Source organism: Nerophis lumbriciformis, linkage group LG01 (genome assembly GCF_033978685.3).
Source record: "Nerophis lumbriciformis linkage group LG01, RoL_Nlum_v2.1, whole genome shotgun sequence".
Classification (NCBI taxonomy): Eukaryota; Metazoa; Chordata; class Actinopteri; order Syngnathiformes; family Syngnathidae; genus Nerophis; species Nerophis lumbriciformis.
Genome location: NC_084548.2, coordinates 12,378,510 through 12,522,688, shown reverse-complemented (window position 1 = coordinate 12,522,688; position 144,179 = coordinate 12,378,510). Strand labels below are relative to the sequence as shown.

At 40.0% G+C, this 144,179-nt stretch overlaps 2 protein-coding genes across 4 annotated transcripts in view; both read right to left on the bottom strand.

Moving 5' to 3' along the window:
- Window positions 1-41,411: 41,411 nt before the first annotated feature.
- On the bottom strand, window positions 41,412-112,758 carry spen (spen family transcriptional repressor). Its single transcript, XM_061974993.1, has 15 exons — window positions 112,349-112,758; window positions 95,588-95,908; window positions 76,033-76,638; window positions 64,516-64,673; window positions 64,236-64,436; window positions 62,413-62,564; window positions 58,489-58,614; window positions 58,257-58,370; window positions 58,051-58,164; window positions 57,877-57,977; window positions 48,025-55,735; window positions 47,586-47,930; window positions 44,067-44,261; window positions 43,831-43,989; window positions 41,412-42,014 (listed from the first exon to the last, which is right to left on the bottom strand). The coding sequence occupies exons 1-15, from the start codon at window positions 112,429-112,431 to the stop codon at window positions 41,883-41,885; spliced, it is 10,518 nt and encodes a 3,505-aa protein (XP_061830977.1). The 5' UTR covers window positions 112,432-112,758; the 3' UTR covers window positions 41,412-41,882.
- Window positions 112,759-139,958: 27,200 nt separating this feature from the next.
- Window positions 139,959-144,179, bottom strand: part of tmem82 (transmembrane protein 82) — an 11,632-nt gene continuing 7,411 nt past the window's right edge. Inside the window, exons 5-6 of one of the 3 annotated variants that reach the window (XM_061974943.1) lie at window positions 140,244-140,428; window positions 139,959-140,130 (exon numbers count right to left, since the gene is read on the bottom strand). In XM_061974943.1, the coding sequence (XP_061830927.1) occupies window positions 140,059-140,130; window positions 140,244-140,428 (257 nt within the window). In that variant the 3' untranslated portion in view covers window positions 139,959-140,058. Of the gene's footprint in view, window positions 140,790-144,179 lie in introns of all 3 variants that reach the window. The other 2 variants (XM_061974935.1, XM_061974952.1) reach the window with 2 other exon arrangements.

Here is a 144,179-nt window from a genome sequence, read left to right as displayed (position 1 = left end):
GTCAGTGCCTCACCAGTCATGAACCTCACCGCACGTCACTGGTCTGTAGGTACAGCCCTGGGTTAGTGCACCGTCTGTAGAGTTATTCATGTTTGAGCCTGGGACTGATTGCTTTACAAAAAGTATTTACTATGGGAAATCCGGTTTTAAACTTGGAAATCGACCAACATGGAAAAAATTGACAGCGATAAATTGGGCTGTAGAGGTGTTCCTTACAAGGAATTAAACACATGAGATAAAGACAATGGAGAGGAGCAGATGACTGATTCTGAATCCCAATTTTCCTTGCCCGTCCTTTTTTATTTTTTTTATTTCCTTGATCCTTCTTTTGGATTTTCCAACCCAAAAAAATTCCAACCTATCATTTCCTGTGTGGGAGCACTGGGCGCTGAGCAGGCAGGGCATGGGACATATAATGGCTCTTTGTACTCCCGCGCGCACTACTGCTGCTGAATGAGTGAGGCCTTTACTGACTGTTTTCAAACATATATCGACCTCATGTGACCTGAATCCGCCCAAGTCTCACCCATTCACCCCGGCCCACAGATTGGCTTGTGGAGGCGGAGAAGTGGCCACATCTAAAATAGATGGCCGGGAAGAAAGATGTAAACACACAAACTCGCCCTTTTAGTTTCCCCTGAGAAGTGGAACGCGCAGCAAATTAGCTTCCTGGTGCCAGATCACGACCCGAACCTTTCCCTTACGTCCCCGCCGCAAATGAGAGCAACATTTGATGCGATTTGTGTAGCATGATGAAAGCTGACTGACTATTGCGTCTGGCTGAAAGTCACACTGGGGCATTAAAGTATAGCTCTCGTTCAATAAAACATCAGTACTGTCAGTTATAATAACAAGATCAAACACCAAAACCAGCCGCAGACGTCAAGCTTAGAAAGTAGAGAAGTATTATTCATATAATTGTAACTGTTTGCCACAAAGTAGACGTATACACTAGCTGGACAAAAAAAGTACTGGCACACATGATCCTTTCAGGGAATTATAGAAATTGTCCGTCGTTTTGGTGGTGATCAGCAAAGGTCTTAATGCCATTCTGTAAAGTTCTAGATATTTCCTTTTAACTTTAATCCTACATGACAGAACAAGTCAATTCTCCTCACACACAACACACAAGGGGTTTGTTGCATTTACTAGTCTGGAAGCAATGAAAACAGTTTAAGAAGCAGCTGGAATAATTTTGGTTGAATTTTGAATACCTGTCTCCCCATCATTCTCATTGGCCTGGCAACTTTTCACAGCAGCCACAGTGAGAAAGCTCGTTAACAATGTGCTATTTGTTTACAATGTGCTATTTGTTTACAATGTCTGCTCAAATGTATACTGGGTTTACGTGTGTAAGGTTACAAGTGGTGTTTACTTTGGGTTGTAAAAGGTAAACGTGAGTTTTGTACACTTATATGTTGCACTGAACCAAAATATAAACACAACTCCCAGTTGATCTCAAATATCTAAAACCTGTAGTATATACACAAAATACATTTTCCTCTCAAATATTGTTCACAAATCTGTGTTAGTAGCATATCAAGATGCTGATTAAACAGCATGATTATTGCACAGGTGTGCCTTAGGCTGCCCACAATAAAAGGCCACTCTGAAATGTGCAGCACAATGCCACAAATGTCGCAAGTTCTGAGGGAGCGTACAGTTGGCATGCTGACTGCAGGAATGTTCACCAGAGTTGTTGCCCGTGAATTGAATGTTAATTTCTCTACCATAAGCTGTCTCCAAAGGCATTTCAGAGAATTTGGCAGTACATCCAACTGGCCTCACAACCGCAGACCACCTGTAACAACACAAGCCCAGGACCTCCACATCCAGCAGGTGCACCTAACCTTTATGATTGTCTGAGCAACAATTGGTTTTCATAACCAAAGAATTTCTGCACAAACTGTGAGAAACCATCTCAGGGAAGCTCATCTGCATGCTCGTCGTGGTCATCGGGGTCTCGACCTGACTGCAGTTCGTCGTCGTAACCGACTTGAGTGGACAAATGCTCACATTCGATGGCGTCTGGCACGTTGGAGAGGTGTTCTCTTTACGGATGAATCCCGATTTTCACTGTTCAGGGCAAAGGGCAGACAGCGTGTGGGGGAGAGTGATTTGCTGATGTCAACGTTGTGAATCGAGTGGCCCATGGTGGGGGTGGGGTTATGGTATGGGCAGGCATATGTTATGGACAAGGAACGCAAGTGCATTTCATGGCATTTTGAATGCACAGAGATACCGTGATGAGATCCTGAAGCCCATTGTTGTGCCATTCACCCGAGACCATCACCTCATGTTGCAGCATGACAACGCACGGCCCCATGTTGCAAGGATCTGTACACAATTGCTGAAAGCTGAAAACATCCCAGTTCTTGCATGGCCAACATACTCACCGGACATGTCACCCCCCCCCAGACCCTAATAAAGCAACACTGCACATTTCAGTGCAGCCTTTTATTGTGGGCAACCTAAGTCACACCTGTGCAATAATTGTGCTGTTTAATCAGCATCTTGATATGCCACACCTATGAGGTGGGATGGATTATCTTGGCAAAGATTTGTGAATAATATTTGAGAGGAATAGGTCTTTTGTGTATATGGTACATATTTTACACCTTTGAGTTCAACTCATGAAAAATGGGAGCAAAAAACTGAAGTGTTGGGTATATATATTTGTTCATTTAATATATAAGTGTACAAAACTAACGTTTACAACCAAAAGTTATATATATATAATTAGGGATGTCCTGATCCAGGTTTTTGCACTTCCGATCCGATACCGATATTGTTTTTGCATTTCCGATCCGATACCGATACTGACCGATACCGATACTGACCGATACTGGCCTATCCGAGCAGGTATTAAAGTTTAAAGTTATTTAGCCTACTTAGTTGTCAGAATCATGTTGAAAAGGGTTTTAGTACTCTTGATAACAACTAACCAGCTGAATTAGGGGAGTTTGAATAATACACAACGGTTGGTAACAAGAAACTGACCTGTTTATTCAAGGATAAACACAAAATAGACAAAATTATACATGACAAACAGAAATAGCATCATTGAACTAGGGCTGGGCGATATGGCCTTTTTTTAATATTGCAATATTTTAAGGCCATATTGCGATACACAATATATATCTCGATATTTTGCCTTAGCCTTGAATGAACACTTGATGCACATAATCACAGCAGTATGATGATTCTATGTGTTTTGATTGATTGATTGAGACTTTTATTAGTAGGTTGCACAGTGAAGTACATATTCCGTACAATTGACCACTAAATGGTAACACCCCAATAAGTTTTTCAACTTGTTTAAGTCGGGGTCCACTTAAATTGATTCATGATACAGATATATACTATCAGATATATACTATCATCATAATACAGTCATCACACAAGATAATCACATTGAATTATTTACATTATTTATAATCCAGGGTGTGGAGGGGGGCGCCGGATGTAAGTGTCAAAAAGACAGCCAAAAGAGTTTGATATGCGAGCACCTTAGAGGGAGCGTTGCTCGCACGGCTGTGCTAGCATCACAGCTAACGTTAGCCATGCTGCTACCTCTCTGCTGGGAGAGGACGTATACGTATGTGACGTATGACGTGACAGTATGTGACGTATGACGTGCCAGTATGTGACGTGTGTAAGAAGGTGCGCCAGCAGCTAAAAGCAACTGCGTGACAATTGTGGATGTGTTGAAGGTGTGCTGGAAAATGCGGAACGGAACTTACGGAGCAGCAGAAAAGTGGAATGTATTATTTAAATTGGTGCGTTTTTTAAACTGGATCTGGATCGGCATTTTCCTATGCCTTGCTGATACGCAATTTTTGGCAAATATCGGCAGCCGATCCGATCCAAATATCGGATCGGGACATCCCTAATATATATATATATATATATATATATATATATATATATATATATATATATATATATATTTTATACATCTATACATACATATACATATACATATATATATATATATATATATATATATATATGTTTATACATATATACATACCGGTACATATACATACATACATACATACATATATATATATATATATATATATATATATATATTAGGGATGTCCTGATCCGATATTTGGATCGGATCGGCCGCCGATATTTGCCAAAAAAATGCGTATTGGCAAGGCATGGGAAAATGCCGATCCAGATCCAGTTAAAAAAAAAACTCCGGTCCGTGTTTTCCAACGCACCGATTTAAATAATACATTCCACTTTTCTGCTGCTCCCTAATTTCCGTTCCGCATTTTCCAGCACACCTTCAACACATCCACAGGTCTGTGGATTCTCACGCAGTTGCTTTTAGCTGCTGGCATTACACGACAGGCTCTTCTCATTCTTTCTGGTGTCTCCCTCTCACAGACAGCAAGCGCACCTTCTTACACACGTCACATACTGTCACGACACACGTCACATACTGTCACGTCATACGTCACATACGTATACGCCCTCCCCGAGCAGAGAGGTAGCAGCATGGCTAACGTTAGCTGTGATGCTAGCGCAGCCGTGTGACCAACGCTCCCTCTAAGGTGCGCGCCTGCTCAAGCGTCCTCTGCGCATAGCAATTATATGCCATGCACAAAATCAAATAAAAAAATAAGTGCATAACAATTTTCGACACACGGACACGACAGAGAAAACAGTTTTTGTCATCATTGTTCAAATATTGTAACGTCTGTCGAGACGCTTATCTCCATTCGGTGCCACACGTCCACACCATCAAAATGCCGAGGCAAACATTTCCACATCAACACCGTATGAAAAAAATAGTGATTTTTTTTTAGTTGTGATTTCCTTCTCTGCATGAAAGTTTAAAAGTAGCATATATTAATGCAGTATGAAGAAGAATGTTTTAATGTAGACATGCAAACCTTGAAAGAAAATTTTGAAAATCAAGACTACATTTCCTGCAAATGGGTGCATTTCTACCCTATATTTTAACTTTAGATTTATTCTCATATCAAACTCTTTTGGCTGTCTTTTTGACACGTACATCCGGCGCCCCCCTCCACACCCTGGATTATAAATAATGTAAATAATTCAATGTGATTATCTTGTGTGATGACTGTATTATGATGATAGTATATATCTGTATCATGAATCAATTTAAGTGGACCCCGACTTAAACAAGTTGAAAAACTTATTGGGGTGTTACCATTTAGTGGTCAATTGTACGGAATATGTACATCACTGTGCAACCTACTAATAAAAGTCTCAATCAATCAATCAAAACACATAGAATCACAATACTGCTGTGATTATATGGATCAAGTGTTCATTCAAGACTAAGGCAAAATATCGAGATATATATCGTGTATCGCAATATGGCCTTAAAATATCGCAATATTAAACAAAGGCCATATCCCCCAGCCCTAGTTCAATGATGCCATTTCTGTTTGTCATGTATAATTTTGTCTATTTTGTGTTTATCCTTGAATAAACAGGTCAGTTTCTTGTTACCAACCATTGTGTATTATTCAAACTCCCCTAATTCAGCTGGCTAGTTGTTATCAAGAGTACTAAAACCCATTTCAACATGATTCTGACAACTAAGTAGGCTAAATAACTTTAAACTTTAATACATGCTCGGATAGGCCAGTATCGGTATCGGTCAGTATCGGTATCGGATCGGAAGTGCAAAAACAATATCGGTATCGGATCGGAAGTGCAAAAACCTGGATCGGGACATCCCTAATATATATATATATATATATACATATATATATATATATATATATATATATATATATATATATATATATATATATACATATATATATATATATATATATATATATATATATATATATATATATATAAGACTAGATAAATGCTTACTGTAGAAAACTGAGCAGTGATAGAATAAATAAACATACTTGGTGAGCAGGCAGGCATTCTTTTTTTAATTTCCGTGCCTCCTAAAACCACGGAATGTTGAGACACTTTGCCCCTGCTCGGTGTAAACGTGCATCTCAAAGACGTGTGTTGTATCTACTATCTGCCCATTCCAATCTGTGACTGACAGCGTTGGCGCACTGTGCGGGCTTTATTATGTCTCCTGTCTTTTTAATCTACTTGCTAATTTCCTTTTTTTTATCTGGTTACTCTCTGTTGATGCGCGGTATCAGTTAGACTTTGCTGAAGTTTACAAAGACCTTAATCTTTGTTTCACTACTTCACATTCAAGTTAGCTTGGCACTGCGGCTAGCATAGCTTGTCCTCTTCTCTCCATTATTTAACATACACAAATGATCGATATATGTACATTTGTCCATCGATTAAGAATCGCCCACTTTCTAACAGCGATGCATCAAAGAATTGATCATTTTTTACACCTCTGTTGATAATACATAATGCACATAAGAGCCTGTTTTTTATTTCATTTTATCTACATTTTCTGTTTTATATATTTACAATTGTTTTGTTTGTGCTATACTATCTGTAAATGTGGGTTGGGTAACAATGTGCTGCAAAGGACTAATAAAGTATCTATTAAGTATATTTACACCAGCAGTGTTTCCTAAACATTCATTTATAAATTTGCCATTATGTGTCCAGCGTCCAACAGCTTTAATAAACACAAAATACTGTATTAGGAACGTTGATGAATGTTATTACAAAGGCCGGATTCACCGTAACACTGCTCACACACAGCAAGTCTGCCAGAGAATAAAAAGACAAAGCAGGAGTGATCAGTGTTGTCAACTTAGCAACGTTGTAGCTAGATTTAGCGGGTATCTCTAGAGTATCGATGATCTTTTTCAAAAATGGGACTTGCAACAAATTTAGCGACAGTTCCTTCCCTGATTTGACACTTTTGGCGACACTGACATGAAAGCATTGTGTATCGCTCTTCTCAACGAGCAGCTGTGGGCCTCCTTTACCTCTAAGAAGAACATTAATTTGGATTTCTGAACATACATTTTATGCCTACTATGAATAGAAATACTATTAAACACCTGATAATATTAACGATATGTATGTGTTAAGCTAGCTGTTGACAAGCACTTGCTCCAAATAAAAAATACCCTAATCAACTAATGGATATTCAGGCCTCGAAATTTAACTTTTTAAGGTCAAGGCAAGTATTGCCTTAAAGGAGGGCTCATATTTTAGGGCACCAAGGCAAGTTAGAAGGGCACCAAGGCAAACATTATACATATATATATATATACATATATACATATACATATATATATACATACATACATATATATACATACATACATACAGTACATACATATATATATATACATACATACATACAGTACATACATACATAAATACATGCATACATATACATTAGGGCTGCAACAAACAACTAATTTGATAATCGATTAATCTGTCGATTATTACTTTGATTAATCGATTAATAATCGGATAAAAGAGACAAACTACATTTCTATCCTTTCCAGTATTTTATTGGGGGGGGAAAACAGCATACTGGCACCATACTTATTTTGATTATTGTTTCTCAGCTGTTTGTAAATGTTGCAGTTTATAAATAAAGATTTATTTAAAAAAATAAAATACAATTTAAAAAAAAAAGTAGCCTCTGCACATGCGCATAGCATAGATCCAACAAATCGATGACTAAATTAATCGCCAGCTATTTTTATAATCGATTTAATCGATTCGTTGTTGCAGCCCTAATATACATACATGCATATATACATGCATATATATATATATATATATATATATATATATCTGAAATTATTTTGAAAGATGGCACCTGATGGCCATAAGACGTAACTGCACTTTTTGTCCATATAGATAAAAATGAGATCTAGGGCTGCCAATTACGGCCAAAGTAATAATTAAGATTATTGTTATCAATATTGAAATCATGATTACTGATTGTTAGGTAAAGAAGTGTTGGGGTGTGAACGTAATACCATTAAGGCTGAAACGACGCGTCGACGTAGTCGACGTCATCGGTTACGTAAATACGTCGACGCCGTTTTTGTGCGTCGGCGCGTCGCATATTTACGTCACACTACTGTCATGGCGGAGCGCAAAGCAGACGATGCGAGCGAGGGGAAAAAAGCACGCCAAAAGTCGTCAAAAGTGTGGAAGTATTTCAATAAACGGCCTAATAATGTTGTTGTATGCACACTGTGTCGAGCGGAAATGGCCTATCATAGCAGCACAACGGCTATGAACGAACATTTGAAAAGAAAACCCCCGACAGCGTTCTTGCCATCACCATCAACAAGTCATTCGTCCGCGTGCGTATACGTTGTCATTATTACACAAAAACATGAATGTGTCATTTGTATCTGCGTTGTAAATTCATAAACTAAAGCACCGTTTGCTCTGAGAGGCGCGTTTGGCGTGCCTGTTCAGTGTTTACAAAGACGCGCTCCTCTTTAACGCTGTGGAGAGGCGGCGGCGGCGAGCGAGCGGCGAGGCGGGGCGCGCCGGGAGCGACGCCTCAAGCGACAGGGGACGACGAGCGAGCGAGGAAGAGGAGCTGAAAAGCGAGGAAAGAAAGAGAAAAGAGTTGGAAGAGAAAAGACTTTGTGTAAAATTAAAAGATTGTAAACCTGGCAAAGCCGTCTGGCGTTCAGTCTGTCGGTCCTGAAAGAACCCCACGGCACAAGACGTGTCACAAACGCTAACGTTAATTAGTTGTGCAAATACCTTTTACAACATTAACAGATAGATATACTATGTACAAACCAACAATTAACTTTCACTTTAATCATACAATCATTGTTGTGTTATTAAGCAAAATAAGCAATACTTTTACTTTTGTTGAAATGTTTACACTGTACACTTTTTTAAATTGGATGTTTAGCTTTATTTTTGCACATTTTAGCAAATAAGCAATACTTTTACTTTTGTTGAAATGTTTACACTTGTTACAGAATATTTCCGTTTTGCACTTTTTTGTATTGGATGTTTATCTTTATTTTTGCACATTTTAAAGCAAAATAAGCAATACTTTTACTTTTTAAATGCTTATACTATTCCAGAATATTAAAATTTGCACTGGATGTTTACTTTTATATTTGCACATTAAAAAGCAAATAAGCTACTTTTAATTTTGTTAAATGTTAAAAGTTTTAAATGTTTACATTGTTACAGAATATTTTGTCATGTTGTTGTCAATGTTGACTGAGTGGCCATACTTTTTTTTTTGTAAATAAAAGCCATGCCTTTTGAAAAAACTGGCCTACATTTATTTTTTCCTCTTCATTTTAAATAAAAAAAATAATCGGTAAAAGGAAAAATAATCTATAGATTAATCGAAAAAATAATCTATAGATTAACCGATTAATCGAAAAAATAATCTATAGATTAATCGATAGAAAAATAATCGTTAGCTGCAGCCCTAAATACCATCATGTCATTTGTAATGTCGAATAAAAAGGCTATAGATAAACGTTATCCATATATTTAAAGACAAATATTCGTTTTTTTGTATTCTTTAATAATATCAACTTGTCAGCTTTTTGTCATTACATGATGCCTTTATCTCTATTTTTACATTTTGATAGAGGGATATTTTTTTTATTTATAATTTTTTAAGTTATGTACATTTATATATACACATGTAGATGCTGTATCGGAACAGATCCATTAAGAGTTTAAGCAGAAACATGTCGTATAGGATTTAACTATTTACGGTCACGGCATGTTGGTACATTTTTGGGGCATTACGACGAAAGACAATGGCGGTCTTAGTTGCCGCGGTTGCCGTGATTAAATTTGAGCCCTGCATATTACTAATTTCCTACTATATTCACAGTAAACCCAAGAGTTACAGGATCTATACTTTGTCATATTTTATGGTCTGCCTGTTGATTACTATGAGCACTGCGGCCACTTAGCAGGCTTGTATATTGTTCTAGCATGAATAAAGATGCTAATACTGGAAGTCCCCCAGCCTCTCACACCCCCCTAGGGAAGCCCGCCCAACTGTTTGGGAAATATATCATTTTTCAACCAGGCTACAGGGTAAAACACCACAGGAAGCTGCTGTGTGTTTGTGGTTCTGAGTATAAAGTTGCAGTCCACACCTTAAATGTGTTGTTACTTGATCCAGTGCATTGTCAAGCAGATGACATGGAATCACATTAAAATGAGGGGTTAGGTTTTCATATTTAGCCTGGAGAAATGTTCTCATTAGCGATAAACACATAATGTGTCATCACATTCTCTTCTTCAAAGGGTTACATGAAGTGGAAGTTATATTGACGCTGCCACACACCGGCTATCTTCCTCACAAAGAGCGGCCCACTGTCAATGTTCTACTTGATAACACTTTGTGTATTTATCTACATGACCTTTGCTTCAGTCCCTATAGCAGAGCTTCTAAATCTTATCTGACACATTCAATAGTTTCTATGGCTAACGTGTTAACAGTTAACATTACGCGTCTGTTCAAACCAGACAAAACCAAACAGTACTGCTTTAAAGGGGAACATTATCACCAGACCTATGTAAGCGTCAATATATACCTTGATGTTGCAGAAAAAGACCATATATTTTTTTAACCGATTTCCGAACTGTAAATGGGTGAATTTTGGCGAATTAAACGCCTTTCTATTATTCGCTCTCGGAGCGATGGAAGCAATCCGCCATTTTCTCAAACACATTACAAACACCGAGTCAAATCAGCTCTGTTATTTTCCGTTTTTTCGACTGTTTTCCGTACCTTGGAGACATCATGCCTCGTCGGTGTGTTGTCGGAGGGTGTAACAACACGAACAGGGACGGATTCAAGTTGCACCAGTGGCCCAAAGATGCAAAAGTGGCAAGAAATTGGACGTTTGTTCCGCACACAGATGGCAAGAATGTGTGGATATCCTGTGAGACTCAAAGCAGATGCATTTCCAACGATAAAGTCAAAGAAATCTGCCGCCAGACCCCCAGGAAAAGAGAGCGGATGAGGGTATGTCTACAGAATATATTAATTGATGAAAACTGGGCTGTCTGCACTCTCAAAGTGCATGTTGTTGCCAAATGTATTTCATATGCTGTAAACCTAGTTCATAGTTGTTAGTTTCCTTTAATGCCAAACAAACACATACCAATCGTTGGTTAGAAGGCGATCGCCGAATTCGTCCTCGCTTTCTCCCGTGTCGCTGGCTGTCGTGTCGTTTTCGTCGGTTTCGCTTGCATACGGTTCAAACCGATATGGCTCAATAGCTTCAGTTTCTTCTTCAATTTCGTTTTCGCTACCTGCCTCCACACTACAACCATCCGTTTCAATACATGCGTAATCTGTTGAATCGCTTAAGCCGCTGAAATCCGAGTCTGACTCCAAGCTAATGTCGCTATAGCTTGCTGTTCTTTCCGCCATGTTTGTTTGTGTTGGCTTCACTATGTGACGTCACAGGAAAATGGACGGGTGTTTATAACGATGGTTAAAATCAGGCACTTTGAAGCTTTTTTTAGGGATATTGCGTGATGGGTAAAAAAAAATTTTAAAACTTCGAAAAATAAAATAAGCCACTGGGAACTGATTTTTAATGGTTTTAACCCTTCTGAAATTGTGATAATGTTCCCCTTTAACAATGACAATTAACTATAACATTCATTAGCCATTTTAATGCGGTTAATAAATGTTTTGTTCTAATTTCCTGATACAGCATATGTTTATCATTTAATTTTTTTGGGGGGGGGGTGCTAACTTTAAAAGCCTTGCTCACCTAATGTATCATCTGTTTATTTCTTCTTTTGTGCTTAAAGGACAAATCTGGACTTAACTACCAGTCCATGATTTAGCTTTTCCTGGATGCTCTTTTCAAGAAATAACTTTCTTGATGCTTTCGATAGGCAGTAACACGGTGTCCAATGTTTAAGTCCAAAAAAATTGTATACAGTAAACACTTGTTTCCTGCAGTTAATTGATTAAGGGCCTGACTGTGGGGAATACATTTTCACAAAATAGTAATTAATAATTATAAATTGAATATTTTCATAGAGAGACACTGTAGGGTGGACTTCTTTAGATATACAAAACCCAAAACCAGTTAAGTTGGCACGTTGTGTAGATCGTAAATTTACAAGTCCTTTTCCATTTATATTCAATTGAATATACTGCAAAGACAAGATATTTAATGTTCGAACTGAGAAACTTAATTTTTTTTTGCAAATAATCATTAGATTAGAATTTAATGGCAGCAACACATTGCAAAAAAGTTGGCACTGGGGCATTTTTACCACTGTGTTACATGGCCTTTCCTTTTAACAACACTCACTAAACGTTTGGGAATTGAGGAGACCAATTTTTGAAGCTTTTCAGAAGGAATTATTTCCCATTCTTGCTTGATGTACAGCTTAAGTTGTTCAACAGTCCCGGGGTCTCCGTTGTGGTATTTTAGGCTTCATAATGCGCCACACATTTTCAATGGGAGACAGGTCTGGACTACAGGCAGGCCAAAGCCACGCTGTTGAAACACGTGGCTTGGCATTGTCTTGCTGAAATAAGCAGGGGCGTCCATGAAAAAGACGTTGCCACAGGCATCTAAAAAGTATAAAAACCTAGGATATAAGTTACTCGTCATATACTTACGGTACATCATGAATATTAGAGATTTTTTTTTTTTTTTTGTGTTAAGTAAGAGGTGACATTTTTAAGCAAAACGACAATACATTTTTGCATAGGATGACAAAATAATCAAAGCATAGGACTTGTTTGAGTTTTTAAGATTTTTCTTTGACCTTGTTTGGGGCGGTGAGCACCCTATGAAACAAAAAGAAGGAACATTGAGGGGGAAAAAAAGAGTAACATATCTAATCAGCACAAAGTGCTGCCATACAAGAACATTTTGAAAATGAAGACTACATTTCCTGCAATTGGGTGCATTTCTACGCTATATTTTACCTCACATTTATTCTCATCTACCTGTCTTTTGACACCAACCTGTCCAATGTAATGAACTAGACATTTTTTTGTAGATAATTTACTAACATTACTATCTTTTAAAATGTCATTTAAAATTCTATAAAATACATGCAAATAACTTAGAAACGGTTTATCATGTCACAACTCTATCCTGTAGCCACGCCCCCTCAGGTAATACTTCCGGTGTTGTGACTTGTGAGCTCTGTTTACAATCCGTCACGTCAATAATATACCTTCTTGCTGGCTACTAATAAATACTCTAGAACTGCGACTGGTTCGGAACTAACGGTGTTCGGATTGTAAGCATCCAAATATGATAAGTGGACAGCCGTCAAAGTTGTGGCTTGGAGAACGAACAAAGGCGACGATTGTATGAGCTTGTTTCGGCGCTCCTCTCCACTCAGGGCGGCGTTCAGGCAAGAGGAACAGCGAGTACCTGCGGCTGAGATGAGCGTTCCACAAATTTTGTTTAAATAGTTTTTTTTTATAGTAGTAGAAGCATTTAAGTCCCATCTTAAAACTCATTTGTATACGCTAGCCTTTAGATAGACCCCACTTTTAGACTAGTTGATCTGCCGTCTCTTTTCTGCTCTGCCCCCCCCCCTCCTGCGTGGAGAGGTTTTTAGGTGACCACAGATGAGGCGCTAGCTGTTAAGTCGGGATCCAGGGTGGACCACTCATCTGTGCATCAGTTGGGGACGTCTCTGCGTTGCTGACTTGTCTCCACTCAAGATGATCCCCTGCTAGCCCCACTATGGACTGGACTCTCACACTATTAACTACATCCACTCGACGTCCATTGCCCCGGTCGCCCAGGGGGTGGGAGTCCCCACATCTGCGGACCCGCCAAAGTTTCTCATTGTCATCCCACTGGGTTGAGTTTTTTTCTTGCCCTGATGTGGGATCTGAGCTGAGGATGTCATTGTGGCTTGTGCAGCCCTTTGAGACACTCGTGATTTAGGGCTATATAAATAAACTTTGATTGATTGATTGATTGATTTATATTTCAGTAAAAAACAACAACACGGAAGTGATGTTTTGACTCGAAAACGTATGTTTAAAACGCGGATTTCCAACTGTAAGTGATCAGTTTAAGATCAAAGTCAATACTTATACTATCCATCCTTACATTTTATACCGCTTGTTGTTCTCGGGGTCGCTGGGGGGCTGGAGTCTATCCCAGCTGCACACAGTGTCCCTACATCTGCGGTCCCCTCCAAAGTTTCTCATTGTATCCCATTGGCTTGAGTTTTTTTCTTGCCCTGATGTGGGATCTGAGCTGAGGATGTCGTTGTGGCTTGTGCAGCCCTTTGAGACACTCGTGATTTAGGACTATATAAATAAACTTTGATTGATTGATTGATTGATTGGTTTATATTTCAGTAAAAAAACAAAACACGGAAGTGATATTTTGACTCGAAAATTAATGTTTAAAAATGCGGATTTCCATCTGTAAGTGATCAGTTTAAGATCAAAGTCAATACTTACAGTATATTATCCATCCTTTCATTTTATACCGCTTGTTGTTCTCAGGGTCGCTGGGGGGCTGGAGTCTATCCCAGCTGCACACAGGTAGACAAACAACCATTCATTCACACACTAGGGCCAATTCAGTGTTGCCAATCAACCTATCTCCAGGTGTATGTTTTTGGAGGTGGGAGGAAGCCTGAGTACTTATCAAAAATGAATAAGCTAAGAAGCTACCAAACTAGGTTAAAGGTTAAAAAAAAACACTAAAATACCAATTCTCAATGAACCTATGTGGTAGATTTAGGGTCAGGACCACTTAATCGACAACAGCTTGTCCAGTTAAAGAGCAGCTGCACATTGGGAATTGTGTTTTTTTACATTTCATATGGAGGAAATTGAGTTGAAATGAAGTAGAAAGAGGTACATCCAACATGAAAGATACAAACATGTGATCTGTAAACAATGTGTTAGATGAAGTAGCTACTATCCAACACAAAATAGCTAAAGCGCTAGCTTAGCTAGCATTGATGAGAGTGGCACCAACGAGACTTGCAACATAACATACTAGATTAATATCAGAAAGCACAATATACTATAATTATAAAACCGTCATATGTGAAAAGTATTCATATTCATGACTTACTTTTACACCTTCTCACAGCTAAAGGCTCACAGCTTCTTCTTCTTAATATTTTTACGGCAGTTGGCATCCATGTATGCTGCATTACTGCCATCCTCAGGTTCATTGTGGAATTACATTACAGTCTCTCTTAGAGTCTAGTACAGTGGTTCTTAAAGGCCTACTGAAATGCGATTTTCTTATTTAAACGGGGATAGCAGGTCCATTCTATGTGTCATACTTGTTCATTTCACGATATTGCCATATTTTTGCTGAAAGGATTTAGTAGAGAACATCGACGATAAAGTTCGCAACTTTGGTCGCTGATAAAAAAGCCTCGCCTGTACCGGAAGTAGCAGACGAGATGTCACAGATTGTGGAGCTCCTCACATCTGCACATTGTTTACAATCATGGCCACCAGCAGCGAGAGCGATTTGGACCGAGAAAGCGACGATTTCCCCATTAATTTGAGCGAGGATGAAAGATTTGTGGATGAGGAAAGTGAGAGTGAAGGACTAGAGGGCAGTGGGAGCGATTCAGATAGGGAAGATGCTGTGAGAGGGTGGGACCTGATATTCAGCTGGGAATGACTAAAACAGTAAATAAACACAAGACATATATATACTCTATTAGCCACAAAACAACCAGGCTTATATTTAATATGCCACAAATTAATCCCGCATAACAAACACCTCCCCACTCCCATCCATATAACCCGCCAATACAACTCAAACACCTGCACAACACACTCAATCCCACAGCCCAAAGTACTGTTCACCTCCCCAAAGTTCATACAGCACATATATTTCCCCAAAGTCCCCAAAGTTACGTACGTGACATGCACATACGTAGCGATCAAATGTTTGGAAGCGTACTCAAGGTACCGTGTCTGCGTACCCAATTCAAAGTCCTCCTGGTAAGAGTCTCTGTTGTCCCAGTTCTCCACAGGCCAATGGTAAAGATTGACTGTCATCTTTCGGCAATGTAAACAATGAAACACCGGCCGTGTTTGTTCTTGCTGAAGTCGGCCGCAATACACCGCTTCCCTCCTACAGCTTTCTTCTTTGCTGTCTCCATTGTTCATTGAACAAATTGCAAAAGATTCACCAACACAGATGTCCAGGATACTGTGGAATTTTGCGATGAAAACAGACGACTCAATAGCTGGCCGCCATGCTGTCTCAAAATGTCCTCTACAATCCGCAACGTCACGCGCTGACGTCATCATACCGAGACGTTTTCATCAGGATATGTCGCGTGAAATTTAAAATTGCACTTTAGTAAGCTAACCCGGCCGTATTGGCATGTGTTGCAAAGTTCAAGATTTCATCATTGATATATAAACTATCAGACTGCGTGGTCGGTAGTAGTGGGTTTCAGTAGGCCTTTAACCTTGTTGGAGGTACCAAACCCCACTAGTTTCATATGCGCAATCACCGAATCCTTCTTTAGTGAAAAATAAAATGTTTTGTTTTTTTCCAATTCAAGACAAAGTTATATGTTTTTGGTAACACTTTAGTATGGGGACCATATTCTAAGTACGTAACAAAGACTTAATTTAGAGATTTTTGGACACTAGGGGAACATATTCAAAGTAACAAAGACTTAATTTAGAGTTATTTGGTTAGGGTTAGGGTTAGGGTTAGAGGGTTAGGGTCAGGGTTAGAGGGTTAGGGTTATAGTAAGGCCATGCCGAATAAGGCATTAATAAGTACTTAATAATGACTAGTTAAGAGCCAATATGTTACTAATTTGCATGTTAATAAGCAACTAATTAATGGTGAATATGTTCCCCATACTAAAGTGTTACCATGTTTTATTACTGGTGCACAAAATGCACCGTGCATGAACATCACCTTGTTCAAAGAACAAAACCAACACAGTGCATAAACTCACAACAAATTACACACCTGCAAATCAGTGTGACTTCTGCTGTTGTCGTATCCGTAATACGCCGATAGGGAGAAGTTTTTATTTACACGATGAGTCGGGTGTGTCTTGACCTCCGCCGAACGCCTGAGCCCGACTCACCGAACCCCTAGGGTTCGATCGAACCCAAGTTAAGAACCACTGGTCTAGTATTATTCAAAAACTCCCGTATTATTTTTCCTTCCATTTTCAATGTCTGCAAGATTTGTCAGGCTCTTCAGTGGCCCGATACTCTCAGTTTTGCCCTCATAGTCGGTCTTTCCCCTCCACATCCCACCTCCCCGGATTGTAAATAATCAAATGTAAATAATCAAATGTATATACTTGTTCTTATGCTTTCTGAGCTCACTATGTTCACTGCTCGCTGTACACATCCTACCAAGTCAGTCCTACACTGTTCCAATGTCCATTTCTCAGATGATGCAATTGTTGATGACTGAAGTGCTGATATCAACCAAACCTGCCAGCTTTTTTGAAACATGTTGCAGGCATAAAATTCAAAATGAGCAAATATTTGCAAAAAATAACAATGTTTTCCAGTTCGAGTGTTAAGTATCTTGTCTTTGCGGTGTATTCAATTGAATATAGGTTGAAAAGGATTTAGTAAATCATTGTATTCTGTTTTTATTTACGATTTACACGACGTGCCAACTTCACTGATTTTGGATTTTGTACATAACTTTAGACTTTTCATACCCCACTCTTCAACAAGGCAAATACCTTATTTCATTTTGTGGGTAATATACTCAACATTGCGTCCTCTATTCCAGTGTTTTTCAACCACTGTGCCGTGAGATACAGTCTGGTGTGCCGTGGGAGATTATTTAATTTCACCTATTTGGGGTAAAAATATTTTTTGCAAACCAGTAATTATAGTCTGCAAATGATGTGTCGTTGTTGAGTGTCTGTGCTGTCTAGAGCTCGGCAGAGTAACCGTGTAATACTCTTCCATATCAGTAGGTGGCAGCCGGTAGCTAATTCTTTGTAGATGTCGGAAACAGCGGGAGGCAGTGTGCAGGTAAAAAGGTATCTATTTCTTAAACCAAAAATAAACAAAAGGTGAGTGCCCCTAAGAAAAGGCATTGAAGCTTAGGGAAGGCTATGCAGAACGAAACTAAAACTGAACTGGCTACAAAGTAAATAAAAACAGAATGCTGGACGACGGCAAAGACTTACTGTGGAACTAAGACGGTGCCCACAAAGTACATCCGAACATGACTTGACAATCAACAATGTCCCCGCAAAGAAGGATAAAAAAACTACTGAAATATTCTTGATTGCTAAAACAAAGTAGATGCGGGAAATATCGCTTAAAGGAAGACAGGAAACTGCTACAGGAAAATACCAAAAAAAGAGAAAAAGCCACCAAAATAGGAGCGCAAGACAAGAACTAAAACACTACCCAAAGGAAAACAGCAAAAAACTCCAAATAAGTCACGGCGTGATGTGACAGGTGGTGACAGTACACCTACTTTGAGACAAGAGTGTCAGGACTTGGTCCGGGGTGTTTGCTTTTCCAGGATGCAGCGGAAAATTGGCACGGGCGAGACGGGAACCAAGGTACATGATTTATTTAATATATCAAAAAAGGAATAAATGAAAGCGCGCACAGTGGCGGAGAATAAACTATGAAAAAAACAAAAGACTATAGCAAAAAGTACAAATGAAAAGCACGCACAGTGGCGGAGAATAAACTATGAAAAACAAAAAGAGTATAAACATGGAACAAAAACTTACTTGGCTTGGACAAAAAAGGAGCAGCGTGAACATGGACATATGAAACAATGGACGTAGCATAAATGTGGAGTGGTATGGGGTGCGAGGTCGTCAGAAAGAAAAACTGAAAAACACTGAACTTAAATACTATGGACATGATTAGTGAAAGCAGGTGCGTGACTCAAAACGTGAAACAGGTGCGTGACGTGACAGGTGAAAACTAATGGTTGCTATGGTGACCAGACAAGGGAGTGAAAAAGCCAGAAACTAAACAAAACATGACTAAGACAAAACATGATTACACAGACATGACAGAACTCCCCCCTTACGGACAGATCCCAGATGTCCAAGAAAAAACTTAAGAGTCATGGGAGGGCGGGAGGGGGACATGGCGGTGGATCGCCAGACCACGTGTCCCCGTATCCACCGGGGCAGAGTTAGGTGGCGGCGGCGAGTGGAACGTCGCTGCAGCAGGCGAGGCGGGCGCCCAGGGAATGGCCACATTCGTGGCCGACTGGGAGGTGGGCGCACTTGGCGTGGCGGGCGACCAGGTAGCGGCCATATCCATAGCCGACGAGGAGGCAGGCGCGTCGTCAACTTGGCAGGCGTGGCAGCTCGGCGTGGCAAGTCAGGCGGCGAAGCTCGGCGTGACGCGTCCAGCGGCGAAGCTCGGCGTGACGCGTCCAGCGGCGAAGCTCGGCGTGGGTCTTGGTTTTGGTGTGGGTCTTGGTCTTGGCATGGCGAGTCTTGGTCTTGGCATGGCGAGTCTTGGTCTTGGCATGGCGAGTCTTGGTCTTGGCATGGCGAGTCTTGGTCTTGGCATGGCGAGTCTTGGTCTTGGCATGGCGAGTCTTGGTCTTGGCATGGCGTGTCTTGGTCTTGGCATGGCGTGTCTTGGTCTTGGCATGGCGTGTCTTGGTCTTGGCATGGCGTGTCTTGGTCTTGGCATGGCGTGTCTTGGTCTTGGCATGGCGGGTCTTGGTCTTGGCATGGCGGGTCTTGGTCTTGGTCTTGGCATGGCGGGTCTTGGTCTTGGCATGGCGGGTCTTGGTCTTGGTCTTGGCATGGCGGGTCTTGGTCTTGGCATGGCGGGTCTTGGTCTTGGTCTTGGCATGGCGGGTCTTGGTCTTGGTCTTGGTCTTGGCATGGCGGGTCTTGGCGTCGTGGAGCTGCGACTGGCGGCACTTGGCGTCGTGGAGCTGCGACTGGCGGCACTTGGCGTCGTGGAGCTGCGACTGGCGGCACTTGGCGTCGTGGAGCTGCGACTGGCGGCACTTGGCGTCGTGGAGCTGCGACTGGCGGCACTTGGCGTCGTGGAGCTGCGACTGGCGGCACTTGGCGTCGTGGAGCTGCGACTGGCGGCACTTGGCGTCGTGGAGCTGCGACTGGCGGCACTTGGCGTCGTGGAGCTGCGACTGGCGGCACTTGGCGTCGTGGAGCTGCGACTGGCGGCACTTGGCGTCGTGGAGCTGCGACTGGCGGCACTTGGCGTGGAGGGTCTTGGCGTGGAGGGTCTTGGTCTTGGGCTTGGCGTGGAGGGTCTTGGTCTTGGACTTGTTGAGCTGGTACCGGAGCTTGGCGTCGTGGAGCTGGTACCGGAGCTTGGCGTCGTGGAGCTGGTACCGGAGCTTGGCGTCGTGGAGCTGGTACCGGAGCTTGGCGTCGTGGAGCTGGTACCGGAGCTTGGCGTTGTGGAGCTGGTAGCGGAGCTTGGCGAGGAACTTGGCATGGTGGAGCTGGTGTGGCAACAGGTGCTAGCCTTGGTGCAGGTGGAGGTGGCCTAGCTGGGGGTTGCGGCTTGGCAGGTCGGAAGACTGGTGGTGGCGGCCGTGAGGGAGGCTGTGGCTTGGCATGGTGATGCCGAGCCACCCCACCAACACAGCTCCCGACCCCAGCCCCCCCCTCAAGGGGCGGATACCAGACGCGCTCCCTGCGGTCTGGAGCTCTCTGTAGGGGTGGGCGGGGGAGGGCAGAAATGTCCCCTTTATTTTGGCCAAATTGTTTTGTTTTTTTATCCCCCACCTGGGGTTGTGTGGGCGGTAAAAAAGAAAAAAATTGTGACGGGGGCGGGACTTGAGTCTTGGGGGGCGGGGCATGAGTCTTGGGGGGCGGGGCATGAAATTGGGATGGCTGTGACTGACTAGACCTGATCTCTAAAAACATGTTTTGATAATGATTTATCAAAGTCATGCCATTAGTGTCTTTTGTTGGAGGAGGGTGTTCAAAAGAAAAAGAGTTGGAAAAAAAATCCTGGGCTGTGATGTCATCCGGGCGAAGCCGGGCTGGCTGCTGCTTGCTTCCGCCCGGAGGGGGAGGGGCTTGTGGGAGCGGCGTGTCCTGCTGGCTCGCGGAAGTTCTTCCTGAAGTCCTTCGTCGGGAGCGGCGCTTCCGGCACTGCGGCGCTGCGTCCTCCCATTCCTGGGACCAAATGGAGTTTCTGTACTCCACGGAGGAGTAGCGCCGAGTTTCCTCCTCCATCGCGCACAGGACCGCCCAAGAAGCCTCGTCCGCATTGTCCAACTCGGCCAACTTCCTTGCGGAAAAGCGGGTCTGCTGACGACCTACTGTCAGGACTTGGTCCGGGGTGTTTGCTTTTCCAGGATGCAGCGGAAAATTGGCACGGGCGAGACGGGAACCAAGGTACATGATTTATTTAATATATCAAAAAAGGAATAAATGAAAGCGCGCACAGTGGCGGAGAATAAACTATGAAAAAAACAAAAGACTATAGCAAAAAGTACAAATGAAAAGCACGCACAGTGGCGGAGAATAAACTATGAAAAACAAAAAGAGTATAAACATGGAACAAAAACTTACTTGGCTTGGACAAAAAAGGAGCAGCGTGAACATGGACATATGAAACAATGGACGTAGCATAAATGTGGAGTGGTATGGGGTGCGAGGTCGTCAGAAAGAAAAACTGAAAAACACTGAACTTAAATACTATGGACATGATTAGTGAAAGCAGGTGCGTGACTCAAAACGTGAAACAGGTGCGTGACGTGACAGGTGAAAACTAATGGTTGCTATGGTGACCAGACAAGGGAGTGAAAAAGCCAGAAACTAAACAAAACATGACTAAGACAAAACATGATTACACAGACATGACAAAGAGCTATATTGATGCATGCTTGGTTATGGTTTAAAGTCATACCCAACAATTGCGACAACAACTTTTCACTTTCAACTGAGTCTCGTTTTTTAATGATTTCTGCTGGTGGTGTGCCTCTGGATTTTTTCAACGCCAAAAATGTGCTTTGGCTCAAAAAAGGTTGAAAAACACTGCTCTATTCCATAAAGCGCCGTCATCTGCAAACAATGCTTTCCACACTCCGACTGGACGATTGACAAATATATCAGTAACCATAATAGAAAAGAAGTTTGGGCTCACAACACTTCCTTGAGGTGTTCCATTCGCCGCAACATGACACCTTTAGAAACCAGGGCTCACAGCACTGAACTTCACGTAACTTGTAAGGACTCTGACTAAAATTAGAAGAAGAAAAAATTGCACTGTAAACAAATAGGGGGTAATTTGTAAAAAAAAAAAAAAAAAAAAATACAAGAATAATTGGGATTAATTGAAATTAATTAAAGGTTAGGTCTTTGCTTTTTGCAGATGATGTGGTCCTGATGGCTTCATCTGGCCAAGATCTTCAGCTCTCACTGGATCGGTTCGCAGCCGAGTGTGAAGCGACTGGGATGAGAATCAGCACCTCCAAGTCCGAGTCCATGGTTCTCGCCCGGAAAAGGGTGGAGTGCCATCTCCGGGTTGGGGAGGAGATCTTGCCCCAAATGGAGGAGCTCAAGTACCTCGGAGTCTTGTTCACGGGTGAGGGAAGAGTGGATCGTGAGGTCGACAGGCGGATCGGTGCGGCGTCTTCAGTAATGCGGACGCTGTATCGATCCGTTGTGGTGAAGAAGGAGCTGAGCCAGAAGGCAAAGCTCTCGAATTTACCGGTCGATCTACGTTCCCAGCCTCACCTATGGTCATGAGCTTTGGGTCATGACCGAAAGGACAAGATCACGGGTGTGGCCAAAATGAGTTTCCTCCGCCGGGTGGCGGGTCTCTCCCTTAGAGATAGGGTGAGAAGCTCTGCCATCCAGGAGGAGCCCAAAGTTAAGCCGCTGCTCCTCCACATCGAGAGGAGGCAGATGAGGTGGTTCGGGCATCTGGTCAGGATGCCACCCGAACGCCTCCCTAGGGAGGTGTTTCGGGCACGTCCGACCGGTAGGAGCCACGGGGAAGACCCAGGACATGTTGGGAAGACTGTATCTCCCGGCTGGCCTGGGAACGCCTCGGGATCCCCCGGGAGGAGCTGGACGAAGTGGCTGGGGAGAGGAAAGTCTGGGCTTCCCTGCTTAGGCTGCTGCCCGCGCGACCCGACCTCGGATAAGCGGAAGAAGATGGATGGATGGAAGGTTTTAATGTAATCAAAGGTGAGACTTGATAACCACTGTCATAACTTCAAATGTTTAAAGTGAGCTGCAGTTGTCTTATTTAACATCATTCTTTTTTTTAATGCATACTTGCCAACCTTGAGACCTCCGATTTCGGGAGGTGGGGGGGCGTGGTCGGGGTGGGGCGGGGGCGTGGTTGGGGGCGGGGCTAAGAGGGGAGGAGTATATTTACAGCTAGAATTCACCAAGTCAAGTATTTCATATATATATATATATATATATATATATATATATATTTATTTATATATATATATATATATAAGAAATACCTGACTTTCAGTGAATTCTAGCTATATATATATTTATTTTATTATATATATATATATATATATATATATATATATATATATATATATATATATATATATATATATATATATATATATATATATATATATATATAAATAAAAGAAATACTTGAATTTCAGTGTTCATTTATTTACACATATACACACACATAACACTCATCTACTCATTGTTGAGTTAATGGTTGAATTGTCCATCCTTGTTCTATTCTCTGTCACTATTTTTCTAACCATGCTGAACACCCTTTCGCAGGTACCCAGAAAGGTTTCGAGTACCACCAAAAAAACTGAATCTCTGAAGACAGTATAAAAATCTGTGTTAAAGGTGTACAAATACTGTTTGTATAATAAGCATGTTATTTTTTACAAATGAGGGTTAAGAGTTCAGTTCTAAAAAAAAAAGAAAATAATGTGGCTTAAGTACAGTTTTTTAATTGAGCTACTGCATTTTTTGGTTGGGTTGTTTATTTATTTTGAGTAACTTCTATACATTTCTAAAAGGGGAGGAAAGTAATAGTGATCTATGTTTGTCTGTTGCCATCTCCTGGTGAATGTTGGCTATAGCGTACTGGGGTTACTTTTTGGTTGGCCAACGATTTACGTGGTGTTGCGCACCTGACGTCACTCAGGTCCACATGGAGCTGGAGGGGGCGTGGCTTCCAGCTCCGCCTGAATTTCGGGAGATTTTCGGGAGAAAATTTGTCCCGGGAGGTTTTCGGGAGAGGCGCTGAATTTCGGGAGTCTCCCGGAAAATCCGGGAGGGTTGGCAAGTATGTTTTAATGTGTGAAAGAACAATATACAGATTAACTCCACCACTCGGGGTGATTACATTCCCAAGAAAGATCTCTCCCATGCAATTAAGGGAGCACAGGCGGGGGGGCAGACAATGTCCACAGAGACCACACAAACGCAGCAGAAAGTCCTGGAACAAATCTCAACATTTGCTGTATCATCGTTTCCCCTCAAGGCCCACAAGGCATGTTTGCTTGATCATCTTCAAGTATTCAGCTGCAACCGCAAATGAGCCTTTGGGGATCCAGGCTAACAAGTTGGGAAAAAGTCGTAGAAAAAAAAAAAACCAAAAATACGCTGATTTTGTTCTCAAGAGAGGAAATAAATCAGAGTGTTGAGGTTCACCCTCAAACCTCTTTGCTGCCATCTTTGTTTTTGTCTGGGCGGCTTCTTCTATCTATGAGTGGACACATTGCATCCATGTGTTTTATGTTCCTGTACATTGTTCGCTATACGCTAAAACTGGAAATATAATGGTTGCAGACGACCGCGATGTATCCCACAAGGCAGCATGGGATAGTTTATGATAGCGTATATGCACCATAACACAACAACAAAACGCAACATGGTCCACAAAACAACACACAAACCAGTGCACATGAATCCAAGCATGGACCAGTACCACAACATGACAAGAGTGGAACTAGTAGTGACACCCAGAGCAGGGCTTCTTCACCTTTTTCACCTTGGGGCCAAACTTTTCCACTAGAGGGGCGGCCACTCAATTATTAACACTGAATGAATGATCTTGCTCTAGATTTGCAGATTATTCAATAACTAAATGCAATCTACTTACTGTTTAACAAGATAAACCTAAAAAAAGCAAACTTAAAAATAAGTACTAATCAGATACTGTATATTGCAAAACAAGGGAGTCATAAAAACAGATAAAAAATACATGCACATGTTATTACGCAGTGCTACAATGAATGAATTATAACTAAATTAATAATAAATAATAGTAATAATAAATATGTTTCTTAAATAAGCTGTCAATAAAATTACAAAACCCAAAACCAGTGAAGTTGGTACGTTGTGTAATTCGTAAATAAAAACAGAATACAATGATTTGCAAATCCTTTTCAACTTATATTCAATTGAATAGACTGCAGAGACAAGATATTTCATGTTCGAACTGAGAAACTACATTTGTTTTTGCAAATAAGCATTAACTTAGAATTTAATGGCAGCGACACATTGCAAAAAAGTTGGCACAGGGCCATTTTTACCACTGTGTTACATGGCCTTTCCTTTTAACAACACTCAGTAAACGTTTGGGAACTGAGGAGACCAATTTTTGAAGCTTTTCAGGTGGAATTATTTTCCATTCTTGCTTGATGTACAGCTTAAGTTGTTCAACAGTCCGGGGGTCTCTGTTGTCGTATTTTAGGCTTCGTAATGCGCCACACATTTTCAATGGGGGACAGGTCTGGACTACAGGCAGGCCAGTCTAGTACCCGCACTCTTTTACTATGAAGCCATGCTGTTGTTACACGTGGCTTGGCATTGTCTTGCTGAAATAAGCAGGGGCGTCCATGGTAACGTTGCTTGGATGACAACATATGTTGCTCCAAAACCTGTATGTACTTTTCAGCATTTATGGTGCCTTCACCGATGTGTAAGTTACCCATGTCTTAGGCACTAGTACACCCCCATACCATCACAGATGCTGGCTTTTCAACTTTGCGCCTATAACAATCCGGATTGTTCTTTTCCTCTTTGGTCCGGAGGACACGACGTCCACAGTTTCCAGAAACAATTTGATGTCGCTTGTTGATGCAGTACAGCCTGAGGGATCGAAGGTCACGGGCTTAGCTGCTTACGTGCAGTGATTTCTCCAGATTCTCTGAACCCTTTGATGATATTACGGACCGTAGATGGTAAAATCCCTAAATTCCTTGGTTGAGAAAGGTTTTTCTTAAACTGTTCAACAATTTGCTCACGCATTTGTTGACAAAGTGGTGACCCTCACCCCATCCTTGTTTGTGAATGACTGAGCATTTCACGGAATCTACTTTTATACCCAATCATGGCACCCACCTGTTCCCAATTTGCCTGCACACCTGTGGGATGTTCCAAATAAGTGTTTGATGAGCATTCCTCAACTTTATCAGTATTTATTGCCACCTTTCCCAACTTCTTTGTCACGTGTTTCTGGCATCAAATTCTAAAGTTAATGATTATTTGCAAAAAAAAAAAAGTTTATCAGTTTGAACATCAAATATGTTGTCTTTGTAGCATATTCAACTGAATATGGGTTGAAAATGATTTGCAAATCATTGTATTCCGTTTATATTTACATCTAACACAATTTCCCAACTCATATAGAAACGGGGTTTGTATCTCAAATAAGGGTGATATTTGCTTATTTTCTGTCTGATAAGATAATTCTTCTCACTAAGCAGATTTTATGTGAGAGTGTTTTACTTGTTTTAAGGGTTTTGGTCCTAAATGATCTCAGTAAGATATTACAGCTTGTTGCTGAGATTTGATGACCTATATTGAGTAGAACATGCTTGAAACTAGAATATCAACTGTTGCAAAGCTGTGTCATCAACACTCACAAGTATAAAACTACTTTTTTTTTAAAGTAATAACTTCTTATTTCAAGCATGAAAAAAAAAAATCATGATTTTGACACAATTTGGTCTCATAATTAAAACGGATGACAACCAAATAGACTTTGCTGTTTTATTTTCAATGAAACAAGAGAAAATACATACTCATAAAGTAGTACAGTTGGCACAGTACAATAAACATTTAACATTTCTAACAATTTTGAACAGAAATAGTTCATGCTTATTCAGATGAATTCTTCAAAATTACAATTAAAAAATGTTTGGCCGGGGGCCGGGCTGTATATATGCGAACTAATTGACTGAAAGAGCACACACTTGGCGCGATGATGTCATGTTATCCATGGATGCATTTTTAGACCATATGATTTGCCTGAGCGGCTACGAAACCCCGAGAGTAACAAGCGGTTGCCTTGTTGCCTTTCCATTAAGAACAATAAATGTTTTTAGTATAAGTTTGCTGGCTTCAAGAAGTGTAATGCCGAGCGCATATCATTATGTCAAGATAATGGCACTAGCATTTACTTAATTTAAGAATATTTTTCAACATATTGAGCAAAAAGGTCTCTTCTTTTTTTTTCTACCAAGAAAAGTACACTTGTTATTAGTGAGAATATACTTATTTTAAGGTTTTTTTGGGGTTCATTGAGGTTAGCTAATTTTACTTGTTTTGGAAAGTCTTGACAAGCCAAATTTTCTTGTTCTATTGGCAGATAATTTTGCTTAGTTCAAGTAAAATACCCCTAATTTTTGCAATTTTTTTCTTGTTTTTGAACACTGACTTTTTGCAGTGCTCCTACACTGCAAAATCTGAAAGATTAAATATCTCAAATAAGGGTGATATTTGCTTATTTTCTGTCTGATAAGATAATTCTTCTCACTAAGCAGATTTTATGTTAGAGTGTTTGACTTGTTTTAAGGGTTTTGGTCCTAAATGATCTCAGTAAGATATTACAGCTTGTTGCTGAGATTTGATGACCTATATTGAGTAAAACATGTTTGAAACTAGAATATCAACTGTTGCAAAGCTGTGTCATCAACACTCACAAATATAAAACTACTTTTTTAAAGTAATTTTTTATTTCAAGCATGAAAGAAAAAATCATGATGTATGCATATCATTATGTCAAAATAATGGCACTAGCATTTACTTAATTTAAGAATATTTTTCAACATATTGAGCAAAAAGGTCTCTTTTTTTTTTCGACCAGAAAAGTGCACTTGTTATTAGTGAGAATATACTTATTTTAAGGTATTTTTGGGTTCATTGAGGCTAGCTAAGTTTACTTGTTTTGGAAAGTCTCGACAAGCAAAATGTTCTTGTTCTATTGGCAGATAATTTTGCTTAGTTCAAATAAAATACCCCTAATTTTTGTATTTTTTTTCTTGTTTTTGAACACTGACTTTTTGCAGTGTAGACAGCTAGTGCTGCACTGCAAAAACTGAAATCTAAGTAAGATGAATTATCTCAAATAAGGGTGATATTTGCTTATTTTCTGTCTGATAAGATAATTCTTCTCACTTAGCAAATTTTATGTTAAGAGTGTTTTACTTGTTTTAAGGGTTTTGCTCCGAAATGATCTCAGTAAGATATTACAGCTTGTAGCTGAGATTTGATGACCTATATTGAGTAAAACATGCTTGAAACTAGAATATCAACTGTTGCAAAGCTGTGTCATCAACACTCACAAGTATAAAACTACTTTTTTTTTTTAAAGTAATAACTTCTTATTTCAAGCATGAAAAAAAAAAATCATGATTTTGACACAATTTGGTCTCATAATTAAAATGGATGACAACCAAATAGACTTTGCTGTTTTATTTTCAATGAAACAAGAGAAAATACGTACTCATAAAGTAGTACAGTTGGCACACTACAGTAAACATTTAACATGTGACATTCCTAACAATTTTGAACAGTTCATGCACATTCAGATGAATTCTTCAAAATGACAATTAAAAAATGTTTGGCCGGGGGCCGGGCTGTATATATGCACACTGATTGACTGAAAAAGCACGCACTTGGCGCGATGATGTCATGTTATCCATGGAAAAATGCATTTTTAGACCATATGATTTGCCTGAGTGGCTAGGAGACCCCGAGAGTAACAAGCGCTTGCCTTGTTGCCTTTCCATTAAGAACAATACATTTGTTTTAGTATAAGTTTGCTGGTTTCAACAAATGTAATGCCGAGCGCATATCATTATGTCAAGATAATGGCACTAGCGTTTACTTAATTTAAGAATATTTTTCAACATATTGAGCAAAAAGGTCTAATTTTTTTTTTCTACCAAGAAAAGTGCACTTGTTATTAGTGAGAATATACTTATTTTAAGGTATTTTTAGGTTCATTGAGGTTAGCTAATTTTACTTGTTTTGGAAAGTCTTCACAAGCCGAATTTTCTTGTTCTATTGTCAGATAATTTTGCTTAGTTCAAATAAAATACCACTCATTTTTGAATTTTTTTTTTCTCGTTTTAGAACACTGACTTTTTGCAGTGCTCCTATATGGAGCCGTACGGAATGTTACAATCCGCGTGCCAGAAGGACAGAAAAACAGGAAAACAAGCACTTATCGATGTCTGAAAAGCCAACTTCTACATTTCCAACATTCTTTTCACATCCCTGCTAAAAGTGGCTGTTTGAGGTAAACGATTCAAGTTCAGGCATAAAAAAAAAAAAAAGAGGAGAGATTAGTTTGAGGACAAGGACGTGACTCCTGCACAGCTTTGCTCCATCACTCCAAGACTGTGTAATCCTAGCAGGGCAACAAATCATGGAGGAGGAGGAGGAGGAGGGCGCATAAAAGTATCATAGGAGCTCTTTCATGACCCGCCTTCTCAGCGCCGCGTCCTGAGCTGCTCTGCTTCTTCTCAGGCATCAATTAACATTCCGAGCGGTGGCCTGTGAGGTCATTAAATCACGTGACCTTCAGCTCTCACGGTCGCTCGCCTCTCTTCTTACTGTAGACGCCACGGCACAGATAGAGCGAGAAGGAGACCTTTGACCTTTTGCCTGTAGAGTGCAGAAAAACCTTTGGCGGGTTTTTTTTTTTTTTTTATACCCTACTTTTCATATGTTCACCAAAATATCGACAGAGTTTGCAGTCCTTGTTATGGCGAGGAACACAGGCGCCCATCTACATTTCTGCCAGTGTGTGTGTATTAGTGTTGTCCCGATACCATTATTTTGGTACCGGTACCAAAAGTATTTCGGTACCCCTCGGTACTTTTCTCAATAAAGGGGACCACAAAAAATTGCATTATTGGCTTTATTTATTTAACATATGTTTCTTATTGTAATTGTGTCCTTAATGAGTTGGGAAATTGTGTTAGATGTAAATATAAACGGAATACAATGATTTGAAAATCATTTTCAACCCATATTCAGTTGAATGCACTACAAAGACAACATATTTGATGTTCAAACTCATAAACTTTATTTTTTTTTTGCAAATAATAATTAATTTAGAATTTCATGGCTGCAACACGTGCCAAAGTAGTTGGGAAAGGGCATGTTCACCACTGTGTTACATGGTTTTTCCTTTTAACAACACTCAGTTAATGTTTGGGAACTGAGGAGACACATTTTTTAAGCTTCTCAGGTGGAATTCTTTCCCATTCTTGCTTGATGTACAGCTTAAGTTGTTCAACATTTCGGGGGTCTCCGTTGTGGTATTTTAGGCTTCATAATGCGCCACACATTTTCAATGGGAGACAGGTCTGGACTACAGGCAGGCCAGTCTAGTACCCGCACTCTTTCACTATGAAGCCACGTTGATGTAACACGTGGCTTAGCATTGTCTTGCTGAAATAAGCAGGGGCGTCCATGGTAACGTTGCTTGGATGGCAACATATGTTGCTCCAAAACCTGTATGTACCTTTCAGCATTAATGGCGCCTTCACAGATGTGTAAGTTACCCATGTCTTAGGCACTAATACACCCCCATACCATCACACATGCTGGCTTTTCAACTTTGCGCCTATAACAATCCGGATGGTTCTTTTCCTCTTTGGTCCGGAGGACACGACGTCCACAGTTTCCAAAAACAATTTGAAATGTGGACTCGTCAGACCACAGAACACTTTTCCACTTTGTATCAGTCCATCTTAGATGAGCTCAGGCCCAGCGAAGCCGACGGCGTTTCTGGGTGTTGTTGATAAACGGTTTTTGCCTTGCATAGGAGAGTTTTAACTTGCACTTACAGCTGTAGCGACCAACTGTAGTTACTGACAGTGGGTTTCTGAAGTGTTCCTGAGCCCATGTGGTGATATCCTTTACACACGAATGTCGCTTGTTGATGCAGTACAGCCTGAGGGATCGAAGGTCACAGGCTTAGCTGCTGACGTGCAGTGATTTCTCCAGATTCTCTGAACCCTTTGATGATATTACGGACCGTAGATGGTGAAATCCCTAAATTCCTTGCAATAGCTGGTTGAGAAAGGTTTTTCTTAAACTGTTCAACAATTTGCTCACGCATTTGTTGACAAAGTGGTGACCCTCGCCCCATCCTTGTTTGTGAATGACTGAGCATTTCATGGAATCTACTTTTATACCCAATCATGGCACCCACCTGTTCCCAATTTGCCTGTTCACCTGTGGGATGTTCCAAATAAGTGTTTGATGAGCATTCCTCAACTGTATCAGTATTTATTGCCACCTTTCCCAACTTCTTTGTCACGTGTTGCTGGCATCAAATTCTAAAGTTAATGATTATTTGCACAAAAAAAAATGTTTATCAGTTTGAACATCAAATATGTTGTCTTTGTAGCATATTCAATTGAATATGGGTTGAAAATGATTTGCAAATCATTGTATTCTGTTTATATTTACATCTAACACAATTTCCCAACTCATATGGAAACAAGGTTTGTAATAGTGAGAGTCCAGTCCACAGTGGGGCCAGCAGGAGACCGTCCCGAGCGGAGACGGATGTCAACTTGTCTTTTATTAGTAAGTAAACAAACAAAGGTTCCTAATTTAGCTGCTGACATATGCAGTAACATATTGTGTCATTTATAAGTATATTATTTTGTCAACATTTTTAAGGACAAGTGGTATAAAATAAATTGTTAATCTACTTGTTCATTTATTGTTAATATCTGCTTACTTTCTGTTTCAACATGTTCTATCTACTCTTCTGTAATAATGTAATAATCACTTATTCGTCTCTTTACATTAGTTTTGGATGATACCACAAATTTAGGTATCAATTCGATACCAAGTAGTTACAGGATCATACATTGGTCATATTCAAAGTCCTCATGTGTCCAGGGACATATTTCCTGAGTTAATAAACATAATATACATTAAAAAAAAAACTAAAGAAGATATCGATGTAATCATAGTAGTATCGACTTGATACGCTAATGTACATGGTATCATTACAGTGGATGTTAGGTGTAGATCCACCAATGGCATTAGTAGCGTCCCGGAAGAGTTGGTGCTGCAGAGAATTCTGGGAATTTGTTCTGTTGTGTTTATGTTCTGTTGCGGTGCAAATATTCTTCCAAAATGTGTTTGTCGTTGTTGTTTAGTGTGGTTTCACTTTACGGCACATATTTATGACAGTGTTGGCATTGTTCATACTGCCACCCTTAGTGTGATGTATAGGGCTGTTGAGTAAGTATGCCCTTCATTCACTCCTGTGCAGTTTTTTTCAAAGTCAAGTTGATTGGGCCATTAGTTCATGATCGGGTACAATGACATCTTGCTCATACTTTGTTAATTATAGGCTATATTAGTTGTGATTTATTGATTATGTGAACCGGACCAAACTCGCCACAAAATATATTAACATGATTGATTTGTCAAAAAATAATTTTAAAGTTTCAAAGTTGCCATCAAACCCACGTGGGTGCTCAGAATTGTCCGTGGGAGCACCAACGGAACCGGCGCCTACGGTGAGGGATGAGTACCTTTCACACTTTGTACCAATTACTGGTACCTGGGAATCGACAAAAGTACCAATTTTCTGTCTTTTTGTGCATGTTCATGTGTTAATAAATGTTCATTTGTTTAATAATAAAATATGTGTTTTATTCAACATTTAACAGTGAGCTCAGTATGAGTTTAACCTCCAAGTTTCTTTCGCAAGTATTCTCTAGGAGACTTGGCATGCAGTTGCAATTCCAAAACATTAGATGGGAGTAGTGGAATGGCTACACTGTGTTGCCTTGTCACAAAGTAGTCTTTCTTGGCCAGTGTTTCTCAACCAGTACTCAGTTGTAATACACATTCACACCACTTGTGGCAGTAACGACAATATCAAACAAACAGAAGAAGTCTGGAGCTAAAGTCGTAGAGCAGGGGTCTCCAAACTTTTTGACTCGGGGGCCGCATTGGGTTAAAACAATTTGGTTGGGGGCCGGGCTGTCTGTGTGTGTGTGTGTATGTATATATATATATATATATATATATATATATATATATTAGATATATATATATATATATATATATATATATTAGATGTATATATATATACATACAGTATATATATATATATATATATATATATATATATATATATATATATATATATATATATATATATTAATATATATGTATATAGTATATAGCAGGGGTCACCAACCTTTTTGAAACCAAGAGCTACTTCTTGGGTACTGATTAATGCGAAGGGCTACCAGTTTGATACACATTTACATAAATTGCCAGAAATAGCCAATTTGCTCAATTTACTTTTAACTCAATGTTATCATTAATAATTGAACGGTTTAAAAGAGGAGAAAACACGAAAAAAATGAAAATTACATTTTGAAACATAGTTTATGTTCAATTTCGACTCTTTAAAATTCACAATTCAACCGAAAAAAAGAAGAGAAAAACTAGCTAATTTGAATCTTTTTGAAAAAAATTTAAAAAATAATTTATGGATCATCATTAGTACTTTTTCTTGATTAAGATTAATTTTAGAATTTTGATGACATGTTTTAAATAGATTAAAATCCAATCTGCACTTTGTTAGAATATATAACAAATTGGACCAAGCTATATTTCTAACAAAGACAAATCATTATTTCTTCTAGATTTTCCTGAACAAAAATTTTAAAAGAAATTCAAAAGACTTTGAAATAATATTTAAATTTGATTCTACAGATTTTCGAGATTTGCCAGAATAAGTTTTTTGAATTTTAATCATAAGTTTGAAGAAATATTTCACAAATATTCTTCGTCGAAAAAACAGAAACTAAAAGGAAGAATTAAATTAAAATGTATTTATTATTCTTTACAATAAAAAAAAAAAAACATTTACTTGAACATTGATTTAAATTGTCAGGGAAGAAGAGGAAGGAATTTAAAAGGGAAAAAAGGTATATGTGTTTAAAAATCCTAAAATCATTTTTAAGGTTGTATTTTTTCTCTAAAATTGTCTTTCTGAAAGTTATAGGAAGCAAAGTAAAAAAAATAAATGAATTTATTTAAACAAGTGAAGACCAAGTCTTTAATATATTTTCTTGGATTTTCAAATTCTATTTGAGTTTTGTCTCTCTTAGAATTAAAAATGTCGAGCAAAGCGAGACCAGCTTGCTAGTAAATAAATCAAATTTAAAAAATAGAGGCAGCTCACTGGTAACTGCTGCTATTTGAGCTATTTTTAGAACAGGCCAGTGGGCGACTCATATGGTCCTTACGGGGCACCGCGTATATATATAGATATATATAGCGCACTTTCCGCGCACGCGATGATGTCACGTTATCGATGAGAAAATGCATTTTTAGACAATATGATTTGCCTGAGCGGCTAGGAGACACCGTGAGTAGCAAGCGGTACAAAGTGGATAAGAAAAGACATAATTATTTTTTTATTTTTTTTATAAATACTTGGGACTTCCCGCAGGCCTGATTTTGGAGGCTGGTGGGACGGATTCGGCCCGCGGGCCGTAGTTTGAGGACCCCTGTCGTAAATGTTTCTTAAGCGCAAAAATGATGACTAAAGTGGGGAAGATGTATTTTGATTTGCACTTAAAAAATGTTGCCAGCTTATTTAAGAAACATATATATTATCCATCATGCATTTAAATAGAATTTACTCATTTTAGCACTACGTAATTGTATGTACATGTATTTTTAATCCGTTTTTATGTGTCCCTTCTGTTGCAGTATATATGATTGGTATTTATTTTTAGGTTTTTATTTTTATAGGTTTATCCTGTTAAACTGTAAGCAGGTTGGATATAATTTTTGAAGACAGTTAAAATCAAGAATAAAATGGTTAAATCAGTGTTATTATTTGAGTGGGGTCCCGGTCCCCTCTGTAGTGGAAAAGTTGGGCCCCAAGGTCAAAAAGGTTAAGAGCCCCAGGTGTATATATATACATATATACGGTATATAAACATATATAAATACAAACCCCAAAGCCAGTGAAGTTGGCACATTGTGTATATCGTAAATAAAAACAGAATACATCCATCCATCCATCTTCTACCGCTTGTCCCTTTTGGGTTCACCTGGGGTGCTGGAGCCTATCTCAGCTGCATTCGGGCGGAATAATGATTTGCAAATCCTTTTCAACATATATTGAATTGAATAGACTGCAAAGACAAGATACTTAACGTTCAAACTGGAAAACTTTATTTTTTTGCAAATATTAGCTCATTTGGAATTTGATGCCAGCAACAGGTTTCAAAAAAGCTGGCACGAGTGGCAAAAAAGACTGAGAAAGTTGAGGAATGCTCATCAAACACTTATTTGGAACATCCCACAGGTGAACAGGCTAATTGGGAACAGGTGGGTGCCATGATTAGGTATAAAAGCTGCTTCCATGAAATGCTCAGTCATTCACAAACAAGGATGGGGCGAGGGTCACCACTTTGTCAACAAATCCATCCATCCATCCATTTTCTACCGCTTGTCCCATTCGGGGTCGCGAGGGGTGCTGGAGCCTATCTCAGCTTTGTGAACAAATGCGTGAGCAAATTGTCTAACAGTTTAAGAACAACCTTTCTCAACCAGCTATTGCAAGGAATTTAGGGATTTCACCATCTACGGTCCGTAATATCATCAAAAGGATCAGAGAATCTGGAAAAATCACTGCACGTAACATTGAATGCTCGTGACCTTCGATCCCTCAGGCGGTACTGCATCAAAAAGCGACATCAGTGTGTAAAGGATATCACCACATGGGCTCAGGAACACTTCAGAAAACCACTGTCAGTAACTACAGTTGGTCGTTACATCTGTAAGTGCAAGTTAAAACTCTCCTATGCAAAGCGAAAGCCATTTATCAACAACACCCAGAAACGCTGCTGGCTTCGCTGGGCCTGAGCTCATCTAAGATGGACTGATGCAATGTGGAAAACTATTCTGTGGTCTGACAAGTCCACATTTCAAATAGTTTTTGGAAACTGTGGACGTCGTGTCCTCCAGACCAAAGAGGAAAAGAACCACTCGGATTGTTCTTGGCGCAAAGTTCAAAAGTCAGCATCTGTGATGGTATGGGAGTGTATTAGTGCCCAAGGCATGGGTAACTTACACATCTGTGAAGGCACCATTAATGCTAAAAGGTACATACAGGACGCCCCTGCTTATTTCAGCAAGACAATGCCAAGCCACGTGTTACAACAGCGAGGCTTCATAGTAAAAGAGTGCGAGTACTAGATTGGCCTGCCTGTAGTCCAGACCGGTCTCCCATTGAAAATGTGTGGCGCATTATGAAGCCTAAAATACGACAACGGAGACCCCCGGACTGTTGAACAACTTAAGCTGTACATCAAGCAAGAATGGAAAAGAATTCCACCTGAAAAGCTTAAAAAATGTGTCTCCTCAGTTCCCAAACTTTTACTGAGTGTTGTTAAAAGGAAAGGCCATGTAACAACACAGTGGTAAAAATGCGCCTGTGCCAACTTTTTTGCAATGTGTTGCTGCCATTAAATTCTAAGTTAATGATTATTTGCACGTTTTATGACAACCTTTTTCCAAAACACAATGTAGAATGTGAGATATAACAGGATAATGCATACATTTATCATTTGTTCTCTGACAACTTACAAAAAAGTGGGATCCCGTTTTTATGACTTGATGGGGTCCCTGGGACCCCATTTTGAAAATTCCTAGCGCCAACACTGATGGAGTACTGGTGCGTGCAAAACAGCAGCAGGGGGCTGTGGCCTGCGGGCCGGTTTCAATACTAATCAAATATCAACCGGGGGCCATAGTTCATTCGGACTATTAAAATCATGGCATTAAAATAAAAAAATAAAGACAACTTTAGATTGTTTTCTGTCTTACTTTGGCCAAAAATAAAACAAACTCAAATTGTGAAAATATTACAATAAAAATATATAGAAAAAAATACCAGCAGCAGTAAAGTTTATATCCATGAAGGAAAGAAGAAAGTGAATGAATGTTTATAACTGAATACATTTACATATGCATAAAAATATGTTTTCTTTTGTATTATATATTTTTTAATGAATTAAGTAACATTTATGACAACCTTTTTCCAAAACACAATATAGAATGTGAGATATAACAGGATAATGAATACATTTATCATTTGTTTTCAAAACGCTTACAAAAGAGGGGGATCCCAAAAATGTACTGTGGGACCCCATTTTTATGACTTGATGGGGTCCCTGGGACCCCATTTTGAACATTCCTAGCACCAACACTGATGGAGTATTGGTGCGTGCAAAACAGCAGCAGGGGGCTGTGGCCTGCGGGCCGGTTCTAATACTAATCAAATATCAACCGGGGGCCAAAGATAATTCGAACTATTAAAATCATGGCATTAAAACAAAAAAAATAAAGACAACTTCAGATTGTTTTCTTTGTCTTACTTTGGCCAAAAATAAAACAAACTCAAATTCTGAAAATATTACAATAAAAATATAGAAAAAAATACCAGCAGCAGTAAAGTTTAGATCCATGAAGGATATAAGAAAGTGAATGAATGTTTATAACTGAATACATTTACATATGCATAAAAATTAGTTTTTCGGATTATATTTTTTTAATGAAATAAGTAACGTTTATGACAACCTTTTTCCAAAACACAATATAGAATGTGAGATATAACAGGATAATGCATACATTTATCATTTGTTTTCAAAACGCTTACAAAAAAGTGGGACCCCAAAAATGTACTGTGGGACCCCATTTTTATGACTTGATGGGGTCCCTGGCACCCCATTTTGAAAATTCCTAGCGCCGACACTGATGGAGTATTGGTGCGTGCAAAACAGCAGCAGGGGGCTGTGGCCTGCGGGCCGGTTCTAATACTAATCAAATATCACGCCGGGGGCCATAGATAATTCGGACTATTAAAATCATGGCATTAAAACAAAAAAAATAAAGACAACTTTAGATTGTTTTCTGTCTTACTTTGGCCAAAAATAAAACAAACTCAAATTGTGAAAATATTACAATAAAAATATATAGAAAAAATTACCAGCAGCAGTAAAGTTTATATCCATGAAGGAAATAAGAAAGTGAATGAATGTTTATAACTGAATAAATTTAAATATGCATAAAAATTTGTTTTCTTTTGTATTATATATTTTTTTTAATGAATTAAGTAACATTTATGACAACCTTTTTCCAAAACACAATATAGAATGTGAGATATAACAGGATAATGCATACATTTATCATTTGTTTTCAAAACGCTTACAAAAGAGGGGGATCCCAAAAATGTACTGTGGGACCCCATTTTTATGACTTGGGACCCCCATTTTGAACATTCCTAGCACCAACACTGATGGAGTATTGGTGCGTGCAAAACAGCAGCAGGGGGCTGTGGCCTGCGGGCCGGTTCTAATACTAATCAAATATCACCCCGGGGGCCATAGATCATTCGGACTATTAAAATCATGGCATTAAAACAAAAAAAAATAAAGACAACTTTAGATTGTTTTCTTTGTCTTACTTTGGCCAAAAATAGAACAAACACATTCTGAAAATATTACAATAAAAATATAGAAAAAAATACCAGCAGCAGTAAAGTTTAGATCCATGAAGGAAAGAAGAAAGTGAATGAATGTTTATAACTGAATACATTTAAATATGCATAAAAATATGTTTTCTTTTGTATTATATTTTTTTAATGAATTAAGTAACATTTATGACAACCTTTTTCCAAAACACAATATAGAATGTGAGATATAACAGGATAATGCATACATTTATCATTTATTTTCAGAACGCTTACAAAAAAGTGGGACCCCATTTTTATGACTTGATGGGGTCCCTGGGACCCCATTTTGAAAATTCCTAGCGCCAACACTGATGGAGTATTGGTGCGTGCAAAACAGCAGCAGGGGGCTGTGGCCTGCGGGCCGGTTCTAATACTAATCAAATATCAACCGGGGGCCAAAGATAATTCGGACTATTAAAATCATGGCATTAAAACAAAAAAATAAAGACAACTTTAGATTATTTTCTGTCTTACTTTGGCCCAAAATAAAACAAACTCAAATTATGAAAATATTACAATAAAAATATATAGAAAAAAATACCAGCAGCAGTAAAGTTTAGATCCATGAAGGAAATAAGAAAGTGAATCAATGTTTATAACTGAATACATTTAAATATGCATAACAATGTGTTTTCTTTTGTATTATATTTTTTAACGAATTAAGTAACATTTATGACAACCTATTTACAAAACACAATATAGAATGTGAGATATAACAGGATAATGCATACATTTATCATTTGTTTTCAAAACGGTTACAAAAAAGTGGGACCCCATTTTTATGACTTGATGGATTTTGAACATTCCTAGCACCAACACTGATGGAGTATTGGTGCGTGCAAAACAGCAGCAGGGGGCTGTGGCCTGCGGGCCGGTTCTAATACTAATCAAATATCACCCCGGGGGCCATAGATCATTCGGACTATTAAAATCATGGCATTAAAACAAACAAAAAAATAAAGACAACTTTAGATTGTTTTTTTTGTCTTACTTTGGCCAAAAATAGAACAAACACATTCTGAAAATATTACAATAAAAATATAGAAAAAAATAACAGCAGCAGTAAAGTTTATATCCATGAAGGAAATAAAAAAGTGAATGAATGTTTATAACTGAATACATTTAAATATGCATAAAAATGTGTTTTCTTTTGTATTATATTTTTTTATGAATTAAGTAACGTTTATGACAACCTTTTTCCAAAACACAATATAGAATGTGAGATATAACAGGATAATGCATACATTTATCATTTGTTTTCAAAACGCTTACAAAAAAGTGGGACCCCATTTTTATGAGTCTTAGAAAATTCCTAGCGCCAACACTGATGGAGTATTGGTGCGTGCAAGAGATAATTCATTCGCGGGCCAGATCTGGCCTTGACTTTGACACCACTGCTCCAAATGCACTTTAAAGGCTCATGGCTATTTCTAAAGAAATGTTATACACTTCTAATAGTGTTCACATGCGGTACATATTTGGGTTTAATTGTGCACTTTCTGCATCTTTTGAAATAACTATCATCAGTAGTACTTGTGAGAGTAAAACATTTCATACAACAAGACAAAATTGAGCTTTTAGGAGTATATGTTTCACAGTATGTTGCAGCAAATAGTCAAGTGTTAATGATTTAGTGAGACACTGACCTCTGCCGGCCAAAGAAGGGACTGCAGTCACTTGCCCCTCTAGAAAATGTATCACCTGCTGGTTGTCAAAAGTGACAGAAACCGAGAGAGACAGTAATGGACCATTTAATGATCTTCAGAAGAAAGTTGAACAACAAAATTAATTTACAGTTAAAAATGTCCTCATGGAGGAGTAGCGGGGGGGGGGGGGGGGGGGGGGGGGGGGGGGAGAAAAAAAGACAAACGTTTTCATGTCACTTTTTTTTTGTTTTCCTTGCCATTTACCCCCCCAAAAAAAGGTAAGTGCCTTCAACACAATGATAGCATTCAGCTTGCAGTCGTCAAAAATATTCGCACCACAAAACTGAACAAGCGTGTTCTTTTTTCTTTCTTTTTTTCTCTATTATTTGTACATACTGTATATACTTTCAGCATCGGTTTCACATACTGTAACGCCTTTCCTCCAGTCTGAAAAGAAGGACCCTGAAGGACAGACAAACATAAAATGAGGACACGTTCGAGGACAGGAGAATTTACAGCATGTACAGTAACACAATATACACATCCAGTAGCGGCATGGAGTCACATTCGTCGCCTTTTATGGGTGGTTTTTTTTTTGCACAAAAAAATGTTAGGACACAGGCCTCACTTTTAGGGGTGATATTCACACAGCAGGGGGGGGGGGAATGGGACCCTTAGAACTAAACAGCAGCAATAACAGAAAATAAAATCTCATACATTCCTGCCCCCCCCCCCCCAGAAAAGGAATGAAGTGTGCCCTGCAAGAGGCAAAATGCAAAGTCACATATTAAAATTGTCTGTGAGCACAAACATTTTGGCACATAATTTAGAAAATATCTGTCAACACCTTTGAAAGAAAGCAAACATGAATAATTCAAACAATAAATTGGTCTCAGACTTTTTAAATATTTGATCGTATTTACATTTGCACTGAAAACGATAAGATGCTGCAAACTGATATTCATTAATACAGTCCCCTCGTCGAGGTTTTGATTGTAAACTGTACAAGGTTAAAGACCACCCACCCGCCAAAAGGCAGGGAGCTCTTGGAGTGTTGAAAAAAAACAAAAAAAAACAAAAAAACAGCTGACTAAGTGAGCTGAAATGATTTTTCATCTTTCCTCCTACCATAACGTGACACTCAAATCTGTACACACTTCACATTATTTTTCTTTTACATAGTGCAATGACTCCTCTTACCTCTCTATAAAAAAACAAAAACACTTCTAAGAAGGAGGAAAAAGGAAAAAAAAAAACGCTTTGCACAAGAAGAAATAGCGACGTTTCGGAGCAGAGACGGCCTCGTCAAGTCCTGCGCTGCACGTGGACCTCAACACCATCTGGTGAATTAAGGACTTGGTGAAGTGACCCAACACACCAGAACGGATTTAAATGCTTAGTTGAGAGTTTTCAAAAAAGTCATAGAAAATATGAGGCAATTCCAGTTTTACAAAAGTGGACAAGTCCAAGACGGCTGGTGTTGTGGAAAACGCAGAGAGAGAGAGAAGAGAGAGAAAAAAAAGAGGTAATCAAACGGAGGCGATGACGATCATGAGATGAGGTGAAATACTGGAGATGCTGTTGAGAAGGTCTGGGGCCAGGCGGGACAGGTGGATCTCGGAGAAGTCGCACGGTGGGAAGATCTGCACCACGTAGGCCGGCTGGGGGCACAAACATGAAAATATCGACAAGGGGGAAGAAATACAAACAATCTTTTTTTCATAGGTACAACAGAAAGAAGGAACCATAACACATCGTACTTTAGTTTAGTTAAGACTGTGTTTTTCATGGGAGATTATGTAATTTTACCTAATTGGGTGAAAATATTTTTTGCCAAGCAGCAATTACAAACCCCGTTTCCATATGAGTTGGGAAATTGTGTTAGATGTAAATATAAACGGAATACAATGATTTGCAAATCATTTTCAACCCATATTCAGTTGAATATGCTACAAAGACAACATATTTGATGTTCAAACTGATAAACCTTGGGGACGTTGGGGAAGGTGGCAATAAATACTGATACAGTTGAGGAATGCTCATCAAACACTTATTTGGAACATCCCACAGGTGTGCAGGCTAATTGGGAACAGGTGGGTGCCATGATTGGGTGTAAAAGTAGATTCCATGAAATGCTCAGTCATTCACAAACAAGGATGGGGCGAGGGTCACCACTTTGTCAACAAATGCGTGAGCAAATTGTTGAACAGTTTAAGAAAAACCTTTCTCAATTTAGGGATTTCACCATCTACGGTCCGTAATATCATCAAAGGGTTCAGAGAATCTGGAGAAATCACTGCACGTAAGCAGCTAAGCCCGTGACCTTCGATCCCTCAGGCTGTACTGCATCAACAAGCGACATCAGTGTGTAAAGGATATCACCACATGGGCTCAGGAACACTTCACAAACCCACTGTCAGTAACTACAGTTGGTCGCTACATCTGTAAGTGCAAGTTAAAACTCTCCTATGCAAGGCGAAAACCGTTTATCAACAACACCCAGAAACGCCGTCGGCTTCGCTGGGCCTGAGCTCATCTAAGATTGACTGATACAAAGTGGAAAAGTGTTCTGTGGTCTGACGAGTCCACATTTAAAATTGTTTTTGGAAACTGCGGACGTCGTGTCCTCCGGACCAAAGAGGAAAAGAACCATCCGGATTGTTATAGGGGCAAAGTTGAAAAGCCAGCATCTGTGATGGTATGGGGGTGTATTAGTGCCCAAGACATGGGTAACTTACACATCTGTGAAGGCGCCATTAATGCTGAAAGGTACATACAGGTTTTGGAGCAACATATGTTGCCATCCAAGCAACATTACCATGGACGCCGCTGCTTATTTCAGCAAGACAATGTCAAGCCACGTGTTACATCAACGTGGCTTCATAGTAAAAGAGTGCAGGTACTAGACTGGCCTGCCTGTAGTCCAGACCTGTCTCCCATTGAAAATGTGTGGCGCATTATGAAGCCTAAAATACCACAACGGAGACCCCCGGACTGTTGAACAACTTAAGCTGTACATCAAGCAAGAATGGGAAAGAATTCCACCTGAGAAGCTTAAAAAGTGTTGTTAAAAGGAAAGGCCATGTAACACAGTGGTGAACATGCCTTTTCCCAACTACTTTGGCACGTGTTGCAGCCATGAAATTCTAAGTTAATTATTATTTGCAAAAAAAAAATAAAGTTTATGAGTTTGAACATCAAATATCTTGTCTTTGTAGTGCATTCAATTGAATATGGGTTGAAAAGGATTTGCAAATCATTGTATTCCATTTATATTTACATCTAACACAATTTCCCAACTCATATGGAAACGGGGTTTGTATTTTCACTTCTATGATAGTTAGGAATTGTCCTAAAATCGCTTGTACAATTCAATACAGATCGTATTTTATTGATTAATAATCATTTTTTTATCGACAAAAAAAGAAGTGATCCAGTGTTACAGAGCAGTGCTGTGATGTTTATGTGCGCACAGACCTGATTGGATCCAGGATTGGGCACATTGATGATGCCAGCTGCCTGTTTGGCTTGCAGATAGGTGATGAAGCCGCTTTTCAGGGCCTGCGTTTGACTGAGGACATCATCCTGGTCTCGTCCACACGGCAAAGCCAGCAGCAGACAGTAGTCGTTGTCCACCTGCCATATATGTTCCATCAATACAGTTGAACGGCGGCGCTCGGTCTACCCATCCTTCTGACATCACGGAGCCTTACCGTCAGTCGACGCGCCACACTGTCCAGTTGAGAGGCTTCCAGCCTCATCCTCTGGACAATGCGAAGAAGAGAACCTCCCTCTGGAGGCGGCAGTGAGCGTTGAGCCAGTAGAGTGTTGCCAGAGACAAAATGCAACTGGACGGCAGCCTGGTCGTTCTTCAGTGCCAAGAGACCCTGCCACATGATGGGGTACGTCTGTACAAACAACACACATTTGACTTGTTATTATACTCTTTAAACTTCTTTATATCCTTCATTCAAGTAGAATCTATCAAATTCAATGTCCCTAAAGCAAATGTGTAAGTGGTTTTCACTGAGGGCCACATCGCAGTTATGTTTGGCCCCATAGGGCCACTTCTAATACTGAATAATAGTTTTACACAATTTTTTTAATGCATTTTTTTGGTAGATTATCTAAAAACTAATATTTTTTAAAATATGGTAAGTTGCAATAATTTTTTTTCTTTCTTTCTTTAGTTTATTTCGAACATGAACACACTTACATCATAATACATCACACAATTTCATATCATTTCATTTTACATCATGCCCGAAAAGGAGTAGGAAGAAGCCAAGCTTATTTAATCCTACCCCTTTCCCCACTTCAAAGCATTTACAAATATATAGAATCATTTACTGACCTTTTTACATAATAAAATAACATCTATGAATTAGTATACAACAGTTTTGTAATATGTAATTAATTAATTAATTCAGTCATTATTAACATACTGAGATGAAGAATATCTTATTTTCAATAAGGTTGAAAGTATTTCTCATAATTCTTCTTCTTTGTACTCTGTAAGCACTATTATTTTGAACAACCTCTTAAACTGGATCATATCAGTACCATTTTTAACTTCTTTACTTAATCCATTCCATAATTGAATTCCACATACTGATATGCTAAAAGTTCCAAGTGCATATAAATGTTTTAAATAATTTTTTCCTCTAAGGTTATATTTCTCCTCTTTAGTTTCAAATTGAGGGTATATTGCTGTAAATATAAAAAAACAGTACTGCTGTTTTTATGGTTGAAAAAAAGGCAGCTCAGTTGCCAGAATTCTGCTGTAAAATTCACAGTTGTAAAAAAACCTGCAATTTTACAGTAACATTTTGGCACCTGAGCTGCAAGTTTGTGTCTTTTTTTTGGCAACTGTAGATTTTTTGGCGTATTACTGTAAATGCCAAAAATGGCACCAGAGTTTATTACAGTAAAAAAAAGTACCGTATTTTTCGGACTATAAGTCGCAGTTTCTTTCATAGTTTGGACGGGCTCCAGTGCGACTTATATATGTTTTTTTCCTTCTTTATTATGCATTTTCGGCAGGTGCGACTTATACTCCAGTGCGATTTATAGTCCGAAAAATACGGTACTGTTTTTTTCCACTTAGAAAAAAATGCTTTAAAAACCACAAAATATTTCACAATTTTACCATGAAATCTATTGCTACTTTTACGTGGCACAATTTGATGGATAACTTGCTTTGAAATCATTATTAGTAGTATTTATTTCTATTTTAAAATGGTTTGAATGTTTGATAATACATTTTTGCATGATTAGCCAATATTTACCGTATTTTTCGGAGTATAAGTCGCACCGGAGTATAAGTCGCACCTGCCGAAAATGCATAATAAAGAAGGAAAAAAACATATAAATCGCACTGGAGCCCGGCCAAACTATGAAAAAAACAGCGACTTATAGTCCGAAAAATATGGAAAGTTAAAATAATTTGCGATTACATGGAGTGCATCTATTTTTTAAGTAAGAAAACATTTAGTTAGAAAAGCAACAGTACTTTATTGATACATATCATTTACAGGCTTTCGAAGGCCAAATAAAATGAAGTGGTGGGCCACATCTGGCCTCCGGGCCTCGAGTTTGACACCTGTGCCCTAAAGTCACAGGTTTCTCGGGGAACATATCACACTGGCACAAATATAAGGCGAAACTGAATATAAGACGACTTGTGTTTTTAAGACCAGCTTTTGGAAAATTATTTAAGAATCAAAAATAAAAGCAGACATAAAAATCGATATTTTTGTAATAATCAGTATAATAAGTGGCGATCGCACCAACCACGCAAATACAACCAATCACCGCAAATTAGGTGTGGCCTTGCAACTTTGTGCAATTCCCATTTTTGGTCATTAGCGTCATTTCCGCGTATTTATTGTGTAGACCAGGGGTCGGCAACCCGCGGCTCTAGAGCCGCATGCGGCTCTTTAGCGCCGCCCTAGTGGCTCTTTGGAGCTTTTTCAAAAAATGTATGAAAAATGGAAAAAGATGAGGGGGAAAAAAAATCTATTTTTGTTTTAATATGGTTTCTGTAGGAGGACAAACATGACACAAACCTCCCTAATTGTTACAAAGCACACTGTTTATATTAAACATGCTTCACTGATTCGAGTATTTGGCGAGCGCCGTTTTGTCCTACTAATTTTGGCGGTCCTTGAACTCACCGTAGTTTGTTTACATGTATAACTTTCTCCGATTTTCTAGGACGTGTTTTATGCCACCTCTTTTTCTGTCTCATTTTGTCCACCAAACTTTTAAGGTTGTGCATGAAAGGTGAGTTTTGTTGATGTTATTGACTTGTGTGGAGTGCTAATCAGACATATTTGGTCACTGCATGACTGCGAGCTAATCGATGCTAACATGCTATTTAGGCTAGCTATATGTACATATTGCATCATTATGCCTCATTTGTAGCTATATTTGAGGCCATTTAGTTTCCTTTAAGTCCTCTTAATTCTATGACACACTATCTGTACGTAATATGGCTTTAAATTCTTTGCGGCTCCAGACAGATTTGTTTTTGTATTTTTGGTCCAATATGGCTCTTTCAACATTTTGGGTTGCCGACCCCTGGTGTAGACAAAGCAGGAGCAGCAACGTCTAACAACATGTCAACTCTTCATTGCTGTTCCTTTCCTGTTCCTGTCTGCAGCGCTTAGCTTTCTGGGTAATGTATTGTACAAACATTTAGCAACACACCTGCATCCTGACTCCTAGGCTTACACATATTTATACATCGATTAACCGTTATTTCTTTATCCAGGAACATATTCTCATTGGCAATGCAGTCCTAGCAAAGAAGCAGCATTTGCATGACTGAAATGTTGAAGTGTGATGATAATCTCTCATTTTCTCTCGTTTACCAACAAAAAATGTGCACTATAGATTGCGTCCAACAGTTCATGAAGGGGTTAATATGCATGAATACCTATGCATGTTTAGGATGGATAAACAGAACACCACATTGCTCGGGGGTGTTTCTTTCTGTAATTAGTTTTTTTACTACTAATCACCTTTGATGCAGGTTCACAAATTTACAAGAACATACATATTTTGTTTTTGTTATTATTAACAATAGTTTTACACGTGCAAATTTGAATGTGTGCCATAAAATAGTGTACACGGTTAACAAAGATTCAATTAGTAAAAAGGAAAATTGGTCAACCGATGTCCCAAAACATATTACGGCTAGTAATGGTTCCACTATGTATTATTCCTACCGTCAAAAGCTGGACCATGTCAATGGAGCGATGCCCGGAACGTTCCGTCTTGGCATCAGGCCGCGGCTGAAGTGAACTCGATGTGGGCACCACAGGCAGTGGTGTTGTCAAGAAACCTGGAGGGCTTTTCTGTGGCGATAGCTCCGGTTTGTGATTCAGGCCTATGGGAGTCTTCATAGGAGACTGGTAGGAGGGCGACACTCCCTCCCGTGGTATACGGGACATGTGAGGGATGTCAGAAGAGGTAGAACGGCGGAGGTGGGGACTCTCGGGCTTGACGTCGCCAACTCCCACAAACGACTGGGACATTTTCCGCCTATGACCCAGTTCATGATCCAGAGGAATCTGATATTTGAAAATGAGGAAATAGATCAGAATAAAGATACATGATAAGGTAAGCGTATTCTACAAATGTGCTTAGTCATGAATAAAAGCATACCTGTGAAGATGTGCAGCTTTGGTTTACCAGGCTGTGTACTGATGAAGAATGTCCAGTTAACTGCGGAGGGAAGCCCCGTGTGTCATGATACACGGGAAATGAGGCAGCACTCCCATGATGCACCAGCTGGATGCCGTGAGGGTGAGGAGACACCATTACAGGACTTGATGTGTGGACTGCCCTGATTCTACTTTCATTGGTAGGCGAATGGATCAGCTGTCCTTCCAGTGGTTTGTGGGCTTCTTTTCTTGAAATTTCACTGCTTTTCCTCACTACAAGACCCTGAGAAGGGCCCGTAATGTTGCTTGATGACGTTGTCCCAGGATCTGAAGCGTGTCTTGTTTCAACACCGGCCTGCTCTCCGAGTTGCTGATGTGTGATGATGCGCTGGTGCATGTCTCTATACTGGTCCATACATAAGCTTTGATGGTGGCCCCTGCGATCACTGTGAAGCATTACGCCATCTGATTGAAGCTGTGGTACTGAGGGTCTGCTAAGGTCTTGGTTAAACGGTCTGGAGTCTTCCTCATTTACACCACCACTTGACAATGACCCTTGGGAAGCTGAATGAGACTGCCTGATGACAACAGACTGAGAGATGCCCGAGTGTTGCAGAGGAGAAGAGAGAGAATTACTTCGTCTTCCATAATTTATAGCAGACATAGGCGTCGCATTCATCCTGGCTTCGTTGGTCACACACTGGGTGACACTTTGAGGTTGCATTATGACAGAAGACTGTTCTGAGTGCGGATGTTGTACAGTGGCACTATAAGCAGGTATTGACATGCCATGACCCATGACGACCGAGGTTCCCGGTGAACTGCCAGGAGTACAGGGTTTGCCAAAAGGTGAGGGGGAGTGAACAGTTTGTGGGGACTGGGGATCTTGTTTCAAATGTAGAGCTGCGCGATCAGTTGGTGTGGCAGGGCTGGAGTTACTACGTGATCCAGAAAATGAGGAATGATGAGGGCTTTTGATGGGGCTTAGGTTAGACTGTTGGACAGATTTGCCAACATCTAGCCTTTTTGAAAGGGTTTCTGTTCCTAGTCTATTTCCATGCTGTTTTTGTATCAAAGCCTGGTTGTACACCAAGACTTGAGGAGAAGAAACGGGCTGTGGAAACATTTTAACCACACTGCCCGGCGATGTTGTATGATATGAAACTTCAGGCTTGTCATATCTTCGACTGTCCTGCTTGGTGCAGGAAATGACAGGTTGAGCGTTGTGATACTGGCTGCTAGAAAGAACACTGGTGTGCCCATAAGCAGATGGACTTAGAGACAATTTTATGTTGGGTGTCTGGGACGATGCAACAACGGAATCTTGCTTTGTGTGCGATTTAGGCACAGATTGCTGAAACTCAATGTCCCCAGCATTGGCTTGAGGAATTTGACTTATTTTGGCTCTCATTCTGTGGGGTACTTCGGTCTTCTGTCCTGAATAACTTAGAACAACAACACCTTCTGATGTATTTACTCTAAGGCCAGGAAGTGAGCGGGTTGTCTCCACAACAGATCGTCCTCTAGTTGCTTCTTTAACCATATCCAGGTCACGGTTCCGATTATTCTCATTTGAATTTGCTCTGAATTTTTGTTTGGGCAAAAACTGACACATGCTTCGGCTACTAAGGGAAATGCGTGGAGTTTCGTCTGTATCGTAAGGTATCGGAATGCGACTTATCACTGAGGTAGCTGGGGAAATGACTGTATGTTGGGTGTTCTCAGCACAATTCTTTTGGGACTCAGTCAGTGGAGAAGGTTTGTGATGCATAGACTGGGGGGGTAAAGAGAATCTTTCCTCCACATGCTTTGGACCCATTGCAACAGAGGGATTTTCATTTTCTGACATCTGTAAAGGATCTGACAGAGTAGATGTCACCGTAGTGCTGGGTATAGAATTACTGTGTGATGCAGACACATATTTGGGTTCCATTAGAATTTTTCTTAAGGTACTGGAACTCGGATTGACATCAGAAGCCTTTGTATCAGGAGGCATTGGAGGATTGATTGAAGAGTGTCCAAGTGAAGTGGAAGCTGATACTGAAGAAGTTGCCACTGTTACGTGGCAAGGTGGGGCAATAAAGATTCTACTTTCTTCAGTTCTCTGAGGCCAGCTTGGCGAAATTGCCATTTTGGCAGGTCTTATTAAGGGTACACCTGACTGGGTCACAGGTTGTAAACGGGCAGGTGCAGGGGTAAGACTAGAGGAAGATGGTTCTGCTGCTTGCAAATGCTTTTTGCAATTAGAGAGGGTGCTTGAATTTGAATGAAAAGCTGATTCTTTAGGAACTGGCTGTTCAACTTCTGGTTGTTCTGCCTCCTTGGGTGTGCCTAATGATATAGCACTTGCAACATCACGTCTACATGTAGCAACAGCCGTGACCACAGATCCTGCTACGGTCGTCCCTGTTGTAATAACTGCTGCCTTGGAATTTATGATTTCTGGATCCTCCGGGATTGACTCAGGTAGTTTCAGAGGGGAGGGCTCTGGATGTACTCTTTGTTTAGCAGATTTTTCTTTCTTATTCACGGCACATTTACGAGTTCTTGACTTTCTCGGGGATTTGGCTCTAACCTTTCCAATTTTCTTAGGTGTAACTGGGCATGGGGAATCCGCAGTAATCTTAGATTCTGCCATTAGACCCTTTGGACTGCTCATTGAAAGACCATCATCTGAGTCGGCAGCAAGAATATTATTTATAACCATGTGTGTTTCAGGTTCCATCATCTCACTGGAAGAGGCAGACAGCAAAGAATCAGGTGTGGGGATTAAGGCTGTGAAAGTCGGAGGTGCAGTGAAAGCATCTGCATCTGCACATGCTTCTTCAGCTGTGATGGAATCAATAGCAGCAGCAAGTTCTGTTTCACTTGAAGGGTTAGCTCGCTTTTCCTCTTCAACCTCACTTCGTGGCTCCGACACTGCAGGAGGTAATGTGGGGGGTTGAGCAGTAGCAGTCTCCTTGTAAGGCCGTGGAGTTTGCTCTACTGTAAGTTTGGCAATATTTTCAACAGCCTGTTCCAGTTCCATTTGATGTGCCAGGATCGTGGAAGCTGGCAGCACAGCTTCAGATACAGCGTCTTCATTGTTTTGCATATCAGGCTCCTTTGACTGTTTTGGAAAGCAAATAGTTTTTGATTCTTCCTTTTCTACTAATGTCTTGGTTTTCTTAATGCTGGCTTCAAATGATTCAGAGTCCTCATTCTCAGACCGAAGTAAACCTTTAACATCATCAACGCTTACACGGATTTCAAGATTTCTTAGGGTGTGGGACTTATCTTCAATGGCTTGCTTGGTATTTCGTTTCAACCTTGGTGTTTTCATTTTTACACTATTTTCAGGGTGTTTGCTCTCTGTGAGGGTTATACTTGTGTTCTCAATATTCCCATTAGTAGATAAAGGGGCAGCACCTTTTTCCTTTTTATGAGTTTGCAATGTTGTGTCAATTTTTTCTGGTAACTTTTCAAATGGATTACAGTCTTTTGGTTTCAGCTCTGATTCATCAACATTTGTCATGGTGGTTTGTTCTACAGTAGTGCCCTCAGACGGTTTATCAAATCTACCGACTATTTTATTAACTGGAGTTGATGAAGTCACTTGTGTTTGCTGGACTTTCTGAGTCCTGGGAGAACGCCATCCCTCAAATGATTTCACAACTTGCGGAGTGGTTGAGTTCTCTCCAACATGAGCGCTATCCTCCGTTTTCTGCGGATCCACTTTTACTAGTAATGTATTGTCAACTTTTGGTTTGACACCTCTTTTAGGTGGCCGTCCTCTTCTAGGATTGGTAGTTGGAATTTGAACATCTTGCTGTATTGGTTCTTTGTCAGTAATACGTTTACGCATTGTTCGTGATGGCTCAACTGCCTCCTTAGCAGGCTGTTCTCCTTCATGTATAGTGGCATATACTGATCTCACGTTCCTTCGCCGTGTTCTGCCATGAACCAAAGTTGACTCAATGTTTTGTTCAGATTCTGTTGCATTCATTGATGACTTTGAAGTGGTTTTACATTCGACTGCTCCTTTTGAGGCTTCCGCCCTGGAAGATGAGCTCCTTTTCAGTTTCTCTCTATCAATACGTTCACTCTTTCGTGTTGCGGGTTTATCTTTTGGGGGAGGTTTTGTTGTGCGTAATATTGGCAGCGTTTTTGCCCTTTTGTTCTTTGGCTGTCTTCGGTTTGTCACTGGTTTTTCAACTTCCAGCTCTGGCATACATACTTCAATGTCTATCTCTGTTGTCTTGGATTCTTCAAAATTATGTGTTTCCTGAGTTTCTGTTTTAGATTCAGTCTTTTCATCACATACATTTTTCACCTTTGTATCCTCAAGGAAGGTATCTGAGGTATCTGCATTATCACGTTCTAAACTAGTTACACAACTCCCGGGAGTTAGAGGCTTAACCTCCACAAGATGATTCTGTTTCATTGTCAAACTCTCCCCTAGTTCTACTTTTGGGACAGTTAACTCTATTTTTGTTTCTACTTCATTTTCTGGCTCTGAAAGTAAAAGTGGAGGGTTTATAGTTAGTTCAGGAGTGAGCGCTTTCAAGATTTCGAGAACAGGAGGAGATAGAGAGGCGTCAAGAACTGGCTCGACACGTTCTTGTTGAGATGGCACATATTGATCATTGGGCGATGTGACATTATTTTCTGGTAGAGGAGTTTCTTTTGGGCATGGAAGAGATGGGGAAACAGATGTGGGGGTCACATGGGCACTAAGTGATTTTTCATCAACCTTCGATTCTGTATTAGTAGTCTTCTCATCAGAGAGCAAATCATCACAACCTGGCACAACATTCTGTTTAATATCCGCCCCAACTGAATTATTCTCATGTTCAGGTGGACAATGGCCCTTGTCTCTTTGCTGTTGAAGCTCCAAAAACCGACTGCGGAATAGTACTATGGGCTCTCGTGGAACATCACCATCTTCAGATTCAGTCTGTACATCAGGAACCACTGGATTTGTACAATTCTTTTCAACTCCAGTTTCTGAATGTTGCTCTTTACGCTCAAGGTGCTGCAAACGACGAGAATCCTGTTCAAAGATCGAGCTATGAAGGAAGCGGGAGGCAAACAATTCCTGACGTTCTTGGTCGTGAGGCTTAAGTTCCTCTTTTTTGTCATGTAGGTTTTCATCAGAATTTGCACGGGTTTTCTTCTTTTTCATATACCAAGAAGGAATTGGACGGGGTGCTAACTCTACCTTATTTTTATCCGAGTAGCTGTGCGTGGTTGGAAAGCGTGATGGGAGAAAGGACCAGTTGTCTTCTCGTGCAGAGTAAAGTGTCTTTGCTCTTTCAAGGAGTGCTTTTGTATCAGGGGTTATGGTTTTATCTAATGCAAAGGAGTAAAATTTATTCTTTTCTAATGAACCAGAAAGTTTCATCTCCGTCATCCTTTCATCACGCTCCCTGAGGATATAAGACAAGGAACGACTGGACTTGGGAGATATGCGTTTTCTATCACCATCATCATCTGAATCAGACTGTACTTCTCCTGGTTCTAAATCCTGACCAAGGCATTTACCAATGGTTTCATGTTTTCTAAGCTCACTTGGGAAAGTCATTTCCATTTTTGGAGAATCGGACGAAACCTTTCCTACCCAATGGTTCACCGAGTCCCCACTGCAGCCAAGAAATGAGGTCTTTAGCTTTGGTTGCTCAGTTCCAGATGTCTGAAAATGTCTAGTTGTCAGGCCCAAACTATTTTTCAATGACTGTGTGTTTGACATATCTTCTTTTATTATAGGAGACTTTCTATCTTTGTTTATGACTGATGCAGAAATCTGGATAGTTTCATCTTCCCTCTTTAACGAAATAGCAACTGCTGTGGATGTTAGACGCTCTAAAATCTCCTCATCCAACTTTTGGGACGTTCCAAAGTGTCGCTCTATTTTTGAAGTAACTATTTCCGAGTCAAAAGTCTCATTTCTTTTTCTTTTACACAGAGAGAAGTCGTCATTGTTTATGTCCTGGTTTGATTTTTTCATATCATGTTTGAGATAATCAGTCCCAAAATCTTGAGCTTCATTGCTCGATGAAGTGTCATACTTCACGTCACGCTTGTCCAGATCACACAGCTTGGCATGCAGCCATCGGTTCTGCTCTGTATGTTTTGTGAAAGTATTAGTCTGACCAATGTGCGCCAACTGTTCCTCATCTTCGGATTCTCTGCAATGCTTTCCACTTTGTTCCTTTTCACACATAACCTCTCTCTCGTCATCCAAATCAAGGGTGCCATAACTCGATGTCTTTGCGAGACTGGAGCTATTTTCACTTTTTGAGCCCAATAATTCCATTTTTAAGTAGGGATAGTGTAATCGCCCTGAAAGTTCATTGGAGAGTGCTGCTTGCTGGGACTTTGGCTGAATAGAACGGCTTAAGGAGTTGTTTTCACAATCTTGTCCCTCATTAGGACTGTTAATTGAAAATATCCGCACAGATTTATCCCTGTTATGCTCCTTTTTAAGCATCTTTTTTATGAAAACATTCTTATCGAACTCTGGGTCTTTATTATTCCAAGGCTTATGAAGTATAGATGTACCAAGGTCATCCTCACTAATTCTCTTCTGTCGATCATTTTTGCCCGAGTCTTCAAACCGCCTTTTTCTTGCAGCTAAACGATCAAAATCCATAGAAATGCCACTGTCAAAACTAATTTCCGATTTTCCATGTTTTTTAGACTTTATTTTCACATCCATATCAATATGTTCCACTAAACTGTGCATGCTTTTATCTCTTGTTGTCTTTGCTTGCTTAGTGATATCCCCTTTTGAAGACTCTGTGCGAAAAAGAGGGCTTCTTTGGTCAGCTGAAGGTGATGCCAGTCTAGGACTGTCACTCCCGCCCCTCAATACTTGTTTTTCATGACTAACCAGTTTGACTTCTTTTTCCTTCACACGCGTTAGTTGCACCACACAAGGCAGAAGATCTAACTTGGCTTTAATTGAGCCATCTTTCGGAATTTTACTATTTTTACTTTGAACAGAAGACTGGGTCAAGTCAGGGTTTGTGTGTCTATCAAGTTCAGGCTCCGTATCACATGTTTGAATGATTGGTGAAGTAATTTTGAGCTTTTTAAGTCGCTGTCTTTCACTTTTGTCCTTGTCCCCTCGATCTTTCCGTCCAGTCCGCTTCTCCTTTTCCACAATGTTCACCATTTCAACTTCAAACACACGATCCTTTTCAAATTTCTCAGTCTTAGTGTAACGTTCCGGGCGCAACTTTTCAAGTTTTTCAAATCTGGGCGGGGAGACTGAACTGCAGCTACCACTTCTTTCGGAAGATCGACAACATATTTGGCGGTCCGATTCATTTGGTATCCTTTCAGAGAGGGAAGGTGATACTGTGGGGCTCGCGGGACGACGAGAAGTAACAAGCGTTGGGCTTTGGCTCCGTTCAACGGTTCTTCTCCCGTGGTCATGACCACGATCCGTCTCAAAGCGCTCTCTCTCCCTCTCACGTTCCCGTTGCAAATAACTGTATTTACGAATATCTTGCTCATAAGGATCGGCTCTATATTCCCGATATTCCCTGGTGTCTTCATAGTATTGTGGATCGTAGTAATCTCCTTGATATGGATCCCATTCGGTGTAGAACTCCCGACTTCTGGTTGTGTATTTACGCCGAGGATCTTCAGCATAAGTCCCCGGTGTGCGGACATTTTCATAATATTGTCTTTCTGTTTGAAACTCATACTGAGAGCGTCGATCATCCCTGCCAAGCAAAGTGAAAAATAATGCATATTAAATACAATGACTGACATTTGAAGAGCGTATAGACCAGTGGTTCTTAACCTGGGTTCGATGGAACCCAGGGGTTCGGCGGAGGTCAAGACACACCCGACTCATCGTGTAAATAAAAACTTCTCCCTATCGGCGTATTACGGATACGGCAACAGCAGAAGTCACACTGATTTGCAGGTGTGTAATTTGTTGTGAGTTTATGCACTGTGTTGGTTTTGTTCTTTGAACAAGGTGATGTTCATGCACGGTTCATTTTGTGCACCAGTAAAAAAACATGGTAACACTTTAGTATGGGGAACATATTCACCATTAATTAGTTGCTTATTGAAATGCAAATTAGTAACATATTGGCTCTTAACTAGTCATTATTAAGTACTTATTAATGCCTTATTCGGCATGGCCTTATTATAACCCTAACCCTCTAACCCTGACCCTAACCCTCTAACCCTAACCAAATAACTGTAAATTAAAGACCTACTGAAATGAAATTGTTTTATTTAAACGGGGATAGCAGATCCATTCTATGTGTCATACTTGATCATTTCGCGATATTGCCATATTTTTGCTGTAAGGTATTAGTATAGAACAACGACGATAAAGTTCGCAACTTTTGGTCGCTGATAAAAAAAAGCCTTGCCTGTACCGGAAGTAGCATGACGTCACAAGTTGAAAGTCTCCTCACATTTCCCCATTGTTAACACCAGCAGCGAGAGCGATTGGGACCGAGAAAGCGAAGATTAACCCATTAATTTGAGCCAGGATGAAAGATTCGTGGATGAGGAACGTGAGAGTGAAGTATTAGAGTGCAGTGCAGGACGCATTTTTTTCGCTCTGACCGTAACTTAGGTACAAGGGCTCATTGGATTCCACACGCTCTCCTTTTTCTATTGTGGATCACGGATTTGTATTTTAAACCACCTCGGATACTATATCCTCTTGAAAATGAGAGTCGAGAACACGAAATGGACATTCACAGTGACTTTTATCTCCACGACAATACATCGGTGAAGCACTTTAGCTACGGAGCTAACGTGATAGCATCGGGCTTAACTGCAGATAGAAACAAAAGAAATAAACCCCTGACTGGAAGGATAGACAGAAAATCAACAATACTATTAAACCATGGACCTGTAACTACACGGTTAATGCTTTCCAGCCTGGCGAAGCTTAACAATGCTGTTGCTAACGACGCCATTGAAGCTAACTTAGCTACGGACCTCTTCAGAGCTATGATAAAAACATTAGCTCTCCACCTACGCCAACCCTCATCTGCTCATCAACACCGTAGCTCACCTGCGTTCCAGCGATCGACGGAGCGACGAAGGACTTCACCCGATCATCGATGCGGTCGGCGGCTAGCGTCGGATAGCGCGTCTGCTATCCAAGTCAAAGTCCTCCTGGTTGTGTTGCTGTAGCCAGATGCTAATACACCGATCGCACCTACAGCTTTCTTCTTTCCAGTCTCTATTGTTCATTAAACAAATTGCAAAAGATTCACCAACACAGATGTCCAGAATACTGTGGAATTTTGCGATGAAAACTGAGCTTTTTGTATTGGATACAATGGCATCCCAATACTTCCGTTTCAACCATCGACGTCACGCGCATACGTCATCGTACCTAGACGTTTTCAACCGGAAGTTTCGCAGGAAATTTAAAATTGCACTTTATAAGTTAACCCGGCCGTATTGGCATGTCTTGCAATGTTAAGATTTCATCATTGATGCTTGCTTGCTTGCTTGTGGCTGTCCATCGATTACGATGATGACGTTGCTCCAGTAATGGGTTATTGATGATTGATTCATCATTGATGTATAAACTATCAGACTGCGTGGTCAGTAGTAGTGGGTTTCAGTAGGCCTTTAAGTCTTTGTTACTTAGAATATGTTCCCCTAGTATCCAAATAACTCTAAATTAAGTCTCTGTTACTTAGAATATGTTCCCCATACTAAAGTGTTACCAAAAACATATAACTTTGTCTTGAATTTGGAAAAAAACAAAACATTTTATTTTTCACTAAAGAAGGGTTCGGTGAATGCGCATATGAAACTGGTGGGGTTCGGTACCTCCAACAAGGTTAAGAACCACTGGTATAGAGTTAAGGAAACAAACCTTCTTTCAGAAAGAATATCATAAAAATCTCTAATGTCTTGACCAGATGCTTGCATTGAACGGTAGAAAGCCATCTGACTCTCCTGGTTTGCAAAGTCCACCTAAAAAAACGAAATAAAGTTATATTAGTAGTTGATTTTACAGCCACTCAAGACACTTTTAGGGCAGGCTTACTTTTATTTTAGTGCCTCCTATCTTCCATCCCTTTGTGTCTTTTACAGCAGCTTGAGCATATTCAATGTTGTTATACAGGATGAGGGCCATTCCTTTCATACGATCAAACACAACCTGCAAAAGAAGATGAGGTTTCGATGAATTTGTGCACCGGAGGCAAAGAATTGCAACACCATTGCAAAAAAGTCAGCATACACTTTAATTACCTTGACAACATGTCCATAGCGGCAGAAATGACGGGTAAGAAACTGCTCGGTCGTGTTTGATGCTAATCCATCAAGCCAGACACAAGTTGTCGGCATACTCTTTCCAAAGCCCAGCTGAAAAACAACAATTTGTTGTCAAAATAAGACTACAAAAAAAGTTTTGTGCATTATTAATAGCCTTAGCCTGTTGATAGGTAGTGTCAAGACCCATTTTTGATGGAACAATTTTCACCTTAAGTCTATTGTTTCCAAGGTACTCTCCATCCATCTTCTTTATGGCTTTGCAGACACTTGCAATGTCACAGTATTGTAGAAAGGCATATTGTGGGGCTCCATTCACTTTCTTAATGTCGATATCCTTCGTGACCATTACAAAAAAGAAATATATCATCAGTAAGCAACATCCTGTCAAACTTGGAAGTAATTAGGTGACCTCATTTCGACTGATGACTGTGAACTGCATTTGTGGCATCTCCTATGGCAGGGGTCGGGAACCTTTTTGGCTGAGAGAGCCATGAAAGCCAAATATTTTAAAATGTATTTCCGTGAGAGCCATACGATATTTTTTTTAACAATGAATACAACTAAATGTGTGCATTTTTAAATAAGACCAACATTTTTAGAGTGTGATAAGTGTTCTATTATTTTTAATAACATTGTTATTCTGAAGCTAACCAATAATAACTAAAATACGACTTCTTGAACTGGTGCGGTAGAAAACGGCTGAATAGATTAAAATGCATGAGAATGTTTTATTATTTGAACGTTATTTTTAAAGGGGAACATTATCACAATTTCAGAATTGTTAAAACCATTAAAAATCAGTTCCCAGTGGCTTATTATATTTTTCGAAGTTTTTTTCAAAATTTTACCCATCACGCAATATCCCTAAAAAAAGCTTCAAAGTGCCTGATTTTAACCATCGTTATATACACCCGTCCATTTTCCTGTGACGTCACATAGTGAAGCCAACACAAACAAACATGGCGGAAAGAACAGCAAGCTATAGCGACATTAGCTCGGATTCAGACTCGGATTTCAACGGCTTAAGCGATTCAACAGATTACGCATGTATTGACACGGATGGTTGTAGTGTGGAGGCAGGTAGCGAAAACGAAATTGAAGAAGAAACTGAAGCTATTGAGCCATATCGGTTTGAACCGTATGCAAGCGAAACCGACGAAAACGACACGACAGCCAGCGACACGGGAGAAAGCAAGGACGAATTCGGCGATTGCCTTCTAACCAACGACTGGTATGTGTTTGTTTGGCATTAAAGGAAACTAACAACTATGAACTAGGTTTACAGCATATGAAATACATTTGGCAACAACATGCACTTTGAGAGTGCAGACAGCCCAATTTTCATCAATTAATATATTCTGTAGACATACTCTCATCCGCGCACTTTTCCTGAAAGCTGATCTGTCCAGTTTTGGAGTTGATGTCAGCAGGCCAGGGAAGCTAGGGTCGATAGGGGGTTTAGCTCGCTCGTCTGCGGGAACAAACTGCCGCCATTGCTTGCTGTGCTACCGAGGTCCTTTGTCCCTGAATTGCTCACACACTGCGGCAGATTCAATGGGGGTCTGGCGGCAGATTTCTTTGACTTTATCGTTGGAAATGCATCTGCTTTGAGTGTCGCAGGATATCCACACATTCTTGCCATCTCTGTCGTAGCATAGCTTTCGTCGGTAAAGTGTGCGGAACAATCGTCCAATTTCTTGCCACTTTCGCATCTTTGGGCCACTGGTGCAACTTGAATCCATCCCTGTTCGTGTTGTTACACCCTCCGACAACACACCGACGAGGCATGATGTCTCCAAGGTACGGAAAACAGTCGAAAAAACGGAAAATAACAGAGCTGATTTGACTCGGTGTTTGAGAAAATGGCGGATTGCTTCCCGATGTGACGTCAGCGAATAATAAAAAGGCGTTTAATTCGCCAAAATTCACCCATTTAGAGTTCGGAAATCGGTTAAAAAAATATATGGTCTTTTTTCTGCAACATCAAAGTATATATTGACGCTTACATAGGTCTGGTGATAATGTTCCCCTTTAACACTGTGATTACCAGCGGAATTATTCATTACTTATCGTGTTAAGCAGTGTCAGCTAAGATTTTATCTGAGAGCCAGATGCAGTCATCAAAAGAGCCACATCTGGCTCCAGAGCCATAGGTTCCCTACCCCTGGCCTATGGGTTGTGGCAAAAATGTTTTATAATGATTAAACAAATTTAAAGTTAAGTTTAAGTACCAATGATTGTCACACACACACTAGGTGTGGCGAAATTATTCTCTGCATTTGACCGATCACCCCTGATCACCCCCTGGGAGGTGAGGGGTGCAGTGAGCGGCAGCGGTGGCCACGCCTGGGAATAATTTTTGGTGATTTAACCCCCAATTCCATCCCTTAATGCTGAGTGCCAAGCAGGGAGGTAATGGGTCCCATTTTTTATGACTCGGCCGGGGTTTGAACTCACAACCTAATGCTTAATGATTTATGAATTAGTTGCCCGCCATTTACCTGCAAATTTTTTTTTTGCTTGATAAAGGCCATGTTTTTTTTAACCAATCTTGCTCAAATAAAATTTTTGCAGATCCATAATTTTTTTTATGTGATTGTATGTGGTGCAAATGTGCAAAATTCAAATCAACTTAGTGTTATTTGCAGATGAAACAACAGCATGTTGTTCAGGAGACAACACACAGAAGACAATACAAATAATAACAGAGGAAATGAACACATTAAAAAGATGGTTTGACAAAAACAGACTATCTTTGGATCTCAATAAGACTAAAATGATGCTATTTGGTAACAGTAGAAGAATAGTCAAACACAAATACAAATAGACGGTGTATATATTGAAAAGGTAAAAGAAAACACATTTTTGGGTGTAATAATAGATGATAAAATGAATTGGAAATCTCATGTAAAAAATATACAACATAAAGTAGCAAGAAACACATCAATAATGAATAAAGAAAAACATGTTCTACACCAAAAATCACTTCATATTCTTTATGGCTCACTAGTGTTACCATATCTGAGTTACTGTGCAGAAATATGGGGAAACTACAAATGTGCGCTTCATTCACTAACTGTGTTACAAAAAAGATCAATTAGAATAATACATAATGTTGGATATAGAGAACATACAAACACTTTATTTATTAAATCACAATTATTGAAATTCAACAATTTGGTGCATTTGCAAACAGCTAAAATGATGTACAAAGCAAACTATAACCTGCTACCTAAGAATGTACAACAATTCTTCTCAACAAAAGAGGAGGAATATAACCTTAGAGGAAAATCTCATTTAAAACATTTGTATGCTCGTACAACACTTAAAACCTTTAGTATATCAGTATGGACAATATTTACCATATTTATTTACATATTTAATCCACAATAAAAAGCCTGCACAGCATAGGAGGTAGGAAATACTGACTCCCACCCCCTCAGCACACTGGGAACCAGCATTACTCCTCTCTAGTCAGTGTACTAGTCACTTTATACTTTTTATTGTCTTGTTTTTTTTACACTGCCTCTTAGAGTGGTCTTAGGCCATATTGTATATTGCATATTGTGTATATTGTGTTGTTTCTGTATATTGTGTTTTTTTTTTAAATGCAAAGCACCTCAGGGAAGCAACCTAAATTTCGTTGGACCTGTACCTGTACATGCACAACGACAATAAAGATCATTCATTCATTCATTCATTCATTCATGTGGGATTAAATTATGGAACGGATTAAGCAAAGAAATCAATCAAAGCACCAATATGATTCAGTTTAAGAGACTGTTCAAACTACAAATGTTCACAAAGTACACAGACCAAGAATTATGATGAACATCTTGAACCCTTTTTTACCTTTTTATTGAGACAAATATTAATTATTTAATATTTGTATGCTTACTATGGTATATTATTTATTTATTTGTTCACTGTTCTGTTACAGAGAACAAGGAAATGGGATAAAATTGCTATGGTATGAACATGGGTAGGATTAAATAAACTCTGCTTATTACTACTCCTTTTTGGATGTCCTGTAATGAAACAACTGGAATTGTGTGATGCATTACTTTGTATCGTATGCATCTTCCAAATAAACTGAAACTGAACTGAACAGAACTAATGAATATAAACTTACCACAATTTCTCCAAAGCGCTGAAAAATGTTGAGCAGGTCATGGTACGTGGTGGTTTTCTCCAAATTCCCAATGAATAATGTCCGTGTGGCCTTTGGATGAAACTCATCTATCCTTTCATCCAAGGGCCGGAACTCGTTCTCGCTTTCAGTCTCTGAAAAAGATCCATCCCTTGTAATAAATTCATGTACAAACCCTGTTTCCATATGAGTTGGGAAATTGTGTTAGATGTAAATATAAACGGAATACAATGATTTGCAAATCATTTTCAACCCATATTCAGTTGAATATGCTACAAAGACAACATATTTGATATTCAAACTGATAAAAAAATATTTTTGCAAATAATCATTAACTTTAGAATTTGATGCCAGCAACACGTGACAAAGAAGTTGGGAAAGGTGGCAATAAATACTGATAAAGTTGAGGAATGCTCATCAAACACTTATTTGGAACATCCCACAGGTGAACAGGCGAATTGGGAACAGGTGGGTGCCATGATTGGGTATAAAAGTAGATTCCATGAAATGCTCAGTCATTCACAAACAAGGATGGGGCGAGGGTCACCAATTTGTCAACAAATGCGTGAGCAAATTGTTGAACAGTTTAAGAAAAACCTTTCTCAACCAGCTTATTGTAAGGAATTTGGGGATTTCACCATCTACGGTCCGTAATATCATCAAAGGGTTCAGAGAATCTGGAGAAATCACTGCACGTAAGCAGCTAAGCCCGTGACCTTCTATCCCTCAGGCTGTACTGCATCAACAAGCGACATCAGTGTGTAAAGGATATCACCACATGGACTCTGGAACACTTCAGAAACCCACAGTCAGTAACTACAGTTGGTCGCTACATCTGTAAGTGCAAGTTAAAACTCTCCTATGCAAGGCAAAAAACGTTTATCAACAACACCCAGAAACGCCGTCGGCTTCGCTGGGCCTGAGCTCATCTAAGATGGACTGATACAAAATGGAAAAGTGTTCTGTGGTCTGAGGAGTCCACATTTCAAATTGTTTTTGGAAACTGTGGACGTCGTGTCCTCTGGACCAAAGAGGAAAAGAACCATCCGGATTGTTATAGGCGCAAAGTTGAAAAGCCAGCATCTGTGATGGTATGGGGGTGTATTAGTGCCCAAGACATGGGTAACTTACACATCTGTGAAGGCACCATTAATGCTGAAAGGTACGTACAGGTTTTGTAGCAACATATGTTACCATCCAAGCAACGTTACCATGGACGCCCCTGCTTATTTCAGCAAGACAATGCCAAACCACGTGTTACATCAACATGGCTTCATAGTAAAAGAGTGCGGGTACTAGACTGGCCTGCCTGTAGTCCAGACCTGTCTCCCATTGAAAATGTGTGGCGCATTATGAAGCCTAAAATACCACAACGGCGACCCCCGGACTGTTGAACAACTTAAGCTGTACATCAAGCAAGAATGGGAAAGAATTCCACCTGAGAAGCTTAAAAAATGTGTCTCCTCAGTTCCCAAACGTTTACTGAGTGTTGTTAAAAGGAAAGGCCATGTAACACAGTGGTGAACATGCCCTTTCCCAACTACTTTGGCACGTGTTGCAGCCATGAAATTCTAAGTTAATCATTATTTGCACAAAAAAAAATAAAGTTTATGAGTTTGAACATCAAATATCTTGTCTTTGTAGTGCATTCAATTGAATATGGGTTGAAAAGGATGTGCAAATCATTGTATTCCGTTTATATTTACATCTAACACAATTTCCCAACTTATACGGAAACGGGGTTCGTATTTTACTTTGAATCTTATTAAGCCACAGAGGACAAACAGTTAGATATGAGAACATACCTGGACCGTTCCAGGCAGTGACATCAATTTGCATTCCAAAAAAAAGCTTTCCCTTTGATGCTCCGAGAGCTTTTTCTTGGTCTTCTTGCTGGCGGAAAAAGACGAGTCCGTAGCGCTCCTCCGAAGCGCCGTGAATTTGTACAGATGTCACCTTTCCGTGCTTTTTAAACTCGTGAAACAAGCCATCCTTTAGACTTGTATCTGTGGTGGAACGGAACATGTATATTTAAGTATGCAGATCAGGGTGCATTTTAATTAGACACCATGTGCTGACAGTCACCTGTAGAGCGCACAGGAAGATTTTGGACCTTGATGCCGAAGCTTTTACGTGGTTCCTCCTTGTCAAGAGATGATAAAGGAAGTGCTGATGGCGCTGGAATAGCGGCTGACTGTACTGAGCGTGCCGGAGACTCATCGCTTGAACTGCTGCTGGAATCACTGGAGCAAAAAAGACACAGGACATGGACACACGCACTGGGTTATTCCTAAATACTAACATGCAAAAACTGCATGGCATGGTCATGGGTAATGAGTTATGATCAAGTGGGAGAAAATTAAAGTTGTCTTGTTGGAGGTCTGCATGGGAGGTCTTTCATGAAACCTTGTACGTGATGAAGTCATTTTGGACATTGATGCAAGGCATCTGCTTCATGCTGTATGATCGGAATGCAAAATCCTGTTTAAAGTGGACCTATGATGAATTTCTTCTATTATTGTATCAATGTTGTTACAATGTTGGATACTTGTGTTAAACAATGCCAAATCATAGGCTTTATGCATCTTGGTCTGAGCTTGCACGAGGGATGGGAATCAAACACCGGGTCTTGTAGAGTAGTGTTAATAATAATAATAATAATAATAATAATAATAATTAGGGATGTCTGATAATGGCTTTTTGCCGATATCCGATATTCCGATATTGTCTAACTCTTTAATTACCGATAGCGATATTAACCGATATATGCAGTCGTGGAATTAACACACTATTGTGCCTAATTTGGACAACCAGGTATGGTGAAGACAGGGGCGTCACTAGCTTTTAAGGACAGGTGGGCTTAGCCCCCAGGAGATGTACAGGATGCGAGCGAATGTTACGCACGAGCACAAAAGTTCACAAACGGCTAACAAAGACTTAGATATTATTCATTGTTATTATTTTTATTTTTTTTAAATGCACGGGACGAAATTAAATGCTCCCCGGGACGATGGCTTTTAACCATTTTTTTTCTTTTTCTTTATATGTATTTATTCATTTTACATTTTATATTAAATGTCTTGGTTTTTCCTCCCTCTGAAAATCCTATGAAATGTTTAACAAGCCATCCTATAATAATAAAACAGCTATTAATGTAACAATACAATAAAACAAATATATTTAATGATGTTGTTTTCATTATTTTAACAATAGGCTAATGTATATTACTTTATATAGATTCTACAAGAAACACAAAATTTAAAAAATTAATTAATTACAATTGCACACACAAGGTTTTGTGCAGCTTAACTCATTGTAAAGGAAGATAATGTGCTTCATACACCTGCAGGACCGCAAGCAAGGTCAGAGAAAATGCAGACTGGAATTTGAGTGATGTGGGCATTTTCTATATGAACAAGTGGAATGGATTGGATACCGACGCACTAAAGGGGCTCTCTACCTTACGCTACTAAGTGAGGGGAAACTGAGTGAATAATAACAGGTTATATGATTATTTATTTAAACTCATATTTGGGCCACTTTATAATGAATATGTCGGCATTTATTTGTAAAAAACAAACAAAAAAAACCACCAAATTATTAACAACGCCAATGGGTGAAGATAAGGTACTTTTTTTAAAAATTAATAAAATAAGATAGATAAATTAAAAACATTTTCTTGAATAAAAAAGAAAGTAAAACAACATAAAAACAGTTACATAGAAACTAGTAATTAATGAAAATGAGTAAAATTAACTGTTAAAGGTTAGTACTATTAGTGGACCAGCAGCATGCACAATCATGTGTGCTTACGGACTGTATCCCTTACAGACTGTATTGATATATATTGATATATAATGTAGGAACCAGAATATTAATAACAGAAAGAAACAACCCTTTTGTGTGAATGAGTGTAAATGGGGGAGGGAGGTTTTTTGGGTTGGTGCACTAATTGTAAGTGTATCTTGTGTTTTTTATGTTGATTTAATAAAAAAAACAAAAAACAAAAAACAAATACGATACTGATAAACCGACACCCATAACTTCCGATGTTACATTTTAACGCATGGGCAGGCCGATATTATCGAACATCCCTAATAATAATGGATTAGATTTTATATCGCGCTTTTCTATTATTAGATACTCAAAGCGCTCACGGAGAAGTGGGAACCAATGAGCAAACGCAAAAACTCCCTGAGCATTCAGTGGAGCCCATGACAACATCAGACGTGCACACTGTGGCTACACCAGCAGCACACCTGTCCCTAACCTGACTAAATAACAAGTTAAATCTCCATCTATCCATCCATTTTCTACCGCTTGTCCCTTTCGGGGTCGCGGTTGATGCTGGAGCCTATCTCAGCTGCATTCGGGCGGAAGGCGGAGTACACCCTGGACAAGTCCCCAACTCATCGCAGGGCCAACACAGATAGACAGACAACATTCTCTTATTATTAGAATCAAATGACAGCAGTCATTTCCATTTCTAATATAAGTGTTTAGGCCCACTTACAATGACAATAACAAAAAATATCGTTTTTTATGAACTGTGTACTTGTATTGTTTGTGTGGGTGGAGGTCCTGCTTTGGAAATAATTTGTACCCCTTTCAGACATTGCATTTAGTTCCCATTAAAACATTCACATGTTGCACAATGAGATGTAAGCAGGGGATCATGTGTACATTCCTGCAACTTCCTGTTTGTAAAAAATATATTTTTATTAGTATTTATTTAATATACTAACAGAATTTCATGATTAATATTTATAAATGAAGATTCCTAATAAATGACACTAGAATAAGCACACATTTGATTGGTAAATCATAGTGTAACGACCTGGAATTACACTTTATGTGTGGTGTTGGAGTTGTCCGACTTTTTGTGTGGCTGTAAACGCATCACTGGCTAAGTGCCATATGTGCAAGTGTTGGCGCAAGTGAGAAAGAGTGAGCGGCTGCTGTTGATATAACAAAGTTGCTTTTGGTCTGGCTTGTACTGCAGAAAACGACCACTTTTGCTAGATATCATTTTTTTACTAATGTTTTGGTGATGTGTTTATGGCCGACAATAAAGAGTTTTGCTCAGTAAAGTGATGGATGGAATCCATGTCCTCAAAGCGTCTCGACAGACGTTACAATATTTGAACAATGATGACGAAAACTGTTTTCTCTGTCGTGTCCGTGTGTCGAAAATTGTTATGCGCTTTTTTTTTTTATTTGATTTTGTGCGTGGCATAGATTTGCCGTGCGCAGAGGACGCTTGAGCAGTGCGCAATTGCACAGGCGCGCACCTTAGAGGGAACGTTGGTGGGAACCCATCATTCATTCACACCTGGTGGTGGTAAGCTACATTTGTAGCCACAGCTGCCCTGGGGTGGACTGACGGAAGCGAGGCTGCCAGTTTGCGCTTACGGCCCCTCCGACCACCATCTATCAATCATTCACCAGTGTGAGCGGCACTGGGGGCATGGGTGAAGTGGCCTGCCCAAGGACACAACGGCAGCGATTTGGATGTCAAGAGGCGGGGAGCGAACCTGCAACCCTCAGGTTTCTGGCATGGCCGCTCTACCCACTACGCCAGACCTGGGCAAATTAAGGCCCGGGGGCCACATGCGGCCCGTTAAGCTTTTTAATCTGGCCCGCCGGACATTCCCAAATCATTTTTTTTAGATGTTTAAGATGGAAAATGTAGCTGCCATTATGATGTGCAGTGATGTTTTCTAATGACTGTAAGTCTTCAACTACACTAAGTCTTTCAATGCTTGGAATCTGCGCTTTTTGATGATATACTAGTTACTATGGTAATCTAATTAGTTACTATGGTAATCTAATTAGTTACTATGGTCATCTAATTAGTTACTATGGTAATCGACATCACAGCAGCTCAGACGAGGCACCAAGCAGTGTGGGTGGAAAGCGTTTCCACAGACGGGGCGGGAGATTTTCACGACAAAGTTCTAAAGCTTAGTGATGTATCAGATATATCAGATTGTAGGTTGGTTTATTTTGTACCCTTCGCGTTCATATTTCACGGTTTGTTGCATTTTTGTTGCGTTTCACTTGATTGTAAAATATGTCGATCGAAAGGGGGTGTGACATTCATATTTTGTGAATATTCCGTGTTTTATCGTTCATAGAAAAATGTAAAATTCCATTATGTTTTTTAAGGCGGTCTGTCATGAAGTTTTTAGCATTCAATCAGACATTATTGTGAGGTTTTGTATTAGTGTTCCTAAAAATAGATATACCGGCCCCAAGACGCATGTTTTTCTCTAAATGTGGCCCCCGAGTCAAAATAATTGACCAAGCCTGCACTACGCCATACCGCCCCGTGTGTTGTCCTGATACCAATATTTTGGCACCGGTACCAAAATGTATTTCGATACTTTTCTAAATAAAGGGGACCACAAAAAATTGCATTATTGGCTTTATTTTAACCAAAAATCTTAGGGTACATTAAACATATGTTTCTTATTGCAAGTTTGTCCTTAAATAAAATAGTGAACATACAAGACAACTTGTCTTTTAGTAGTAAGTAAGCAAACAAAGGCTCCTAATTTAGCTGCTTACATATGCAGTAACATATTGTGTCATTTTTCATTCCATTATTTTGTCAAAATTATCAAGGACAAGTGGTAGAAAATGAATTATTAATCCACTTGTTCATTTACTGTTAATATCTGCTTACTTTCTCTTTTAACATGTTCTATCTACTCTTCTGTTAAAATGTAATAATCACTTATTCTTCTGTTGTTTGGATACTTTACATCAGTTTTGGATGATACCACAAATTTAGGTATCAATCAGATACAAGTAGTTACAGGATCATACATTGGTCATATTCAAAGTCCTCATGTGTCCAGGGACATATTTCCTGAGTTTATAAACATAATATACATTTAAAGAAAAACTAAAGAAGATGTTGTGATGCCAAAAATATCGATGTAATCATAGTAGTATCGACTAGATACGCTCCTGTACTTGGTATCATTACAGTGGATGTTAGGTGTCGATCCACCAATGGCGTTTGTTTACATTGTGACGCGGGTGAGCTACGGTGTGTAGTGAAGCATGTTTAGCTATTCCTCGTCCTGCAGGGATGATACTTGTAAGAAACTTACTTTATTTGTCGCCATGGAGGCAAGGATTAGTGATTTAGAAATAGCTAAAACACTGCAGACTGCGGCTGGACTATAGCCGCTCGCTAGCTAGCCATGTCTTAAAGCATCTCTTCCTGAGGGCGTTTCAGTGTTATAACTTCACCTTTATTGTTAGTTTTTAAGCCAAAATGCGTCCGTTCTCCCTTTTCTCTCTACACACTGTGTCTGCTTGTAAGTACTCCGTGAATGTGCGCTGCCGAACATGCTCCTCTGCTCGTAAACCAGCAATGTCAGGACGTGACGACGACGGAGGCGTGGTGGACCGGTACTTTTTAGAGGCGGTATAGTACCGAATATGATTCATTAGTATCGCGGTACTATACTAATACCGGTATAGCGTACAATCCTAAAATGTTGTTACAATGTTGGATACTTGTGTTAAACAATGCCAAAGCGCCAAATCATAAGCTTTATGCATTTTGGCCTGAGCTTGCACTAGGGATGGGAATCAAACACCGGGTCTTAGAGGGAACGGGCTCCCAGGGTTTCGATTCCTGGGAATCAGTTTTGTTAAAGGGGAACATTATCACCAGACCTATGTAAGCGTCAATATATACCTTGATGTTGCAGAAAAAAGACCATATATTTTTTTAACCGATTTCCGAACTCTAAATGGGTGAATTTTGGCGAATTAAACGCCTTTCTAGTATTCGCTCTCGGAGAGATGACGTCACGTTGTGACGTCACATCGGGAAGCAATCCGCCATTTTCTCAAACACCGAATCAAATCAGTTCTGTTATTTTCCGTTTTTTCGACTGTTTTCCGTACCTTGGAGACATCATGCCTCGTCGGTGTGTTGTCGGAGGGTGTAACGACACGAACAGGGACGGATTCAAGTTGCACCAGTGGCCCAAAGATGCGAAAGTGGCAAGAAATTGGACGATTGTTCCGCACACTTTACCGACGAAAGCTATGCTACGACAGAGATGGCAAGAATGTGTGGATATCCTGCGACACTCAAAGCAGATGCATTTCCAACGATAAAGTCAAAGAAATCTGCCGCCAGACCCCCATTGAATCTGCCGGAGTGTGTGAGCAATTCAGGGACAAAGGACCTCGCTAGCACGGCAAGCAATGGCGGCAGTTTGTTCCCGCAGACGAGCGAGCTAAACCCCCTGGATGTCTTGGCTCACACCGTCCCTTATGCCACCGAAGATGATCAAGAGAAGAATATCGACCCTAGCTTCCCTGGCCTGCTGACATCAACTCCAAAACTGGACAGATCAGCTTTCAGGAAAAGATAGCGGATGAGGGTATGTCTACAGAATATATTAATTGATGAAAATTGGGCTGTCTGCACTCTCAAAGTGCATGTTGTTGCCAAATGTATTTCATATGCTGTAAACCTAGTTCATAGTAGTTAGTTTCCTTTAATGCCAAACAAACACATACCAATCGTTGCTTAGAAGGCGATTGCCGAATTCGTCCTCGCTTTCTTCCGTGTCGCTGGCTGTCGTGTCGTTTTCGTCGGTTTCGCTTGCATACGGTTCAAACCGATATGGCTCAATAGCTTCAGTTTCTTCTTCAATTTCGTTTTCGCTACCTGCCTCCATACTACAACCATCCGTGTCAATACATGCGTAATCTGTTGAATCGCTTAAGCCGCTGAAATCCGAGTCTGAATCCGAGCTAATGTCGCTATAGCTTGCTGTTCTATGCGCCATGTTTGTTTGAGTTGGCATCACTATGTGACGTCACAGGAAAATGGACGGGTGGTTAAAATCAGGCACTTTGAAGCTTTTTTTTAGGGATATTGCGTGATGGGTAAAATTTTGAAAAAAACTTCGAAAAATAAAATAAGCCACTGGGAACTGATTTTTAATGGTTTTAACCCTTCTGAAATTGTGATAATGTTCCCCTTTAAAGATTCCCTTATCGATGTCTGGGGGCATGCATGATGTTACCAGGCACGCCGCCGATCAACAGCACAGACGTTGGAATCAAATCACGACAAAGGAAGACACTTGCAAAGTGATTATTGCATTGAATTGAGAACATTCTAGCAGAAACATTAGCAGCATGTGACAATGTTGCGTTTTCAATCTCACACGTCGTCTGCTGTTACGACTGCAGGTAACTAACAAACTAACACTGCTTATCATGTTAAAACGTGCCATTATTAGCTGTAAGTGTGAAATGAATGTTGCACATGCATTCCATAACTAAACGGATAAACAGACAGATAAAGCATTATTTAAATGTAATTATGGCAGGTGCATAATAACACAGACATGCGACATATCGTGAGATCGATGCTTCCATAAAGAGCTTTTTTATGAAGCTCTCTGACTGGACCGGCGAGTGTACAGGTGCACCCAACGTGGTGACCGGTTGTATGTATCTAATGTTTACACAGATCATTTTTGGCCGTGTCTGGGGGGAAAATAGCCGTGACGACTTGAAGATATACATCTAAACAGTGTACATTTTCTAAAGACAAATGATGTTACTTTTGGAGAGGATAGGGCAGGGTTTCATTTGCAATCTGGGAACGCCGACACAATAGAATATCCTGCAGACAGACTCAAAAAATGGGTTACAAAAGTGACTGTGGGGAAAAATGTACGCTAAATTTACACTAAAGCATATCCGATACATATTATCTAGACCAGGGGTGTCAAATGTACGGCACATGGGCCGTATCAAGCCCGTGAACAGGTTTAATCCGGCCTGCAAGATGAGTTTGCTAAATATAAAAATGAGCTGCAATTTTTTAACTGCTGTTCTAAATGTGTCCACTGGATGTCGCAATAGCAATTCAAGTGTAACCCACATCACACATACTGTTTAAAGATGACCTTCCAGCTGACTTTAAGCACCCTCTAGATTGTCAGCAGACTGATGCAGTACAGACGCACATTTAAATGATCCTCTCAATTAGAGATTACTTTTGAAAAAATAATAATAAAATAAGATAAATAAATTAAAACAATTTTCTTGAATAAAAAAGAAAGTAAAACAATATAAAAACAGTTACATAGAAACTAGTAATTAATGAAAATTTGTCAAATTAACTGTTAAAGGTTAGTACTATTAGTGGACCAGCCGCACGCACAATCATGTGTGCTTACGGACTGTATCCCTTGCAGACTGTATTGATATATATTGATATATAATGTAGGAACCACAATATTAATAACAGAAAGAAACAACCCTTTTGTGTGAATGAGTGTAAATGGGGGAGGAAGGTTTTTTGGGTTGGTGCACTAATTGTAAGTGTATCTTGTGTTTATGTTGATTTAATTAAAAAAAAAACGATACCGATAATTAAAAAAACCCGATACCAATAATTTCTGATAATACACTTTAACGCATTTATCGGACATCTCTAAAAAAAAGTTTTTTTTTTGCTTGTTTTTTTTTGTCATTAAAAAATACAATCATGCCTGCAGACTGTATTGATCTACATTGATGTATAATGTAGGAACCAGACATATTAATAACAAAGAAAAAACCCTTTTGTGCAAATGTGTGTGAATGGGGGAGGGAGTTTAGGGAGTTTTTTTGGATTGGTGCACTAATTGTAAGTGTATCTTGTGTTTTTTATGTTGATTTAATAAAAAAATTAAAAATATTTGTATTTTTTTTAATTTTTATTTTATTTTATTTTTTCTTGTGCGGCCCGGTACCACTCGATCCACGGACCGGTACCGGGCCACGACCCGGTGGATGGGGATCACTGATCTAGACCACAAGGAAGTGTTTAAATGTAGATTAAAATCATCACAGGTCCCCCTTGATGCTTAAACAGACTTTGGACATGCCTCACTAAATAATTTGAGCAATATTATTTAGACACATAGATAAACCTAATGGTTAAGTGCACTTTAAAAAGCATGTTGCTTGTTTTATTTCCAAGTATTTAAATGATAGGCTAAAACATGAGACTTTTCAATTCAATGTCAATGTATGGCTTGGTCTGTCCAAACCGATAGAAATTCATATATACAATGCAGAAATGTAAAAAAAAAAAAAAACGGTCTTGCATTTGAAGCAGAGAAAAATAATGCCCTCTTTTTTGTCATTACTTAGGCTTCATCTGTCTCCCAGCATGAGAAGATGGATGCAAAATAATGGCTGCCTCATTTTCCTCAAACCATTCCCATGCCCGCCTTCGTTTTCTGGGCTCTCTGTTGATTCCCCTCCCTCCTTTTCTCTCATCTCTGTGTTTCAGACACTGCCGGAAGTGCTCCTGATGGAGGCTGGCCTGTGGGAGTGGGCAGGCAGCCAGCGCTGGCCAGAAATTTCCAGTTCCAACTGGATCTCACGGAGGGGGAGGGGGCATTACCACAGAGGTACGCAGTGAGAAAAATATATAGCAGCCGTCTCCTAAAAAAGAAAAAACACCCCGATGGCAATACCGCGTCTGACCACAGGTGTCGCTCTGACCCGTTGGCAAAGTCCAAAGGAGATGATGCAGCTAACGTACAAACAATTTAAAAAGGGATTTTATGTTTTGTTTCATGAATGCACCCCTTAGTTATCGCTCTGTATTCGTCTCAGTCCGAATAAGTCCATATACAGAATTACATTTAGACACATCAATATAACGGCAAAACCACATAAATGGCTAGTCAAATTTAATACTGTAAAAGTAATAACAAAAATGACATTTGTGTTTGTACTGATACACCACAGTGCTTTGCAGGATAATGTTGCACATATGACTTCTGCATGGGTGTAGTATTGATCCACGTCACATGGCTGACATCATATTGTTCTTCTTTAGAAGACAAACTCATTCTACAGCGCCTCTTCTGGTTGCAGTCGAGTAGTGCACTCCATTTTACTTTGCTTAATAATTCCACAATAAATGTATTATCAACACTAAATTGGCCCTAGTGTGAATGTTGCCTGTCTATCTGTGTTGGCCCTGCGATGAGGTGGCGACTTGTCCAGGGTGTACCCCGCCTTCCGCCCGAATGCAGCTGAGATAGGCTCCAGCACCCCCCGCCACCCCGAAAGGGACAAGCGGTAGGAAATGGATGGATGGATGTATTATGTTAAAAGTACCACTGATAGTCACACACACACACACACACACACACACACACTAGGTGTGGTGAAATTACCCTCTGCATTTGACCCATCTAGGGCTGCAACTAACGATTAATTTGATAATCGATTAATCTGTCGATTATTATTTCGATTAATCGATTAATAATCGGATAAAAGAGACAAATTACATTTCTATCCTTTCCAGTATTTTATTGACAAAAAAAACAGCATACTGGCACCATACTTATTTTGATTATTGTTTCTCAGCTGTTTGTACATGTTGCAGTTTATAAATAAAGGTTTATAAAAAATTTAAAAAAAAATCAAATTAAATAAAAAAATAAATTAAAAAAATTGCCTCTGCGCATAGCATAGATCCAACGAATCGATGACTAAATTAATCGCCAACTATTTTTATAATCCATTTTAATCGATTGAATCAATTAGTTGTTGCAGCCCTAGACCCATCCCCTTCTTCCACCCACTGGGAGGTGAGGGGAGCAGTGAGCAGCAGCGGAGTGCCAAGCAGGGAGGTAATAGGTCCCATTTTTATAGTCTTTGGTATGACCCGGCCGGGGTTTGAACTCACGACCTACTGTGGCTGCTTAAGCATTGCCTATACCGGGGGTCAGCAACCCATCCATCCATCCATCCATCCATCTTCTTCCGTCGCGGGGGCAGCAGCCTAAGCAGGGAAGCCCAGACTTTCCTCTCCCCAGCCACTTCGTCCAGCTCTTCCCGGGGGATCCCGAGGCGTTCCCAGGCCAGCCGGGAGACTTAGTCTTCCCAATGTGTCCTGGGTCTTCCCCGTGGCCTCCTACCGGTCGGACGTGCCCGAAACACCTCCCTAGGGAGGCATCCTGACCAGATGCTCGAACCACCTCATCTGGCTCCTCTCGATGTGGAGGAGCAGCGGCTTTACTTTGCGCTCCTCCTGGATGACAGAGCTTCTCACCCTATCTCTAAGGGAGAGCCCCGCCACCCGGCGGAGGAAACTCATATCGGCCGCTTGTACCCGTGATCTTGTCCGTTCGGTCATAACCCAAAGCTCATGACCATAGGTGAGGATGGGAAATTGAGAGCTTTGCCTTCCGGCTCAGCTCCTTCTTCACCACAACGGATCGATACAGCGTCCGCATTACTGAAGACGCCGCCTGTCGACCTCACGATCCACTCTTCCCTCACTCGTGAACAAGACTCCGAGGTACTTGAACTCCTCCACTTGGGTCAGCAACCAAGTATGGGATAAAAGTAGTGGCTTATAGTTCGAGAATGACGTTAGTTTTTCTGTCGACGGAGGGATTCAAACTTTTATCTCCCAAAGACAAGACCTGAATTCCACTACTCTTGTGAATAATTTGTAAGAAATCCCACCACTCAGCAGTCTACTCATATAAAATGTGGCGCTACAGGCGTGCGCAAACATCAAGGAGCATCACTCACCTGCCACTGGTGCTGCTGCTGGTGCTGCTGACCGAGTCTGAACTGGAGGCTCGGCTGCGAGAGCCCGATCTGCTGTGGGAGCACGGAGGTCTGGTCGCCTGACCTGCCAGTCTCTGAGGAGAAGGGTTTCGCGAGTGTGTCGAGTGCGGAGAACGGCTGCGACTGTGTCGATACGAGCGCTCGCCGCGCCGACCCCGGTCCTCTCTGTAAAGGTCCCTGTGAACCACACTGGCCAAAGTGAAGGCCTCCCTGGTTCGAGACTCATACCGAGGCTCCGGTGTCTCAAAGCGACACGGACTCCTGCTGTGGGAGCGGTAGAAGCTGACTCCGCTGGACGTAGAGCCACCGTTTCCTCCTGTGGCGGACCCCGCCGCTCCAGTTGCTCCGGTGTTGCCAGCGATGGCGTTAACAATGCCCCCGACTCCGGTGGACAGGGTAGTACTGTTTCCCAGGGAGGTGCCAGACCCAGTCCCAGACGAGCTGAGAGTCCTTTCTCTCGTGTAGTAGTCCGTGTCATAATGTCGTTGACGTTCGAAACTGCTTCCCGCACGCTCGTGATGACCATACGTGCTGTGGTCATACGCCCGCTCTCGACCTTCAGCAGTCCTAGAAAAAATACAATAGGAAACAAAATGTTGTCAGGAGGCTGTTTTGTTCTAAGAACTATCACAAAATCAACTTGCATAAGCTTTTTCTTTGTTGTATTATACAACCACTTCTGATTAAAAAAAAAAAATACATATATGTTCATGAGATTCAGTTTTTAAATCAGCAGTATTAGGACCTCAGTGTTCTGGTCTTGTTTTTTGGTCAGGTACCCAAACTTTCATGATTGGGATTTAGGCCAAACTATAACATAACATTAGTTTAAAAAAACATAAAAAATCCATTCCAGAGTTATGGCCCTAGACACTTGCCAAAGCTGTATTACAAACCCCGTTTCCATATGAGTTGGGAAATTGTTAGATGTAAATATAAACGGAATACAATGATTTGCAAATCATTTTCAACCCATATTCAATTGAATGCACTACAAAGACAAGATATTTGATGTTCAAACTCATAAACTTTTTTTTTTGCAAATAATAATTAACTTAGAATTTCATGGCTGCAACACGTGCCAAAGTAGTTGGGAAAGGGCATGTTCACCACTGTGTTACATGGCCTTTCCTTTTAACAACACTCAGTAAACGTTTCAGGAACTGAGGAGACACATTTTTTAAGCTTCTCAGGTGGAATTCTTTCCCATTCTTGCTTGATGTACAGCTTAAGTTGTTCAACAGTCCGGGGGTCTCCGTTGTGGTATTTTAGGCTTCATAATGCGCCACAGATTTTCAATGGGAGACAGGTCTGGACTACAGGCAGGCCAGTCTAGTACCCGCACTCTTTTATTATGAAGCCACGTTGATGTAACACGTGGCTTGGCATTGTCTTGCTGAAATAAGCAGGGGCGTCCACGGTAACGTTGCTTGGATGGCAACATATGTTGCTCCAAAACCTGTTTGTACCTTTCAGCATTAATGGCGCCTTCACAGATGTGTAAGTTACCCATGTCTTGGGCACTAATACACCCCCATACCATCACAGATACTGGCTTTTCAACTTTGCGCCTATAACAATCCGGATGGTTCTTTTCCTCTTTGGTCCGGAGGACACGACGTCCACAGTTTCCCAAAACAATTTGAAATGTGGACTCGTCAGACCACAGAACACTTTTCCACTTTGTATCAGTCCATCTCAGATGAGCTCAGGCCCAGCGAAGCCGACGGCGTTTCTGGGTGTTGTTGATAAACGGTTTTCGCCTTGCATAGGAGAGTTTTAACTTGCACTTACAGATGTAGCGACCAACTGTAGTTACTGACAGTGGGTTTCTGAAGTGTTCCTGAGCCCATGTGGTGATATCCTTTACACACCGATGTCGCTTGTTGATGCAGTACAGCCTGAGGGATCGAAGGTCACAGGCTTGGCTGCTGACGTGCAGTGATTTCTCCAGATTCTCTGAACCCTTTGATGATATTACGGACCGTAGATGGTGAAATCCCTAAATTCCTTGCAATAGCTGGTTGAGAAAGGTTTTTCTTAAACTGTTCAACAATTTGCTCACGCATTTGTTGACAAAATGGTGACCCTCGCCCCATCCTTGTTTGTGAATGACTGAGCATTTCATGGAATCTACTTTTATACCCAATCATGGCACCCACCTGTTCCCAATTAGCCTGCACACCTGTGGGATGTTCCAAATAAGTGTTTGATGAGCATTCCTCAACTTTATCAGTATTTATTGCCACCTTTCCCAACTTCTTTGTCACGTGTTGCTGGCATCAAATTCTAAAGTTAATGATTATTTGCAACAAAAAAAAAAGTTTATCAGTTTGAACATCAAATATGTTGTCTTTGTAGCATATTCAACTGAATATGGGTTGACAATGATTTGCAAATCATTGTATTCCGTTTATATTTACATCTAACACAATTTCCCAACTCATATAGAAACGGGGTTTGTATTAGTGGACCAGCAGCACGCACAATCATGTGTGCTTACGGACTGTATCCCTTGCAGACTGTATTGATATATATTGATATATAATGTAGGAACCAGAATATTAATAACAGAAAGAAACAACCCTTTTGTGTGAATGAGTGTAAATGGGGGAGGGAGGTTTTTTGGGTTGGTGCACTAATTGTAAGTGTACCTTGTGTTTTTTATGTTGATTTAATAAAAAAAACAAAAAAAACGATCTTGATAATAAAAAAACGATACCGATAATTTCCGATATTACATTTTAAAGCATTTATCAGCCGATAATATCTCTATCCCCAAGTGAACATCGCTTCAACGAAGATAAAAACGAGCAAATAGCTCAGCTCCCACCTCTTACTGCCAAGTTAGCCAGGCTAGGGGGGGTGAAAGAAAAATTAATCTGAGGCTGAGTTGACTTGAAACTGTTTAATGTTGCACTTTTTATATGTAGAAGAAAAGTTTTGTCATTTTATTTAATCTGAGCAACAACTTGACGCAGTTTAATGTTGATTAACATGGACCCCGACTTGAACAAGTTGAAAACTTATTGGGGTGTTACTATTTAGTGGTCAATTGTACGGAATATGTACTGTACTGTGCAATCTACTAATAAAAGTCTCAATCAATCAATCAAAAAAAGCACTTTATATGTAGAAAAGTTTTGTTAAGAAACCATTCTAAGCCTTATCTTATTTATTTTTTATTTTTTATATGTTGACCACATGAACCCTGGCAATGGACCCTGTGTGTATATGTATGTTATGCCATTGTTTACAAATTTGGTAAATAAATAACCAAAAAATGTATATTTTGTTGTTTTCTTCCTGTACCGAAAATGAACCAAACCGTGACCTCTAAACCAGTGGTGCCCAACCTTTTTGTAACTGCGGACCGGTCATTGCTTGAAAATTTGTCCCACGGACCGGGGGGTGGGGAGAATGGGGATGGTATTTTTTTTTGGTTTTTTTTTTGTTGTTTTTTTGTCATAAAAAAATACAATCATGTGTGCTTACGGACTGTATCCCTGCAGACTGTATTGATATATATTGATATATAATGTAGGAACCAGAATATTAATAACAGAAAGAAACAACCCTTTTGTGTGAATGAGTGTAAATAAGTGTAAATGTGGCAGGGAGGTTTTTTGGGTTGGTGCACTAATTGTAAGTGTATCTTGTGTTTTTTATGTTGATTTAATAAAAAATAAAAAAAAACAAAAAAAATAAAAAATAAATTTTTTACATTTCTTGTGCGGCTCGGTACCAATTGATCCACGGACCGGTGGTTGGGGACCACTGCTCTAAACCAAGGTACGTACCGAACCGACATTTTTGTGTACCGTTACACCCCTACAATGATATTATCTAACAAGAAAAAGACATGTTGAAACTAATAACACAGATTTGTGTTTCAATTTATGGATAATATTTTTGTAGTCTTTTGAAAAAAATCCATGCGTCTTAGCCAATGATGCTTATTTTGCAATGACATCATACTGACACCCAAGTGGAAGAGTTCAAGAACCTCGGAGTCTTGTTCACGAGTGAGGGAAGAGTGGATCGTGAGATCGACAGGCGGATCGGTGCGGCGTCTTCAGTAATGCGGACACTGTATCGATCCGTTGTGGTGAAGGAGCTGAGCCGGAAGGCAAAGCTCTCAATTTACCGGTCGATCTACGTTCCCATCCTCACCTATGGTCATGAGCTTTGGGTTATGACCGAAAGGACAAGATCACGGGTACAAGCGGCCGAAATGAGTTTCCTCCAACGGGTGGCGGGGCTCTCCCTTAGAGATAGGGTGAGAAGCTCTGTCATCCGGGGAGAGCTCAAAGTAAAGCCGCTGCTCCTCCACATCGAGAGGAGCCAGATGAGGTGGTTCGGGCATCTGGTCAGGATGCCACCAAAACGCCTCCCTAGGGAGGTGTTTAGGGCACGTCCGACCGGTAGGACACGTTGGGAAGACTATGTCTCCCGGCTGGCCTGGGAACGCCTCGGGGTCCCACAGGAAGAGCTGGACGAAGTGGCTGGGGAGAGGGAAGTCTGGGCTTCCCTGCTTAGGCTGCTGCCCCTGCGACCCGACCTCGGATAAGCGGAAGAAGATGGATGGATGGATGGATGGATCATACTGACACCAACACAAGTAAGTGGTAAGTGCTTACATATGGGGGTGATCCAGATCACATTTTGGATTCAGGGTCTTTTTAAAAGTATTACTTGCCATATAGAGGGGCGCGTGTGATCTTGCGGAACATGCTTTTTTTTTGACGCATCAGAATATAATGAAGCGTTTGTAGAACTTGGCTTCGCTGTAACCACGGTGGGGGGCAAGGAAAGACCAGTGGGTGGTTTCTTTTAATGTGAATAAGCTTACAATGTTATGCAGAGGTATAGTTATAACAATTTTATAGACAAAGCATACTATTTATAGTCACGGTGGAGAGTGGGGATATTTTCTTCTTCCAAAGGGGGGCGTAACAGAAAACAGTTGAAAAGCACTGTGCTATTGGGAGAGTATCATCTCAGAGGACTGTTCTGGTTTTTAATGGTTTCATTTTGGGTTTTGCTGGCAGGTTGTTGTTAGGCCCCTGTACCGTGCTGGACTTGGACTCGATCCCCTCCTCCCTCTGCTGGTCTGCACTCATACTGAGCATTCATGCTTTGTCTCATTTGCTTGTGCAATGACTTCTATTCTGCTGCATTGCTAATAGTCCCTTTCTTATTTGGAGTAGTTCTGATTATTTATTTTGTGCAAGGTGGTGGCTGTTATTAATTACTTTTGAGAGAAGCAATCTTCGTTACGTGCACAAATGTCGTCGCGGGTCAGCAAGCATTGCATGGGTTTGACTTTTGGATTATTTGGAGTCGTTCCAATTATTTATATTATGAAATGTGTTGGTTATCTTTAAGAACTTGCGAGGAGGGATTGCATTGCAGGCAATCTATCACTCGGCTAGGTTGCGCATGTGTGTGTGTGTGTGTGTGTGTGTGTGTGTGTGTGTGGTCTGGCAATGCTTACTTAATGGGGACATCGCTCTGTTTACACAGTCACCTTTAGGGGACCTCTGACGGTATGGGGACAAAAAAAAACAGGTCCCCTAAAGGGAAACCTTTTTAAATGATAGTCAGATCCATTCTGAAGATGCCTAAGTGAAAATTTTGTTATCCTGGCATTAATAGTACCGTATTTTTCGGACTATAAGTCGCAGTTTTTTTTCATAGTTTGGCCGGGTGTGCGACTTATACTCAGGAGCGACTTATGTGTGAAATTATTAACACATTACCGTAAAATATCAAATAATATTATTTAGCCCATTCACGTGAGAGAGTAGACGTATAAGATTAATAAACGTATAGCATGTTCTATATGTTATAGTTATTTGAATGACTCTTACCATAATATGTTACGTTAACATACCAGGCACGTTCTCAGTTGGTTATTTATGCCTCATATAACGTACACTTATTCAGCCTGTTGTTCACTATTCTTTATTTATTTTAAATTGCCTTTCAAATGTCTATTCTTGGTGTTGGGTTTTATCAAATACATTTCCCCAAAAAATGCGACATATATATGTTTTTTTCCTTCTTTACTGTGCATTTTCGGCCAGTGCGACTTATACTCCGGAGCGACTTATATATGTTTTTTTCCTTCTTTATTATGCATTTTCGGCCGGTGCGACTTATATGTTTTTTTTCTTCTTTATTATGCATTTTCGGCCGGTGCGACTTATACTCCAGTGCGACTTATATATGTTTTTTTCCTTCTTTATTATGCGTTTTCGGCCGGTGCGACTTATACTCCAGTGCGACTTATATGTTTTTTCCCTTCTTTATTATGCATTTTCGGCCGGTGAGACTTATACTCCAGTGCGACTTATATATGTTTTTTTCCTTCTTTATTATGCATTTTCGGCCGGTGAGACTTATACTCCAGTGCGACTTATATATGTTTTTTTCCTTCTTTATTATGCATTTTCGGCTGGTGCGACTTATACTCCAGTGCGACTTATATATGTTTTTTCCCTTCTTTGTTATGCATTTTCGGCTGGTGCGATTTATACTCCAGTGCGACTTATATATGTTTTTTTCCTTCTTTATTATGCATTTTCGGCCGGTGCGACTTATACTCCAGTGCGACTTACATATGTTTTTTTTCTTCTTTATTATGCATTTTCGGCCGGTGAGACTTATACTCCAGTGCGACTTATATATGTTTTTTTCCTTCTTTATTATGCGTTTTCGGCCGGTGCGACTTATACTCCAGTGCGACTTATATATGTTTTTTTCCTTCTTTGTTATGCATTTTCGGCTGGTGCGACTTATACTCCAGTGCGACTTATATATGTTGTTGTTTTTTCTTTATTATGCATTTTCGGCCGGTCCGATTTATACTCCGGGGCGACTTACACTCCAAAAAATACGGTACTGTGATTCTGTATGGTATACATTAGGGATGTCCGATAATGGCTTTTTGCCGATATTCGATATTCCGATATTGTCCAACTCTTTAATTACCGATACCAATATCAACCGATATATACAGTCGTGGAATTAACACATTATTATGCCTAATTTGGACAACCAGGTATGGTGAAGATAAGGTCCTTTTTTTAAATATTAATGAAATAAAATGAGATAAATAAATTAAAAACATTTTCTTGAATAAAAAAAAAAGTAAAACAATATAAAAACAGTTACATAGAAACTAGTATTTAATGAAAATGAGTAAAAATAACTGTTAAAGGTTAGTACTATTAGTGGACCAGCAGCACGCACAATCATGTGTGCTTACGGACTGTATCCCTTGCAGACTGTATTGATATATATTGATATATAATGTAGGAACCACAATATTAATAACAGAAAAAAACAACCCTTTTGTGTGAATGAGGGGGAGGGAGGTTTTTTGGGTTGGTGCACTAATTGTAAGTGTATCTTGTGTTTTTTATGTTGATTTAAAGGGGAACATTATCACCAGACCTATGTAAGCGTCAATATATACCTTGATGTTGAAGAAAAAATACCATATATTTTTTTAACCGATTTCCGAACTCTAAATGGGTGAATTTTGGCGAATTAAACGCCTTTCTAATATTCGCTCTCGGAGCGATGACGTCACAACGTGACGTCACATCGGGAAGCAATCCGCCATTTTCTCAAACACCGAGTCAAATCAGTTCTGTTATTTTCCGTTTTTTCGACTGTTTTCCGTACCTTGGAGACATCATGCCTCGTCGGTGTGTTGTCGGAGGGTGTAACAACACGAACAGGGACGGATTCAAGTTGCACCAGTGGCCCAAAGATGCGAAAGTGGCAAGAAATTGGACGTTTGTTCCGCACACTTTACCGACGAAAGCTATGCTACGACAGAGATGGCAAGAATGTGTGGATATCCTGCGACACTCAAAGCAGATGCATTCCCAACGATAAAGTCAAAGAAATCTGCCGCCAGACCCCCATTGAATCTGCCGGAGTGTGTGAGCAATTCAGGGACAAAGGACCTCGGTAGCACGGCAAGCAATGGCGGCAGTTTGTTCCCGCAGACGAGCGAGCTAAACCCCCTGGATGTCTTGGCTCACACCGTCCCTTATGCCACCGAAGATGATCAAGAGAAGAATATCGACCCTAGCTTCCCTGGCCTGCTGACATCAACTCCAAAACTGGACAGATCAGCTTTCAGGAAAAGATAGCGGATGAGGGTATGTCTACAGAATATATTAATTGATGAAAATTGGGCTGTCTGCACTCTCAAAGTGCATGTTGTTGCCAAATGTATTTCATATGCTGTAAACCTAGTTCATAGTTGTTAGTTTCCTTTAATGCCAAACAAACACATACCAATCGTTGGTTAGAAGGCGATCGCCGAATTCGTCCTCGCTTTCTCCCGTGTCGCTGGCTGTCGTGTCGTTTTCGTGCCGCGATAACACCTCATTCACCGCTAATTCTCATACTTGCCAACCCTCCCGGGAGACTCCCAATTTCACTGCCCCTCCCAATAATAGTCACGTCTGCTTTCCATCCAGTCCAACGAGTGCTGGCCCAGTCACATTTGTGCGGCTTCTGCACACACACACACAAGTGAATGCAAGCATACTTAATCAACAGCGATACAGGTTACACTGAGGGTGCCCGTATAAACAACTTTTACACTGTTAGAAATACACGCCACACTGTGAACCCACACCAAACAAGAATGACAAACACATTTTGGGAGAACATCCGCACCGTAACACAACATAAACACAACAGAACAAATACCCAGTACCCTTTGCAGCACTAACTCTTCCCACACACACACACACACACCTTGTAGCGTCCCGGAAGAGTTAGTGCTGCAAAGGGTTCTGGGTATTTGTTCTGTTGTGTTTATGTTGTGTTACGGTGCGGATGTTCTCCCAAAATGTGTTTGTCATTCTTGTTTGGTGTGGATTCACAGTGTGGCGTATATTTCTAACAGTGTTAAAGTTGTTTATACGGGCACCCTCAGTGTAACCTGTATCGCTGTTGATTAAGTATGCATTGCATTCACTTGTGTGTGTGTGTGCAGAAGCCGCACAAATGTGACTGGGCCAGCACTCGTTGGACTGGATGAAAAGAAGACGTGACTATTATTGGGAGGGGCAGTGAAATTGGGAGTCTCCCGGGAGGGTTGGCAAGTTTGAGAATTAGCGGTGAATGAGGTGTTATCGCGGCACCGTCGCTGTATATAATCGGCGGGTCAGCTCCAGTGTTAATTTGATATCGCCTCAAGGGCCAAGTGAATAGTGATGGGATCGGCAGTTCTTTTGACTGTACTGAATCACTAGAATCAGTTCCTTAAATTGATTCGTTCAAAAAATGTGTTCACCAAATGGAGAACGGATGCCAATGGCATGAAACATATCCCCGCGACGGGAGGAGAATCACTCGCGGCATTGGGGCAAGCAGAGCAGAGAGCGAGAGCGTTGTCGTTCACTGAGTGATTCATGTCGTTAATCCGCGGTGAACGAATCGTTCGCTCAGTCCCTCCCCCCGCCCCCATGATGAGTAGCTGGCTGCGTCGTTCGCCGACGTCACAGAATGCGCCAGTTCCACTCATACCGGCATGGTCGCGGCGGAGCTCAACTGAACTGAGAAAGGAACGAATCAGTTCATGAAGTGATTCGGTTCAGTACGTTCACTCAAAAGATTCGTTCATTCGAACGAATCGTTCGCGAACGACACAACATTACAAGTGAAATTTTTGGCCCGCGGGCCAGAGTTTGACACCCATGATCTACAAAGATACAAATAATTGCTATTGCGACATCCAGTGGACACATTTAGAACAGCAGTTTCTTTCATTCAAAAATTTCAGCAAATTTTTATACTTATCAAAATAATAAAACCTGTTCGCGGGCCTGATTGTGTGTATATAAACTTGTCAAATGCACATTTGTATACGGTATTTGTAAAATGATGCTGACATTCTGTATAAATTGGTCGAACAATCAATATTAATCGGAGCAAAATTTTGGGAGAACAATCTGTTCTAAGGACAAGAACATGGAAAGGGTATGTACTGTCATTTTCTCTCTCCTGAAGGATACGACAGTTGAAAGAAGTAAAAGCACATCTACAATTCACTGCACTATGCATGAGGAGAAGGTCGCAGATGAATCCCGCTTCATCTTGTTTGCCGTTATCTGTGAGCAGAATTCATGAATATCATCTATAGCTTAATGATGTATGGCAGCCGGGAAACTGATGGATTATCTCGACCCTGAGATGCCATCCAAAAATGTAAATTTTGCTCGCGCAGGTTGATCTTTGAATGGATAGCCTTCGAGTCTGTGCTGGAAAAAGCAGCCTCTACATTATTTATGAGGCTTAAAACAATTTCAGTCATTTCTTTGGCAAAATCTCCTGCACTGTTTGATTATAAGTGTGCGTCAGTGCATGCCTAGCACATCTGTGGGCGATTAGATTGGAGCACAAGCATTTTAAATAAGAGATGCATCCAGCAGCTTGGTCAAAGGGACGTATTATAAGTAGTGTATCCTGAAATATCTGCCCGGCAACACTTTTGTCTTCTTTTTTTTTTTTTTCCAGGTTTAAGCTACATAAATTAAAGTTTAGGAATATGAATCATGGCAGCAATGTTGTTATGTATGAGGGCTGGACGATTAATCACATTTTAATGAGTTTCGATTTTTGGCTTCTCACGAAAAAAAATATCCAAAAAAAAAGGTCACAGAACATGCAAGCGAATTCCTGAGCTTGTTATGGTGAAACCGATGAGTGAGTGTAAAAATGATCACATCTACTAGAGTTTGGGATCTCACCATGGATGCGACGTTTTATTTTGACACAGCATTAGTGCACTGCAAAAAGTCAGTGTTCAAAAACAAGGAAAAAAAGTACAAAAATGAGGGGTATTTTATTTAAACTAAGCAAAATTATCTGCCAATAGAACAAGAAAATTCGGCTTGTCAAGACTTTCCAAAACAAGTAAAATAAGCTAACCTCAATGAACCCAAAAATACCTTCAAGGGGAACATTATCACCAGACCTATGTAAGCGTCAATATATACCTTGATGTTGCAGAAAAAAAGACCATATATTTTTTTAACCGATTTCCGAACTCTAAATGGGTGAATTTTGGCGAATTAAACGCCTTTCTAATATTCGCTCTCGGAGCGATGACCAATGTGACGTCGCATCGGGAAGCAATCCGCCATTTTCTCAAATACTGAGTCAAATCAGCTCTGTTATTTTCCGTTTTTTCGACTGTTTTCCGTACTTTGGAGACATCATGCCTCGTCGGTGTGTTGTCAGAGGGTGTAATAACACGAACAGGGACGGATTCAAGTTGCACCAGTGGCCCAAAGATGCGAAAGTGGCAAGAAATTGGACGTTTGTTCCGCACACTTTACCGACGAAAGCTATGCTACGACAGAGATGGCAAGAATGTGTGGATATCCTGCGACACTCAAAGCAGATGCATTTCCAACGAATAAAGTCAAAGAAATCTGTCGCCAGACCCCCATTAAATCTGCCGGAGTGTGTGAGCAATTCAGGGACAAAGAACCTCGGTAGCACGGCAAGCAATGGCGGCAGTTTGTTCCCGCAGACGAGCGAGCTAAACCCCCTATCGACCCTAGCTTCCCTGGCCTGCTGACATCAACTCCAAAACTGGACAGATCAGCTTTCAGGAAAAGAGCGCGGATGAGGGTATGTCTACAGAATATATTAATTGATGAAAATTGGGCTGTCTGCACTCTCAAAGTGCATGTTGTTGCCAAATGTATTTCATATGCTGTAAACCTAGTTCATAGTTGTTAGTTTCCTTTAATGCCAAACAAACACATACCAATCGTTGGTTAGAAGGCGATCGCCGAATTCGTCCTCGCTTTCTCCCGTGTCGCTGGCTGTCGTGTCGTTTTCGTCGGTTTCGCTTGCATACGGTTCAAACCGATATGGCTCAATAGCTTCAGTTTCTTCTTCAATTTCGTTTTCGCTACCTGCCTCCACACTACAACCATCCGTTTCAATACATTCGTAATCTGTTGAAACGCTTAAGCCGCTGAAATCCGAGTTTGAATCCGAGCTAATGTCGCTATAGCTTGCTGTTCTTTCCGCCATGTTTGCTTGTGTTGGCTTCACTGTGTGACGTCACAGGAAAATGGACGGGTGTTTATAACGATGGTTAAAATCAGGCACTTTGAAGCTTTTTTTTAATTTTACCCATTGCGTGATGGGTAAAATTTTGAAAAAAACTTCGAAAAATATAATAAGCCACTGGGAACTGATTTTTAATGGTTTGAACAATTCTGAAATTGTGATAATGTTCCCCTTTAAAATAAGTATATTCTCACTAATAACTGCACTTTTCTTGGTAGGAAAAAAAATGAGACCTTTTTGCTCAATATGTTGAAAAATATTCTTAAATTAAATAAATGCTAGTGCCGTTATCTTGACATAATGATATAATGATTTTTTTTTTTCATGCTTGAAGTAAGAAATTATTACTTTAAAAAAGCAGTTTTATACTTGTGAGTGTTGATGACACAGCTTTGCAACAGTTGATATTCTAGTTTCAAGCATGTTTTACTCAATATAGGTCATCAAATCTCAGCAACAAGCTATAATATCTTACTGAGATCATTTAGGACCAAAACACTTACAACAAGTAAAACAATCTAACATAAAACCTGCTTAGTGAGAAGAATGATCTTATCAGACAGAAAATAAGCAAATATCACCCTTATTTGAGATATTTAATCTTACTTAGATTTCACTTTTTGCAGTGTGTGCCTACTAATCAATATACACTAAACAAAAAAAAAAAGTGAGGCACAGGATTTCCACGTTTACGTGACCGCAGACAGAATTGGCCATTAAAATGGAACCAGCAGTTAACGCAGAATATCAGGGAAATTGACATAAATGTGAGTGAAAGCGGTCATTGTGAGGGTAAGCAACATTTGTTTGGGGAATTAATGTGTCCGGGACCGCTCATTTATCCCCGACACACCTGAACTAAACAATATCGAGACGGCCACTTGAAACAGCGACTAAAGTCAGAGGCTAAAACTAGCTAGGACAAACCATATACCGTAATTTTCGGATTATAAATCGCTCCGAAGTATAAATCGCACCGGCCAAAAATGCATAATAAAGAAGGAAAAAAACATATATAAGTCGCACTTTGGGGGGGGAATTTATTGATAAAAGCCAACACCAAGAATAGACATTTGAAAGGCAATTTAAAATAAATAAAGAATAGTGAACAACAGGCTGAATAAGTGTATGTTTTATGAGGCATAAATAACCAACTGAGAATGTGCCTGGTATGTTAACGTAACATATTATGGTAAGAGTCATTCAGATAACTATAACATATAGAACATGCTATACGTTTACCAAACAATCTGTCACTCCTAATTGCTAAATCCCACGAAATCTTCTTCCTCGGTGTCGCTTCTAAACAACTCTGCCAACTCCAAAAGGTAGACAATGCGCCGCTTCCTCGTCTATCGGTACGTCGCTTACGTCAGAGTCATCGTCATTTGCAGTTCCATTTATTCCAGCCTTTTCTGAATGCGGACAGGATGGTTTCGGCTGTCACTGAAGCCCATGCTGATATATGCCTAGTCTCTTACGTGAATTGGTTAAATAATATTATTTGATATTTTACGTTAATGTGTTAATAATTTCACACATAAGTCGCTCCTGAGTATAAGTCGCACCCCCGGCCAAACTATGAAAAAAACTGCGATTTATAATCCGAAAAATACTGTACCCTCAACCTAGGGCTGGGAGATTTATCGAGTTTGTAAGATATATCGATATATTTTCAAACAAGATATGAATTAAGAAAACATCATAATATCGATATAATTTTTTTCACGTAAAAATGACCAAACGCCGCTTATTTGTTGTGTTCCTTGTCCTCCCCCGCCCCCCCTCCATGGGCTACTAAAACCCTCCCTTTCCTCCTTCCAAGACGTGCTTGCACGTATAAGAACATCCATGATTGGTTGGTTGTTTACTAGAGATGTCCGATAATATCGGCCTGCAGATATTATTGGCCGATAAATGCGTTAAAATGTAATATCGGAAATTATCGGTATCGGGTTTTTTTATTATTATCGGTATTGTTTTTTTTGTTTGTTTGTTTGTTTTAATTGAATCAACATAAAAAACACAAGATACACTTACAATTAGTGCACCAACCCAAAAAACCTCCCTCCCCCATTTACACTCATTCACACAAAAGGGTTGTTTCTTTCTGTTATTAATATTCTGGTTCCTACATTATATATCAATATATATCAATACAGTCTGCAAGGGATACAGTCCGTAAGCACACATGATTGTGCGTGCTGCTGGTCCACTAATAGTACTAACCTTTAACAGTTAATTTTACTCATTTTCATTAATTACTAGTTTCTATGTACCTTATCTTCACCATACCTGGTTGTCCAAATTAGGCATAATGTGTTAATTCCCCGACTGTATATATCGGTTGATATCTGTATCGGTTGATATCAGTATCGGTAATTAAAGACTTGGACAATATCGGAATATCGGATATCGGCAAAAAGCCATTATCGGACATCCCTATTGTTTACTATGATGAGTCACAAAGTGCCTGCCTGCAAATGTATTTTATTATCTGAGTTCGATACATTTTGTATTATTTGCAGAGCTATTTTATTTATTTTACGTAGAAAGAATAGTTTTCAATTTTATTTATGTTATGTAATTCTGTACTCCTTAAACTACTATTTTCTGTGCTGTTAATACCCATCTTGACTAACTGGGTTGAAAAAAGTGCCACTGACTGTTTTCATTCACTTCAATTTCACTGAATATCGCTCAAAAATGAATATCTTTATATGTATACTTTCACCGAAAATCATATCGAGATATATATCGAATATCGAGTTTAAGTAAAAATATATCGAGATATACTTTTTCGTCCATATCGCCCAGCCCTACCTCAACCCGTGTTGTTGTGAATGACATCATCGATGTAAGATCAATGTGCAAACAGAACAGTAGTCGCAACTTGAGAGGCGCTCCCTATTTTTTTTTTTTTTAACAGTCTTAAGTGTCTCCTTATTTGTCAAGCTTAGAACAGCAAGAGCAGCACGGCACACTTCCCCCCTTCACAATAAGAGCACAGTCTGCCGCATTCGGTTTGACTGCGCTATCAAAATCACATTATGTTTATATTGTATATTTCCAGCTGTTACATATACTGTAATATTGTACATGGTAATTGGGATTTGTTATATATTGTATATATTATATAAAAATATAATCAAATAATAAAATGTCAGTATATATTATATAATGTATGTATAACATGTAAATATTACATATGTTATATTTTATATTGCTACTATGGTACATTTTTAGTCTACTTTATACCTTTTGTTTTTGCCCTCTTCTTGTGCCCTTGTGTGCATTATCCTTTCCATCCTTTGTTACTGAGCTACTGTGTGGAACAATTTCCCTTGTGGACCAATACAGTTTATCCAAGTCTAAAATAATGGTTTCAAAAAAGTCCCTTAATCATGCATAATCTACTTAATTTACGTATTGATACATTTAAAATGCTGGTCAAAATTGTCCAAGGGAGGTATTGCAATAATAAATGTTAGGATTTTTGCATTTAATTGGAACATTTTATATATGATACAAAAAGCACACACTCTATGGCAAGGGTGCCCACACTTTTTCAGCAGGCGAGCAACTTTTCAAATGACCAAGTCGAGGGGTCACACACATACTATATATATATATATATATATATATATATATATATATACATTGTGTGTGTGTGTGTATATATATATATATATATATACACACACACACACATATATATACACACATACGTACATTATATATATATATATATATATATATATATATATATATATATATATATATATATATATATATATATATATATATATATGTGTATATACAAACACACGCATATGTATATATACACACATACATGTGTATATACACACACACACACACACACATACATACATACATAAATACACACAATTATGCACACACACACACACACACACACACACACACACACACACACACACACACACACACAACTTGCATTGATTGGAATCAGACAGGATTCACAGTAGTGCTGAAAAACTTCCACATTTTGAAAGGAGGTGAAAAAAGTCCTCCTTCCTGTCCAATACCACATAAAAGTGGTTGGTTTTTGGCATCTTATTTGTCCAGCTTCTATACTCGTTTTTTATCAACTTTACAAGAAATACATTGACAACAAACTCTGTAGCCTGCAAGCTTGTGTACGCTCGCTTTCTGAGACTCTAATTTTGTTGGCGCAGATAGGATGGAGAAGCACTTTTGTTGTGAAGACAGGATCTGTCCGGTCGATCTTTAGGCTTTTGACCGCAGGTACGGCGCGAGAGTCTGTTGAAATAAAAAGTGTTTCTCGCCTTCCCGCCGGTCGTTTTTTTTCTAATAATGATTGACCGGTAGCTCGCGATCGACTTATTTTAATATCAATTAAAATAATTGTGATTATTATTTTTTCCATAATCGTCCAGCCCTATTATGTATGTTAATAGGGATGGTTTTGGAGAAGCTTTCTTTAATCCCCCTGCCAACATGTTTCCTGTTACTTTTGTCAAATTAATAAGAGCTGCTACAAAAACGGCTTCAAACAGGCTTGAAAATAGAACAGAACATGTGGGAACCACAATTCTTGCTGACCCTTACGTCTGTTTGTTCGATTACACAAAGTATTTCCATAAAACTTTGTGCGGGGGCCAAGAAATAACCTAGGACACTTTAGTACAGAAGAGAAAGGCTCAGATAGCATATTGCATAAGGTCATGTTCTTGATAATGTCCTATTCATCCAAACCACAGTTCACAGAGCATTGAAGAAATAACTCTGTGCACATTTATCTTTGTTTTGGTTTTGTTTTTATGGCGAAATTTAGCCCAAACCAGGAGGCGAGCCTGATGTAGGGATGTTCAAAGAACGTGAGAAGAGAAGATTACAGACTACGTTTGAACTGTAGGCCAAAAAGGCCCAAATCTGATTATTATTTTTTTATTAAATCGGATTTTGTCTGGCTGACTGTTTACACAGATAAAATGTTTTTTTTTTTGTTTGTTTTAAATCAGACTCCAGTGTAAACGCACATGTGGCCCAATGTGGCCTCAATGTCATTTGCATGCGCAGTTTGCTATAGTGAAAACAAAGGGAATTGACTGGGGAGGCAGTCGCTACTACTACAAAATAAAATTAAAAAGTCAATTCAAACTCCCCTAATTCAGCTGGCTAGTTGTTATCAAGAGTACTAAAACCCTTTTCAACATGATTCTGACAACTAAGTAGGCTAAATAACTTTAAACTTTAATACATGCTCGGATAGGCCAGTATCGGTCAGTATCGGTATCGGATCGGAAATGCAAAAACAATATCGGTATCGGATCGGAAGTGCAAAAACCTGGATCGGGACATCCCAAGTCATAATGTCGTGTATCGGTCTGATAATTATTGGGTGCACACAATTTGTTGCAATTTGCAGTTAAATGGTTAAATAGTTGGTATAGTTATAATTCAAGACTCTAGAATGGATTATTTTATTTATTGTGGAAAATTTGGATTAGTTTTTTGTAATTATGTGTTTGTTTATGAAAGAAAAAAAACATTGTTTAATGGATACTAATTCTATAACTTGTTAGGTCCAGAATATCACGGCTAAAAAGCAGAAAAATGGAAGCAGTCTTTGAAGTTGTGCAGTATTACGCTGTGCGTTTTGACTGCTGAGTAACCACAGCAACACTATAACATAAAAGAGAGCTGGGAGTAGGAGCTGGTTGTCAGGTAAGGAAAGTCGAAGAAAAAGGAGAACAATACAAGGTAAAAGGAACAGATGTGAAAATAGACACATAATAACATCATGTACCAGCTGGTGCAGTTAGTGGGAGAAATAAAGAGCCAGGAGTTGCAAACTAGGGGGTTAGAGAGGACAGCTAAAATACACAGGGCAGGACATACCAACCTTTTGAGAGAGTGGTAACTTGACCTATAATTCCAAATACAATACAGGGAGATAGAACTTTGTGAGCAAAAAAAAAAAAAAAAAAAAAAAAAAAAAAGAAAAAAGTGGCAAAAATGCTGAGTGGAGGAGTGTGGTTAAAAGATGTAGCTTGTATTTTAAAAATGTAATCCTTGTCTTCAGGGCAGGAGAGTCCAGATGATGTGGATTGTCTTTTTAAACTAATACTGTAGTTCAAATGTGTCCATATATCCGGCCGAGTATTAAAAACATACCATCCAAGAGTCCATTTTCAGGTAAGTGTGTCGTTATTGGTTTCCCCCTAATGTTCTAGACTTTTCTCTTTGTCAGGCAACTTCCAAAAAAAGGGGAGAAATTCCTTATTGCACATGCAGTCATACTTAGTGGGAAGGTGTAAATCAATGGTAATCCATCTTCATGCACCACACAATATTGCAGTCAGTGAAAAAAAAAAGGTGTAGTGGTATGTCCATGCTGTTCCTCTGTAAACACGAGAGTCAGTCAAAATATGACCAAAGTCCATGAGAAGTGCTGTTCACCAGAAAAAAAAAACAGTTCTGATTCTGTCATTGTATCCAAGATTCATAGTTCCACACAATGGAAAGAAGGAGGTATTCCACAGGCGTCAGGCAGGTTATCTCCAGTCAGCATTTTTGTATCATCCATGTCCATATCAGTCTGTCACAAAAACTCTTGAAAAAGGCAGGGGAAAGAATGGTCTAGCTCACAAGTTTTTTTTGTAGAGATCTCCCAGCTCTCAAATCGCAATGCCCTGATTTCAGACATAATCCCAAATAAAAGAAATGAAAAAAAAAAAAGATACCAAGAAAGTAACCCATACCTTTGGCAGGATAGCATATCCTTTAGTGTTTCTTGACAGCGTTAATCCAATAGCAGGGATCAAAATCCCAAGTAGGTTATCCGCATGATTCCGGCGTGCATAACTGAAAAATGACTAATCCAAATAATGGTGTCTTGTATGTTTAATGTGTGCTCGTTTGTTTCACTAAATGGGGGAAAAGGGGTGATATAATCCACCAAGTCAGCCACGTAACTCCAGATTAGGGGAGGAATCCCAGGGATAGTGGCTGGACCACTCTTTCTTTAGCAGTTTCTCCCTGAACTTTAGTAATCTTCAACAATCCTGGGGAAATTTTCAATGTCCAATCTTTTTCCCCTGTAATTTCCACAAATGATATATCCATCTGACAGAGTTGCTTCTACTCACTAATATCCGCATCAGAAATTTAGCCTATAGGTGATTGGTTACACTTAGTATAATAACTTAGTGTCTACCTTTAAGTATGCTTCCAAGACTTAAGAGGGGATCCCTATAAGATTTCTTAACTTTTTTTCTCCTCTTTAACCCCCAAACAAGTAAATGAATATGGTGGAAAGATGCTTGGAGGTGAGGTGTACTACAAAGCACGGTTCCCCCCTGCCTTCAGAGAAACTTTGTCCACTTACCCGTCTAGTCTCCGTTCATAGCGTCCATCTCTGCTGTGGAGCGACGTGGGGGGGCCATACACAGCCCCCCCTGCCGCCCGTGTGAACCCTGATACATCACGGCCGCGAGAACCTAAGGACAGACTATCGTCCAGCCCCCTCGCGGCACTAGGAATGGTGCCCGGTTCGTTATAATCAGTGCGCAGGTCTCTGTCGCCCATCTTGTTGACCGCATTGTGAGCCTTCTGAGCACTTTTAATGTCCACAAAATCCACAAAGGCTGCGACTCCGCCCTCTGAACCCCGTTTAGGCAGGACTTTGACACTCTCTACACGTCCATATCTGCAGAGAAAACATTGGAAACGGGCCAATGAGTGAAGTGTAACAAAACAGGTGACATTTTTTTATATAGCTCCTCAATCAGGGGTTTTCAAAGTGAAGAAAATGTCTTTTTAACCTGCCAAGGTAACTTCAGTTATGTCAAAGGAGAGATTACCTGATAGTTACTACAGTAAGGAGATCGGAAAAAACCTCCACAAAATATTTTCCAGAAAATCCGTTTTTGGGGAAGAAGGTGTGGCGCCAAATGTATTCTGTTTTCTGGGGGAGAAGCTAAACTTTGAAAACCCCTGTCTTAGACCATTTCTACACATTGGTATGGTACTTCAGCATGACAGTATTCATTTTGTTAATAAATGGAATCTTATGGAAACATCACATTGAGCATTTATCCACATGCATGACTCTGAAGCTGTGTTTTCGCTAAGTGATTTGGGTGCCTTTGGTATGGTATAAATTGTTGGAGGTTTCCATTGAAAGAGCTATAGACACACAGGCAAATACAAACCCCGTTTCCATATGAGTTGGGAAATTGTGTTAGATGCAGGGGCGTCACTAGCTTTTAAGGACAGGGGGGGCTTAGCCCCCAGGAGATGCACAGGACGCGAGCGAACGTAGCGCACGAGCACAAAACTTCACAAACGGCTAACAAAGACTTAGAAATTATTCATTGTTATTATTATTATTTAAAAAATGCACGGGACGAAATGAAATGCTCCCCGGGATGATGGCTTTTAACCATTTTTTTTCTTTTTCTTTTAATGTATTTATTAATTTGACATTTTATATTAAATGTCTTGGTTTTTCCTCCCTCTGAAAATCCTATGAAATGTTTACCAAGCCATTCTATAACAATACAACAGCTATTAATATAACAATACAATAAAACAAATATATTTAATGTTTTTTTCATTGTTTTAACATTAGACTAATGTATATTACTTTATATAAATTATACAAGAGTGATGTGGGCCATTTCTGTATGAACAAGTCCAAGGACCGCAAGCAAGGTCGCAGAGAAAATGCGGACTGGATTTTGAGTGATGTGGGCATTTTCTATATGAACAAGTGGAATGGATTGGATACCGACACAGTAAAGGGGCTCTCTACCTTAAAGTACAAATGATTGTCACACACACACACACACACACACACACACACACACTATGTGTGGTGAAATGTGTCCTCTGCATTTGACCCATCCCCTTGATCACCCCCTGGGAGGTGAGGGGAGCAGTGGGCAGCAGCGGTGCCGCGCCCGGGAATAATTTTTGGTGATTTACGCTATGAAGTGAGGGGAAACTGAGTGAATAATGACAGTTTATATGATTATTTATTTAAACTCATATTCGGGCCACTTTATAATGAATATGTCGGCATGTATTTGTAAAAAATAAAAATAAAATATATATATATAAATATATATAAATAAATAACACCAAATTATTTAGGCGGGCTTTAGAATATTTTAGGGGGCTTGAGCCCCCCCTAAAATAGGCCTAACAACGCCAATGGTTAGATGTAAATATAAACGGAATACAATGATTTGCAAATCCTTTTCAACCCATATTCAAGTGAATGCACTACAAAGACAAGATATTTGATGTTCAAACTCATAAACTTTATTTTTTTTTTGCAAATAATAATTAACTTAGAATTTCATGGCTGCAACACGTGCCAAAGTAGTTGGGAAAGGGCATGTTCACCACTGTGTTACATGGCCTTTCCTTTTAACAACACTCAGTAAACGTTTGGGAACTGAGGAAACACATTTTTTAAGCTTCTCAGGTGGAATTCTTTCCCATTCTTGCTTGATGTACAGCTTAAGTTGTTCAACAGTCCGGGGGTCTCCGTTGTGGTATTTTAGGCTTCGTAATGCGCCACACATTTTCAATGGGAGACAGGTCTGGGCTACAGGCAGGCCAGTCTAGTACCCGCACTATTTTATACCCAATCAAGGCACCCACCTGTTCCCAATTTGCCTGTTCACCTGTGGGCTGCTCCAAATAAGTGTTTGATGAGCATTTCTCAACTTTATCAGTATTTATTGCCACCTTTCCCAACTTCTTTGTCACGTGTTGCTGGCATCAAATTCTAAAGTTAATGATTGCAAAAAAAAAAATGTTTATCAGTTTGAACATCAAATATGTTGTCTTTGTAGCATATTCAACTTGAAAGGGAAAGGATTTGCAAATCATTGTATTCCGTTTATATTTACATCTAACACAATTTCCCAACTCATATGGAAACAGGGTTCGTATTTATCCATGGAACAAAGTGGCATCAGTTGTAGGGATGGGAATCGAGAACCAGTTCCCAGTGTATCAATTCCTTGGAATCGCTTGCCATGTTCTCACACGGTTCTTATCGATTCTTCCGGGTGGGGATGAAATCATTACGCAACGTGCGTGGTGACGTCAGAGGTCAAAATGGCAGCGCCTGGGCACAACAAACGCCCTGAAGTTGACTACAATTTACAACAAAAGATTGCAACAGCGCTACTTAAAATAAAAGTTAAAGTTAAAGTACCACTGATAATCACACACACACACACACACACACTAGGTGTGGTGAAATTAACCTCTGCATTTGACCCATCCCTATGTTCACCCCCTGGGAGCTGAGGGGAGCACTGAGCAGCAGCGGTGGCCGCGCTCGGGAATCATTTTGGTGATTTAACCCCCAATTCCAACCCTTGATGCTGAGTGCCAAGCAGGGGGGTAATGGGTCCCATTTTTATAGTCTTTGGTATGACTGGTTGAACTCAAGACCTACCGATCTCAGGGCAGACACTTTAACCACAAGGCCACTGAGCGGGTAACTATAATAATTATAAGGCTGCTATCTCATCAAGGAGGAGGACATGCGAGCAATATGCTGAAACATTTGAACACACAGTATGCAATAATTATGAATCCCAGAAGCAGTAATGTGAGCATGTCATCTGAAAACAAGTACTGACAAACACCAATATGATAATGATAGCACTATTATTTCTTCAATTCAAATATATGCCTTCTCATTTAGATGAGCATGACGAGAGACAGATTTTGACTGGCTTCGAGGCGGGCAGCTCCAGTTCACAACGAATGTCATCGAGCAGCGACTAAGTCTGTGGTCAAAAGTTTGCATTTTCGGTACGTGAATGTTCAAATGTAGTCAAAGAAAAGTTGCATGTTTTCCTACAACCAGATTTTCTCTCAGTCATTATAGTATTCAGGTGAAACTCGAAAACATTTGAATATGGTGTAAAAGTCTATTCATGTCAGCCAATAACTTCAAATGAGAAACTAATCTGTGATATTAACTCATTACATGCAAAGTGATATATAGCAAGCCTTTATTTGTTGTAATTTTGATCATCATACAGTTTTTCAAACCTTACATTTTCTGAGCTTTTCATTTCAAAGTTTTAATGAACTCTTAAGCCAGGGGTGTCAAAGTCAAATACAGAGTGGGCCAAAATTTAAAACCGAACAAAGCCGCGGGCCAAGGTTGAACAAATTAACCTTTTAATAGGGACCCAAACAAGTTTTGCATTGAATATTGAACAAGCAAGGCTTATATAACTTTAGTTTCAAATAATAATAATAATAATAATAATAATTACAAAATATCAATGGCATATCAAATACAATTTAAATAAAAATGCAATGCCTCTTTTCTATTTACAGCCTTCTGAGGTAAATATCAACATTAACTTTTTCCACAGGCTAATACATTTGAAACTAAAATAACAATGAATAAACCAACCATTCAGGACGTTAAACTGCTCAGTTTGCAACACGCTGATCTAATCTGATGTGCCCAAGCCAGATACCTGCCATCTTTTCTTGGGTGCTAGTTCATTAATATCGGGGCTCAGGCTTTGAGCTGAGGCAACCTTCATTATCGAACGAAGGTGTTCATCAGTCATTATATCTCGTAGTCCACCGGGACCACAGTCTTGGGGGCGTGCCTTAAAGGCACTGCCTTTAACTTCCTCTACGAGCTGTCGTCACGTCTGCTTTGCATCCATTCTAACAACGTGCCGGCCCAGTCACAAGATATATGCGGCTTCTGTACGCACACACACATGAATGCAACACACACTTGATCAACAGCAATACACGTTACACTGAGGGTGGCCGTATAAACAACTTTAACACTGTTAGAAATATACGCCACACTTTTAATCCACACCAAACAAGAATGACAAACACATTTTGGGAGAACATCCGCACCGTAACACAACATAAACACAACAGAACAAATACCCAGAATCCTTTGCAGTACTAACTCTTCCGGGGCGCTACAAAATACACCCCCGCTACCACCTGCCTTGATAGCCAAGGGGATTATAATCAGAGGAAGATTAACGTTTTTATATGTTTTCCCAGTTCTTATTTTCGATAGATCTGGTCACGAAAAAAATGTTATCGATACCGACTGATATAAAATACTTCCATCATGATACAGTTTTCAGACATATCGCCCAGCCCGAGACGACTTTCACTGAATCAGAGAAACAAACCAATAAAAATATGACCAATCGAGGCGAGTGCAGCACTGTCATCATTGCATCACAATGGAACAGTTTGCTGACACTGTACACCGTAACGTCAACGAGTTGGGGAATAGAAGTAATATGAGAAGCCACTTAAAGAACCATCACCCAGAAAATATCCTTGATGTGAAACCAAGACACAGCAAGGCCAAACATCAATTTGTGAGGTGTATACACTATTAAAACGTTAAATTGTCAGTTGGCAGAGTGGCTGTGCCAGCAACCTGAGGGTTCCTGGTTCAATCCCCAGCTTCTACCAACCTCGTCACGTCCATTGTGTCCTTGAGCAAGACAATTCACCCTTGCTCCTGATTGGTCATGGTTAGTGCCTTGCATGGTAGCTCCCGCCGTCAATGCGTGAATGTGTGTGTGAATGGGTGAATGTGGAAATGGTGTCAAAGCGCTTTGAGTACCTTGAAGGTAGAAAAGCGCTATACAAGTATAATCCATTTACCATAACCTCCTGAGAATCAGCATTCTTCAAACCAATACAGAAATGTCCATTAAGGAGGACACTGGTACTCAAAGTTAAAAGTTGAAAGACACTAAACTGAATATTATTGTTTACACTTGCTAAACTGGATGTTTACATTATCAGTTTAGAAGACACTCAACAAAAAGTTGTTGTTTTTTCATATTTGGCATACAGTAAATTATTTGAAACACTTGATATTCCTGCATCATTCTATGCATATAAAAAATACCTGTTTCTTGTAATAAATATGATCAGAACATTTGAGCATTAAGTTTGTGTTTAAATACAGTAAGTGTTGAAACTTACATTCCTGCCACTAATGTTTACACACCATTGCATTCTTACTAAGTCTTTTTATTATTTTATTTTTTTTACAATAATACCGTACTCTTATTATCCTCACAATATCGTACCGTGAGATTGTGATATCATTACTTTCCTAATGGCGATACATAATTAGCTGCGAACTGCTTGTCAGCCGGAGGATTAAAATTAAATACAGTGTCAGTCAGAGGTGATCTGCAATAAAAAAGCATTTTCGTCAATGGCGCTCATATACCTTTTCACAAAAATCAGCTGATAATGATCGGTGGCCGATTGTATATTGCTATAAGGGATGTGTCCCTCAATGTACCAAAGGGTAAATCAAATACAACTGTGTATGGCGAGAAAAACAACTATAAACCCCGTTTCCATATGAGTTGAGAACTTGTGTTAGATGCAAATATAAACGGAATACAATGATTTGCAAATCATTTTCAACCCATATTCAGTTGAATATGCTACAAAGACAACATATTTGATGTTCAAACTGATAAACGTTTTTTTTTTTGCAAATAATCATTAATTTTAGAATTTGATGCCAGCAACATGTGACAAAGAAGTTGGGAAAGGTGGCAATAAATACTGATAAAGTTGAGGAATGCTCATCAAACACTTATTTGGAACATCCCACAGATGAACAGGCAAATTGGGAACAGGTGGGTGCCATGATTGGGTATAAAAGTAGATTCCATGAAATGCTCAGTCATTCACAAACAAGGATGGGGCAAGGGTCACCACTTTGTCAACAAATGTGTGAGCAAATTGTTGAACAGTTTAAGAAAAACCTTTCTCAACCAGCTATTGCAAGGAATTTAGGGATTTCACCATCTACGGTCCGTAATATCATCAAAGGGTTCAGAGAATCTGGAGAAATCACTGCACATAAGCAGCTAAGCCCGTGACCTTCTATCCCTCAGGCTGTACTGCATCAACACGCGACATCAGTGTGTAAAGGATATCACCACATGGCCTCAGGAACACTTCAGAAACCCACTGTCAGTAACTACAGTTGGTCGCTACATCTGTAAGTGCAAGTTAAAACTCTACTGTGCAAGGCGAAAACCGTTTATCAACAACACCCAGAAATGTCGTCGGCTTCGCTGGGCCTGAGCTCATCTAAGATGGACTGATACAAAGTGGAAAAGTGTTCTGTTGGTCTGACGAGTCCACATTTCAAATTGTTTTTTGGAAACTGTGGACGTCGTCTCTTCCGGACCAAAGAGGAAAAGAACCATCCGGATTGTTGTAGGCGCAAAGTTGAAAAGCCAGCACCTGTGATGGTATGGGGGTGTATTAGTGCCCAAGACATGAGTAACTTACACATCTGTGAAGGCGCCATTAATGCTGAAAGGTACATACAGGTTTTGGAGCAACATATGTTGCCATCCAAGCAACGTTACCATGGACGCCCCTGCTTATTTCAGCAAGGCAATGCCAAGCCACGTGTTACATCAACGTGGCTTCTTAGTAAAAGAGTGCGGGTACTAGACTGGCCTGCCTGTAGTCCAGACATGTCTCCCATTGAAAATGTGTGGCGCATTATGAAGCCTAAAATACCACAACGGAGACCCCCGGACTGTTGAACAACTTAAGCTGTACATCAAGCAAGAATGGGAAAGAATTCCACCTGAGAAGCTTAAAAAATGTGTCTCCTCAGTTCCCAAACGTTTATTGAGTGTTGTTAAAAGGAAAGGCCATGTAACACAGTGGTGAACATACCCTTTCCCAACTACTTTGTCACGTGTTGCAGCCATGAAATTTTAAGTTAATTATTATTTGAAAAAAAAAATTAAGTTTATGAGTTTGAACATCAAACATCTTGTCTTTGTAGTGCATTCAAATGAATATGGGTTGAAAAGAATTTGCAAATCATTGTATTCTGTTTTTATTTACATCTAACACAATTTCCCAACTCATATGGAAACGGGGTTTGTACAAAAACGATTGGAACAATTATCTCATTGTATGGTTAAATATCGCGATATATTGTCACACTCCTTTTAAACCTTTGTTACAGCTCTGATACCTACTCTGAAGCCATGAAATGGCCAGGCGACCCCAAAAAGGGACAAGCAGTAGAAAATGGATGGATGGATGGACTTTGTTCTCCCCATTTTGTGACAGTGACATTTGTACAGAATGTTGACTGGGGTCAAAGGGTCAAGTAAAGACATGTTGCCTTTTACAGGCATTGTGAAAGGGGCTTGTGTTTAATTTGGACATTTGCATACAGTGCTTTTGCTGACACACTTTATGTAGCAGCCATCCTCCCCACACTCCCTGTACTTATGCCGTGCAAACCGTAACAGATTAAAATTAAATTTACAATGAAGTGCTCTGTACTAGTGTGCAAATTGGTCAAATTCGACATCAAAATTTAAACAGGAGAAGCTATGTTTGCCTTGATGTCAACAACATTTGTACTTGTAACAGTGGACCGTTGTGGACACAAATACATACAGACTTGGGAACAAAATGAGAAAAATACTAGGGGCGTAACGATTAATCGATATATCCATTTATATTCCTTAGATTCAACTGCATCAATCTGTGCTCGGCAAGTTTACCTTCTGGAAGATAGATATCGATCCAACGTTTTTTTTAGATGGAAATCAATCAATTTTATCGATATTACAACTTTAAGAACACAATAGTTTATATGAAACTTAACACTTTTAATGATCTGTCTGCTCATCTGTGGCGTCATTGCCATCATATGGCAAGACAAGAATGGCGGATAGTAGGGATGTCCCGATTCGATATTTGGATCGGATCGGCCGATGATATTTGCCAAAAAATGCGTATCGGCAAGCATGGGAAAATGCCGATCCAGATCCAGTTTAAAAGAAAAACTCTGGTCCGTGTTTTCCAACGCACCGATTTAAATAATACATTCCACTTTTCTGCTGTTCCCTAATTTCCGTTCCGCATTTTCTTGCACACCTTCAACACATCAACAGGTCTGTGGATTCTCACGCAGTTGCTTTTAGCTGCTGGCATTACACTACATGCTCTTCTCACTCTTTCCTGTGTCTCCCCCTCACAGACAGCAAGCGCACCTTCTTACACACTTCTCATACTGTCACGTCATACGTCACATACGTATATGTCCTCCCCGAGCAGAGAGGTAGCAGCATGGCTAACGTTAGCTGTGATGCTAGCGCAGCCGCTAAGGTGCGCGCCTGTGCAATTGCGCACTGCTCAAGCGTCCTCTGCGCACGGCAAATCTATGCCACGCACAAAATCAAATAAAAAAATAAGCGCATAACAATTTTTGACACACGGACACGACAGAGAAAACCGTTTTCGTCATCAATGTTCAAATATTGTAACGTCTGTAGAGACGCTTATCTCCATTCGGTGCCACACCCCCACACCATCAAAATGCCGAGGCAAACATTTCCAGATCAACACCGTATGAAAAAAATTGTGATTTTTTTAGGTTGTGATTTCCTTCTCTGCATGAAAGTTTAAAAGTAGCATATATTAATGCAGTATGAAGAAGAATGTTTTAATGTAGACACATAGAATCATCATACTGCTGTGATTTTATGCATCAAGTGTTCATTCAAGGCTAAGGCAAAATATCGAGATATATATTGTGTATCGCGATATGGCCTTAAAATATCGCAATATTAAAAAAAGTCCATATCGCTCAGCCCTAGTTCAATGATGCCATTTCTGTTTGTCATGTATAATTTTGTCTATTTTGTGTTTATCCTTGAATAAACAGGTCAGTTTCTTGTTACCAACCATTGTGTATTATTCAAACTCCCCTAATTCAGCTGGCTAGTTGTTATCAAGAGTACTAAAACCCTTTTCAACATGATTCTGACAACTAAGTAGGCTAAATAACTTTAAACTTTAATACATGCTCGAATAGGCCAGTATCGGTCAGTATCGGTATCGGATCGGAAGTGCAAAAACCTGGATCGGGACATCCCTAGCGGATAGCTACGGTGGCTGAAAAACACAACAACAAAAAAGCAAATGGGACAAGACAATATCATAAATTACAACAGAACTTTCAGCTACAGCACAATTGCAAAAGCTACAACAAGTACAAATGCCACAACACAATAATAAAAAGCCGCAACACGACTGTAAGCCACAAAAGAAACGACAAACTTCCACAGACTTCCTCAACATAGTATATTAGTAATATTTAAAAAGTTAAAGTTAGTTATGACTGAAAAAGTGGTCACACTTCACTTACTTTTCCAACTTTGTTCATTCCATCATTTTCACAGAACGGCATACTGTACAACCTTATTGGAGTATCATTGTTGATGATGTTTGTGCATTGTGTGTAATGTTACAGAGGCCAAAAATATTACACATGCCGTATTCTCCGGATCATAGGGCGCACCGTATTATAAGGTGCACTGCCGATGAGCGGGTCTAGTCAGGTCTATTTTCATACAAAAGGCGGACCGGAAAATATGGCGCATTCCTTGAGGTCTACATAACATGTAATGGTGGTTCTTTGGTCAAAATGTTGCATAGCTTATGTTTAACAGATCATCTTCAAGCCACTTTCTGACAGTCGCTTCAGGATGCGCCGTTTTGTGAGCGGACTTATTTACGTGGCTCACCTTCGACAGCGTCTTTTCTCCGTCATCTTTGTTGCAGCGGTGTAGCGTGCAAGGACGGGGGTGGAAGAAGTGTCAAAAGATGGAGCTAACCGTTTTAATGACATTCAGACTTTACTTTAATCAATAACGGAGCAGCATCTCTTCATCCGTGGCTCACTAGTGCAACAACAATGTGTCCCGTGAAAAAACCTAACTCTAATAACTAAAGTTCCTTGGGTGAATAATGTAAACTCACTACACCGGTATGTTTTAGCACTTTCATGGCGAGTTTACTGACCAGATATAAGTAATAACTTTACACTACTTTATATTAGAAATGGCAACAGTGGAGGATAAATGTCCCATAACAAGAAGATAGAAAAACGGTGTCGACACGGACTACAAAGGCGGAAGAGGGTCATGGCAGAAGTGCATTGTGGGTCATGGGATGCTAACTGCTATAGGCTATACAGTATGCTACTGCCGTAGCTATTAAAATGGATCATTTCTACATTGGCGGAACTTATAGAAACTGAACAAAAATGGCACCGAAAAGGAAATCATATACTGCAGATTACGAGCTGGACGTAGTGAAATATGCAGCAGAAAACGGCGATCGAGCAGCAGAAAGAAAGGACGCTAGCGGCGCATACCAGGAGCGACAAGAAGATTTTGTCGGATTTAGCGATTAGGAGTGACAGATTGTTTGGTAAACGTATAGCATGTTCTATATGTTATAGTTATTTGAATGACTCTTACCATAATATGTTACGTTAACATACCAGGCACGTTGTCAGTTGGTTATTTATGCCTCATATAACGTACACTTATTCAGCCTGTTGTTCACTATTCTTTATTTATTTTAATTTGCCTTTCAAATTTTTATTCTTGGTGTTGGCTTTTATCAAATACATTTCCCCCAAAAAATGCAACTTATACTCCAGTGCGACTTATATGTTTTTTTCCTTCTTTATTATGCATTTTCGGCCGGTGCGACTTATACTCCGAAGCGACTTATAGTCCGAAAAATACGATATATATTTTTTGCGTTGAGTTTGACTTTATTTGGAACATGCAAGCATACAACATGATACATCACAATTTCCAGTTTCTCTATTCAACATGTTCGATAAGGAGTAGGAAGAAGCAGATCTTAGTGTCAAAGCGCTTTGAGTACCTTGAAGGTAGAAAAGCGCTATACAAGTATAACCCATTTATCATTTATTTATTTAATCCCACCCCTTTTCCTTTACATAACAGTTGCTAAAACTTCACTTCCTGTTCCCAATTTATTCACAATATACTCCATAAGTCAGTGTTTTTCATTAAGAAATGAAACTCAGTAGACAATAAAAGGTTGTTGTCGCAATTGTTGGATATGACTTTAAACCATAACCAAGCATGCATCACTATAGCTCTTGTCTCAAAGTAGGTGTACTGTCACCACCTGTCACATCACACCCTGACTTATTTGGACTTTTTTGCTGTTTTCCTGTGTGTATGTTTATTCTTGGTGTTGGATTTTATCAAATAAATGTCCCCCAAAAATGCGACTTATACTCGAGTTCGACTTATATGTTTTTTTCCTTCTTTATTATGCATTTTCGGCCGGTGCGACGTATACTCCGGAGCGACTTATAATCCAAAAAATACGGTATATGTAGGGATGATACTCGAAACCGATTTTCCCGGTTGTTCGATAAGAAAAGAACCGAGTCCTCGGACTCGAATCCCTTTTTGAGAACCGGTACCCGTTATCGAGACCACTATAGTAAAGAAAAAGAGTTGGTTCTTTATTCGAATCCCTCGGAACGAATCCCGACCAGAAATGCTCCGTGTGACATCACAAGTAATGACGTCATGTAGCTCAGTCATTAGGCGCAGATAGGGAAAGCAGGAAAAAAATGGACCGGAAAAAGCGCTCCAAGGTGTAATAAAGTTCAAAACAAAAGTTATAATCCAATGAATAACTTTACTGAGAGATTTGAGCAGGGTACAAACACATGACGAACACTTTTACGACCAACCGGAAACATAGCAACCAGGCTAGCAACGCACCTCCTCTACGGCAGCTGTCGCAACGTTCTTAAAGCAACCGCAGCACATACATATATGACATCTCCCTTTTTTAATTAACTTTTGTTTTTCTTTCCTTGCAAACAAAACAAAATCACACTGTATATGTGTTGTCTGTCTGATTATAAATAATGCAGACGAGGCGTGTTGGCTGAGTTCTTGACGTTTACTTTCACAGCGTGCTCATAACCTCATTCTTAGCTGCCGGGTAGCGATATGCAACAACACTTTTCGGGGCTACCGCGCATGCTCGTCACTCCCGTTGCATGCTTGGTAGTGTAATTGTTATATTCCCTAGCTCAGTGTTTTTCAACCACTGTTCCGCGGCACACTAGTGTGCCGTGAGATACAGTCTGGTGTGCCGTGGGAGATCATCTAGTTTCACTTATTTGGGTTAAAAATATTTTTTGCAAACCAGTAATTATAGTCTGCACATTATGTGTTGTTGTTGAGTGTCGGTGCTGTCTAGAGCTCGGCAGAGTAATCGTGTAATACTCTTCCATATCAGTAGGTGGCAGCCGGTAGCTAATTGCGTTGTAGATGTCGGGAGGCAGCATGCAGGTAAAAAGGTATCTAATGCTTAAACCAAAAATAAACAAAAGGTGAGTGCCCCTAAGAAAAGGCATTGAAGCTTAGGGAAGGCTATGCAGAACAAAACTAAAACTGAACTGGCTACAAAGTAAACAAAAACAGAATGCTGGACGACAGCAAAGACTTACTGCGGAGCAAATACGGCGTCCACAATGTACATCCGAACATGACATGACAACCAACAATGTCCCCACAAAGAAGGATAAAAACAACTGAAATATTCTTGATTGCTAAAACAAAGCAGGTGTGGGGAATAGCGGTCAAGGAAGACATGAAACTGCTACAGGAAAATACCAAAAAAAAGAGAAAAAGCCACCAAATTAGGAGCGCAAGACAAGAACTAAAACACTACAAACAGGAAAACAGCAAAAAACTCAAAATAAGTCAGGGCGTGATGTGACAGGTGGTGACAGTACACCTACTTTGAGACAAGAGCTATATTGATGCACGCTTGGTTATGCTTTAAAGTCATACCCAACAATTGACTTTAAACTTTTTACTGTCAACTGTGTTTCGTTTTTTAATGATTTCTGCTGGTGGTGTGCGTCCAAATTTTTTCAACGCAAAAAATGTGCCTTGGCTCAAAAAAGGTTGAAAAACACCGCCCTAACTAATAACATCACATCTTTCCCCCTATAAAGAAATAATGTTAACTCAATAAAGTGTATTTCTTTTTTTAGCTTTAACTTTTCATTTTTTTAGCATCGTAACCACATTTGCAAACAACTTTTCTCTTCATAGAATTTTCTTTCAATAAAGAAATAAAGTGCAAAAATGTCAAAGCATCATAACAAACACTTATGTCAAATAGCAGCAGAATTGCACTTTTTGGAGAGCTGTATTATTTTCAGTTTTGTTCCCAAGGGACTGATTTTATTTAACACTATATTATTATTTATACACCTATAGTGATCACAGAGACAGGTTGGTTGTTTTTGTGTTACTGTATATATTTTTTTTCTGAAAAATCCCACTTAATATACTTTGGGTAACAACAGTCAATATTTATTTATTTTATTTCATTTTTTAGGGGGGTAACAGTCAATATTTATTTATTTATTAGATTACATTTTTTTCATATATAATAAAAGTGAGCTTTTGTTAAACCAAATATTGTGTGTGTTTTTCCATATACAACAACCTATCTGGACTCGATAAGAGAGTCGATAAGGAATCGGTTCGATAAGAGGATTCGATAATAGGCTCGAACTTTATAATTTCTTATCAAACATCATCCCTTAGTATATGTAATAGAAATGTGTAGGGGGGGTGTATGGTGTGTGGTCATTAAATATGTATTCTGATATATGTTCTTCACAGAAAATGAGCCAAAGTCAGTGAGTCTCAGTTTGAAAAATTAATTAATTGTATCATTTTTCTTTTAATAAAAAAAATTAAAACAGGTCCCACAGACCCGAACACCACACAAGGGTTAATACACCAACATTGGACATGGTGGTACTTGGTTTTTTGAGGTGGGACTCGGTGAAAAAAGCTTTAAAGGGGAACATTATCACCAGACCTATGTAAGCGTCAATATATACCTTGATGTTGCAGAAAAAAGACCATATATTTTTTTAACCGATTTCCGAACTCTAAATGGGTGAATTTTGGCGAATTAAACGCCTTTCTAATATTCGCTCTCGGAGCGATGACGTCACAACGTGGCGTCACATCGGGAAGCAATCCGCCATTTTCTCAAACACCGAGTCAAATCAGCTCTGTTATTTTCCGTTTTTTCGACTGTTTTCCGTACCTTGGAGACATCATGCCTCGTCGGTGTGTTGTCGGAGGGTGTAACAACACGAACAGGGATGGATTCAAGTTGCACCAGTGGCCCAAAGATGCGAAAGTGGCAAGAAATTGGACTTTTGTTCCGCACACTTTACCGACGAAAGCTATGCTACGACAGAGATGGCAAGAATGTGTGGATATCCTGCGAGACTCAAAGCAGATGCATTTCCAACGATAAAGTCAAAGAAATCTGCCGCCAGACCCCCATTGAATCTGCCGGAGTGTGTGAGCAATTCAGGGACAAAGAGCCTCGCTAGCACGGCAAGCAATGGCGGCAGTTTGTTCTTGCAGACGAGCGAGCTAAACCCCCTATCGACCCTAGCTTCCCTGGCCTGCTGAAATCAACTCCAAAACTGGACAGATCAGCTTTCAGGAAAAGAGCGCGGATGAGGGTATGTCTACAGAATATATTAATTGATGAAAATTCGGCTGTCTGCACTCTCAAAGTGCATGTTGTTGCCAAATGTATTTCATATGCTGTAAACCTAGTTCATAGTTGTTAGTTTCCTTTAATGCCAAACAAACACATACCAATCGTTGCTTAGAAGGCGATCGCCGAATTCGTCCTCCCGTGGCTGTCGTGTCGTTTTCGTCGGTTTCGCTTGCATACGGTTCAAACCGATATGGCTCAATAGCTTCAGTTTCTTCTTCAATTTCGTTTTCGCTACCTGCCTCCACACTACAACCATCCGTTTCAATACATTCGTAATCTGTTGAATCGCTTAAGCCGCTGAAATCCGAGTCTGAATCCGAGCTAATGTCGCTATAGCTTGCTGTTCTTTCCGTCATGTTTGTTTGTGTTGGCTTCACTGTGTGACGTCACAGGAAAATGGACGGGTGTTTATAACGATGGTTAAAATCAGGCACTTTGAAGCTTTTTTTTTTTTAGGGATGTTGCGTGATGGGTACAATTTTGAAAAAAACTTTGAAAAATATAATAAGCCACTGGGAACTGATTTTTAATGGTTTTAACCATTCTGAAATTGTGATAATGTTCCCCTTTAAGAACCAAATCTGCTGCCTTCCAAACCCCAAAACCTGTCATCACCCTGAAAGAGCCCACTTCTCCCATGCCAACACAAAGTGTGGCATGCATGCAGGTCCCCCCAATACTGCACACAGCCTCCGACGCCATTTTACCAATGCAACCCTCTCACTTGCTTACTCATTCTGCCTTCCCCTCCCCAATCATCACATCACTACACACGGCTGTCATGCACCTGCATGCATTCTCCTCGGATCGAGCCTCTGCAGAGGCAAGTCTTCCACCTACGCCATTGCAAACAACGAGCACATCTCCACGTAAGAGACGTAACAATCCTCCAGGAGGACGGAACGGAGCAAGAGTCGCATTTATTGATAACGGGTGCATGATGTGCAACGGAGGCATGCGTGTTGAGGTTTTTTTTTTATTGGGCGTGCACGATTTATGCTGCTCGGGGGCTGACATGACGACGCCTGCGAGCAGGGAAACGGTAGACTGCCGGGGGTGGGGGTGGCACATATGGACGGCTGTTATTTCCTTGACAGCCTTGAAGCAGACGACAAAAACACGCCTCGGCATCGACACAACACAATCGTCTATCTTGACGCGATGCGGGCTGATTCAGCAAGAAGAGAGGGGGGGGGGGAACAAAAAAACAAAGATAACCGTTGTGTGTCGATCGGGGCAACGCAACATCGGCTGCAAGGCGTCTTTGCTGCAGTGCAATCACATTCAGCCGGCGGAAAAAGGAATACAAAAAAAAAAGAAGAAAAAAAAGTCTGCAACACAAACACTATCGCCTTATGCACATAATTTCCAATGCCATTAATGAAATGGAACGCAACAAGGAAGTTGCTTTATGCACCTTTTTTTAATTTTTTTTTTTTTTTTTTTTTGCACGCCAACCAGGTGGACAGGTGGTCTACACTTAATTAAAACCTCCAGTTTGCACAAGTGGTAATGATGAAGATGGCAGACGCAAACTACCTGCTTTCACTAAAATGTGACACCGGCGTATGTTTAAAGAGAGGGCGATGCTGGTCATGCAAAAATAAAATAAATTAAAAAAAATACTCACCGCTTAAAGTGCTCAATGATCTTCTCCTCTCGCACATTTTCGGGTAAATTTCCCACCCATAAATGTCTGGTTTCCCGAACCATACTGCGCGCTCCTGTGCCGCGATCATACAGATCACTTCTGCTCTGTCAGTTTATTCCAATGCAAAAAAAAAAGATCATTGACTGGTCGCGGTATCCCAATGGAGATCATTAGGTTGCCCTCTTGCCTCGCACACGCTGTTTGATACGCTCCACTGTTTTTAAAGCGCGACCTTGCACCTCGTGAACGCGCTCCGGGACGTTCCCGTGACGAGGCGCGTCCCTGACACCATGCGACCTTTGAGCGTGCGAGAGAGAGAGAGAGAGAGAGAGAGAGAAAGCGTGGAGCTTCCTAAAAAGATGCAGCAATTGGGTTTGTAATGACTGGGACACCACCGCGCAGGCGTGGCTTAAATTTGTCAGTGCGCGTGCGTGTGTGCGTGTGAACGACTACCCCCCCACCACCACCGACTCTTCCTTCCTACGGATGAGATCACACGCCAGTACGCATGCGTGAGAAAAGCCCTGCTGCTTTGACATCTGAGACCACATTCGACTGATCCAGGAGGATCCCATCATTGCTCTGCGATGCGCTCATACAGTCAAGCCTCCATGTTCCACTCTATGATACAGTTGCGCACGCATGCATATTCAAATGTGTGTGTGTGTGTGTGTGTGTGTGCGTGCGTGCGTGTGTGTGTAAAAATGTGCATCACATATACTGTATTTTCCGCACTATAAGGCGCACCTTCTACAAACCCCGTTTCCATATGAGTTGGGAAATTGTGTTAGATGTAAATATAAACGGAATACAATGATTTGCAAATCCTTTTCAACCCATATTCAATTGAACGCACTACAAAGACAAGATATTTGATGTTCAAACTCATAAACTTTATTTTTTTTTTTGCTAATAATAATTAACTTAGAATTTCAAGGCTGCAACACGTGCCAAAGCAGTTGGGAAAGGGCATGTTCACCACTGTGTTACATGGCCTTTCCTTTTAACAACACTTAGTAAACGTTTGGGAACTGAGGAGACACATTTTTTTAAGCTTCTCAGGTGGAATTCTTTCCCATTCTTGCTTGATGTACAGCTTAAGTTGTTCAACAGTCCGGGGGTCTCCGTTGTGGTATTTTAGGCTTCATAATGCGCCACACATTTTCAATGGGAGACAGGTCTGGACTACAGGCAGGCCAATCTAGTACCCGCACTCTTTTACTATGAAGCCACGTTGATGTAACACGTGGCTTGGCATTATCCTGCTGAAATAAGCAGGGGCGTCCATGGTAACGTTGATTGGATGGCAACATATGTTGCTCCAAAACTTGTATGTACCTTCCAGCATTAATGGCGCCTTCACAGATGTGTAAGTTACCCATGTCTTGGGCACTAATACACCCCCATACCATCACAGATGCTGGCTTTTCAACTTTGCGCCTATAACAATCCGGATGGTTCTTTTCCTCTTTGGTCCGGAGGACACGACGTCCACAGTTTCCAAAAACAATTTGAAATGTGCACTTGTCAGACCACAGAACACTTTTCCACTTTGTATCAGTCCATCTTAGATGAGCTCAGGCCCAGCGAAGTCGACAGCGTTTCTGGGTGTTGTTGATAAACGGTTTTCGCCTTGCATAGTAGAGTTTTAACTTGCCCTTACAGATGTAACGACCAACTGTAGTTACTGACAGTGGGTTCCTGAAGTGTTCCTGAGCCCATGTGGTGATATCCTTTACACACTGATGTCGCTTGTTGATGCAGTACAGCCTGAGGGATCGAAGGTCACGGGCTTAGCTGCTGACGTGCAGCGAAGTCGACGGCGTTTCTGGGTGTTGTTGATAAACGGTTTTCGCCTTGCATAGTAGAGTTTTAACTTGCCCTTACAGATGTAGTGACCAACTGTAGTTACTGACAGTGGGTTCTTGAAGTGTTCCTGAGCCCATGTGGTGATATCCCTTACACACTGATGTCGCTTGTTGATGCAGTACAACCTGAGGGATCGAAGGTCACGGGCTTAGCTGCTGACGTGCAGTGATTTCTCCAGATTCTCTGAACCCTTTGATGATATTACGGACCGTAGATGGTGAAATCCCTAAATTCCTTGCAATAGCTGGTTGAGAAAGGTTTTTCTTAAACTGTTCAACAATTTGCTCACGCATTTGTTGACAAAGTGGTGACCCTCGCCCCATCCTTGTTTGTGAATGACTGAGCATTTCATGGAATCTACTTTTATACCCAATTATGGCACCCACCTGTTCCCAATTTGCCTGTTCACCTGTGGGATGTTCCGAATAAGTGTTTGATGAGCATTCCTCAGCTTTATCAGTATTTGTTGCCACCTTTCCCGCAGTGGGAGAGTGGCCGTGCGCAACCCGAGGGTCCCTGGTTCAATCCCCACCTAGTACCAACCTCGTCATGTCCGTTGTGTCCTGAGCAAGACACTTCACCCTTGCTCCTGATGGGTGCTGGTTAGCGCCTTGCATGGCAGCTCCCTCCATCAGTGTGTGAATGTGTGTGTGAATGGGTAAATGTGGAAGTAGTGTCAAAGCGCTTTGAGTACCTTGAAGGTAGAAAAGCGCTATACAAGTACAACCCAACTTATTTTGTCACGTGTTGCTGGCATCAAATTCTAAAGTTAATGATTATTTGCACAAAAAAAAATGTTTATCAGTTTGAACATCAAATATGTTGTCTTTGTAGCATATTCAACTGAATATGGGTTGAAAATGATTTGCAAATCATTGTATTCCGTTTATATTTACATCTAACACAATTTCCCAACTCATATGGAAACAGGGTTTGTAGTTCAGGAGAGAACACACAGAAGATAATACAAATAATAACAGAAGAAATTAACAAATTAGAAAGATGGTTTGACAAAAACAGACTATCGTTGAATCTCAGTAAAACTAAATTAATGCTATTTGGTAACAGTAGAAGAGAAAGTCAAACACAAATACAAATAGACGGAATAGAAATTGAAAGAGTAAATGAAACCAAATTTCTAGATATAATGATTGATGATAAATTTAACTGGAAATCTCACGTAAAAAATATACAACATAAAGTAGCAAGAAACACATCAATAATGAATAAAGCAAAACATGTTCTAGATCAAAAATCACTTCATATTCTCTACTGCTCACTAGTGTTACCATATCTGAGTTACTGTGTAGAAATATGGGGAAATAACTACAAAAGTACACTTCATTCATTAACGGTGTTACAAAAAAGATCAGTTATAATAATACATAATGTTGGATATAAAGAACACACAAATCCTTTATTTATTGAATCAAAGATACTGAAATTCCACGACATAGTGAATTTGCAAACAGCTAAAATTATACACAAAGCAAACTATAACCTGCTACCCAAGAATATACAACAATTCTTCTCAAAAAAAGAGGAGAAATATAATCTCAGAGAAAAATGTAATTTCAAACATGTGTATGCACGTACAACACTTAAGACCTTCGGTATATCAGTATGTGGAATTAAATTATGGAATGGATTAAGCAAAGCAATCAAACAATGTACTAATATGATCCACTTCAAGAAACTCTTCAAACTTAAAGTGTTTACAAAGTACAAAGAAGAAGAACCATGATAAACATTCTGGATTTATTTAATTCATCCATTCTTTCATTCTCAAAATAATCTTACTTATCTCATTATACGTAATATGACTTACTTCACCAATTATTATTTATTTATATATTTTTATTACTTATGGAGTATATTGTGAATAAATTGAGAAGAGGAAGTGAACAAAAGTTTTAGCAACCGTTAAGTAAAAGAAAAGGGGTAGAATTAAATAAGCTCTGCTTCTTCCTACTCCTTTTTGAACATGTTGAAAAGAGAAACTGGAAATTGTGATGTATCATGTTGTATGCTTGCATGCACTCAACCTAAAAACCTCCAATTTTGTCAAAAGCTGACAGTGCGCCTTATAATCCGGTGCGCCTTATATATGGACCAATATTGAGCCTCCAACAGGTAAAAGTTTCAATCAATCAATCGCAACTACGGTAAGCAGCCGCTGACTTAATTTTGCCTCGTAGAAGAAGTTGTTCTTCTATGGTAAGCAGCCGCCCCCGTAGAAGAAGAAGAAGCGCGCGGTGCATGCTGGGATATATGACTGTGCGAGGCGTGCCGTTTTGATTTCCATTTGTTTGTTTACGTAAAGACCCCAAAATGGCTCGTATTAAGAGACACACTTACGAATCAGAGTTTAAACTTAAGCAGTAGAACACGGGAATAGAGCAGCAGCGACACTGACTCGATTTATGGCGACTTCGACAAGTTAAAGTTAAAGTTAAAGTACCAATGATTGTCACACACACACGAGGTGTGGCGAAATTTGGCCTCTGCATTCGACCCATCCCCTTGTTCACCCCCTGGGAGGTGAGGGGAGCAGTGGGCAGCAGCGGTGCCGCGCCCGGGAATCATTTTTGGTGATTTAAGACAGATGTCGTATCCGCCCAACTGTTTAATTCGGACACTGAAGAAGAAGAATTCGAGGGATTCGTGGATGAGGAATAACTTCATAAAGTGAGCTTTACATGTTTATTTTGTGTGTTGTGTTGTGTGACATTAACATTTGAGCAACGTTGAGTTATTGATATATTGTTATTTCTCTGCACTATTTCGAGTGTTACTATATTGTGATTGCACTAACGTTTGATTTACCGTAACAGTATCACTGTTTTCTACTAGTTTATTGAATCAGGGTAAAGTTCCCCTCCACTATGTGATATAAATGTTGCACTACTGTTATACCTTGCTGTTGTTAAAAGATAAACAAAACACCACGTCACTGACTTTACCTCGGGGAAAATAATAAAATAGTTGTTTATTCATTTTGGGAGTGAACAGAGTTGTCAGAACGCTGATTTGTAATCTATTAATAAAGTTTGACTGCACCCCCGCGACCCCGAAGGGAATAAGCGGTAGAAAATGGATGGATGGATGGATGACCTATCTGACTGTTTTGTTGACATTCCCTTTAGCGCAGCTCCATCTAATGGATGCATAGGTGCGCCTTATAATCCGGTGCGCCTTATATATGAACAAAGTTTGGAAATATGCCATTCATTGAAGGTGCGCCTTATAATCCGGTGCGCCTTATAGTGCGGAAAATACGGTAATCATCGTGTATGTCGTCGTGATGTAACAACCAGGCGCATACTGTAAAAGCGGTGTTTTTCAACCTTTTTTGAGCCGAGGCACATTTTTTTTCATTGGAAATATCCAGAGGCACACCACCAGCAGAAATCAATCAATCAATCAATCAATGTTTACTTATATAGCCCGGAATCACAAGTGTCTCAAAGGGCTGCGCAAGCCACAACGACATCCTCGGCTCAGATCCCACATCAGGGCAAGAAAAAAAACTCAACCCAATGGGATGACAATGAGAAACCATTAAAAAATGAAACTCAGTTGACAGTAAAAAGTCGTTGTCGCAATTGTTGGATTTGACTTTAAACCATAGCCAAGCATGCATCAATATAGCTCTTGTCTCAAAGTAGGTGTACTGCAGTGACGTGCAGTCACTAGAGGCAGGTGAGGCGGGGCCTCACCTGCCTCACCTGCCTCTAGTGACTGCACTAGAGGCAGTCTGCCTCACCTGCCATCATGGAAAGAAAAAAAATTTAAAAATATTTTTTTTTAATTAAATTGTTATATGTATCCAGTGATTATACTATAAAGTTATTTTCCATTTAACTTCACCCGTTTTAGATTATTTTTATTTAAAATCGCTGAATTTTCACATTTGCCGTTCAAATACTGAGAAGAGACTTGCGGTGAACAGCAGCCAGTCGAGGCACGTCACTCAGTGCCTCAACATGGATTCCGGACTCGGCTAACTGCTGGCCTGCTGTGCAGTGAGACCGTATTGCTATATGAATTATATTATACATTTCCATAGTTTAGTTAGCTGAGGTATATAATGTACAGTGTATTTTGTCAACAACTGTATGTGTGTAACGTATTTCTTGTGCTGAGCGATCATAAAACGGCTGCAAAAGACGCACTGGCTGAGGCTCGCCTCCTGCACCCTCGCCGTAGAATGCACGGCAACCCCTGACGGGAGTGTTATATCAACTAAAGCCCACACTTAAACTTTCCACGTGCAAGATTGAATCTATTTAAAAAATGTATTTCATAAGAAGCCAAAAAGTGCAAAAACAATAATGTTCGTGTTGGAGGAGTTGTGAATGACTGTAGGGCCACAACATTAGGTAATTCACAACTCCTCCAACACGAACATTATTGTTTTTGCACTTTTTGGCTTCTTATTAAATAATTTTTGTAACCTATTTTTATGGGCTTTCCTCTTTGTGATGTTCAGTTCCTGTTATGCGCTGTTATACAGTATATGCCTTGAGCTCTTATTTTGAAGGCGCTAAGAACGGAAGTGACGACACGTTGGAGTGGAGCGGAAGTTTTTGAAAGAAGGTAAATAAAGTGGTCCTCGTGTAAACTGGAGCCTCCGTGTTTGTTATTTTGTAGTTTCATACAGTATAGGCGACATTTATAAACCCTCGGTTACACTTTTTTAAATAGATTCAATCTTGCACGTGGAAAGTTTAAGTGAGGGCTTTAGTTGATATAACACTCTCGTCAGGGATTGCATTAATCCAGCACAATAGCGGCTCATGGATTTATTTTATAAGTAAAGGTAAGACCATAATAACGTTTTTTTTATTAAATGTGCTTTTTTGTGTGCTACAGTTTGTATGTGTAAAGTTAAAGTTAAGTTAAAGTACCAATGATTGTCACACACACACTAGGTGTAATGAAATTTGTCGTCTGCATTTGACCCATCCTCTTCTTCACCCCCTGGGAGGTGAGGGGAGCAGTGGGCAGCAGCGGCGCCGCGCCCGCGAATAATTTTTGGTGATTTAATAACCCCCAATTCCAAGCCTTGATGCTGAGTGCCAAGCAGGGAAGAATGCTGGTATGAGCTTTTAAACATAACCCGTTAACTGCTGCCAATCAAATGGTGAATAAGATACTCTTTAGGGTTCATATGTTTGTAAATCTGACTGTGATGAAGTCAGTGCCTCACCAGCCATCAACCTCACCGCACTTCACTGGTGTACTGTCACTACCTGTCACATCACGCCGTGACTTATTTTGACTTTTTTGCTGTTTTCCTGTGTGTAGTGTTTTAGTTCTTGTGTTGCACTCCTATTTTGGTGGCTTTTCTTGTTTTGTTGGTGTTTTCCTGAAGCAGTTTCATGTCTTCCTTAAACGCGATTCCCCGCATCTGCTTTGTTTTAGCAATCAAGACTATTTAAGTTGTTGCTATCCTTCTTTGTGGGGACATTGTTGATTATCATGTCATGTTCAGATATACATTGTGGATGCCGTCTTTGCTCCACAGTAAGTCTTTGCTGTTGTCCAACATTCTGTTTTTGTTTACTTTGTAGCCAGTTAGGTTTTAGTTTCGTTCTGCATAGCCTTTCCTAATATTCAATGCCTTTTCTTAGGGGCACTCACCTTTTGTTTATTTTTGGTTTAAGCATTAGACACCTTTTTACCTGCGCACTGCCTCCCGCTGTTTCCGACATCTACAAAGCAATTAGCTACCTGCTGCCACCTACTGATATGGAAGAGTATTACACGGTTACTCTGCCGAGCTCTAGACAGCACCGACACTCAACAACGACACATAATTTGCAGATTATAATTACTTTTTTAACCCAAGTAGGTGAAATTACATCACCTCACAGTGGTTGAAAAACACTGCTGTAAAGCACAGCACTATTATAAGCCTTGATTTACCGGTAACCTCTTAAGCCCTGGGTTAAGTCTCTCCAACATGACGTTGCCACAATAAATAAATAAAAACTTGGTCTACATCAGGGGTGTCAAACGTACAGTCCGAGGGCTGGATCAGGCCCGCGAACAGGTTTTATCCAGCCCGCGGGATGAGTTTGCTAAGTATAAAAATTAACCTGAAATTTTTGAATGAAAGAAACTGCTACTCTAAATGTGTCCACTGGATGTCGCAATAGCAATTATTTGTATCTTTGTAGATGATGCTACACATGTACAAAATAAACAACTTTATGTTAGTACATCAGTCGAGGAAAATGATCAAACTACATTGAATAACATACTGTATTTGGATTTTGATATAATATTTTTATCTTGATCGATTAAAAATGAACACCAACATTATCACATAATTTGTTTAGAAAATATAAATAACAACAAATAAAGTATATACATTATTAACCGTAACAGGTAATTGTAAAAAAAAAAAAACAATTTCAGAATGTGCTTGTTCTATTTTTAAACAAAGAAAACAATCTTAAGTTGTCTTTATTTTTAAGTTATCGTGCCGTGATTTTACCAGTCCGGCCCACTTGGGAGTATGTTTTTGTCTATGTTGCCCCCGATCTAAAATGACTTTGACACCCCTGGTCTACATGGATGATCTTGTAACAATACCAGTGAGACTTTGAGGGTTACTTGACATGTGACATTGTACTGTACATGCAACTGGGTAATTGTAAATGAAAATTGAACTTTTGAATTCACTTTCTGTCTAAATAACGAACAGCACAAAAATGAATGAGTATTATTTTCGGAGAGATAGATCAAAATATTTAAAAGTAACAATGGGGGTTGTTGTTTGGGGGAAACCTGCCAATGAAACGAGCTCACGCATCTCCAACACATACGAGATGAAAGTTGTATATTACGCGCAATTTGAACAGAGGACAATGTGTTTTAAAAGACTTGGCATTCTGAAATTCTTCACCGGTATTAAAATTGACTGCGTAGAAGAAATATAGACACGTTTGGCAGCCCTTTTACATGATTCAAATCTCTCGTACATCGGATATGCTCATAACTCATATTAGTCAATTGCATTATTTTTTATTATTTTTTCCAGGCAGCGAGCCTTTGGAATAAGGTACAGTTTGTCTCGGTACTGTCCCTTGTTTTTTTGTTTTTTTTGTTTGATTTATTTTAATCCAGTTTGTTGCTCGCTTTCACATTGTAAACAATGTGTCCAACAAGCATGGCTACCCAGCCCCACAATGCATTGCAAAATCATGTGGCCTTTCTAGCCCTATAGTTGACAACTAGTTAACCGGATTAAAAAAAAATCTATAGATTTAATGGTAAAAAACTGGCAGCTCAGTCACCAGAATTTGACCATAAAAATTTACGATGGTTTTTACACTTAACTACTGAAACTTGATCAACGGTACCACTGTTATTTTTAGGGGGAAATATTGGCGACTGAGCTTACAGTTTTTTACAGAAAAATCTTTTTTTACAGTGCATTACTGAAAACTGAAAAACAGTCCCACTTTTTTTTTTACCACAAATTTTTGGTGCTATTTTTTTTTGCCATAAAATCTGTTTCCTGTTTTTACAATGCATTACTGTAAATGTAAACATGATACAGTACCACTGATGATTTGACAGTACATTTCTTGGGACTGAGCTGTCAAGTTTTTCCCCAAAAAAATCTACTGACTTTTTTACAGTGCAGTCTTGCAAACATGCCATCAATCACTACGTTTCCATGCACTAAATTAGTCTGATTTCTCAAATAGTTTGTTTTTTTGTATTTCCACACCTCAGTGTCCATGCACTCTCTCTAATGCCACTATTTGTCATATGCCATGTGCCTCCCGTACACTGGGGGGAGCCATTTCCTTTTGGCGCGGATAAATGAATTCCTTTTCCGGTTGACCTATGACGTCACACTAGCCGTCTGCGGATCCTTACAACGTGTTTCACGTGATGCAGGGAGTTTTAAATCCGAAGGAAAAGACCGTTCGTTCCCCGACTGATACTGTTCCAGAGAAAGGTTGCTACGGTTCTGGACTATCTTGCCATGTGTGCGGAAAGTGAATCAGTTTGTGTGAAGAGGTTTGTGTACGCCATACTTGCCAACCTTGAGACCTCCGATTTAGGGAGGTGGGGTGAGGGGGTGGTGGTGGGCGTGGTCGGGGTGGGACGGGGGCGTGGTTGGGGGCGTGGCTAAAAGGGGAGGAGTATATTTACAGCTAGAATTCACCAAGTCAAGTATTTCATATATATATATATATATATATATATATATATATTTATATATATATATATATATATATATATATATATATATATATATATATATATTTATTTTATTATATATATATTTTTTTTTTTTTTTTTTTTATTATATATATATATATATATATATATATATATATATATATATATATAAAATAAATACTTGAATTTCAGTGTTCATTTATTTACACATATACACACACATAACACTCATCTACTCATTTTTGAGTTAAGGGTTGAATTGTCCATTCTTGTTCTATTCTCCGTCACTATTTTTCGAACCATGCTGAACACCCTCTCTGATGATGCATTGCTGTGTGGCACGCACAAAAGTGCTTTCATCAAATGCACTAGATGGCAGTATTGTCCTGTTTAAGAGTGTCACAACATTGCTGTTTACGGCAGACGAACTGCTTTACGGTATACAAAAAAGTGACTGCTGTGTTGTTGCCACGCTGGGAGGACGTTAATGAAACTGCCTAACAATAAACCCACATAAGAAACCAAGAACTCGCCCTCCATCATTCTATAGTTATAACGTGATTGGGCAGGTACGCTTTTTTATATTGTGGAGGACCTGAGTCCGCTTGAATTACGGGAGATTTTCGGGAGAACATTTGTCCCGGGAGGTTTTCGGGAGAGGCGCTGAATTTCGGGAGTCTCCCGGAAAATCCGGGAGGGTTGGCAAGTATGGTGTACGCTTAATTATTCGCCTTTAACACACTACTTCATTATCTTTCATCTCGTTCATATTTTGTACGGGCGTCCGAATTAAAGTTAAAAAGTTAAAGTACCACTGATAGTCACACACACACACTAGGTGTGGTGAAATTAGCCTCTGCATTTGACCCATCCCCTTGTTCCACCCCCTGGGAGGTGAGGGGAGCAGTGAGCAGCCGTGCTCGGGAATCATTTTGGTGATTTAACCCCCAATTCCAACCCTTGATGCTGAGTGCCAAGCGGGGAGGTAACAGGCCCCATTTTTATAATCTTTGGTATGACTCGGTACGATCTCAGGGCGGACACTCTAACAACAAAGCCACTTCAACCGGCATTCTACATTTCCTTAGCTACTTTCTTAAATAAATCTCAGTTATTTTTTTCTACCATTGATGGATTTTTTTCAACCATTGAGAGATCTGGTTTCCAATGGCATAATCTAGGTGTTCGACTTTTCAAAAACCGAACACGATCGGATTAAGGTTTTTTCATGGGCTGTGAGAGGTTTATTTAGAGCTAAACTATTTGAGAAGTCGGACTAATTTAGAGCAAGGACACGTACTAAATTATTGTGCATCTTGAAAGAGGTCAGTATGGATAAGAATTTAATTTGGTAGCCACCCTTTGGAAGGCCAAACAAAATGACACAACAGGCCAAATTTGGTTTATAGGAAAATTTAATTCATTTCCTATATTCAAACACAGTGTTACTGTTCAAACTTGTGTGTTACCGTGGCCACAAATATTAAATATACTTGTTAAATAAAACCTCTGCATTGTTTCTAATAAATACTACACTTACTTTATTTTAATGTTGGTCATTACGGTGGTACTTGGAGAGCCAAGTGTATTCTGAGGTCGTACTTGGTGAAAAAAGTTTGAGAACTACTGCACTAAAGTATGTATATAAGTACCACAGAATAATGACCGCAGAAATGTAAGTATACTTCAAAAATTCGGAACAACTAATATTTTAGTATTCCTGTACTGTATATAGAACATCTTGGACTTGTCCTTACACTTAAAATGCAAAGGTAACACCATTGAACTTGACCTTATCTTATGTGTTTTGTTTAAAAAAAAAAATCAAATAAATGTTGTCATAAGTCTGTCAAACGTCTCCATCATGTGTCTTTTATAATTTGCATAATTATATTAGTCTATGTTCTTCGTCTGCCTTTTGCTGTGTTCTGGCTAACTTAACTTGAGTTTCACTTTAACCTGATCTGACCTTTTGGGGCTAATAAGTAACGAGCAATAAAGCATGTGAGCACAGTACAAAGGTAGAAAATCTGCATTGATATGCACTGTTGGGGAATACATAAATACACTTTTAAAATCTTTCTTCGTGTCGTTAGTGTAACACAGGGGTCGGCAACCCAAAATGTTGAAAGAGCCATATTGGACCAGAAATAAAAAATAAAAAATCTGTCTGGAGCCGCAAGAACTTAAAAGCCTTATATAAGTGTTATAATGAAGGCAACACATGACGTAAGTGTCTATTTTGGCCTACTATCAAAGGCTGACACAAATCTTTGTTGACAGAAATGTTGTATTTAAATTTTTATTCTACACATTTTTACAATATTGGAAATCATTAGTAAAATGGAGGCTTCTCACAGGATGAGATAACTTCTGGAAATTACTGGCTCAGAATGGCCAAAGGTATAGATGTGTGTGTCCAAGTTATTGTTATAAGATTTATAACAATCTTTGCAAGCTGGGTAATGTTTGCTGTGGTCTGGAACAACATGGCACAGAAACAACTATGAGAAATGCAACCAATATGAAAGTACAGATAAAGTGTCATAAGACATGCAAGTACACAAAAGACATAAGTAAAGGAAATTAAATGAGCTGAAATATACCTACAAGCGAGGCATAATGATGCAATATGTACATACAGCTAGCCTAAATAGCATGTTAGCATCGATTCGCTTGCTGTCATGGGTTGACTAAATTTGCCTGATTAGCACTCCAGCAAATCAATAATATCAACAAAGCTCACCGTTGTACATTCAAGCACAGCATAAAACGTTTGGTGGACAAAATGAGACAAAGAAGTAGTGGCATAAAACACGTCTTTCTGTAGCAGCATCGGAGAAAGTTGTACATGTAAACAAACTACGATGAGTTCAAGGATCGCTGAAATTAGTAGGACAAAACGGTACTTGCCAAATACTCTCGTCAGTGAAGCATGCATAACATAAACAGTGGGATTTCTAACAATCAGTAAGGTTTGTGTCATGTTTGTTCTCCAGCAGAAAATATTTTAAAACAAAAAATATTTTTTTTTCTTCATCTTTTGCCATTTTCACACATCTCTGAAAGAGGTCCAGAGAGCCACTAGGGCGGCGCTAAAGAGCTGCATGCGGCTCTCGAGCCGCGGGTTGCTGACCACCGGTGTAACAGATTACGTGACAGCTAGTCACAATTATTGCAGGGGCATCTTTGTACAATAACAAATGTCGTTTTAAACCTTCCCGCTCAGTTACAACGTGACCTGCTTTCATACCCAATGCCACATTTGTCAAACTCCAGGCCCGGTGGCCAGATCTGGCCCGCCTCATTGATTTATGTGGTCCGTGGAAGCCTAGAAATAATGTGCGTCAATAAAGCACTTCATTTTTCTTACTAAACATATTTGTTTTTTCCAATTTTGATAGAAAAAAATGCATGTACTGCATACAATTGCAAGTCTTTTAAACTTGAGGATTATCTGACAATGCAAAAAACGGCTCCAGTTTTTTTTTTTTTTTTTTGGCCCGCAGCATGTTTTTGGATAAAGTACCATAATAAGGATGTAAAAAAAAAAAAGGAACTAAAATTTTGTGAGATAATGAGAAAAAAAAGCTGACAATTTGGTACCAATAACTCAGGTGTGTCCAAACTTTTTCCGCCCAGGGTCACATACTGAAAAGTTTAAGTATGTGGGGGGGCCATTTCGAAATGGTTTTATTTTGTAATAAAAAAACAAAACATAAAACAGACACTTTATATACTTAAATACAAAAGCTAGAATCAGCTCTGTGTTATGAGTGACAAAGTGAAATATTATTAGTTATTAATTTCAACATGTTAGCTTTTTCTCATTACATTATGTCTTTTTGCACTTTTTTTTTTTTTTTACATTTTTACTCCAGTAAAAATTAATAATAGTACACTTTGTAACCTATAACACAAAGCTGACACTAAGTTTTATCTTTGAATATGTAAATAATTGTTATGAGCATCTCTTTTCACAAAATAAAAATACATCATATACTATGTGGCCCTTGGTGATATAACATATATTCCAAAAAAATGTTCTTCAAATAAAATGCTTGTTCCCCGGACGTATGATTTCTAAAGCAAGTGCGTTATCCATCAATTTGTGCGTAAAACACATTTATAATCAAATGTGTAGAGAATTGTGTAATAATATCATGAGGAGATGATAAGATTAAAATTCATATATATTCATTGATTGATTGATTGAAACTTTTATTAGTAGATTGCACAGTACAGTACATATTCCGTACAATTGACCACTAAATGGTAACACCCGAATAGGTTTTTCAACGTGTTTAAGTCGGGATCCACGTTAATTCATTTATTCATTCACACACTAACAACGGGCCCTCGACGAGCAGCCGTGACTGCGATGTGGCCCTCAATGAAAACAAGTTTGACACCCCTGCCCTATGCAAAGAAATGGAGGAAAATATCTTCTAAGAACCAGCAATGCATTTTTGGTCATCCATAATTTTCTGTTCTCCCCGTTCGGGTACTCCGGCTTCCTCCCACCTCCAAAAACATGCACCAGGGGATAGGTTGATTGGCAACACTAAATTGGCCCTAGTGTGTGATTGTTGTCTGTCTATCTGTGTTGGCCCTGTGATGAGGTGGCGACTTGTCCAGGGTGTACCCCGCCTACCGCCCGATTGCAGCTGAGATAGGCTCCAGCCACCCCCCGCAACCATGAAAGGGATAAGCAGTAGAAAATGGATGGATGGATAATTTCTCAAAACAGATGAAAAACTGCTGCCGAGGACATGTTTTGTGATACTAATGTCCACCTATAAAATCCGCTACACATCCCTGATACCGAAGTACATGTCAAACTACTTCCTTAACTTAATGACCGTCATAACCACAACACCAGGGGGAGCTCCACAAACCACGTTAAACCCAGATTCTGATCTAACAAAGGTCTTAACTCATTCTCCTTTTATGCCACATCAATATGGAAAGCACTCCCAACAGGTGTAAAAGAAAGGGCATCTCTATCCTCCTTCAAAACCGCACTGAAAGAACACCTCCAGGCAACTTCAAGCCTAAACTAACACCCTCCCTTCCACATCTTATCTCCCCCGATTGTAAATAATCTAATGTAGATACTTATTTTTATGCTTTCTGATCTCTCTCTCTGTGTCCACTACTTGCTGTACATATCCTACCAAGTCAGTCCTACACTGTTCCAATGTCCATTTCTCTGATGATGCAATTGTTGATGACTGAAGTGTTGATACCAACCAAACCTAACCCCCATCCCCTCCACATCCCACACCCCGGATTGTAAATAATGTAAATAATTCAATGTATATACTCTGATGATTATCTTGTGTGATGACTGTATAATGATGATAGTATATATCTGTATCATGAATCAATTTAAGTGGACCCCGACTTAAACAAGTTGAAAAACGTATTCGGGTGTTACCATTTAGTGGTCAATTGTATGGAATATGTACTTTTTTGATTGATTGATTGATTGATTGATTGAGACTTTTATTAGTAGTTTGCACAAACAGTACACAAAGATTTCGGTTCGGTACGTACCTCGGTTTAGAGGTCACTGTTCGGTTCATTTTCGGTACAGTAAGAAAACAACAAAATATAAATGTTTTGGTTATTTCTTTACCAAATTTGTAAACAATGGCTTTATCTTTTTAACATTGGGAACACAATAATAATTCTGCCCACGTTAATCAACATTAAACTGCCTCAAGTTGTCGCTCAGATTAAATAAAATGACAAAACTTTTCTTCTACATATAAAAAGTGCAACATTAAACAGTTTCAAGTCAACTCATCATGCTTAATTTATTACAGCATTTGGGAAGCCTGTAGTTGATTTATTGTTAAAAATATATATATTTTTATCAACATGTGACAGCAGGGACCCTGCCATTCAAAACTAGAATGCTCCATTACTAATGATTAAAGGGGAACATTATCACCAGACCTATGTAAGCGTCAATATATACCTTGATGTTGCAGAAAAAAGACCTTTTTTTTTTTTTAAACGATTTCCGAACTCTAAATGGGTGAATTTTGGCGAATTAAACGCCTTTCTATTATTCGATCTCGGAGCGAGAATCGGGAAGCAATCCGCCATTTTCTCAAACACATTACAAACACCGAGTCAAATCAGCTCTGTTATTTTCCGTTTTTTTGACTGTTTTCCGTACCTTGGAGACATCATGCCTCGTCGGTGTGTTGTCGGAGGGTGTAACAACACGAACAGGGACGGATTCAAGTTGCACTAGTGGCCCAAAGATGCGAAAGTGGCAAGAAATTGGACGTTTGTTCCGCACACTTTACCGACGAAAGCTATGCTACGACAGAGATGGCAAGAATGTGTGGATATCCTGCGACACTCAAAGCAGATGCATTTCCAACTGGACTGGACAGATCAGCTTTCAGGAAAAGAGCGCGGATGAGGGTATGTCTACAGAATATATTAATTGATGAAAACTGGGCTGTCGGCACTCTCAAAGTGCATGTTGTTGCCAAATGTATTTCATATGCTGTAAACCTAGTTCATAGTCGTTAGTTTCCTTTAATGCCAAACAAACACATACCAATCGTTGGTTAGAAGGCGATCGCCGAATTCGTCCTCGCTTTCTCCCGTGTCGCTGGCTGTCGTGTCGTTTTCGTTGGTTTCGCTTGCATACGGTTCAAACCGATATGACTCAATAGCTTCAGTTTCTTCTTCAATTTCGTTTTCGCTACCTGCCTCCACACTACAACCATCCGTTTCAATACATTCGTAATCTGTTGAATTGCTTAAGCCGCTGAAATCCGAGTCTGAATCCGAGCTAATGTCGCTATATCTTGCTGTTCTATCCGCCATGTTTGTTTGTATTGGCATCACTGTGTGACGTCACAGGAAAATGGACGAGTGTATATAACGATGGTTAAAATCAGGCACTTTGAAGCTTTTTTTAGGGATATTGCGTGATGGGTAAAATTTTGAAAAAAAACTTCAAAAAAATAAAATAAGCCACTGGGAACTGATTTTTAATGGTTTTAACCCTTCTGAAATTGTGATAATGTTCCACTTTAATGTAACTATAGCTGACAAAATGGTACAATAACAATAGGAGAGACTATTCATCCCTGAACACCATGGAGTTCATGTAGGCTTAATGATGCACTTACATTATTATATCAACTATCAGAGACAGAAACTCTTCATTTAACATAATGTCCTTTTTTGCTGCTTCAACACTTGATTGATTGATTGAAACTTTTATTAGTAGATTGTACAGTCAGGGGCGCCGAAAAGGGGGGGTAAAGGAGACGGATTCCCAGGGGCCCATGATGGAGGGGGGCCCAGAGAGGCCCTTAATGATGATGAAATTATAATACAGAAAAAATAATGACACTGTGTTGGGGGCCCTGTAAAGCATACTTGCCAACCCTCCCGAATTTTCCGGGAGACTCCCGAAATTCAGCGCCTCTCCCGAAAACCTCCCGGGACAAATATTCTCCCGAAAATCTCCCGATTTTCAGCCGGAGCTGGAGGCCACGCCCCCTCCAGCTCCATGCGGACCTGAGTGAGGACAGCCTTTTTTCACGACGGGAGGACAACAGGGTGACAAGAACTAAATCATCCAGACTAGAGATAAATTGTATTATTATGTTTATCTTACCTAAAAATAAATATATTTATTAATTAAAAAAAAAGAAAAACTAAATACATTTTTACTATATTTTGCTAAAAACATCAAAATCAATTGTATTTTTATTTGTATTTTTTTCTGACTCCTTATTACATCCAGGCATTAGAATTATACATTAAAATAAACATATTTGAAATAATTTATTTTAAATTATCATAATAATTCATTTAAAATGCCATCCATCCATCCATCCATCTTCTTCCGCTTATCCGAGGTCGGGTCGCGGGGGCAGCAGCCTAAGCAGGGAAGCCCAGACTTCCCTCTCCCCAGCCACTTCGTCCAGCTCTTCCTGTGGGACCCCGAGGCGTTCCCAGGCCAGCCGGGAGACATAGTCTTCCCAACGTGTCCTGGGTCTTCCCCGCGGCCTCCTACCGGTCGGACGTGCCCTAAACACCTCCCTAGGGAGGCGTTCGGGTGGCATCCTGACCAGATGCCCGAACCACCTCATCTGGCTCCTCTCGATGTGGAGGAGCAGCGGCTTTACTTTGAGCTCCCCCCGGATGGCAGAGCTTCTCACCCTATCTCTAAGGGAGAGCCCCGCCACCCGGCGGAGGAAACTCATTTCGGCCGCTTGTACCCGTGATCTTGTCCTTTCGGTCATAACCCAAAGCTCATGACCATAGGTGAGGATGGGAACGTAGATCGACCGGTAAATTGAGAGCTTTGCCTTCCGGCTCAGCTCCTTCTTCACCACAACGGATCGATACAGCGTCCGCATTACTGAAGACGCCGCACCGATCCGCCTGTCGATCTCACGATCCACTCTTCCCTCACTCGTGAACAAGACTCCGAGGTACTTGAACTCCTCCACTTGGGGCAAGATTCATTTAAAATGACCATATTTAATTATTCAAATAATTGCTTGTTTATCAACAACTTTAGCATTTTATTCATTACATTTTGAAGCTCTCAGAAGCCAAGTTATGTTATATTCCTTAAGATTTATTTATGCAAGTTTGAAGTATCAATTATCTAAACACAGTTTTGTTTGCATATTTTCAGGATGTAGAGATATATATATATATGTGTATGAAATACTTGACTTGGTGAATTCTAGCTGTCAATATACTCCTCCCCTCTTAACCACGCCCCCAACCACGCCCTGCCCCACCCCCGACCACGCCCCATCCCCCACCTCCCGAAATCGGAGGTCTCAAGGTTGGCAAGTATGTTGTAAAGATTCTTTTCATGGGGCCCAAAATCCCTAGCGGCGCCCCTGTGCACAGTACAGTACATATTCCGTACAATTGACCACTAAATGGTAACGCCCGAATAAGTTTTTCAACTTAAGTCGGGGTCCACTTAAATTGATTCATGATACAGATATACTGCACAGTGCAAATACAAGTTTCAATCAATCAATCAAACCACATAACTGTAAAAAAAATTCCAAAATAATTATTGTAGGATAGTTTTATTATTCAATTATTAAAACTAATAATGTAGGAAATGAAAACAGGAAAGTGAACATAGGTATGACGTTCATCTGCAGTGTTACTATTTTAAGACTCAGTATCAAGGCAGGACTGTGCGCTCTTATCAAGCCCATCTGCGCATGTGCACAGCCAGCCAATCCGAGGAGGAACAGAGAACAATGCAGCAGGGCAGAGGAAGACGAGGAAGAAGGACAGACATTTTAGTACATTGCTCACCGTGCTCGGGACGCGCGTGGAATGCCTTCCTCTCATGGCTCCGGTGGAACTGTATCCAATGGTAAAATCCAATAAACCCGTGGGAGTACAATTTGAAAATATTGGTGGACAAAACTAAAGTGGATTATCACGGAAGCGACCGTCACGCGGAATGGCGGAGCTGAGATGTGTTAAAAAAAAACAAAAAAAAACTCCCGTGGAATAACGTTATGTGAATGTTAAGACATGATTATCGCCTAAACGTGGATGTAATCTTATAAGCGATGGTCGCCACGATATTGGACTGTGAATTGAACTCTTCAACGTGAACAAAGCCCTGTCCGTGTGTGTGTGTGTGCGCGTCCAATTCCAACTGAAAATTAATTCATGAGACAGACTCACGCCATTTTGTTACTTTTATGCATTACAAAAATGTCAGCCATTTTACCTTTTTCCTCGTATCAGTAGCTTTGAGAGACGACGCCAGTTTTTCATCTTTCTATCTTATCCGACTCGAATAAATCGCATTCTTAACGAGGGGCTTTGTCCGTTTATATTTAGCTCGAACAGTGTGGGGGGAAAAAAGAGGTAGGGTTGTTATTTTGCCGTGATGCCAGGTGCTGTTTAAAAATGACTTTCATTGGCAGGTGTTTACCTAGGTGGCTTCAAAATGGCTGCCATGTTGGGTGTTTATAGGATAATGTAATCACAGACTCAAACGACCGTTTTGTTGAGCTTGAAATAAAGCTTGGCTATTCCATCCATCCATTTTCTACCGCTTGTCCATTGGCTATTATTGAGTGGGAAAGGAAATTACCCTTTCAAGCTGCTTTTCTACACTGCAAAAAGTCAGTGTTCAAATACAAGAAAAATACAACAACAAAAAAATGTATTATTTGAACTAAGCAAAATTATCTGCCAATAAAACAAGAAAATGTGGCTTGTCAAGACTTGGCTAATGTCTATGAACCCCAAAATACCTTAAAATAAGTATATTCTCACTAATAACAAGTGCACTTTTCTTGGTAGAAAAAAAAAAAGAGACATTTTTGCTCAATATGTTGAAAAATCAGTGACGTGCGGTGAGGTTGATGGCTGGTGAGGCACTGACTTCATCACAGTCAGATTTACAAACATATGGACCCTAAAGAGTATCTTATTCGCCATTTGATTGGCAGCAGTTAACGGGTTATGTTTAAAAGCTCATACCAGCATTCTTCCCTGCTTGGCACTCAGCATCAAGAGTTGGAATCTCACTGCTCCCCTCACCTCCCAGGGGGTGACCAAGGGGATGGGTCAAATGCAGAGGACAAATTTCACCACACCTAGTGTGTGTGACAATCATTGGTACTTTAACTTAACTTTAACTTTACACATGCAAACTGTAGCACACAAAAAAGCACATTTAATAAAAAAACGTTATTATGGTCTTACCTTTACTTATAAATGAAGTCCATGCGCCGCTCCTTCTGAACAAAAGCATCGATATCTTGTTTATAGAAGTCTTCCTTATCTTTCTTCAGTTTTAAAAGTCTCTCTGTCTCGATGGAGATAATAAATAAATGGGTTATACTTGTATAGCGCTTTTCTACCTTCAAGGTACTCAAAGCGCTTTTTGACAGTATTTCCACATTCACCCATTCACACACTGATGGCGGGAGCTGCCATGCAAGGCGCTAACCAGCAGCCATCAGGAGCAAGGGTGAAGTGTCTTGCCCAAGGACACAACGGACGTGACTAGGTTGGTAGAAGGTGGGGATTGAACCGCAGTAACCAGCAACCCTCCGATTGCTGGCACGGCCACTCTACCAACTTCGCCGCGCCGTCCCTGGCCCGAGATCTTCCTTTAATTATTACCTCCTGTTTCGATTGAAAGTCCAGTTTAGAAAACTGTTTTATTTTAAATATGTAATCCTCCATGTTAAAAGTCCAGGCGAGAGGAAAAAATAAACGATCGCTAACTGTTGCTGCTTGTTGTCACTTATTCTGCAGCCGAGTAGTCGCAAAAATTATCTCTGGGATCACTAGCGCCCTCTACCACCATGAGGCGGGATTACTGCGAGCCTCAGCCAGTTCGTCTTCGCAGCCGTTTTATAATTGCTCAGCACAAGTAATACGTTACACACATACAGTTGTTGACAAAGTACACTGTACATTATATACCTCTGCTAACTAAACTATGGAAATGTATAATATAATTCATATAGCAATACGGTCTCACTGCACAGCAGGCCAGCAGTTAGCCGAGTCATTGCGCAATCCATGGTGAGGCTCAACTGGCTGCTGATTACCGCAAGTCTCTTCTCAATATTTGAACGGCAAATGTGAAAATTCAGTGATTTTGAATTCAAATAATCTAAAACTGGTGAAGTTAAATGGAAAATAACTTTATAGTATAATCACTGGATACATTAAACAATTTAATTAATTTTTTTTCTTTTCATTATGGCACGTGAGGCCCCGCCTCACCTGCCTCCCCTGACTGCACGTCACTGTGAAAAATATTCTTAAATTAAGTAAATGCAAGTGCCATTATCTTGACATAATGATATGCACTCTGCATTACATTTCTTGAAACCAGCAAACTTATAGTAAAACGAATGTATTCTTAATGGAAAGGCAACAAGGCTCAGGCAAATCTTATGGTCTAAAAATGCATTTTTCCATCGATAACATGACATCATCGCGCCAAGTGCGTGCTCTTTCAGTCAATTAGTGCGCATATATACAGCCCGGCCCCCGTCCAAAAATGTTTTAATAGTAATTTTGAAGAATTCATCTGAATGTGCATGAACTATTTCTGTTCAAAATTGTTAGAAATGTCACATCTTAAATGTTTAAATATTAACTGTCAGTTTACTGTACTGTGCCAACTGTACTACTATATGAGTATGTGTTTTCTATTGTTTCATTGAAAATTAAACAGCAAAGTCCATTTGGCTGTCATCTGTTTTAATATGAGACACAATTGTGTCAAAGTTATGATTTTTTTTTTCATGCTTGAAATAAGAAATTATTACTTTAAAAAAGTAGTTTTATACTTGTGAGTGTTGACACAGCTTTGCAACAGTTGATATTCTAGTTTCAAGCATGTTTTCCTCAATATAGGTCATCAAATCTCAGCAACAAGCTGTAATATCTTACTGAGATCATTTAGGACCAAAACCCTTAAAACAAGTAAAATACTCTAACATAAAATCTGCTTAGTGAGAAGAATTATCTTATCAGACAGAAAATAAGCAAATATCACCCTTATTTGAGATATTTCATCTTACTTAGATTTCAGTTTTTGCAGTGTGTCGTCTCAGCGAATATTGAGGTCACTGAAAACAGCTGATAGCCCACAGCGAAGCCTCATTGTACTTCACACTTCCTCTATTTAAAAGTTACACTTCTTACTCACACAGAGGTTACGTAATCCCACTTGTTTTTAATAAGAATATTTGTGACAGCTGCAGACTATTTCCAGCAAGCATATAACCTGAATAGATAAATTAGGCTGACCATATTCTGAAATCCCAAAAAGAGAACACATATATGCGGGCCAAGATGGGCAGCTAGGTGAAAATTTGCCAATGATACTCGAACTTGCTTTATGAATAATATATTTATTTAAATAAAGCATTTTTTCTCCTCTGTTAACAGCAGTGTTGGCGCTAGGAATTTTCAAAATGGGGTCCCACAGTAAATTTTTGGGGTCCCACTTTTTTGTAAGCGTTTTGAAAACAAATGACAAATGTATGCATTATCCTGTTATATCTCACATTCTATATTGTGTTTTGGAAAAAGGTTGTCATAAACGTTACAGTGCAAAAACTGAAATCTAAGTAAGATTAAATATCTCAAATAAGGGTGATTTTTTTCTTATTTTCTGTCTGATAAGATAATTCTTCTCACTAAGCAGATTGTATGTTAGTCTTTTACTAGTTTTAAGGGTTTTGGTCCTAAATGATCTCAGTAAGATATTACAGCTTGTAGCTGAGATTTGATGACCTATATTGAGTAGAACATGCTTGAAACTAGAATATCAACTGTTGCAAAGCTGTGTCATCAACACTCAAGTATAAAACTACTTTTTTAAAGTAATCATTTCTTACTTCGAGCATGAAAAATAAATCATGACTTTGACACAATTGTGTCTCATATTAAAACAGATGACAGCCAAATGGACTTTGCTGTTTTAATTTCAATGAAACAATAGAAAATACGTACTCATATAGTGGTACAGTTGGCACAGTGCAGTAAACTGACAGTTAATATTGAAACATTTAACATGTGACATTTCTAACAATTTTGAACAGAAATAGTTCATGCACATTCAGATGAATTCTTCAAAATTACAATAAAAAACAATTATATATGTATATATATGCACACTAATTGACTGAAAGAGCATGCACTTGGCGCGATGATGTTATGTTGTCGATGGAAAAATGCATTTTTAGACCATATGATTTGCCTGAGCGGCTAGGAGACCCCGAGAGTAACAAGCGGTTGGCTTGTTGCCTTTCCATTAAGAACAATAAATTAGTTTTTAGTATAAGTTTCCTGAGGGCTTCACGGTGGCAGAGGGGTTAGTGCATCTGCCTCACAATACGAAGGTCCTGAGTAGTCTTGGGTTCAATCCCGGGCTCGGGATCTTTCTGTGTGGAGTTTGCATGTTCTCCCCGTGACTGCGTGGGTTCCCTCCGGGTGCTCCGGCTTCCTCCCACCTCCAAAGACATGCACCTGGGGATAAGTTGATTGGCAACACTAAATTGGCCCTAGTGTGTGGATGTGAGTGTGAATGTTGTCTGTCTATCTGTGTTGGCCCTGCGATGAGGTGGCGACTTGTCCAGGGTGTACCCTGCCTTCCGCCCGATTGTAGCTGAGATAGGCTCCAGTGCCCCCCGCGACCCCAAAGGGAATAAGCGGTAGAAAATGGATGGATAGATATAAGTTTCCTGGTTTCTAGAAATATAATGCCGAGCGCATTTCATTATGTCAAGATAATGGCACTCGCATTTACCTAATTTAAGAATATTTTTCAACATATTGAGCAAAAAAGTCTCTTTTCTTTCTACCAAGAAAAGTGCATTTGTTATTAGTGAGAATATACTTATTTTAAGGTATTTTTGGGTTCATTGAGGTTAGCTAATTTGACTTGTTTTGGAAAGTCTTGACAAGCCAAATTGTCTTGTTCTATTGGCAGATAATTTTGCTTAGTTCAAGTAAAATACCCCTAATTTTTGTATTTTGTTTTCATTAAAAAAAGATAATACAAAAGAAAACAAATGTGTATACATATGTAAATGTATTCAGTTATAAACATTCATTCACTTTCTTCTTTCCTTCATGGATCTAAACTTTACCGCTGTTGGTAGTTTTTTTCTATGTTTTTATTTAATAAGTTGTAGGTGTATTTATTTCAGTATAAAAGTGTAAAAAGTGTTTTGCTTCGGTCATGAAATGATAATAATAGTGTGCCAGGGCATACATACATTTTATATTTAACGCTTAAATCCCTGGAGTCTACATCAACTTCAGATCTATTCCTCATTTCAAAATGTTTTAGTTTTTTTATGTTGTTTTTTTGTTTGTTCGTTTTTTTGTTTGTTTGTTTTCCACCCTTTTTTGTCAAACAAAACTATGTTTTTTATGGCAAACACACAAAATATGCAAAATCTTCCACCAAAAATATTTTTCAAAGTAGAATATTTGATGTGAAGTAATCGGAACCTTGGATAGGTCAATAATTCATAATAACATTGATTTTGATTCAATATTATGTTTTGAGCAATGACCGTTTGAAAGAAGAAAAAAAACAGCTTTGTTTTATTAGTCAACATTGCAACTGTTTCTAAATTACATTTCACCTTTAAGCTTTTTTATTTCACTTTTGTTATGTTTTTGTTTGTTTTAATAGTATTTTTAGAATGTGCCGTGTGCCTTTAAAACATTAGCTGTGGGCCACAAATGGTAAAATTTAAAAAAAATAAAAAAATAATCTGCGTCCTTTTGTTTTCAATGCGTTAAAAAGACACAAAAAGTGTGTTAACGCCAACACTGGTTGACAGTATAACAAAATAAGTCACACATTCTGTAACATTCACAGTTTTGGAAAAAAAAGTGCAGAGGTAGAAATATTCAAAATAACCTCTTGTATATAATCTAAACATAAATACTGCCTCAAAACAAGTTAATCAATTTTAAACAAAAAACAGCAGACGAGCTCTCGCCCTGCACAGCTGTTCTGTGCTTTGTAGTGTCGATATGGGCTTGTAGATCGTTGGCCCCTTTATTTGCCACAGATATTTACGTTCCTGCTTTGCACACAGTGCATTCTGCTTTCCATGTTTCACGGCCAGGACGAAAACACAGATACTTTTCCCGCAAACCATCCGTGAAGTTGCATTTACGTTTCGGCTTCTCTCTTGTGTTCTGTCTGTCTCTCAACTGTCTCGCTCTCTCGCTCTCTGTCTCCGCCCCTCCCTCACGAATGTTGCTGCGTGCGCACACCTTCACAATTTAACCCCTTCTTAACTCTGGACGTACATTGAAAATACACGCAACCCTAACTCAAAATACCGGACATTTGAGGCATTTAAGAAACCCCACCCAGACAGCCCGGACAACCCCGCAAAAGAGGACATGTCCGGGGAAAAGAGGACGTATGGTCAGTCTAGATAAATGATTCCAACACTAAAACATGCAACAGTAACCCTGATGATAACGCTCTTCAACTGGTGGCTCATGGGCCAAATCTAGCTGGGAATGACATCAGACCGGTTTAAAGTACCAGAGTGAAAAAACAAGTTGGCTTAATAAGCATAGACATCTTATAAGTAGACACAGCATTGGCTGCTGTGACGTGAGAAATTGGGCCGCCATCTTGAAGTGGTGACGAGGAGCTGGCGAGCAGCCTAAACTGACAGTTGACAGGTAGAAAACAAAGATGGTGTTCAGCGTTTTCCTGCTCAAATGAGCGGACTCTTGAAAATAGGAATCGGGGGATTACTTTTCACAAGTAAGATTTAATGTACTATTGGTTGTATTTTGTGAAAAGAATATTACCACAGAGTTGAGAAGTATATATTCAATATATATATATATATACAATATATACAGTGGGCTTCACGGTGGCAGAGGGGTTAGTGCATCTGCCTCACAAAACGAAGGTCCTGAGTAGTCTTGGGTTCAATCCCGGGCTCGGGATCTTTCTGTGTGGAGTTTGCATGTTCTCCCCGTGACTGCGTGGGTTCCCTCCGGGTACTCCGGCTTCCTCCCACCTCCAAAGACATGCACCTGGGGATAAGTTGATTGGCAACACTAAATTGGCCCTAGTGTGTGGATGTGAGTGTGAATGTTGTCTGTCTATCTGTGTTGGCCCTGCGATGAGGTGGCGACTTGTCCAGGGTGTACCCCGCCTTCCGCCCGATTGTAGCTGAGATAGGCTCCAGCGCCCCCTGCCACCCCAAAGGGAATAAGCGGTAGAAAATGGATGGATGGATATATACAGTATAAATATTGTATATAGTTCTCTGCAAACCTATGAAATGTTCTATTTTGTCAGAATGCACCAGAATGCTTAACTTGTATGTTTCGGTTTCATAATACACCTTACGGTGCAACCTGGACACATCATCAGTGATTCTCCCGGGGTCATAGGGTGTTTCGGGTCTTAATCAAACACCCTCTCCCGGGCGACACAGCCGAGGGTGATCAGTCCCTCGACTTGTGTCCAGGTAGCGCTCCACGCCACGCGTCCCCCCTCCGACGGTCTGCCCCGGGGTTGCGCCGGTGGTGCTTAGAGGTTCCAGGCACTGTGGGGAGTGTCCGGGCCTGGGTCCTCCTCCGTCTCATCAGGGCCATACAAGGTACTGGCCCTGTGCGTTGCACCACGGGTTTCCTCAGGCAGCCTATCTTGGTCTTATGTGTCTTCAGGGTTTTTCGCAGCGTTATATGGGTGCTCCCTTGCGGGAGCTGCAGCTTGGGATGCTACCCCTCCCTGCCCCGGTTGCCGTCTTTCCGGGCTGTCAACTGTCGGTACTGTACGGTCAAATATACTTGTTAAATAAAACCTCTGCCTTGTTTTTAATCAATACCTAGGCCTACTACGCTACTGTATTTTAATGTTGGTCATTATGATGGTACTTGGAGAGACATTTTTTTTCTGAGGTGGTACTTGGTGAAAAAAGTTTGAGAACCACCGGCATGACATATTGGAAGAAAAATGTATTGACAAATATTGTCCAAGTACAACACATGTTTAGTAACACTTAAGTTGCTACAAAAAGGAAATGCAAAGATTACGTCTAATGCTCCTCTTGTGCGCTTGGTCGTCGTTGGTGCTGTTTTTCAGCATGTCTCGTATGATCATCTTCCACCTGGCAACATCAAAATATGACATACTGTGTAGATTACAGTCCAGAGTGAGATAACAAATGTGTATTATTGTGAATATGTATATATTTTTTTTGCAAACTAACACATCACTGACCTGCAAGGTTGCATCCAGCAGATCCCTTGTGGGGATGAGGCAGCTGGCCTCGCCCAGGAAACACACCAGGATGTGGAGCACGTCAGCCCAGCGTCCAACAGTCAGCATCAGGACCATTAGACCACCGAGGCGCACCACTACCGCGTTTAGGACTGCCTGGCTAGGCGGGAGACTGTGATGCTCTTCTGCTTGATGAAAATGTAGAAATTATTGTAAGGTTCACGTTTCGGACACACTGCCAAAAGTATTTGGCCACCCATCCAAATGATCAGAATCAGGTGTCCTAATCACTTTGCCACATGAATGACAAAGTCTGGTGTGGATGAACTTGACTGGCCTGCACAGAGTCCTGACCTGGCCTGCACAGAGTCCTGACCTGAACCCGATAGAACACCTTTGGGATGAATTAGAACGGAGACTGAGAGCCTCGACCAACATCAGTGTGTGACCTCACCAATGCGCTTTTGGAAGACTGGTTGAACATTTCTATAAACACACTCCGCAACCTTGTGGACAGCCTTTCCAGAATAGTTGAAGCTGTAATAGCTGCAAAAGGTGGACCAACATCATATTGAACCCTATGGGTTAGGAATGGGATGGCACTTCAAGTTCATATGTGAGTCAAGGCAGGTGGCCAAATACTTTTGGCAATATAGTGTATGTGAAATTGAACCCCCCCCCCCCCCCCCCCCTACACTCCCTTTACTTTGTCCAAGTCTCCCCAAACTTGTTCCAATCGTTAGTGCTACAAAATGTTTTGTGTCGTTACGTTTTTTTAAAAGGTTATTCTAAAATAAATTATCTGACTAGTGATGTCATCCAGCCCCCCACCTTGTGTAAGTCCCCCCAAACCTGTGCCTATCTTTTGTGCTACGTTTGTACTGCAAATATTTTTTGTCTGACTAATAATTTTTAAGTTATTACGTTTCATTATTCATAACCAGCCCTCCACCCCACCTTGTCAATACCTCCCCAAACCAGTCCCAATCGTTTGTGCTGCAAAAATATAGTGTTTAGGTTATTAAAATGGTATGGTTTTATGTTATTAACGTGTAATCAATAAGTTATAAATCATAACTACAAAACCCAACTGTGTAAAAAATATCCCCAAACATGTCCCATTCGTTTGTGCTAAAAACATTTTTGGGGTACTATAGTTTTTAAGTTTTAACATTTTGTCATTCACTGTCCAAACGTATCCCAATCATTTGTGCTACATTTATGCAGAAAAAATGTTTGTTTGTGCCGTTATCGTTTATTAGTTAACATGTTATGTTTTTTATGTAATTAACATGGTATTAATCATAACCTGACATCAACTATGACAAAATCTCCCCAAACTTGGCCCATTAGTTTGTGCTGGAAAATGTTTTGGTCGAATTATTATAGTTTTTAAGTTATTAACAAATTCATGAATGATTCATAACCAGCTCCATAAAATGTTAATAACCTAAAAACTATAACAGATAGGCCAGTTTTGCAGCACAAACCTGCCGAAACGCAGTACAAACGATTGGGACAAGTTTGGAGCGCTCTGGAGAAGCATGGGGGGCTGGTTAGGAATCATAATTTGTTAATAACTTCCTTGGCAACATCAGCCCCAGAAATAGGAGAGCCCACCACAGATTCCCCAGGCACTGCTTCCTCATAAGAAGACGTGTAGGTGGGATTGAGGAGGTCTTTGAAGTATTCCCTCCACCGATACACAACGTCCTGAGTTGTGGTCAGCAGCACACCATCCCCACTATACACGGTGTTGACAGTGCACTGCGTCCCTCTCCTGAGGCGGCGGGTGGCGGTCCAGAATCGCCTCGAAGCCGTCCGTAAGTTGTTTCCCATGTCTTTGCCGAACTCCTCCCATGTCCGAGTTTTTGCCTCTGCAACCGCCAAAGCCGCGCGTCTCTTGACCTGTCGGTTCCTGTCTGCTGCCTTCAGGCTCCTATGAGCCAAAAGGACCCGATAGGACTCCTTCTCCAGCTTGATAGCATCCCTCACTGCTAGTGTCCACCAGCGGGTTCTGGGATTACCGCCACGATAGGCACCAACCACATCTGCGATCGGCCGCCTCGACAATAGAGGTGCGGAACAAGGTCCACTCGGACTCAATGTCCAGCGCCTCCCTCGTGATATGTTCAAAGTTCTTCCGGAGGTGGGAATTTAAACTCTCTCTGAATGTGTTTGTTACTACATTATATATACTGTATACTTGCAGTGTGTAAATAGAATGTCCCTTCTCTCCTCTCCCCTCAGGCAGGAGACCACGTGGTCCATCCAGACCCTTGCCAACCTTGAGACCTTCGAATTCGGGAGATTGGGGGGGTTGAGGTGGGCGGGGTTTAGTTGGTAGCGGGGGTGTATTTTGTAGCCCGGAAGAGTTAGGGATGCCAGGGATTCTTGGTATTTGTTCTGTTGTATTTATGTTGTGTTACGGTGCAGATGTTCTCCCGAAATGTGTTTGTCATTCTTGTTTGGTGTGGGTTCACAGTGTGGTGCATATTTGTAACAGTGTTAAAGTTGTTTATATGGCCACCCTCGGTGTGACCTGTATGGCTGTTGATCATGTATGTCTTGCAGTCACTTTCGTATGTATGCAGAAGCCGCATAAAACATGTGACTGGGCCGGCACGCTGTTTGTATGGTGAAAAAGTAGACGCGTCGACAGGTTGTAGAGGACGCTAAAGGCAATGCCATCACGGCACGCTCTTAATATTGTTGTCCGGGAGAAATTTGGGAGAATGGTTGCCCCGGGAGATTTTCGGGAGGGCACTGAAATTCGTGAGTCTCCCGGAAAAATCGGGAGGGTTGGCAAGTATGCCCACACCTCTCGCCACCTGAACAGTTTTTTCTCCTCGGCCATCAGGCACATGAACAATAACAAGATCTGATAGCTCAGTTACAGCTCATGTTATTCTATTGTGTGTTTTATGTTGCACGATTGCGCCAAGTAAAATTCCTAGTTTGTGAACCCGTTCTCAAACCATCCCATTTTCTACCGCTTATTCCCTTTGGGGTCGCGGGGGGCGCTGGAGCCTATCTCAGCTACAATCGGGCGGAAGGCGGGATACACCCTGGACAAGTCGCCACCTCATCGCAGGGCCAACACAGACTAGGGCCAATTTAGTGTTGCCAATCAACTTATCCCCAGGTGCATGTCTTTGGAAGTGGGAGGAAGCCCGAGTACCCGGAGGGAACCCACGCAGTTAAGTTAAAGTACCAATGATTGTCACACACACTAGGTGTGGCGAAATTTGTCCTCTGCCTTTGACCCATCCCCTTGTTCACCTCCTGGGAGGTGAGGGGAGCAGTGGGCAGCAGCAGTGCCGCGCCCGGGAATCCTTTTTGGTGATTTAACCCCCAATTCCAACCCTGCTGAGTGCCAAGCAGGGAGGTAATGGGTCCCATTTTTATAGTCTTTGGTATGACTCGGCCGGGGTTTGAACTCACAACCTACCGATCTCAGGGCGGACACTCTAACCACTAGGCCACTGAGTAGGGGAGAACATGCAAACTCCACACAGAAAGATCCCGAGCCCGGGATTGAACCCAAGACTACTCAGGACCTTCGTATTGTGAGGCAGATGCACTAACCCCTCTTCCACCGTGCTGCCCGGACCTTCGTATTGTGAGGCAGATGCACTAACCCCCTCTGCCACCGTGCTCAAACAATGGCAATAAAAACTATTCTGATTCTGATTCTGAATAAAGGGTTTTAAAGTTGGATTTAGAGGGCTTTGAAGGCTACAACAGTGACCCATTAGCCGCGTTTTTTTGTCATTTTAAATCATCCTTTAAACCCTAAAAAAACGATCGTAATGATTGTGAACGATAGGCAAATTTCCCCAAAAAGTGCAATTCCCCTTTAAATAAAAACATTAAGTTAACAAAGATAATAGACAAAAATACAAAACATAAAACTATAAAACATTAATAACTTAA

Bases quoted from the DNA above. Each gene is read 5' to 3' on its own strand.
- spen (XM_061974993.1), bottom strand. From the start codon at position 112,431: ATGGTTCGGGAAACCAGACATTTATGGGTGGGAAATTTACCCGAAAAT. The intron at 76,639-95,587 runs GTAAGTGGACAA...TATTTTTTCTAG, and splicing joins TATGAACGGAGACTAGACGG to GACTGCTGAAGGTCGAGAGC. The intron at 64,437-64,515 runs GTGACTGTCAGC...GTTCCACCACAG, and splicing joins TCTTCCTGTGCGCTCTACAG to ATACAAGTCTAAAGGATGGC.